The sequence below is a fragment of the Ursus arctos genome, unplaced genomic scaffold, assembly GCF_023065955.2.
Source record: "Ursus arctos isolate Adak ecotype North America unplaced genomic scaffold, UrsArc2.0 scaffold_13, whole genome shotgun sequence".
NCBI classification, from domain to species: domain Eukaryota; kingdom Metazoa; phylum Chordata; class Mammalia; order Carnivora; family Ursidae; genus Ursus; species Ursus arctos.
The window spans coordinates 66,198,010-66,342,188 of record NW_026622797.1 but is presented as its reverse complement, the minus strand read 5'-3'; the positions used below and the strand labels follow the sequence as shown (position 1 = coordinate 66,342,188).

The following is a 144,179-nucleotide window of genomic DNA, read 5'->3' as shown; positions in this document are numbered from 1 at the left end:
ATCACTGCATACGGAGGCCCTGCCATTGATGAGATGCAGGCATCATTTCTGGGAAGCGTAGGAGCACATAATGCCCATTGTCCTCTTGTAATTGCCTCGGTCCCCAAGGGTCCTAATGGGGAAGGGGCTTAATGAGCTTTGGCGCACTAGAAAAAAGGAACGGAAACAAAATATCTATTGTTCTGAATATAACCAGAATGATCCCCAGGACAGAAAACTCTGAAGTTATATAGGAGAGAGTACTCACGACTGGTGAGAGGAAGATACTCTCTATTGGAAGGAGTGTACAGAATTATCAAAATACATAACAAACACTCCGTTTTGTTCAGCAACTATTTATTAAGCCAGCAATATTCTAAGCATGAAGGATACAGCTGTGAATATGACAAAATACCTGTTCTCGGGCTGACAGTTCAGTGGGGACATAAGATAAACACGAAGAACATGGAGTGGTAAATGGTCTGCACAGAATTACTACTGGGTGGGGGGAATGAGAGAGGAAGAGACTCGGGTGGTCAGGGAAGGCTTCCTTGAGGAGGTGACCTTGAAGCCAATGTCTCAATGTTAAGGAAGAGCCAAGTGTGCAAGGTTGAAGGGAAGGGCATTCCAGGTGGAGAAACAGCTTCCAGGGTCTAAGCTGACCATGAGCTTGGTATGTTTCAGGGACAGAAAGATACCCTTCTGAGTTTGAACAGGGTACGTGAGAAAAAAATGATAGGGTGTGAGATCTGAGAGGCAGGCAGGGGGCTAGATCACGTAGGGCTACCTACGCCACGGAAAGGATTGAACAAAGCAAGGAGAGCATTTAGAAGGCTGTTGAAGTGTTCCACAGAGAGGTGAAGATGACTTCTTCCAAAGTGTGTCGCCAGGAGGATGGGGAGAAATGGATAGAGTCAGGCTACATTTTAGAGGTAGACTTACGAAGTTCTGCTGATGGTTTGGACGTGGGGATGAAGTGAAGAAAGTAATCAAGGGTAATTTCCAGATTTTTGTCATGAACAAGTGGTAATACCACTATGATATCATTTATTGAGAGAGAGAGAAGACTGGTGGAGAAATCTTGGAAGGGAAAATCAAGGATTGGGATCGGTCCTAAATTGAAAGGCTTGCGTAATGTCTATGTGGCAATGCTGAATAGTCCTAATAGTTGGGGCAGGGAGTGGCAGGTGTGTGGATGATATTTAAAGCCAGAGCACTGGATGAGACCACTTAGAGAGTAGGTGCAGACCTGGAAGAGAAGGGGTCATTGCATCACTCTGACACTCACAGGTCAGAAAAAATGAAGCAAAGTGAGTGAAAGAGCTGGCAAGAGGCAACTGGCAAGTGGGAAGCAGAACCTGGAGAGTGTGTTAAGAGTCAGAAGAAAGTGTTCTGACAGGAAGGAGTGGTGAGCTCTGCGGACTTCTGCTGAGAGGCTGAGTATGAGGAGGGCAGAGGGCAGGGAATGCACATTGGCTTCTGCAGCCTGAAGCACAGTGCAGGGGAGCCCAGCAGAAGTGGGCTGAGGAGGGAGTAGGAGGTGAGGAAGTGGAGGCAGTGACCCTAAGAAACCACGTCAGGAAGTTTTGCTGTTAAGGAGAGCAGAGAAATGGGGTCATGGCTGTGTGGGAATATGGGGCCAAGAGAGGATTTTTTTTTTTCTGTCTATATTTTTAATATGGGAAGTACAAGATCACACTCTGGTAGACAGCGTGAAATGGATGATGCTGAAAAGAAGGAAAAAATGGAGGCACGAAGTCCCTAAGTGAGATGGGTGAAGGAAAATGGCAGCAGGGGGGCAGTTGGTCTCAGGAGAGTGGGACACCTGAGCCGTTGAGGACCTAGGGTGGTGGTTTTGGTGGTGACGTGAGAGGAGACCTTTCTGGTCACTTCAGTTTTCTTGAGGAAGTGTGACGCAAGGTCACCAGCAAACACTGGGGTGGAGATGGTGTGAAGAGAGAAGATACTCAATGGTCACTTAGAAGAACAGGACAGCAAACACATGGAGAGCTGGCAGGGCTCCCAGGCAGTGCCGAAGGGCACTGGAGACTTGTGGCCGTGAATTAGAGTGCAACTAATCAGGAAAGATGTGTTGAAGGAAAGTTACAAAATATGGATGTGTCCCCATAGTTCTGACAGCGCTTCTTACCTGCACTGACTCTTGTAGCCATCAGCATAACCCCGGGGGACGAGAAGACAGCATGAATACCACCCCTTTAGACATGTGCACAGTGTAGCTGAAAAAGATTACACGTCCGGCCCGGGTCACAGAAGCAAAGCATCTGACTCTAAAGCTCATTCCATCACACCAGCATCGGTGGAAATGACAACAGCTAGAGCGACCACAGAACACAGCACAACACAGCCTTATCTGTTTCGAGAAGATTTTTAAAGTTGATGCTGCAGCAGAATATGGCTGAAGGGTTTGTTGATGATTTATAATAGAATTGTTAAAAAATTCTTCCAACGTGCCCCAAAGAAAAATACGATTGATAAGTGTGGATGATATATGGTGCTAATGCGGCGTGATGGTTAAGAGGGTGGACTTTGGTATAAGATTACCTTGGTTCATAACAAGTTTCTTTTTTTTAATTTAAAATTTACCCAGGTTAAAAAAAATAAAAATAAAAATGACCTAGGTTCAAAGTCTGGCTCTACTAGCCATGAGCTTTGGGACTTCAGACAAATAGTTTAACTTCCCAAACTCAGTTTGCTCATCTGTGAAATGGTCATGATAATATTACCCTCCCTCACTGAATTGAGGATTAGATAAAATAATTCCCATAAAGAATACAGCACAGTGGTATATAGTTAGGGCTCATTAAGGCTATACCATTATTATTACTAGTAAAAACTAAAAATGTAATATTAGGCTAGGCCACTGTAAAATTGTGTCAACAGGTATTATAATGTGAACTCCAGGAATTATTTCTCAAAGGTGGCTGATTAAGGAATAAACATGGTACTCGATAGATGAACCTAAGATTATTTAGCAATGACTGCCACCCAGCATACTAGAATAGAAGCTTAATTGATAGGCTGACAGATTTGGCTTATAAAACAAACATTTTGCTGCTGGCTAAAAACAAAAACAAAAAACTCAAGACCTTATGCATATTTATTTATGCATATAAATATCTCATTTAAAAATCTATACAGGAAATTTAAGCAAATATGTAATACTGACAAAGAAACTACATATAATTTGAAAAATTACAAATTCAAAGTAAACATGTTGGGTCAGCAATGTGAGTGATTCTGACCTTACCGTGTGGGCACTTCATATCACATTATAGCAACATTTCCAAAGATGGGGAGTTAGCTGGCTGTCTTCTCACTAGGGAACTCTAGCCTGGCCATACGTGCATTTGTGGGGCTCAGCTGATGAACCCCTACTATCTTACTGAGTTTCTAACATGGTCATCCAAGTTATTAAAATAAGGTCATAATGCAGTGGTTCTGGTATTTCTGGTCCCAATGCACACGGAATGCTGGCTTATCCAGACCAAATGTTATATAAGATTAAAGAGGAAGTCTGGGTAGAGGATTGCGTATAAATCCTGGGTTTTATGGAGCCTGACAACTTTTTAAAAAAATTATGTGTAGTGATTCTGTTGTATTAAGTAGTAGAGCTATGCCATGCTGCTCGAAGGGCTGTTTTATCTTCCCGGTCTGACTCATGGAGGTGTTAGTATCCAGGAGACAGGATTTGCTAAGCTTAGGTCTCTGCTAAGGAAGGTTCTAGCCTAGTTCTCACTCAGCCCTCTCCCTCACAGGCATCTGTGCAGCCTTAAAACTTTGTGATGCTCTGACCTCATCTGAGGGCCTGTCTCTAGGTTTGGAGCCCAGGCATGGGCAGTTTCAAGAGATCTGCTGAGGGGCACCGGGGTGGCTTTGTCAATGCCTGGGTAGCTCAGTCAGTTGAGCGGCTGAGTCTTGTTTTCGGCAGGTTATGGTCTCATGCCTGTGAGATAGAGCCCCACATTGGGCTCTTCTGTGAAGAGTCTGCTTCAGATTCTCCCTCCTTCTCCCTCTCCCTCCAGCTCCTGCTCTCTCTCTCTAATATAAATAAAGTCTTAAAAAAAAGAGAGAGATCCACTGTTATTATGCTGTACATGTGCACTCTAGAAGTCAAGAATTGCACCGAAAGCAAACCTCTCAACTTTCATAAGCTACTATATGAGTATGTGCATGGGTCATACATTCGTAGGGATATGTTCATTTTCATTAAAATATTTAGGATTTTTTAATGCCTACAAAGCTTATGCTTCTAAAAGTTTGATTAGGAAGTCAAAGTGATTGTGGATTTTTCTGCTACATCAGCAAGGTATTTCAGAAGCTTATCACAAAGCTCTTTATCAGATAAGAATGTTTTCAGCAGTAAACAACAGAAAACCAATCTGAGTCACTTAAACAATTTGAAGGGTATTTTTCTTCCAAAACTATGAAGCCTACAGGTAGGTAACCCAGGACTAGTGCAGCAGCTGAATAATGTCAACAAGACCCCAAAATCTTTTTCTTGTTCTCTTCAGAAATCATTACCATGTGGTTTGTTGCTTCATGGCTACAATATGGCTGCCTCTGCTCCAAGCATCATGCTCACGGTCAAGGCACAGGAAGGAAAGGAGGAGTCGTGCTAGCCATGTCTTTATCAGGAAGAAACATCGTTGCTTACATCTCATTGGCCAGAACTGTGTCTTATGGAAATCTTTTGTTGCCAGGGAGATTTCTTTGCCTCCACGGTAGAGGAACAGGGAGGAAAGAGGATTAGGAATGGCCAGCCAATGCCGACTGCCATATTTTGTAGATCCAAATGCCTATTCTTTTAACTTCCCTGGCAATAGGGAAGGAGTTTTTGTTTTTTGTTTTAATTTAAGTAAGCTCCATGCCCAACATGGGGCTTGAACTCAGGCCCTGAGATCAAGAATCACATGCTCTACCGACTGAGCCAGCCAGTCCCCCAGGGAAGGAGTCTTAATACACTTCTCCAGATCATTCAGTTTTTAAAATTACGTTTATTGGCATCGTTTATATTAAAAATGGCAATAGCAGCTGTATCTATCATTTACTGACTTGCCCGGTGCCAGGCATTGTGCTAGCTGATTTTTCTACATTTCCTCCAGTCTAGTTACAGTAATCCTCCCTGCAAGGGGAAAATCACTGTCCCTATTTCAAAGATAAGAAAATAGGCTCTCCGAGGCTGGAGAGGGGAAATGCTTCGCCCAGGGCTACATGCTAAGAAGCGATGGAGTTAATGAATGTTAAGTCTAATGGCTCTAAATCTTACGCTCTTCCCAAAGCAGGCATTGCCTCTGTACCTGGATCAAGACCGGCCTTGAGTGACCCACACACATGAAGGACTATAGGTTTTTCATAATCACCACACATTCTTCTTATAGCAGGCTGTATCTGTTACCCACTTGCTGCCCTCTTCCAGCTCCTCGAAGTCACTCAAGTGAAAAAAGTCATCCTGATGTGGAGGACATCTCCTGAGTGATGCTGATAGGTGAGCCCAGGCGGTCAGCTCACCCCGGGACTCTGTGCTGGCCCTGCATGTGCTCCTCCTCCCTGGGCGCTCTCACTCCTGCCGCAGGGCACGCAGCTTGGCAGCCTCACGTTGCCATCTTTCCAGGAATTCAGCAAGGGCTCTGGGAAATACAGGGGCCATGCAATTTGAAAAGAGGAAGTGCTACGGTAGTGTCACTTCTCAAATAGGAACGGATTTTTCAGTGGCAAGGCCAAGCCCTGATTCCTGGGGGAGACCATGACTGGGCGATGACGCTCTGTGGAAATGATCGGGGAGCTCCACAAGGCCATTTGGCTACCCTTGGACACAAGTCTGTGGGAGGCTGGCACCAGGAGTGGACCCACTTTGGGCAGAGTGGGCCTTTCTTTTTCAAGTCTGATTTACAGGAGATGTGCCAACATGCAACATGACCTCTGGCAGCTCCTTAGATGGAACTTTCTGTAAAAAGAGGAGCCCACTGCAATGCTGAGTCTTTCCTTCTGCTCTAGAAAACCCTTGGGGACATTTCTCTACTGGGTTTATAAAGCCAACATTCTCAAGCTTTATAGACCAGCCTCTAACGGCCTTGGGATTCTCTCAAACACTTGTTGAGGTCCTTGCTGTGTGGTCCCTTGAACAATCAGACGGGAGGTGGGGGTGGAGGGAGTCTCCGGGGGATCTATTTCAAGCCATGGAAGCCCAGGAAACTACAATAAAAGCCTGTATCTGCAGGCTAGTCAGCACGTAGAATTCCCTCGCGACTCAAAGTAAATCAGAAAACATCTTCCTGATTTTGACTCCTGGAATACTCCGTTTTCTTGCATCAGTTGCTTACTCTGAGGAGGCCGATGATCCAAGGTAACCCAGGGACGATGCCTCTTGTGTCTGCCAAGGAGATCCCAGTAGCCTCTGGCTACTTCGGGTTGGTGCAAGTCAGAGTCAAGACTTCCTTTCAGGTAACCCACTTGCTTACTTGTCGGGCTTGGATGACTTAAGCAGTCAGCCCCCATGAAAGGCCCGCAGGGACCGAGAGCCGCAAATGCACACTTACTCTTCTTCTGGCCACGGCAAACAAAGACAGTTCTTTGGTTCTGCCATCTCTCTACCTTACCGGTGGTGTCTTCATCCGTTGGCAAGGAGTCCCATGTACTAGGGACTCAGTCTCCACTGCGTACAAATGCCGGTAGATTGGGGGGCATGGTGGGGAATCTCTGTACCCAAAGTCAGCCTAGAGCTCTGCCATGATTTCATAGCCAGAGATGAACTACATTCTGCTTTTAAATTCTAGAAAATTCCTACATTACTTGGTTCTAATAATGGGACCCTGAGGTTTCTAAATTCATAAATTTATAAATATTACTTGTCTCCTTTTCCAAAGCTAACAATTCAGATAAGGCTGTAAACATCTGAGGAGGGTCCTCTGAGGCAGCCCTCCAGGCTTAAAATTCTCTTAGGTTTTTCTTGCAAAGCAGCAGATGACTTGGGGTTTATCAAATTTTCCATTTCTATTTTTGTCTTCCTCAGAAGGAAATAACCTGAATCTCATGGCTGCTACCATTATATCTTCCAGTATGTCTCGTATCTTATTCCCCCTCACTCCCTTAATTCTTTGTGACTTTTTGCTCTTTCAAGGAGAAAAATCCTTAGGGTAGAGAAGAGAAACGGGTCTGCTTGTCCTAAAAAAGGGCAGCCCTTCCCCGGGAGGCAGAAACAAGTTTGACAGTTGGGGGTGAGGCACATTATTTTCTCAGTCAGTTCGCATTCAGCAAGTTTCTTTGCGATATCACCATCTCTGTCTTCTTGTTTTTGGGCAATTCAGCAGGAAATGAGCAGCACAATACCTTGCCACAAATGTGGCAGAATCGGGGGGACTGGTTTAACCACAGACCTCCAACAGGTGAGGTTGCCTGAACAACTCAATTAGATTGGGATTTCTGTTTTAACTGTAAACTCAACACAGGCACTCCAGTGGTGTGAACAGAGGGCCCCTAGGTCCCTTCAGTGGCTGATGCATTTGGAGATGTCTTTCCAGCTCAAGGTCATTTCCCCTTTTCTGGAGATGACCTTCCCTTCACCATCTCAGCAGTCATGCTCATTTTTTGCGACCCTGTCTTTCGAGTTTTCCTTTGTGGATTTTTAAAAGTGGGTTTCCAACTCACTCTGTGATGATTGGAGATCTTCCCTCGTATCTTATCATCTCACTGGGGTCAACGCTGATGAATATTTAAAATTGCATCCTGCCTTCCCCACCCCATGCCCTGGGTTCCCCAACCCCCTTCCTCTGCTCTGCTTTTCTTTCTCCACATTCTTCACATCTAACATGCTGGAGTATGGGCTCCTTGATTACCTTTGCACTCCATCTCTCCTGCTAGAATGTAAACTCTGGGAGGGCAGGGCTCTGCTTTGTTCGCTGATGCAGCCTGAGTACATGGACCCGTGCTCAGCACATACTCTATCCAACGAATCGTAGTTGACTAATGAAGGGGAGCTGTGGGTGGTCATATTCTATTACACGGTCTAGAGAAGCAGAAAAAGCCAGCCCGAACCAAGAGAAGAAAGAAGCACGACTAACAGGGGGAGGTAAACCGGAGAACAAGAGCTTTCTCCCTGAGTCCCAACCCCTTCTTGAGGCCAGGCTACCCTCCCACCCTTCAGTAACATATTAAGTCACATAGTGACAAGGAGTAAGGAAAATTAAATCAAGAAAAAGGGAGCAGGGATTTCTAGAAGGAAAGCATTAGAATTCTTAGAGCTCCCACTTAAAATTCTCAGGGAAAGCACCCCCCCCCCCCAACACACGCACATACACCCGGAGCATGTGATGTTTGAGCCAAAACCCAAAGCAGCTGAGAATGCCAACAAAGACTGTGTGTGGGGAAGAGCTTCCCAGGCAAAGGGAATGGCAAATACAATGGCTTCAAGACAAGTGTGAGGAAGATCAAGGAGGCCAGGATGGCAGGAGCCCAGTGGATGGAGAGGAAAGTAGGACCGAGAGGCAAACAGGTGGCTAGGGGCCCTGTGGACATAGTAGGAACTTCGGCTTTTACTCGAAGTCAGATAGACAGCCACTGCAGGATTTGAGCAGAGTTTTAGGTTTTGAAGGGATCTCACTGGCTGGGGTAGGAGACCCATGTGGGGGCTGGGTGGCCAGGGTGGGAGCAGGCAGCCCCGTGAAGAAAGACTGCAGTAATGCAGGAGACAGCAGACGGCTCTGAGCAGGACGGGGGCGGAGGGGGTGCGAGAAGTGGCCCGACTCTGCTGATAGGATGCAGAGCTGCACTCCCACACCCGAAGCCCGGGGACAGTAGGGTGTCTTCTCTGGGTTGTGTGAGAGCAGCCGGGCTGTGGATCCGCTGTATTCCCCCAGGCCACCCCCTCATGTGGCACCAGCCATGGCCTCTCCTGCTGGGGAGGCTGTGACCACCACCACATGAAATCCTGGAGAACCTGCACAGCTCTCCCACCTTGACTCCTCTGCTGGGCTATTGGCTGAAAGGGAAGCGTTTTCATGCTTGTGGCCGTGGCGTTGGGGAAATAGACCAGGATTGGGACATGCGGATCCAGTCCTGTGTTTGGCTCCGATGCAGACCTCGGTTTCTCACCTGTGAAATGAGGGGTTTGACTTCCAAGATCACTCATGGTCCCTTCTGGTTGGTTCCAACAGGCTGTGATTCTGAAGACGGAGTGAGTCCACCACTGAAGCCAAATCCACACCAGGTGCCGCATCATAGGTCATAAAGCTCATAAAATAAGTGATAAGTCACACTGGCAGTTACTGGAATGATGTAAGGAGCTCAGCCCTGCCTCAGGCTCTCAGCTACGAGACATGAAAATGGTCTGTGATAGATCTTACTAACTGGAAAGAGAACAGATCACAAAACTGAAGCTTAGATTACATTAATGTAACAAACCAAAGAGTGAGATATACCATAATGTGAGCAAGAGTTCTCTCCGGGAAGTAAAGTTATAGGTTTTATTTTTTTCCTAGACTATTCTGCATCTTCAAAATCTTTGAAAATCTTTTAATATAACTTAATGTATGCATGTATTCATAAATTTATGTACCATTCACAAATGTGGCCTTCATATTCCTTTTCCTACTTTGGTTGCCCCCTTTTCCATTCCCCTCTCTGCATCTGGGCACATCATCCCCTAACCCAGAAACCCATTTTCTACAATGAACATCACTATTACATTGGTTGTTATCCATTCATTCCTTTAGAAAATGACTCCAGGGCACAGCCTGACCCGTCTACCTACCACAGGAATCGTCTTGGCTCTGACCTGTTTTTGATGGGCCAGGGAAAGGAGTGGGTGACAAAACTAGAGACAAGAGCATGGGGGGATTCCTGTTTCTGTTTCCTGAATGAATATCAGAAACCTTAGGATCGGGGCACCTGGGTGGCTCAGTCGACTAAGTATCTGCTTTTGGCTCAGGTCATGATCTTGGGGTCCTGGGATGGAGCCCCGCCCTGGGCTCCCTGCTCAGCGGAGAGTCTGCTTCTCCCTCTCTCTCTCTGTGAGCTCTCTCACTTTTGCTCTCTCTCAAATAAATAAATAAAATCTTAAAAGAAAAGAAAAGAAACCTTAGGACTAATAGAATCTTTCATAAAATGATGGGCCAGCTTTGCGAGAAGAGGAGCTTTGGACTCTCCTACCAGACTTGAACACAGGGCAGGTTGCCGCTGGACATACGGGTTGTTAGCAAGCAGTTCTTGTGGAGGGGCCAGGGAGCCTGAACGTGTGAGACTGGGACTAGAAGCACGCCCATTCCTGAGGTGAGCTGCCCCATGACTTGACATAGAAACTGCAGTTAGGAGACCCCCCCCTTGGTCATCCAGCCTAGAAAGTGAGTCTGTGGCAGGCAAGCCTCACCGCCAGGAACAGGATGTATGATGGGCCCCACAAGACAGAGCAGGATGTTGACAGGGTCACTTCCTGCCCAAGAGAATCACCTTGGAGACCCAGAGGGCTACACACTGGGCTACCTCAGTCCTTTGGCTCTTTCCTAGAACGCATGTTTTTATACATGCATATATTTACCTGCACGTGTCTGTGTATATTTTTTTGGACTCTGACTTTGATGGGGGTGAGAAAGGCCCGTGAGAACCGGCATGTGTGGAGAGTATGAAACTGCTCGGTTCCCAGGGGAAAAAAAGGGCCCCTGAGAAGGTCCGGGCAGCTGGGCCAGACACGCTGAAAAGCACAGAATTAAACAGCCGGCTACTGGAGGAAAGTAGAGAGAAACAGCTCTACCAGCCACGGAGGAGCCTGGGAGCCCGTTCCTCGTGCCCCGCTCTCCGGGCAGGCAAGGAAGCTGAGGCCCAGAGACGTCAAAGAGAAAAACCCAGTTCTTCAGCAGCTCAGTGACCACGGATTAGACCCAAGCACATTTGCCTGCCTAAGTGTCAAAGTGACAGTTCTTACTCAGGAGAGAGGAACTGAGACTAACGTCTATTCTTCCTTTGTCACGATAGAACCAAATGTGACCGATTCCTCCCAGGCAAGCTCGAGTTGTTAGGACTCCCTTCGCCCTTGCTGAACCCAAAACTAAATGGATCTCCATTTTTCTGTGTGTGGGGAAGGCTGGCAGTGTTTCCCCTTAGGATATTTGTGCTAAAGTGCCCAAAAATTTTATCCTTGAGGTCTTCAGAGTAGACTCAGAACCTTAACTTGTGGTTTGAGTTCCTCCTTCTTGGTGATTTATTATTTTGGGAAACCCTAAGGGAGTGGATTGGCCTAAATATAACCTCTCTAAACACCTCGAAGGACTGGTTTGGAGACATCTGTGCCGCAAAGCTGAGCTTCCCAGCAGTGGCAGGAGCACATGCTTCCAGACCATGAGTCTTTCTCCTCCGAGGTCATAAAATACACCAGAGGCTCTCCTCCTTTTCCACAAGCCCACTGAGTCAATAGCTCAGTGTTAGCAGTTGTGACAAAGTAATTTCTATACAGGATAATTTCCTTAGTTCAGGTTAATACCAAGGAAAACCTGCCTGAATTAGGAGCAGAACTGATTTAAAGAATAAGATGAAATAAAAGGAGTTTAACCCCAAATATGTGCCTATATTAAAATAAGGCATGTACCAAATCTTGTAAGTAATGTCCCCAACCCCTGGTGTACATAATATGCAGTAAAGCTTCATTGAAAATATTTGGCATCATCTGTTTGAAGGACAGGTGTTCTGAAATGCTGAAAAACCACTGTGTTCTCAAATAGTGATAAAATGCCTTTTCACTCTTATGAATTAGAGAAGAAACTACCAACTTGCTACTGAGTGATTCTAGTCCCACGGATGGGTCTGTGAGAGGGAATTATGAGAAAACTCCAGATCTTTTCCGGTGTTTGGGACCTGTTTTCTTGTGAGAGCATTCACATCATCGCCATCGTCTGAGACACCCTTGTTTCTTTTCTTTATGGAAAATAAATTAAAGATCCTTTTGGAACGTACATAATTGATGGAATAATACGGGAAACCACAGTTCTGGGCGAACCCTGGGTTTTAGCTTTCACCTGGGTGTGGAAATACATTAAGGGCAGTAAGCACCCATAAGGAGTCAGATGGGAAAATGGTACATCTGGAATGCTTCGAATGCAAAAGTAATGCCTCGATCCTTCCATCAGCAAAGGAAGGTCCCTGGATGGCTCCCACCCGGTGTGAGTCTCCCTCTTCTGGGCCTCTGATTTCTCTTGTGGCCCGTGCCGTCCCGGGCCAGGAGGAGAGCGGAGGCCCTGGCTGCCCTGGCCACATCCTTCTGTCCGAGTGGAAGGTAAATGAGCCTAAGAGGCACCGTGTCCTCGGCGCTGTCCCCATTATCACCTGCGTCTAAAAACTGTATGTTTTGTGTGAGTATTGTTATAAAAATAGTTTGCTCTACAAGAGATATTGGCCTTTGTAGAAAACCGCTCCTGGCACAAACCGAGATATTCTGTGGCTCCAAGCTCGTTGAGAAGGCAGTGTGTATCGGAGAGCCGGCAGAAAAGCGATGGTTGCTAAGGGAACAATTGAATTGCTGACACAGAGACAGATGATGGGACTGAAAACTCTTTTTTCTTCTCCTGCCACATGGAAAGAAAGCAGATGAGTCAGAGGGAATGGGGGACGCTCCTTTCTGCCTGTTAAGAAAGCTAAAAGGCCGGGATGGCCTATTAGTTAACTGCCTAACGGGAAGAGTCTCGTGGTGCTGAAGACAGAGAAAAGCTGAGAGCAGCTGGAAAGTTGGGGACGAGCCCGTGAAGGCTGAGAAGAAAACGCCACCTATGAAGGAGAAGCGCGGAAGGCACTTAATCACGTGCACGTCGACGCTTCTCTGAACGCCCTCTCCTAGATACATCGAAATATTTTTAATTGGTTAATTTATTCACTCGTGTACCATTCTATTCCCATTTTTGAGATCCTCTTGTTTCTTTAAACACCTTTTTTTGAGGTATAATTACATACCTTAAAATCCACCCCCTGTACCTATGGCGTTTAATGAATTTTAAAGTAATTTTAGAGAGTTTTGCAGTCATTTTCCCAATCCAGTTTTAGAACATTTCCATCTCGCCAAAATGTTCCCTTCTGCCCATCCACAGTCAGTCCCACTCCCAGCCCCAGGCAACTAATGATCTGTTTTCCATCTCTATAGATTTGCCCTTTCCAGAAATTTTATCTAAATGGAATCCTACGATCTGCCGTTTTTTGTGTCTGGCTTATTTCATTTCACATAATGTTTTTGAGGCTCATCTGTATTGTACCACATCCCAGTAGCTCATTCTTTAATACCGAATACCATTCCATCGTTTCATCTATCACATTACACGTGATGACGTACGTGCGTATTTATTATATATCACATTTAGCTTATCCGTTCACCAGTACAGGGGCCTTTGGATGGCTTCCAGTGCGGGTGATTATGAATAATGCTGCCATGAGCACTCATGTCCTGTAAGTCTTAGTGTGGACATACATTTTCATTTCTCTTGGTACATACCTAGGAACAGAATTACTGGACCATAAGTATATGTTTAACTTGTTAAGAAACCACCAACTATTTCCAAAGCGGTTTTACCATCTTACATTCCCATCAGCCATACCCGAGGGTTCCAGTTTCTTGATGTCCTCCGTCCACATTGGGTATTGTTGGTCTTCCTGATGGTGGCTGTTCCAATGGGTGTGTAGTAATATCTCACTGTAATTTTCAGTGACCTAGTGACCAATGACGTTGAGTATCTCTTCATGTCCTGAAGGTTTTTTATTAGGAAAAATATTTGAAGTGATAGAATTTTGAGTGGGAAATCTGAAAACCAAAAAACTATGACTTGCGGCACATGTCTAAATATTCTCCGCTAGGGTTTATAGGACAGTGTTTCTCATTGCAAACTGCTTGCGTCAGAATCACCCAGAGTATTTGTTTAAAATGCACACCCTTCCTCACCTGCAGAATTGATGTCCATGGAGGGGTTCGAAAACCCACATTTTTAACTACCCCTTCCCTGGCTGATTCTTGTGCACACGGGAGTTTGAGAGCCAGCGCCCTAAACCCAAGGCACTCTTGCTCACCTGGTGACCACGTAAGCATGGAGTGCAGGCCCAGGAGTCACCACTACTAGGTGAGGGCCCTAAGAAACAAGCCTGTAGGAGACCCAAGCATCATGAACTCAGTGTGTAAACCTTCAGGAAAACCATCTTTCTGATTCTAGATTTCTTCTTCTGGACATGGAAAAATTAAAACTCATCAGACACAATGTATATAATCAATGTGTGTTGTTAGAATTGCAAGAACCTGGTTCCCACCTCTGTTGTAAGGTAGATGAACACAGCCCTGAGAATGTCTATAGAATTAAGTGCTCTGAGCTCAACCATGAAAACACAGTCTCAACCAAGCTCACGAAAACATTAGCCATTTTCAATAAGGAAAGCTCTGTTTTAGTATCGTTTCCAGAAGGAAGGCTTTAGCTTTGTCATCAGGTCAAAGAAGAGCTCATTAGTGAATGGCTTCGGTCCTTTGCTCAGGACTGAGTCTGGTGGTCCAGGATGGATGAAGTGTCCTAATCAATGTCACCAGTTCCTCAGATACTTATCTGTGAAGGTGGAAAGACCTACGTGATCTAAATCTCCCTTAGACTCGGGGTTCATTGTCATCACCAGGTCATGCTGTATGTGTAAGTGTGTAAAGCACTATTGCTGTTACCCAAAAACTAAGAAGAGAAATTGAAAACGCCATGGCCAGGCCAGGATTTGGCAGACTATTTCACTTTAAAAGGATGCTTTAGGACTCGAAGGGGCACGATCTTTGTACACCGTGATAATGGCTCAAAGCAGAAAATGTTAATGAACCTGGTAGGAAAGGGTTCAAAGAGCTTGCTTGGAGCGGAGGTGGGGCTGACGGTCTGGAATTTTACCAAGGAACTGATTTTCTTTCCGTAAAGGAGAGGCTAAAAAGGGAATCTTCCCATTTATACTTCGAACTAGTTTTAAATATATTAGGAAAAATATATATACACACAACAAACCTCCCACCCAGACACCCTCCCACCGGCTGGTAGTTCTATTTGAAGGGTCTGTGGGTGGCACCCTGGGCTGCCCGTACACCATTGTGCTACTCTCTTCTGATCCAGGAGGGGCATTCGGAGTCCCCGCATCTGACGGCAGGACCGCCTCTCCCCGCGCTCTCTGTGGGACCCTTTCCCTCCAAATGGATACTTAGAGGCTTTGTGAAGTAGAATTTCTTTGTAGGAACCCAGAAATGAAAACATTTATGGAATCACTCTGCACAAATTACTTGGCACTGCAAATTGGAACAATTAGCAAACCTTTGTGACGAAGGAATGCTGAACGTGAAACAACTTGAGAATGGAATAAAAATGGACCTATTATCTTCCGCCTCAATTAAAGTGCACATAATCTATTCAATATGCGTTTGCCAAGCCATATATTTATCTGTGCTGTTGGAGAGGGCGGCTACTCCTGAGCAAGCCCCACTTATGCCAGCCCTGCCCCTCACCAACCTGGGAAAGAAAGGACCAAGCAGCTCCTTCGAATGGATGAGAACGAGCTTGGTTGCACAATCTTGCACACAAGTAAAACCACGCCAGTGACACTGGGTTATTTTTTGTAAGGGTCCCAGATTTGTACAGAAATCAGGGATAGAGCAATGGATCATCTGAAATAATGCAATTTAGCGATGTGACTTTCTTTCCCTTTAGATAAGTCAAAATTATGGACATACTGTTCCCTGTATTTGTCCAGATGGTAAACTAGAGACGTTGGTTGGAAGTGAGCTTTAAAATTGGCACAAAGTTAAAATTTCTGTCCTCCTAAAACTAAAATATCAAGTGGCCTGGTAATAATTTCACATTTTCCAAAAGGCTATGAAATCCTTTCCTAGCTTGTCTATCCATATTATTTTTAAGCTATGATCTGTACAGTTATCATTAACGTTCACCCTCTGGGGAATGAATAACCAGTGACTTCAAGCTGCCACCAGAACTCGATGGGACTATAAAGATGCTGTAGGTCTCATTCCTTCCCTGCAGGTCAGGGGAACCCTTCTCTTCCAAGTCCTTGTCAGCCTGGCCCGAAATCACTCCATGCCAAGTGTGTGCAGAAAATGGTGCCAATCGCCCTACAGCTCTCATTCACCAGAGACTTCTTTGAGGTATTCTTTTCTTCCGTCCCTTCTTTCTCTGTCTCTGCCTCTCTGCATTTGTTTTTCCTTTGAGAGTCATCTTTGCTGTAACGCAAATACTTGCTCTTATTCCTCAAACTTTTCCGATTCTTAGAATATTCAAGTTGGCAGTGTCTTGGCATTCATGTATATGAAGTTTCTTCTGTTTCAACTTTGAGTGTCTTCCGTGTTAGGACTCTTCTTTGGGGGGGAGGGTAAGTTTTACATTTTGAAATAATTTCAGAATTTCTGAAAAGTTGCGAGAATAGTGCAAAGAATTCCCACGTACCCTTCACCCAGATTCTCCAATGGTTACCATGTTTGCACATTTGCTCTATCATTTTCTCTCCATGCATATACATATTTCTTAGTTTTTGTCTGAACCATTTGAGAGTAAGTTGCAACATGATGCCCCTTTACTCTTACAGACTTCAGTGTGTATCTTACTCTGAAAAGTATTGCACTTCAAAGCTGAAAAAAGAAAAAGCAGATAAGCAAAAAGAAGGAAATTAAAATCCATCTGGATTCTTTCTACCCAGAAATAAGCATTTTGCTGTATATTCTTCCAGTTCTTTTCTATGCATATATTCAAATTTCTTTCACAAATGTGACATTATGTATACAATTCTAAGCCCTTTTTTAGAGGCTCCACAGCACAGAGCTCTGGTCCTGGAGTCAGCCTGGGTTCAAATCCCCTGAATGCAGATGATACTATCTGTATTCCCTTCCTGTGGCTGGTATAACCAATGACCACAAACTGGGTGGCTTAAAACAGCAGCAATTTATTGTCTCATGGTTCAGAAGCAGACGTCTAAAATCAGTGTCGGCAAGGTTGGTTCCTTCTAGAGCCCTGAGGGAGAAATCTGTCGCCTACCTCTCTCCTCTAGCTTCTGGCGGCCGCCAAGCAACCCTTGGCATTCCTCAGCTCTTAGATGCAGGACTCTAATCTCTGCCTCCATGCTCATGTAGACTTCTACCCCGTGTCTCCATGCATCTCAAACTGCTCTCTCCTTTCTCATATAAGGATACCAGTCATTGATGAAGTTAGGATGACTCCATCCAGAGATCTTTAATTAATTACCTCTGCAAAAATCCTATTTCTAAATAAGGTCACCTTCTGGGGTTCCGAGTGAACATGAATTTCAGGGGGCCACTATTTATCTCATTATATGAGCACCGTACTCGTGGATAAGGACTTTTACCTTTCTACGTGTAAGTCCCTGAGTGTTTAAGGACTAAATGTAATAACACACATAAAGCAATTAGTACCATACCTACAACATTGTAAGTATTCAATAAATGCTAGCTATTGATTATGGCAATAACATGACTATAACATAATTTATTCAATCAATAACCTATTTGCTATTTAGATTTTTCCTGTTTTTTGTTATGATAAGCTCCTAATAAATACCCTTGTGACTTTATTTTTGTAACATTTTTACATATTTATGATTATTTCCTTAGCATAAATCCATAGGCATAGGTCACAAAATTCTAAGGCTTTTGATTTAATAATTCCTTTCTTGGAACCCATGGTTTTGTGACTTTCGCTGTCCATTTGGGGAAATCCTCTTTTGCACAGCAGTCTGGAAACCGAGCTTACTTTTCCCCAAATTACCATTCCTGGAAATACGCACTAGGCTTCCAGTCGGATAAGGTTGGTGCCTGTTCCCTAGGTGATTCTTCTCCCCTGGGAGCAAGGCACGGCCTAGGAAGGGGGCGCACAGCAGGGTGTGCCACGGGGCCACGGCTGGGCGAGGCCTGAGAGGTACCAAATCTGGAGCAAAGCCGCTGGGTTCTGCAAAGCAGTTCTGAACACTCAGGTAGACGGTAAACCACAACAACCGTGGCAGGAAAACAGCCCACCACAAAGAAAAGCCTAAAGCTCCAGCTGACACTCCGGTGTTCACGTCTTAATACGAAATTGCTCAGCAGATCAAACCTCCCGGTTCAAAGCCCTTACCGCACGTGGAGGATCCTGAGAGGCCATCTTTCCGGGGTAACCCTCAGGCCACAGGTGACTCCGGGCCGACTGTCGGTCCCCCTCCCTCTAGGCACAGAGGTAAGGTGGGGTGAGCAGCGGAAGGACAGGGCCTTATGCCATGTTTCCTGCGGCAGCCGGAGGGCTTTGGTTTCCAGTTTTCATTACGCTCTTCCTCAGGTCAGAACATGACAGCTTCCTGCAAACGCACCTGCAAACCAGGTCAGGCGACACTGGGGCACTGGCATTTGACAGTTTCCTCCTGGAGCAAACGCACAAACCTTTAGTCAGCTTCTTTTGACCACAGTTAGAAAATATTACCAGTGCAGGTGACCACAATGGTATTTAAAAACATCTTGACGGTTTGGTGGGGGCGGGGCACAAAACAGCCACACTCCCCCCCACATACACACACACACACACACACACACGCCGGCTTCACTCCACCTCCCGCACCAAACTACTTTGCTTTTGATTGATGCTCTTTTGTAAAATAATGTTTGAAATAGTTCTAAAGTCATGAATTTGGAGGTGAGTGGGTCTATCTGAAAAAATCTATATTTAGCTTTGCAACGGGCTTGTGAAAACTTGTTTTTATTTTGATTGTTGTGGGTTCACACCCCTGGCGTTTCGTTTTGACTTTTCGGGTTAAATGAGTCTCAAAATGAAACTCCTCCAATTGTCAAATTTTCCCCCAAGTTTTAATTTAAAAACTGGAGGCTTTCTTATCCCATAGATTCTGATTACTAGCCTTTCTCCAGAATTCCTCTCCTCTCCCAGTAGCAAGCTGACTATATCCCTCCTGCTGCATGTTTAATGCCTTTCTTTTTCTTAATGCCTTGGGAAATAATGAGCAGAGGCCAAGGGAAAGCCCTTGGTTGAAGTGTCAAAAGAGCTGAGCTCATATTCTTTTTTTTTTTTTTTTGAAGATTTTATTTTTAAGTAATGTCTACACCTAACGTGGGGCTCGAACTTAACAACCCTGAGGTCAAGGGTTGCATGTTCTACTGACTGACCTAGCTGGGCGCAACCTTGAGCTCATCTTGATACCGGGGGTGGGGGGGCAAAGCAAACTTGATTAGACCCATGCCTCAGTTTCCCCCCTGGAGAAGTGGGGTGCAAATAAGATCTCCTCTCTATTTTTTAAGGGTGCAGTGACCAGAAAACCGAGTTGAATTTGATTGTCTATTAAGGAATAATATTCCTTCTGTGTGAAAGTTGTTGTCCTTACAGGGAGGGACTCATCCACCAAATGATTTTATAAGCACCTGAAGCTTTAGGACTTGGAAGCTACGGAGTGAAGTCCTGCTACCACGGAAAGGTACAGCCTCGAGAGCTCCTCTGATCGGCAAAGAGACAAATGAATTATTAAGCCAATCTAAAGAGATAATAAGGTGAATGAGCTAATCAACACTCTCTACTTCCCTCTATTATCACAGCTTATTAGGATTACTTTTTTAACGTCTGTTAAACATTATGCAACATGTTTAATAAGCTACAGCTATATTCAGCTTGTATGCGTTTCCTATTGCTGCTGTAACAAAGGACCATACACTGAGCGGCTTTGAGCACAATGCAAATGTATTATCTTATTGTTTGGGAGGTCAGAGGTCCGAAATCAGTTTCACCGACTGGGCTAAAAGCAAGCTGTCAGCAGGGCTGTGTGCCTCCTGAAGGCTGGGGGGAGAAACCGTTTCCTGCCTTTTCGGGCTTCTGAAGGCGGCCCGTACTCCTTGGCTTGTGGCCCTGAATTACTGTGACCTCTCATAAGAACCTTTATGATTATATTGGACCCACCTGGATAATTCAGAATAATCTCCCCAGCTTAAGATCCTGAATTTGGTCACTTCTGCAGAGCCCCTTATGCCAACAACATACTCGCAGGTTCCGGGGGTCAGGATGAAGACATCTTTTTTGGGCCCGTCGTTCAGCCTGCCACACGCTGCAAAGGCAGGAACCCACTCTCCCCTGCTCTGTATCGATCCCAGTTCCTAGCACACACCTACATCACAGCAGGCGCTGAATACATATACATGGAGTGAATGGAAGACATAGATGATGCCTGCTGTTGGCAGTTCAGTCTGTCAGACGCTCATTGAACACCTACCGTGAGCCAGGCCCAAGGGGCACAGAGCTGTCTTGGAGCACACAGCCTGACAGGCAGACAGTTGGGGAGGAAACTGAAAGGAACAAAAGTCAGCCCTGGGTGTCCAGAGCCCAGAAGAGCAAGGGCACGGTAACAATTCTGTATGTATCCTCGCAGTCCCCCCCCCACCCCGAGCTATTGGCCCCTGTCCTCTCTAAGAATTCTTTGAACACATTCCCCTTGGCAACTGTGATTAATTATATTCAGATGTATTTCTTTATTTCTAGTCTCCCCTCCCTCCGAGTACTCTTCTGATGTGCTAAGAATTTCTACTGAGAATTGGTAAAGAATCAATGTCAAGGCTCTTCAGACCCTCCCCATCCCCATCCCCATCCACGTGCCCCACTCGGAGAGCTCAGGGGGCTTAAGTGCAGCTCAGAAACACAGAATAGGTTAAATGGCTTTCCTGAGCCAGCCTGGGAACCTAAGCACTGTAGCTTATTGGTTTTATGTGTAAATGTATTTCAAATTTCAAACAGAGACAACATACATGTGACACTCTGGAGGACACCTGTTAGCATGTTACAGACTGCTTGTGCACCAGTGTCCGGAACCGGAGTTTCCCGGACTCATTTGAGGACAACTCAGCTGAGTTACAGAGCACCGTATCATTGTGCAGATGTAGGCCTTCAAAGGGTCCAACAGCCATCACCCATCTGACTTAGACTTGGGGCTTTTTGCATTTCTCCCATTTTCCCCTTCTCTCTCTATCTCTCTCTCTTGCAGTCTGAAAGGGAGTCCTCTTCGTCTCATGGATAAGCAGCAAGCTCAGAGGAGGAGTTCAATGGGAGGCAGAGGACAGAGAGCTCCAGAGGCTGCAGGTGGCCTTGGAGCACAGGTCTCGGATACACCAGCTGCTGGAGGACAGGCCAGGTCCAAATGCAGATCACTCAAAAGATGCAGACCGTCTGATATTTGCAAACCCACATGCCCCTCGCCTAAGGACACCGGGCTCTTGCAGAAATACATACTCACCTGTTTTTGAAAGGTGGATGGGTCTTCCCAGAGTTTGAAGGGATGTCTCCGTTGTTCAAAAGGTAGGAGTTAAATTGTGAATACATTTGGTTCAAGTTTAGTCTTGCAAACTTGTCCTCTACAACTTCTCGTGTCCTATTAGCTGATAGCACTCTTGAGCACACACATTTCTGTGCTGCTGCCCTTTCGGCGGTGGATGTTGGAAAAAATACAGAGTGCTAATCCCACACACCTGCTTTCAATTCTGCCCACATGGGTTTGGAGTAGGAGGTCTGTTCACTCCGAATATTTCTACACAGTTTTCAAAACCTGCATTTTTCCATGCTAACACATCTCCACTTGTCGGCACCTAATTGAACACACACACACACCCACCCCATGTGTTCACATGCCTCCCATTTATGTTCCGAGAGGAGTCTGTGAGTGTGTGCTGGGATGACCACTAGATGGCAGTATATGGAGCACTCCCAGTGCGCTCAGGGGAAGGATGTTTGAGGACTACCCAGAGCTGGGGTTCCCAGATTTTAATCTGTAAAATTTTTTAAAGAGAAAAAGAAAAGGGGAGCACTGCGTAGGCTTGTCAAATTATTTTTCCAGGGAACATCATTAAGATACAAATCAACTTCCACTGTTTCCTCAGAGGAACATTTTAACCATAAAGAAATAGGAGAGACAGATTCTAAGCATTAGCGATCGTTCTCTAAATCTATTAAATGTAGCTTTGTGGAAAACTGACCGCATTGTCCTTTTGTTTCCATTTTTATGCCAACCAAGGAAAGTGTCATCATGAACAAGCATTTGGGAAATAAACCTTGAGGAAGATTTGCAATTCCGGGATCGTTTCCATGAGTGAAAACCAGATCCTTGGGCTCGCACTATCTTATCTCCAAATTGACCCCAAGACCTGAGGATTTCAATCCAGAGGTGCAAAAGAGAAGCAGTGATTGCCACTTGATCAAACCGGATTTGCTAAAACTAAGAAGCTTATATCCAGGGGCGCCTGGGTGGCTCAGTCGGTGAAGCGTCTGCCTTCGGCTCAGGTCATGATCTCAGGCTCCTGGGATCGAGCCCTGCATCGGGCTCCCTGCTCATGGGGAGACTGCTTCTCCCTCTCCCCCTGCCCCTCCGCCTGCTGATGCTCTCTCACTTAAAAAACAACAACAACAACAACAAAAACAACAAAAACGTGTGTGCAGACGAGTACATAGGAATACCCACACGTAGGCTGGTGTGGTGTTGAGCCACTTGCCTGATCATCTGGGCTGCCTCAGTCCTCCCTTGCTTGTCAGGATCAGAACGGATCACTGCTAAGCCTCCCTGGCCTTTGGGATGAGCCCATCTACGTGAACCTCTGCGGAGACTGCAGGAACTTCACGTGGGTCCCAGGCTGCTGAGTGAGGGCAGCCCCTGTCCGGGCCCTCCATCTTGGTATCTTGCTCACCAAAAAATTCTGCAATAGAATATGAGACGCTATGGCGTGCTCCTTCTGTGGCAGAGGTAGGGCGAGACACCATGCACTGCTAAAGGATGTCTCACAACTATAGTGAGACAAAATATAGGCTTTTAAGCAGAGACACCTGGACTCTAATTCTAGGGCGTGAGCAAATAGCTTCAACTCTAACCCTCAGTGTCCTGGAGGTCGGGGTAGTAAGAGTGTACAGCTCTGTCACGGTCAGATTGAGGTGATCTATGTTAAGTGTGTAATACAGTACTTACTGTGTGCTCAATATGCATTAACAAATATTAATCATATAATTAATTTTAGTGCTGGGTGCTCCTTTCTAGAACCAGACAGGCTGGTTTACCGCCCAAAATGCCCTTCTTTGCCACGTGAATGCTACATACAACGTTTTGGAAGAAATTTGCTCCCAGTAAATTGCGACCTCTGAGTCTCTGATTTCCTTTGAACAGTGCTTCCTCTGTCGCTGGTCACATCACTGAAAGTGACTGGGACATTAAGCAGCCCGAGGATTTGGTTCTGTAGCACAAGGCAGGAGACCTGGGATGTCTCCTTCTAGGATCCCAGGCAGCCCTGCTTACTCACAGGGATGGCAGCTACTTGCTATTCAAAGGGTGGGGAGTCCGGTTAAGCTCTTCCCTTGTTCACTGTACTTAATTCAGTAGAAAGTCCCGTTGCTGGTATCTCCCCCGGCAAAACTATGCAGCCTCTGGTAAGGTTGGAGAGCTCAGAGAAAACTCCAGATAACCAAACACACTGAAACTGATACCACGACACTGGAGTTGTGGGTTGACTAAACCCAGTCTGATTAGGAAACCCCTCACTTGTCATTGCCACAGAGAGCGGATGGGGAGGGCTCCCTGGAAGGCTGTGCTTGTACTGCCACCTAGTGGTTACAAAAAGCTAGACCAGGTCTGGGGAGGATTCCGGACCAACAGTCACACCCAGCAGTGCAGTCATTACTAAGAACCGGTATCTTCCTTGTGAAAATTTTGTAAGATGAACATTTTATTCACAGCTTTGCAAGTTAATCCCATGATTTAATCCCATAATCCCCCCCAAAGCACTGAAACTCTGAGATTTAAGGTAGAGCCAAAAGAGCAGCCTGGGAGTCTAAAGGTTCATTTGAGTCACTATAGCTCCTTTGGAGATGTGTCTTGAACCTTCCATTTTCTCCTAGGAAAATGGAAATCAACAATAGCAGGGTTTAGGTGGCTGTGGGGCTCACGTGTGAAGCCCCTTTATAAACTGCATGATGCTCTCCTCTAACATCTGGCTCCCCCACTTCACCTGGATTCTGCCTCTCCAAGCCCCAAGGCCCACACCCACCTTTCTGTAAAACCAACCAGCCAATGTCCTCTTCTTCCTCAGGAAGTGGAGACCCTTCTCCCTTGGTAGTGTTGAAAATAGAAAATAAAAAACAAATAAAAAGTGGGAAAGATCCAGTCCAAGATGGCTCATGGAGAGAGTTAACAATAAAAAGAGTCAAGGGATACCCCTGCCATTCACAGCCATTTATTTACCAGGGTAAAACTTCATTTAAAAGACAACGCATACTCTGAGGTGGCTTGACAGCAGACGGAATATCCTAAGTTTATACCGGAATGGTGCCCCCCCCGCAGGTGGAGACCAACGGCTCTGCTCCCCTTCCCCAGCCTCAGCCCTGGCCCTGGGCATTCCTGTGTGACCTGGGTGGAGACATCCTCAGAACAACTTCCTGCCTGGCTCAGCCCCTGTCTGATCTCTGAGATCTTCCCAGGATTCTGCAAAGCTCCCCTAAGCTCAGCCCCCTGCCTCTCCTTCTCCATGGGGCTGGCTGTGGCTGTGAGTGGGTCCTGTGCCCCAGCAGACCTCCAGGGAGAGGTGTCCCGAATTGCTTGATTGTGCACCCCTATCTGTAAAATCATTTTAAGCATATGCCTTATTATGAACATTTGTGTGTGTGTGTGTCACTATATGATAGAACATTTGCAAAAATAGCCTAAAAGGGTGAGAAATTAATACATAATGTCTCATCACCCTTATGCCCTAGACTGAATACAGCCCCCTTTGGGCACCACAGGTCTGGGGGCGGCCTGGTCCCTTTCTCTGGCTGTAAGAGCTGTAGTTCAGGCATAGGGAGGTTATATCTCAAGAGCTGGCATTAGATAAGAGACGCTGGACATAGAAGACAGATCCTTCCTTGAGCTGCCACGTAAACTCAAGTTGAGGGGGACATTTGCCAGGAAAATTGTCAAGGTGTGGGAGGAACCACAATTTTCCTAAAATACACTGGCCTCAGGGAGTCTCAGGAGAGTGTGGCCATACATGATGGAAAACCCCAGACAAAGGCCACTAGATTTCTTGCCCTGATTCTCCTGAAAGGATCCTTGTCATGATTTGCTGAAGTACAGATGAACAGCTCTCCAGCATCTCCTGGATACAAGCATTAATTGTTCATTTACATACACTGTATCATTTAATCCCCCCATCAATCCTGAGAGGTAAGTCAGCCCCCCTTTGCATAAGGAAGCTGAGGCTGGGAGAGGTGAAGTAATGCCCTCGAGGCCACATATCCCATCGGAGGTAGGGTCTGCCTATTTCTAAATCTGCAGGCTCATCGTACAAGTTCAGAATAATCAACTTTTGATAATAATATTAATATCAGATCAGTTAACATTTTTGGATTGCTTTTATAAAGGCTTCAATGTGGCATTTGTTGCTCACAAAACCATTAGGAGTTGATTCTGTTATTTAGAAAGGAAACTCAAGCTTAGTGAGGTCGTTTGTTCAGAGTTGCCAGTTCTATAAAGTTGTGACAATGTGACGTCTCACCTCCAAGCTGGAAACTGGGGCCTTTATTTGCTTCCTTCCCCAAGTCAGTTTGCCTCTGCTGACTGGGAGCTGGGAATGCTGGACCCAAAGTGCAGCATTCAGAGCTTGCTGAGAAGTTTCTCCCTCCCCTGAATATTGCCTGTACTGGGAGGGTGTCCTGGAAGGGGTTTCTATTAAATAGAATTAGTCTGATTAGTAGAAGGCAGGGCAGAGCCAGGACTTTATAGAGTTCATGTGACTCTCCGAACTTGTTTTCTTGCTTTGAAATGGAGGGACCGGACAAAATACTGTCCCAAGATCCCCTTTACCCCTAATTTCTATGGTTCTAGAAGATGGAAAATGGACAGTTTTCTGTGGAGAAGGTCCGGACAGGTCTGAGAACAGTACCCACCCACTGTGTTCTCCAACTTCTAAGCACATGCTGTTCATTCTTTTTTAATTTAACTATCATGTAAAAAAAAAAAAATCAGTCCTTCATTTAATTCCTGAATTTCAGGGAAATATTCTTTATCTCTGGAGACTTGTTGGTTTCAGAATGTGGGACTGTTCCCTTAAATCCCCTACCTTAAGAATATCAAACAGTGCTCACATGGCCTTGTCCTCTGTGGGTGGTTTTCTCTTCCATTCAGTGACAATTAAACCAGAGTTTTATCCCAGAATGTGCTGAGTCCCCAAAACACAAAATTTGGGAGGTGTATTGAAATAATAGGTTCGAAAATCCTTCCTAAGAGTTAATAGTCTATAAGCACACTTTTAGCAAATTTCTAAAACTTATCAAGTGTTGTATATGCTCAGAAGGGAATATTTACAAATATAAAAATTGAAGCTGGTTTATAAACTTCCCGTGATAGTTTGCTGCCTCTAACCGATAGCATAGGACAGTGAATTTGCACTCATCTCCTAAAATGCACCTGCCTGAAGGTTGGAGGCCACACCTCCTACATCATGTTTTTCTACAGCCATGGTTCAGTGCTGTCCCTGTTTGTTGAATTGAATGGATCTTTAGGAAAGAGGAGTTCACAAGTTCTTTTAGTCTATCTGCCTTGGACAGCTTTAATAGAATGTTATTCTCCATCAGAGCTAAGACGTATTTCCAGGTAATGTGCTCCTCACAGGTGGGCTGATATAAAGAGTTCACTACATCTTCCCTCACAGGCAGCAGGAGGAAAGAGTAAGAGATTCCTGGGAGCCTCTGCAAGCATAGACTAGTTTGGTTCTGGAGACGACTCCCTGCTCATTTGTTGGTATTTTAGCAGAGGCCCAAATCACACCAGCAATATGATGTAGGAACCAGCCACACATGAACATGTAACTGGGCTTCCCTGGCCCCACCTCTACTGGCAGTAGAAGAGTCTTCTTATACCATCTTCCACCTTAAAAGCAAGGATTTGTCCTGCATTTAGTCTCTAGGAGCTTGTGGTTTCCCATGTGGCTGGATATAAGGTCATTACGAGGTCCCACCCACTCTGCCATCTTTCCCACTAATCTACTATCATATGAATAGAAGTTCCCATCTTTAGATTTTATTTTATATAGAGCATGTTATACACATCATCACAAGTTAACGATAGGGCCATCTATTCCTCCCTGAATGAAGTCAGGGCAGACAGTGTAGAGAGCAGGTAGGATGAGTCACAGGAAATGAGGGAACATCATGACTCAGGACCCAGGACAGGCAAGCTCAGAAGCAGGTGTATGTCGGCCATGTCTGTATTCCCGGGGCTTAGACCGGAGCTGGGACTTCATCGTGCCAAAGGCAGCAAGGGGAGTCAGGGGCTGCACAAGTTGGTGGGTATCAAGCAAAGGGACAGTAAAGAAATACCGGAGAACTCTAACCAGGATTTCCAATGAGAAGTAGTGTCCCTGTGCCAGTTTTTCACTTTGTCTTGTCTTGGTCCTCCAAATTTCTGCTCTACTTACTGGCATGCATGACACCATTCTGGAGCTGTTAACCTTTGCCTTATGAGAGACTGTGTAATGACTTTCAACCCATTTTGAAAACATAGGCCAGACATAGGTTAAAAGTTTTGTTTTGTTTTGTTGGGTAGCTGTAGGGCTGAGCCACAGGAGTGTAAGATCAGACCTGGGTCTAATCTCCAACACTTTTGACCCTGGGCGCCTCACTGAACATCAGTATCCTCACCTGCGAAACGGGACAATGGTAAGGATTTCTTGTCAGGATTGCTGAGATCAAGTGAGGTAATATTTAAGACAATGCACAAAGCAGAGAGCTCCATACGGGTGTTAATTATCTTTATTGCTGATCCCTCATTTGGCACCTCTTTCATAGCAATTACGGTACTGAATTCTGGGTGGCCGCCATTACCTTAGGTTTACCAGATGTATGTGTCCCCCCCCCCCAGATTTATTGTGTTTAAACAATTGATGGATCTACCTAATATCCTTATTTGAAGATGATGTAGTCACAGTCTATGTGGTTTTTGTGAGCCAGCAAAGAATAGTTTAACGCTTCAATTAGCTCCTTGAGGAATACATGGTGCTTGAGATATGCCAAATAAGCAGCATGCAACCTCTGTGGGGAGAAAAGAAGTCAGCCGACTTCTTGTGAAGACACAGCTTCCTGCAGAGCCAGATGTAGTTCGCATTTTCCTCTTGCTTTTTCCCAATAGCAGTGCTCAGGGGGGATAAACTTTACTTAACCTAATTAATTTTAATCACAGCTTTCAAATCTCATACTGTGAAAAGAATTACAAATTGGAATACATTAATAGAAGCCATAGTTTATGCTGTAAGCTAATCATGAAATGTGCATTTACATTTTCTGCATGAGTTTGCAATTACCATTAAAATAAAATTCCGTTATGTCCTTTTAAATTACCAAAATGTGAAGAGCAGGTTGAGCCAGGCCCATTTTTGTGCTAAATTACTAGCAGAATGTCTAAATTTCCAAGAATTAGACAGCTTCCTTCACTGGAGTTGCAGCGAGGAATGATTTCCAGTCGTCTGCTCCAAACTATTTCTGTTTTTAAATATTAATCTTTTAGACTAATTGTGCAAATGTCTCACCTGCTTTTACAGGGGGTCCTTTGAGTTTAGTACTGAGGATAAATTATAATCTGTATCTAGATATAGAAATATATGTGTGTCTGTATGCATACGTACATGTATCCTATATACTTCCAGGTGTATTTCAATCTATACATGTAATTTTGCTTTTCGGTTCCACATAGACTTTTATTGTATGGAGGTGCGTATGCAAGTAAATGCTTCCTGGTTCCTCAAAGGATTTGAGGCAGTTTAGAGGAAACATAGAGGGTATAGTAATAAGATTTTAATAAAGGATAAGTTCCCAAATTAGAACAGAATGGCAAGACACCTGTGGAGTAATGTCATTGCTTCTATGCATGGAGGGCTCCATGGTGGTTTTTTAACTCCCTTCACACACTTTATCTCACTGGTCCTGCGGGAGGCAGCACGGGGCAGGGGGGCGGGTAGGCTCGACTTGTGAGGAGACAGAGTATGGCGGTGAGGAGCAGCGTGGGTCTTTCAACTCCAGGCTGAGGCTCTTTCTATAAGAAGGCGCCTGGCATCTAGAAACACAGTCTTTGAACTGTGAGGTGGAGGAGGAACGTGTGGGCATAAGCAGTGACCAGGCGCCCACAGCATCCTGATAGCCGCCCGTCAGTGATGTGCGCGAGGTGGGGCGCATGCGTCTTCAGAGTACTTTATGAAGCTTCAGCTGGTCTGTTTGGTCACTCGGCTGGACTTCTCTAGGCTTCGGTTTCCTGGGAATATTTCATATTGAATTATGCCTGGGAATGTCCCTAGTATCTCGCTGGCTGGTTCTCTAGCAAGGCACGGACATAGCACCCCATGACAACAATAGTAATAGCAGCTCCCAATGACTGATTGCTGCTGTCTTCAAGACATTTGTCATATCACCCAGTCTTCCTGTTTAGTGCCCCATCTCCTTTTTTCTCAGGTGAATATTCCATTTCGGCCAAAGTTTCAATTCAAGATGGCTTTAAGACGCCCACCAGCCAGTTCGTCTACCTGGGCACATGCCAAGACCACGAGGGTTCTTACCCTTGGCTGGTCTACATGGACGTACATGACCTTCAGCACCAAGAGGGCCAGGACTCTTCTTCCAAGAGTGGTCTAGTTCCAGATTCCAGGTCTCCTTCAGATGGCAGCTTCTCCTGACCTACTTCCTCCTGGCCTAGTGCTTCCTTTATTCATGGCTGATATCACTTGCTTTGGATTCAAATATTAAGGGTCCTTACCCTAGGATACCTTAGGCCCAGGCACAGAGCCTGGATCTCATTCATCGTTATGCAGGACAGTGGACAGTGTGTGGTACCTGAAAGCCTTGGGCTTTCAGATCGTGCAGACCTGGGTGTGAACTATGGCTCCACAGTGTGTCTGCTGGGAGGCTGGGTGATTTACTGAATTGCTCTGCACTTCAAGTTCCTCACATGTTAGCAGGGATTTATAGTCTGCTTTGCAAAGGCTTTGGATGAAGATGAAATGTGACATCTGCATAAAGCATAAATTCGGTCCCTGGCACAGAGTTGGTGCTAAGTACCTAACTCTTGAGGCTTTGCCCGGGCCCTTGCCTGAGCTCCTGCTTCCTTTCTGTGCCCCCTTAGTATCTTAACACCTGTCACAGGAGGTATCTGGGCCCATTTTCTGAGCATGTGCCAGCACCATACCACCGTTTCTACCTCCTTTGTTTCCACTTCCACCCTTCACTTCTAGGTCTGTGGAGCCAAACCTGAGGGCCTGGACTCCTGCCGGATGGGACCGTGTGTCCCAGGTGCGTGGAGGATCCAACCATGGGTCTCTGGCAGACTTTGCATCACTGACTAGTGATTCGAGGGTCGTGAATCCCCTATGGCCTGTCTGGGTTGGCAGGTGATCAAGACTGCGACAGGTGCGTTAGATCTTGCTACTCAAAGTGTGCTCCGTGGACAGCAGCACTGGCGTCACCTGGGAGCTTGTTGGAAATGTCGAATCCTGGGGCACTGAATCAGAATCCGTATCTTAACAGGATCTCCAGTGATTCATGTGGACATCGAGCCTTAAGAAGTCCTGGATTGGCCCCCAGAAGACCAGGGCCCCACCAATCATTTCTACAGGAGAACTTGGGTTCTTCGTTCCAGGGGTGAACACTTGTTTCTAATAGGAACCTCCAACAGGTGTGTTCAAAACAAGCATTAAATCAAATTTATCTGTGTAGGAGTCAGTTTTGTCTTCTTTCTAGGTTGTCTAAAGCAAACGTTTGAATCTCTTTCTCCAAGACCCACAAATAATCCAGGATGCTGCTAGCTTGTTTCAGATTAACTTGCTTGTCCCCATTGCCATTCGGTCAAGTCTCCCAGGCCATACCTACTCCAGCCCTTTCCGATCACGGAAACACAATCACACACACAAAGGCAGACACATATACACAGATGCATACATGCACATGGGCATACGGGCATACATTACACACACACACACACACACACACTAGGGGCCATTTCCTACTCCTGGACCTGAGCTTATGTTGTCTCTTCTACCTGGGATGCCTTCATGCCCTTGTTTGGCTGAATTTTAGTCTTCCTTTAAGTTCCATTTAAAGCATCAGCTCAGGGGCCCTGGTTCAGGGGCTGAACCAGGGTTCAGTCTGGTTCAGTCAGCGGAGCATGCAACTCTTGGTATCGGGGTTGTGAGTTTGAGCCCCACGTTGGGTGTAGAGATTACTTAAAATCTTAAAAAATATATTTTTAAAATAATAAAGTATCAGCTTTGCTAGCACCTCCATTTTGCTCTCACAAGGCCCTTTATACAATGGCAGTGTGATGGCATCTCTATTGTCACTACACAGCATTACAATGTTCTGTTTATGGGTTGATCACGTCCTGAAACACTGAACCCAATGAGTGCCAGGCCCAGGTCGTATTTATTCATCTTTGTATCTCCAACACCTAACACAACGTCAGGCGCATTGTAGATGCCCTGAAAATGCTCACGGCATAAGTGAAGTGGTTAAAAAGCTTAGATTGTTTCAGCGGCTTGGCATTTTGTCCTTTGAAGTTTAATCAGAATGAAATAAAATTACTTCAGACTCAAAGCGTTTGGGGAAAATTCTGTAAAACCTTGCAACCCAAGTGGAAAAAGCAGATCAAAGGGAAATTAGACGGCAATTTGTTTTCTTAAAAAATTCTGCAGCGGCATTTTAATGAGAGAATATTCTTCTCACTGAAATGAAGACTACCCAGGGAAGTACTTGGTACGTTCCGGTATCCCTCCTCACACTCTCCACCAGCCATCACAGGCAGGAGCGCTGGGCAGCCTTTGTGAGGGAGAGCTCCGCGGAGGACAGTCCCAGCAGTCAGACGCTCAGCACTGACGCGCCAGTCTGCACGTGGCACAGCCAAGCCTTCCAGCCCTCCTCGCCCCGCAGGGAGAAGGTGGCAGGACTGACAGGACTTGATGGCTGAGATAAGGAGCTCTGAGCATAACTGACCCGCTCGACGCACCTCCTCTCATGTCAACCAGTCTTTCCCCCTGGTTGAAGTTCATCCGTTTGACAGACATTATACACCAAACCCTGAGGTTCTTTGCAAGGAGGCAGTCGGGACTGGATCCGAGTCTCCTAGGCTTTGGGATGTCACAGATCTGTAAAATTGTTGAAACTTTAAGGACGACTAAGTTTAGAACTGCCAGATTTGTTTTGCTAACTAGAAATGCTAAGAAAATCCATGATCAGAATTATGTCATAAAAGAAAATAAATGGTGACATTTAAACAAAATGATCCCAGAAGAAAGCCCGACTTTTAAAAAATTGAATACATTTAGCTTTATGAAACACTCACATTTTCATTATTTTTTCTCATTTCACAGCAGGCCAATGACGAGCGATAGTTCGGAGTAGTGTTTGGGAGATACGGGCTTTGCCAATCTTTAATACGGTAGCTCCACGTATTTGTTGAAATCCCGAAGCTTTTGTCGCAGAAGAGCGAGTGAGAGCTTGCGTGCTGGCATTCCACGCCCAGCCAGTCGCTGGCTTGTTCCTTAGGTTACTGCGGCCAGAGGCACAGCTCACTCATGCCATTACCTTCCCAGAGTCAGTGTGGTATGCTCTGCTTTATGTTCATTAAAGAAGACGGAAGACTTGAAACTTTGGTGTGATTTTTCTACGGAGTTTGAGGTAGGCTTAGGCTAAGCGGAAGGTTTGAGCGGAGGACTTGATCCCATGGTGTACCCTACTCTTCTTATTTTTGCTTTGTCCACACAAGGAATATAAAGAAGATAACTTAGTACTGGGATGTGAATTTGGGGGCTTAATGCTAAGGGAAAATAAAAAAGGAACATAACACTGTGTACATTGTAAGAAAACTATGGAGTAAAAAGACAAAAAATAATTACAGTGATTGGTTGAAGGAGGGGGGATTGTGGAGAGATTTTTCTGTTATGTTTTCCAAGTTTTGTTACTATATTTATATTACTTTTGGATTTTAAAAGTAATTTTGTAATTATAAATAAGTAAGGAAAGTTGAAGAATTACATCTTTAGGGACTTCTAGGGATGCCACTAGAATGCTGTAAAAGCAAGCTGCAAACGAATGAACATGTCGTGGCAGACTGTATTTTCCAAAGACGGCCATAACACCACTGTCCCTCCCACAGACGCCTCTTCCAAAGAACCTAACACTCCTTCCATGAGCTCTTCCCCTTGAACCTGGCAAGATCTTTGTGATGGCCTCAACCAACCGCGTATGACAGAAGGGATGCAATTTGACCTTTGAGGCTAGATTATAGCAATGTCATCTACTTCTGCTCTGCCTTCTTGGGATACTGCCCCTGAGTTCAGCGGCCACGTATGATGGAGCTCAAGGAAGCAGCCCACGCAGAGAATCCGCGTAGATGTTCCGGCTGACAATCCATCCAAACGAGGACCCGGTATCGACGACCAGACATGTAAGTGAAGAAGCCTCCAGATGATCCAGTCTCCAGCCTTTGACTCTTTCCAGAGGCTTCTGACACCATGGAGAAGAGACGGCTGTCCCTTCTGTGCCTGGGTCAAATTCCTGATTAATAGAATCCCTAATTCTAAGCAAAATTAAATGATTGCTTTATATTATTAAGGTTTGGGGTTTGTTACATAAGGAATATGTGTGTAGTATCATTCTCTTTTAGTAAAAATAAGCAATCAAGAGCAGAAATGAAATCCCTGTACATCTACTTCTCTCTATAAAACATCATGGGACTTTGAACAATGCAGGGGGTTAGGGTGCCACCCCAACCACCCCACAGTTGAAAACCCACGTATAATTTTTGGCTCCCCCCAAAACTTAACTACTTAACTACTAATAGCCTACTGATGACCAGAAACCTTAGTGAAAACATAAACAGTTAACACATACTTGGTATGTTTTATAGATATTATATACTGTGTTCTTATAAAAAATAGGCTAGAGAAAGGAAATGTTAAGAAAATCACAAGGAGGAGAAAATACACGTACACTACTATACAGTGCTGACTGAAAAAAATCCACGTATAAGGGAAACTGTGCAGCTGAAACCTGTATTGTCCAAAGGTCAGCTATTTCCACAAAAACACCCTTGCAGAGAGACACGTAACTTAAAACATTGTTGTGCTAAAATATACAAAACATAAAATTTACTATTTTAACCATGTTTTGAACTTTTAAAAATATAACGGACACATATCCATTTTAACCATTTTTAAGTGTACAGATATTCACACTGTCGTACGGTTATTACCACCACCAATCTCCAGAACTTCTACCTTCCCAAACGGAAGCTGTACCCTGTTAACACTAATGTCGCACTCCCACCACTCCTTGGCCCCTGCCACCCTTCTCCTTTCTGTCTCTGTTAATTTGACTACTCCAGGCACCTCATGTAAGTGGAATCATGCAGCATTTGTTCTCTATGACTGGCTTACATCACTTAGCATAACTTCTCATAGGTTCAACCGTACTGTAGCACGTGTCAACATTTCCTTCCTTTTCAAGGGTGAATAATATTCCATCGTATGTGTACCACATTTGGTTTATCCATTCATCTGTCAGTGGACACTTGGGTTGCTTCTACTTACTGTAAATAAAGCCATTGTACTACAACATACAAACTTGTTGAGTTGCTATGAAATACACCTGAAACTAAGCCAACGTTGTGCATCAGCTGCACTTCAATTAAAAAATAATAATAATGTGATTATAAATAATGTTGCTATGAACATGGGTGTGAAAATATCTGTTCAAGTCCCTGTTTTCTTTTTTTTTTTAAGATTTATTTATTTGAGAGAGAATGAAAGAGACATAGAGAGAGAGAGAGCATGAGAGGGGGGAGATCAGAGGGAGAAGCAGACTCCCTGCTCAGCAGGGAGCCTAATGTGGGACTCGATCCTGGGACCCCGGGATCATGACCTGAGCCGAAGGCAGTCGCCTAACCGACTGAGCCACCCAGGTGCCCCATCAAGTCCCTGTTTTCAATTCTTTGGGGTACATACCCAGAAGTGGAATTTGGGGATGACACAGTAATTGTTGTTAATTTTCTGAGGAAGTATCATACTGTTTTTCACAGCGACTGTACCATTTTACATTCCCACCAGCGATGCATAAGGGTTCCAATTTCTCCACATCTTCAACAATACTTATTTTGTAATTTGCTTTTTTTTTTTTTTTAATAACAGCCATCCTAGGAGGTGGAAAGTGGTATCTCATCATGGTCTCTCATTTTCATTTTCATTTCCCTAATTATTATTATTGTTGAGCATCTTTTCATGTGCTTACTGGTCATTTGTATATTTTCTTTGGAGAAAGATTTAAGTTCTTTGCCCATTTTTAAATTGGGTTACTTGGGTCTTTTCTTTGTATATAATCTTTTAAATGTATATAGACACGAACAAGGCAGAGGCAGAAAAAAACAGCCAACAGAGTGTTACCTCAAAGAGTATGTGCTGGGAATGAGAAGACCAGGAAAAGTGAGTCTCCTTTGCCTTTTATGTCACGTATTGCTAGTTTTCACTTGTCGCCATCATGTGTCGCTAATTGAATAAAGAAAAAAATTAAAAGAAATTATCAATAAAATGTCATTTTGCTTAAGTATCTTAAAATATCTGACTCGAGGGTTTTTTTTTAATAGTACAGCCAAGAAAATGAAATAGTCTTGAGCTGACTGACCCTCCAAGCAAATTTCATAGGTAAAATTTCAATAATGAGAAGAAAACTTCATTGTTCTCCTTGAAGATCCTTGGCCTGCCTTTTCCCCCCTCTCCCCTCCTCCCTCCTGGAAAGAGCTCAGACTAAGAGAGGAGCCTGTCTCTCTTTAAAGAGAGTATTTGTTTCCATGGTAACTTGCCTTCTTCATCTTCAGAGTTGTAAAGTGGGAAATTCTATTACAGGCTTATCCAGGCAGTTGCTTTTGAAATGGTGTCTGATATTAGCTGTTTGTTTCATTCACCTTTGCTGCTCAGGCATCTTTTGAATTTGGTGATTCTGTTTCCATCAAATGGAGGAAGTAAAATAGAAGGAAGCCGATTATAACGGGTCTGAGTGGGCCTGCTGTGCACTCTTGTGGGGAGCTGTCGCGGGCTGCCGGAGCCCCTGGGTGGCGGCGGGATGTGTGAGGCCCAGGCCCACCTCTGCACTGATCCCCGGCAGCGGAGCCCAGCACACACAGCAGCTTGGAGATGCCCTGTGAGGTCAGCTGAAGAGGAAACAGAAACTACTTCTGCTGTCAACAATGACTTATTGTTAACGGATTTCATGTCTTATCTATGAGATTCTGATGTGGGCAGGGGCACTTGTTACATCCCTGCTGCAAAAGCAACTGTAGTTCAAATAGGTGCCGATCAAGCAAGTAACCAAATTACCGAGGCTGGTGATTCTCATTTCTCCGGGAGCGTCTACGCTTGTAAAGCTTCATTTATTGACTCTTGGAATAGAAGGTTTTGAGAGTTTTTATTGACCACGGTGATTGGTATGCGTGAAATCTATATGGTTTTTAATCTTTCTGAACCCTCAAACAAATGACATTTAAATCACTTTATATACACAGAAAAATCTCTCAAAAGCACCTCTTCTATTCAAGAAATTCAGCTACTTTATTTCCTATGAAAGCAACTTCATATGATTATACTGGGAAAATAATATTCTATTGCTTATCTTTTTTTAAAAACAAAGCTAATTGCTAATCAACAGCTTACCTCGAACTTCTAAACAGATTTCTTAGGCAAGATATTAGTATTTAAAAATACTTAGATTGGGATGATGAAAAAGTTCTGGAGATGGATGGTGGGAAGTCTGTGTAACGATGGGAATGCACTTAATACTACTGAACTGTATGGTTGAAAATGGTAAAATGGTTACAATGTAAACTTCACGTTATGTGTATTTTACCACAATGAGAAGAGTATTTAGAATTTTGCAATTGGAAAATACAAAAGTTTCTGCAATTGTTAAAGAAAAGCATATTGAGCACATATCTGAGAGCCTTGGGCTCCTAGCTTTTTCTCCCAACTTTTTTGAGGTATAATTGAGAGATAAAAAATTGTATATATTTAAGGTGTACAACTTGAGGTTTTGATACATGTGTTTATTGTGAAATGATCACCACAATCAAGCTAATTAACGTATTTACCACCACATAGCTGCCGTCTTCTTCTTCTTCTTTTTTTGGTGTGGTAAGAATTCTTAAGATCTACCCTTCCAGCAAGTTTTCAGTACACAGTACATACCAACTATAGTCACCATGCTGTACATGAGATCTCCAGAACTTATTCGCCTTATACCTAAAAGTTGTACCCTTTAACCAACCTGTCTTCATTTCCCCTATTTCCCCTAAGGTGCTGGCAGCCACAATCCTACTTTCTGCTTCTATGAGTTTGACTATTTTATTTTTTAAAAGATTTTATTTATTTATTTATTGGCGGGGGGAGAGAGAACATTGAATGGGGTGAGGGGCAGAGGGAGAAGCAGACTACCCACTGAGTAGACAGCCCAATTTGGGGCTCGACCCCTGGATCCTGGGATCATGACCTGAGCCGAAGGCAGCCACTTAACCAACTGAGCCACCCAGGCGCCCTGAGTTTGACTATTTTAGATTCTACATACAAGTGAGATCATGAAGTATCTGTCTGTGTCTGGCTTACTTCACTTAGCATCATGCCCTTCAATTTCATCCATGTTGTTGCAAATGGCAGAATTTCGTTCTTTTTCAAGGCTGAATAATATTCTATTTTACACCCCCCCCCCCATTTTCTTTATCCATTTATCTGTCAACAGACATGGAGGTTGTATCCATGCTTTGGTTACTGTGAATAATGATGCAATGAACGTGTGAGTACAGCTTTCTTTTTAAGATTTGGTCTTCTATGAAGCTTTCCTTCATCCTGAAACTCAGACTCCCAAGAAAATTCCAAATTTCACTCTTTCATTAACTTCAGTTCTGAAGCATTTAAAATGCTTCCCTTTTCCCATGAAAGACAATAAAAGTACTATGTTCAGTAGCCCTTACCTCTAGAGATATTACTTCATTCCCAACTCTTGCCTTAGAGGAGTTTGCTGTCTCACAAGGATAATCGAAGAACACAAATTATCCCAGAATTGCAAGGGATCTCTGTGGCCAACTCCTCTGCTGTCCTACCAAAGTAGGCTCCCCTCTCCAGCATCTCTGACAGGTGGACATTGTTTGCCCGATTACTTCCAGTGATGAGTAGCTCTCTACCTCCCAGGCAGCCCACTCCACCTTTGATCAGTCTCACTTTCTACACATTCAGCCAATGGTTTGTCTTGGCCCTGTGTCAAGCACTGGAGACACCACAGGGACCAAGATGGACGTGGTCCTGCTCTCATAAAGTTTACATTAGACTGTTCTTCTGTCTTTTAGGCTCAAATTTTGCTCCTTTACCTTATATCTCATTTGTTCTAATTATGTCTGCAGTCATAAAGAGTGCATGATGCCATTAGTGCATGTCTGCCGTGGGCAGCCTGATGCCCAGAGCCTTGGCGGCTTCATTCCTTTTACTCTTCACAGGAATCCTATGAGGCAGAGACCATCATTGTCTCCATTTTACCACTGAAACTAAGACTTGAAAGGTTAAGATTCTTGGCTAAGATCATAAAGTTAGTATCTGTTTCTCTATTGATATTCATTTATTCATCACACACCGGTTGAGAATCTACAATGTAACTTACTGGCAATGGAGAAAAACTTGATGGTGGCTGTCCTAAAGAGCTCACAGACAAATGGGGGAAGACGTCAAGCAAACGAACGGGTAGAATGCAGTGTGCCGGGCTGTGCTCTGGCGGTGGTGCCCAGTTGGTCTCATCTGGTCTACGGGGCCAGTGAGGCTCCCGATGAACGCAGCCAGCCCTTGCTGTTTTCTGTCACACGTCTGACCCCTCTAATCCATCACCTGTATCCTGAGTGATGTTTAAACTGTGAATCGGTTTTGTCACATTCACTCATTTCTTTGTGCAGCCCACAAATTTTTTTTTTTAAAGATCTTATTTGACACAGAGAGAGACAGCCAGCGAGAGAGGGAACACAAGCAGGGGGAGTGGGAGAGGAAGAAGCAGGCTCATAGCCGAGGAGCCTGACGTGGGGCTCGATCCCATAACGCCGGGATCACGCCCTGAGCCGAAGGCAGACGCTTAACCGCTGTGCCACCCAGGCGCCCCAGCCCACAAATATTTTTGAGTGCATACTTTGTTAGCCTTTTGGGACACGACAGTAAATAAATCAGATATGGCCAGGACATTTATAGAGTTTGTAAGGTAGGTAAGAAAAAGAGAGAGATGAATACGATCATAAAAAAAAAAAAAAAAAGCAAAAAAACCATACAGCCAATGTGGAAAACAGTTTTGACAGTTTCTCAAAAAGTTAAGAATAAAATTACCATATGATCAGCAATTCCACTCCTCGGTATATACCCAAAGAAAGTGAAAATAGGTACTCGAATAGCTGTACACAATTTTTCAAGCAGCATTATTCACAAAAGCCAAAAGATAGAAACCACCCAAATGTTCATCATGGGAGAAATGGAGAAACAAACATGGTGGTATGCATACAGTGGAAAGTTACTTAGTCATATAAAGGAGCTGAACAGAAGCGAGGCACAAAATGTTACCTATCCTACAATCCTTTTTGTATGAACTATCCAGAATAGGTAAATACATACAGACAGAAAACAGATGGATGGTTGCCTGCAGCCGGAAGGAGGGAAGAACAGGGAGTAACTGGTAATGGGTACCGGGTTTTCTTTTGCGGTGATGAAAATGTTTTGAAACTAGGGGCGCCTGGGGGGCTCAGTGGGTTAAGCGTCTGCCTTTGGCTCAGGTCATGATCCCAGGGTCTTGGGATAGAGCCCCCAGCCGGGCTCCCGGCTCAGCGGGGAGTCTGCTTCTCCTTCTGCCTCTGCCTGCCACTCCCCCTGCTTGTGCTCTCTGTCAAATAAATGAATAAAAAGAAAATGTTTTGAAACTAGAGGTGGTGGTTGTGCAACATTGCGAATGTGGTAAATGGCACTGAATTGTATGCTTTAAAATTGTTAATTTTCTGTTATATGAATTACACCTCAAAAAAAAAAAAAAAAACCCCAAAAGCACAACAAAGGAGCCGATTTTAGATTGGGGTCAAGGAAGGATTCTCCGAGGAAGCACAGTTTTTTGTTTTTTTGGTAAGAGTTTATTTTTGTCAGAGAGAGAGCGAGCACAAGCAGGGGAAGTGGCAGGCAGAGGGAGAGGGAGAAGCAGACTCCCTGCTGAGCAGGGAGCCCGTTGTTGCGAGGCTCGATCCCAGGACCCCGGGATCATGACCTGAGCTGAAGGCAGACAGTTAACTGACTGAGCCCCCCAGGCGCCCCTGAGGGAGCTCAGCGGAAGCTGGGTGGGAACTTGAGGTCCCAGCTGAGCAAGAGTTAGCTGGAGCGGGTTGTGAGAAGATGCCCCTGGCAAGAAGACGGTGTGGATGGAGCTGAAGGGAGGGCCGTGGCAGGATGAGGTAAGGATTTGTAGACGCGTCAAGTGTCTCAGATCTTACCGCAAATACCATGGGAAATCGGAAGAGTTTTAAACCAGGGACAGTCACAGTAGCCTACAGTTATGACTTTTGATTTCTGCAGGAATGGACGGCAGGGGAAAAGGAGCAGAGCAGGGACGCAGGAAGAATGCAGTGCATAACAGCAACTTGGACTAAAGCTCTCTGGGACTGCCAATTCGGTCCACACCCCTCCAGGGACACAGCTGTCATCAGGACCTTGTCCCTTCCCAGTGCCCCTGGCCCACCTCACCCTGCTCACCCCACAGCCTCTGCTACAGCTATATGGAATGGCCCTCAGTCCTCAAGAGGTACCGTAATCTCTTTCACTCCAGGCCACTGAATGTTGTGCTCCTAACCTGAAACATTTTCCCAGCCTATCTGCCCGGCCAACTTCTCTTCACCCTGCAGTACGCAGCTAAGGCTCAGAGGGTCCTGGCCCCAGGCTACTACAGGGCCCTCCGTGGGAGCTCCCTCCGGCACCCTGACCTAATTCTGTGATGGCACATATCACAGGGGGTGGCCTTTGCTTGTTTTACTCCCTTGGTTTTTTTCCATTAACATGAATTTACAATAGCCACAAGATAGAAACAGGCAGGAACCCCTTTGTCCGGGGGCCTCACACCATACATTGTGGTAGATGAATTCTTTCATGAGAAGCGAGTCAGAATGTAAGGCGGCTCCCCTCAAGGTCTGCTTTGAACTCTTGGTTAACATCCTTTCTTTTTTTCTCCAAAGACCTCCATTCCCACCCTCCCACGGATACTGTCCCTTGTCGAAATGCTTGCCTCTTTCCACCCTTCAGAGTATCTTCATCCTTAGGATCAATCACATTTTAGTCCTGCAGACTGCTCGAGGGTGAACAAGCCTCTCACCATTGCTTCTGTTCATAATGCCGACACTCTTCAGTACGTTTTCCTTCCTTTTTCATGACACTTCTATCTCCTTAATCTGAAGACTAGCAATTCATAAATAACTGATTTTTAAATAAAGACATATTGTTCTAATGGACATTTAACCTGCACGTTGGAAGTACTGGTCAAGTTTTTACTCTTGAAGATTCCATTTTAAGCATATATTCATTTCATTGTTATTCGGGCCCTTATCTATTTTCTGAAAACGTTCACCTATCATTTCCCAGAGTGACGTTCAGACTTAGCATAACGTGGAGAGCGCAAGCAGCTTGTCCTGAGTCCCACCTCTGCCATGCACTAGCAGGATAACGTCAAGCAAATTATTTCACCTCCCCATGCTTTTGTGCCTTCCTTTGTAACTGGAGATAATAATGGTACTTACCTCAGAGTTTTTGTGAACACTGGACAAGTTAATACTTATAAAACAGAGCAGTGGCTGGAGTTCGCAGCAGCAACAAATACCTTCTGAGGAAGGGGAGACGGGAGTTGCGTGCGCTCCGGCAGCTGGGAGCTCCTGTCTGCACGACTCCACCTGCTCCTTTCTCCTTTCTGTGCAGAGTGGGGACAGGCTGGAGACAGCTGACTTGGAAAAAGTGTGCTGCCACCTGCGCAGTGAACTCCAGCAGTACGCCCGACCGCAGAACACATCTTTCTGAAGCCCCAAGAGCCTGAGGGACCTTGGTTTGATTGTCATGGTTCCTTTCCATTTATCAAACTGATAAAAAACATTCTTTTGAATGCCTAGACTGAAAAATCATCCCCTACTGAAAGAAAAAAAACCATTCCTGACAACATAGCTTTAACTTAATTTTCATATTAAAGACTTAAGTGATAAGAAAAAGCTAAAATATCTAAGACAGTCTGAGGAAAACTTTGAAATGGAAAATAGTTCTTTGCTTGACTAAAGAAAAAATGGCTTTTTTCTTAGGCTGAGCAAAATCAACATGAATGAGCCATTGCTACTTTTTGATTCTATCAACTTTCTGATTAACAATTAGTGAGCATTTATGCCCTGCTTGCCTCAAAAAGTAGAAGCAGTTCGTGACTTCAATACAACGGGCAATAGAATAAGTGATCAAGATGCAGACTAGCCATCTGCAGAGGATGCAGATGGACTAGACGTCATTTGCTTGCACATATGTTACTCAGGGGCAGCACACGGAGCCAGACACCTCCTTGGGGTTGGGCAAGGATTGGGAGAGGAAGGACCAGCAAACTCCCCTGAAGGTCAGGAAGGTGGTTCAGCCACGTAGGTGGAGCCTGGTGCCCAGAGAGGAAGGTGACCAGTGGAAGGTAACTGGCCATTCAGACGCGCTGCTGACCTTGACAAGTTTCAGCAGGGTATCATGGGCTACAGGATGTCACCTCTGGGAACAGACCATGCTTGGACGTTGGACAGGCAGGGAATTGGACAACCTGAGCTGGATCAGCTGCTAACATATTTGGTGGCAGTGTTGATGGGATGAAGGCCTATGATGGGCAAGATCAAGGCAGGACTCCAGCCCTAAAGGGAAGCTGTCGTCCTATGAGGGTGTAAGTTCAGCCAGATGAGGAGTAAGGGGACCTTATGTTGAGTCCCTGAGTGGCCCACACTCCCAGGGTGTGAAGAGGACTGAGTCAAGTCACATGGAGGGTCATGGCAGGCATGTGGTAGTAGGAAAAGGCTCTCCCTGACTGGTGGTATCAGTTGGGTAAACTATCTGCTGCAAGCGGCTGAAAACCCGAGTTGCTGTGGCTGCCTGTGTAGGGACCTTTACTGCTTATTAATAAGAAGTCTGGAGAGCGTGATCTCAAGGTTGGTGGGGCTGCTCGTCAAGGTCATTCCCATCCTCTGCTCCATCACCCTTACATGTGGGCTTTTTGTCACCATGATCACATGATGGTTCCATGTATTAGGTCCTCATGGTGTCTTAAGCAGGAAGGACAGATGGGAGCAAAAGCCTGCTTCCATCTAGGCCTGTCGGGAAAAAGGCTTTTTCAGGAGCCCCCCAGCAGTCTTCCCCCAACTGCCCACTGGCCATATGTAGGTCATTCAGCCACTCCAACAGAAGTTCGAAATGCACATCTCTTGTTTCCAGCCTCTGCAGAGGCAAGAGAGAAGGGTGGTAAAGATAATGATTGCTGGGGGTGCCTGGGTGGCACAGCGGTTAAGCGTCTGCCTTCAGCTCAGGGCGTGATCCCGGCGTTATGGGATCGAGCCCCACATCAGGCTCTTCCGCTATGAGCCTGCTTCTTCCTCTCCCACTCCCCCTGCTTGTGTTCCCTCTCTCGCTGGCTGTCTCTATCTCTGTCGAATAAATAAATAAAATCTTAAAAAAAAAAGATAATGATTGCTGGAATTCTTTTTTAGATAAATCTTTTGTTTAATGTAATTTTTTTTCTCCTTTTCCCCTTAATCTGAGCAGCACCCTGGATGCCCCTTCCCTCTCCCTTTCAGAAGAATATTAAATTGCTTTGGCTCCTTTTAGGAAAAAATGGTACTGATTTTCTCATGGAGAGTTCATCCGTCTTTCTGAGATTGACCAATCCTTATTCTTCAGGGTCAGGTGTTAGAGCATGTGAGCCTTGCACCGGAACTGGTAGCCCACAGTGAAGTGAGGCACCAACAGCTGGACAGATGGCAGCCTGAGAGAATACTACCCTACATTTTTTTTTTCTTAAGATTTTATTTATTTATTTGACAGAGACAGCCAGCGAGAGAGGGAACACAAGCAGGGGGAGTGGGAGAGGAAGAAGCAGGCTCCTAGCGGAGAAGCCTGATCTGGGGCTCGATCCCAGGACCCTGGGATCATGCCCTGAGTCGAAGACAGACACTTAACGACTGAGCCACCCAGGTGCCCCACTCTCCTACATTTCTTGTCTTGGAAAACTGCCAAACTCTAGGGGCCAAAGAGAGTTCATTTCAGGCAGCTGAGTTTTCACTTAATGACTTCTGCCTCTCCTCATCCCAATCTATGTCCTTGGATAGAAAAGGCCTAAGAATAGAATAATAAAAACAAAAACTATGTAACTATGAAGCATGAATTTCCTTATATGCTAAAAGGGTAGAGACTTGAAAACTGAAAAGATCAGTTCTCCCAGCCTAAAATGGTCTAGAAAACAGTTGAGCAAGGAGGCCAGTTTAGGGTCCTCCGACCTGGAGGTGCTCAGTCTTCAGGGGACGAACATACTACAGAACTGGGTACACCTTGGAGAGAAATGTAGGGGTCACTGAACATCTAGAGTAGAAGAAAGACATGTTCAGACAAATTAATCAATCAAAATGTTTACCTCACTTGTGCCTTTTCTCAAGAAGTTGCTGGATGATATATTTTAGCAAAATGAGGGAGTAAACCACACACACACACACACACACACACACACACACACACAAAAGACATGAAGTCCAGGGAACGGGGACCCAAGAGAGAACCAAAGGGAAGTCACAGGAAGACAGCTCAGTCCTGGCCTGGAGAGCACCAAGTCTGTATGGGACCTTGGGGAACTGTACTGGGTCTGCAGAATGATGGCTCCAAAGAGGAAATGGATCTGCAACTGTGTTTGAGAAAATGAAAAATTATTAATAGGTGTGGGTGATAAATCTGTCGGAGCATTTTTTTCTAAAAGTAATAAATCTAGTTCTTCCTTGGCGCTGCCAGCAGAGGTGGCAGCCATTTCCTACTTGGCATCATGGCTGCCCTCAGCCCTCTGGTGAAGCCTAATTTTCCTCTATGAAAAAGAGGACCATCCGGCACCAGTTAGTGATGTATCAAAATCAAGCACAGCTGGCGGAAACCCAGAGGCAGAAGAGTCAAGGGCCAGATCTTGATGCCCAACACTGGTTACGGGAGTAACAAGAAAACAAGGCACATGCTGCCCAGTGGCTCCTGGGACATTTCCGTCCACACTGCCAAGGAGCTTGAAGTGCTGCGAACGTGCAACAAATCTTACTGTACAGAGATTGCTCACAATGTCTCCTCCAAGAACCCTACAGCCATTGTGGAAAGAGGAGCTCAGCTGGCCATTAGTCACCAATCCCAATGCCAGGCTTGCAGTGAAGAAAATGAAATGAAAATGAATAGACAGCTGGTGCCCATGTCGTTACTGTGTTAATAAAACCATAAAATAACCAAAATAAGGAGATAAATCTATAGACAAATGAAAAAAGATACTAGTAGAAACAAATGGTTTTAAGAGAAAGGCCATATAATTATAGTCATACGTTACCTGGCTCAGCTGTGAACACTAGTTATACAGTCATACTAATGCAATATTGACTTATTTAATCTAAAATCGTGATCTAAGTATATTGGAATGAAAGGGTAAGGAAAATGGGAGAGGTGTGCACAGACTGGCTAAATCCTCCACTACCACAATATGAGGTCAAAATTTTGGTATGCAAAATTCATCAACAGCAGTACAAACATATTATCTACAAGTATGGAGTTAAAAAGAAACAGGACCAAGTCCCACATCAGGCTCCCTGTTCAGCGGGGAGTCTGCTTGAGGATTTCTCTCCCTCTCCCTTTGTCCCTCGCTTCCCCGGGTTGTGCTCTCTTGGTCTCTCTAAAATAAATAAATCTTAAAAGAAAAAGAAAAAGAAAACTGACCTTGCCTGAAATAATCTTTTTTTAAAAAATGACTTCCTTGCCCATACCCTATTCTGGCTATAAAAGCCTTCCAGAGCTCCTTTCTACTTTCAAGATGCGATGTTGCTCAATTCATGAACTGCTGAATAAAGCCAATTAGATCTCTACATCTACTCACCTGAAAATGGTTTTGAACAGGGCAAACAGAAGTGGACTGAGTGAGAGGTGGGGCATAAGTTGCTCATTTTGCTAGAAGATACACTGCATTTTTATTTTTTTTTTTAAGATTTTATTTATTTATTTGACAGAGATAGAGACAGCCAGCGAGAGAGGGAACACAAGCAGGGGGAGTGGGAGAGGAAGAAGCAGGCTCACAGTGGAGGAGCCTGATGTGGGGCTCGATCCCATAACACTGGGATCACACCGAGCCGAAGGCAAATGCTTAACCACTATGCCACCCAGGCGCCCCGATACACTGCATTTTAAAACTAAATGCACGCATCACCTTAAAAAATGAAAACGCATCTTTAAAAATGCACATACGAAGTCAGGCAAATTGTTAATTTACTTGCTGAGGTGTATTCTGCTGCTTTGCTCTGAAGCTCCTGCCCCCCAACCTGTGGTCAGGCTGCCTTGGATGTGCTATGCAGTCAAGACCCTTAGTGAGCTGACCCAGCAGGTGGAAGTGAGGGAGCGGCAGCATCTCGGGGCTTGTTTGGCCACTTTAGGTCCATCCATGTTGTGGCAAATGGTAAGACTTCATTCCTTTTTATGGCTGAGTAATATTCCATTGTATACACATACACACATCTTCTTTATCCATTCACCTATCAATGGACACTTAGGCTGCTTCCATATCTTGGCTACTGTAAATAATGCCGCAATAAATATATGGATGCATATATTTTTTTGAATTAATGTTTTCATTTTCTTTGGACAAATATCCAGTAGAATTATTGAATCATAGGGGAATTATATTTTTAATTTTTTGAGGAACCTCTAGACTGTATTCCACAGTAGCAGTACCAGTTTGCATTCTCACTAACTGTGCACAAGGGCTCCTTTTCCTCCACATCCTTACCAATACTTGTTAAACTTATTCCAGAATAGTTTGGGAGCTTCTATGAAAATGAAAGCATATTCTTGGATGGAACATTCCTTTTAAGGAATCTACAGGATTCAGAGCCCCTGTATAGAAGGGTATATACCAAGAAGTTACTTGAAATACTGCGTAATGACCAAAAATATTTTTTAATTAAAAAAATATATACCCTAAACTCAAAAATGTCTATTGATAGGGAAAATATTAAATTATGTAAATTACAGTTTTTTTTAAAGGACTGAATTAAGTCTATATATGTTGATCTAGATTAATGTCCATGATCTATTGCTACATGAAAATAGGACAATGAAGGGCAGACATATGATGCTGTTTTGGTAAAAAAAAAAAAAAAAAGGCAAAAGAAAAAGACTGCATGTATAACATGACATGCATATGAATACTGAGAACAGTAGGGAAGGATGCTCTTAACAGATTATTACCTTTTTTATGTCATTGTGAATTGTTTGGAATGTTTAATGAGAATAGATAACTCTGTATTTTGAAAATCTAAATTTGAAGGAGGCAGCAAGAGGGGAGACCGAAGGGGTGGGAAGTCATTCACTGAAGGTGCAGTGGGGACATGGGTTGCTGCTGGAGGATGGGAATTAGAGGAGATTTGTATTTGTGTATTTGCTAAAAGATTCTGCAACAAGAATATTAATTTCTTGGTTTATAGAAAAGTGATTTACATGTTTGAAATAAATGTTTCAAATTATAATATTTTGAAAAGTAATTGTATCAGATGAATAAGGCTTCATAAAATGTACTTATAGCATAATGTAACTAACCTGATGAAGGCGTGCAAAGATAACTGTTTTTAGATAATCAAGAATATTTTCTTTTTAAATTGATGTTCTGTGATTACTACAGTCTGTAAATAGTGACAAAGACTCTAATAAATGAGGGAAAGAGGGAAAACACAAGAACACAGCATGAATTGGTCTAGAACCATCTAGAAGAGAACAAATTGCAGCTAACAGTTTTTCAGAGTACATCTGCAGCCACACATATAATGAATCATAAATCTCTCTGCACCCCAAAAAGGTTTTTGATCTGAAGCACACAAGGAAAGTTTCAAGTTGTATTGTCTCCCTTGAGGGAAAGAAATGAAGGTGAATTCAAAAATTAATGAAGAACAAATCCCAATCTCACTGAGACACTCAGTTTATAGAGTTGTGAGCAGACTCCCATCAACAGAATACACATGTAGACAGAAAATTTGCATAGACAAAGCAAAGCACCTTCTGCCTATGTTATCCGACTCTGAAACCAGGAACCAAAGGAGCTGGGTCCTTTTCATGAACCTTACTAGCAATGAAATGTCCTTTAACTTTGCTTACTCATTCCTTTAAAGTGGCTAAAGGGGGAGTTTCCTGCTGTGCTTTTGTTCAGGCCCTGCCAATACTGTCAACCACTTGGGGACATGACAAAAGACTAGAGAAAATACTGAAAAGATATACCTTTGTTTTAAAGCTACCATAGCTTATTCTCATACTTAGGAAGCCTCAGATGAGTCTACTTTTTCCAATATTAGCCATGCCAACTATCACAGTTAAAACTACACACTGCTAACAAAAGTGACTATCTTTTTTTTTTTTTAGAGGTGGGGGAGGGGCAAAGGGAGAGAGGGGAGAGAGAATCTTAAGCAGGTTCCAAGCGCAGTGCCCAGTGTGGAGCCAGACGCAGGCTCGACCTCACAACCCTGAGAGCATGACCTGAGCTGAAATCAAGAGTCAGACGCTTAAACGACTCAGCCACCCAGGCGTCCCCATAAGTGACTATCCTAAAAGGAACAGAAAGAAAGCACTACTCTTTGGGTAGGTTGATAAATCGAAACACACGGGAAATCAGCTTTTTTATTTTTCCTTGCCTAAACAAGCTAGTAGCTGAGCCAGTTCTGCTTTCTGAAATGTTTAAACATTGCTATAATTGTTCCTTAGAACTTCATTTAGGATCTGAACAACCTGCCATTTCCCTTAAATAACAACCTGTCACAGTGACAAATGCGGAGGTGGTTGGTCCGCAATGCAAAAGTAGTCTGTTTCAGCAGGCTGTGCCACATACGAGCAAGTCAGATTCATTAACTTGAAAGAATAAAATTTGCCCCTACTGAGACAGTGCTTTGGTTATTTGGGGGTAAGTTGTCTTACTTTATACTTAAAGATAGTCAAATGGGGCTCAGAAGTATAAAATACGTTACTTTAAAGATTTCCTTTACCACTTCTGTTCCAAATTCTCTTATTCTGCTGGCTGGTAGGAATGGGGCATTTTATTATCTACTAGAATGTGACATTTCATCTTATAGGACTGTCCCCTACAAACTGATTTCAAGAACATGTGGATACACTTCTTCACTTTTCTTTGGTGAATAGTTGTTTTTTTAGTGATTTTTTTTTTTTTTAAGATATAAAGAAGCAAAAAGAAAAGAACCATAGTAGCGAGGACAAGGTCAGACTATTCACGGACATGACAATCTCCAGTTTTTATTATTTGTAATTCCAAGCTAGGCATGCCATCTATAGATGTATGATAACGAGGACATTTCTGCTTTCTTCTAGATCGGCATTCATCAAATTGCTCCTGGACATGGGGAAGGAGGTGCAGTCTTCAATGAGCTTTACTTTGGAGCCTGAAAACGAGAGGGTTATAGCTGTGTGAAGGAAAAACAATTCCCTGGAGAAAAAGACCTGGGAGGCAGACTGGTTCTGGGCCTGGTTAGATGTCATCTTACTGTTGGGAGTCCGGAGGCCCAGCGAGTTTCCATGCCGAGTACACAGGATGGCCTCGATCCAATTCTAAATGCCTGTAATCTTGGTATTGTTGGTGTTACCTTTCCCCATTCTCCACTAGGGCAAATTAGTTTCTTCTGTCACATATACTTAAGGTATTGATTGTAAGAAAGAATGAATCAAAATATTGGGAGGGGAAACAGGTTCAATGTGTATTTGTTGACTCCTCATTTCAGGAAAGATTCTAAATCTTCTCATTTACAGTAACAATGTTAACATAAATTCTTTACAGTGCTTCTAAAAATGTTACCTTGATTTAGGAATCCGTAAATGTTCTGTGAAGGAATGTAAAAGTCAAGCTCCCCATAGATCTTTAAGAGTGTAGGAAGAGTCCTGGATTTGGGGCAAATTATTGCTCCTCTGCACAAGGGATGCGCTTGCAAGACCAGCATAATGGAAAGAGTCTCTCTCCGATAAAATGGCAGGGTAGCGTTCCCTGATAACAACATATGACCATTGTAAGTCTTGCTGTATTAAACCTGAGGGATGCTGAGAGAAACAGCTGCCTTCAAACGTAAGTGGAAATTGAACTTAATACTCTAATCACCATAAATTGTAGTGATTATTTGTGTAAAACCATAAGTATATGCTATGACTAAATGAGTCGTTTACAGAATATCCTTTCAGTTATTAACTTGGCATAAATACTAATCCCTGAAGATTAAGTTGAACACTAATCACTTTGAACATTCAAGGACCTTTTGTAATCCTGAGTTTCTTATTTACATATGATAATTTCCCTGGTGGTAGCTGAGTAGGGCTGATCATTGCAACGTAAGCAATAATGTATGACAAGGCAAGTTAGAACAACTTTTCCGCTCTTCTCCCAATCCCTCCCCTTCCTTCATTCCCAATTTGAGCTTAATTAAAACTCCTCAGAACCTGGCTCTGATAACTAGAGGGCCAAACAAGCCCCAAAATGCTGACGCCTCCCTCACTTCCACCTGCTGGGTCAGCTCACTAAGGGTCTTGACTGCATAGCACATCCAAGGCAGCCTGACCACAGGTTGGGGGACAGGAGCTTCAGAGCAAAGCAGCAGAATACACCTCAGCAAGTAAATTAACAATTTGCCTGACTTCGCATGTGCATTTTAAAGACACGTTTTCATTTTTTAAGGTGATACGTGCATTTAGTTTTAAAATGCAGTGTATCTTCTAGCAAAATGAGCAACTTATGCCCCACCTCTCACTCAGTCCACTTCTATTTGCCCTGTTCAAAACCATTTTCAGGTGAGTAGATGTAGAGATCTAATTGGCTTTATTCAGCAGTTCATGAATTGAGCAACATCACATCCAGCAAGTAGAAAGGAGCTCTGAGGAGCTGTACAAAATAGAAGACTTTTATAGCCAGAATAGGGTATGGGCAAGGAAGTCATTAAAAAATGACCAGGTCACTTTCCTAGGTGGGAAGGCTGGGGTCTATCATACAGATTAACTCAGGGAATTTCACCTAGAGTGTATAAATGCTAAGTGAAATTAACTCACAGAAAGACAAATATCATATGATTTCACTCATATGTGGAATTTTAGAAACAAATGAATAAAGAAAAACAGAGACAACAAAAAAGACTCTAAAATACAGAGAACTAGTGGTTGCCAGAGGGGAAACGGGTGAAAGGATGAGAGAAATAAGGGGATTAGGAGTACACTTATCTTGATGAGTACTGAGAAATATACAGAATTGTTCATACACCTGAAACTAATACATAACACTGTATATATTCATATAACAGTGTGACAGTACACTGTAGGTTAATTATGCTTGAATAAAGAATATTAAAAAAAGAACTTCATAGGAAAAAACAAAAAGCTTTTTCTCTTTGAGAAATATGATTAAGAAAACGAAAAACGCAAGCCACAGACTGAGAGAAAACATTCACAGCACAAATATCAGACAAAAAACTGTAACAAGAGCATATAGAAGTCCTACAACTCTATATTAAGAGAAATAACCCAATTAAAAAATGGACAAAGGATTTTAACAGACACTACACAAAACAAATTATATGAAAGCCCAATAAGCACATGCCAATATGCTGAAAATCATTAGCTGTCAGGGAAATATTCAATTAAAAGTGCTGTAGGTTACCACGTCACATCTATTAGGATGGCTAAAATTAAAAAGATTGATCATACCAAATGTTGCCAAGGATGTGGAGCTGCTGTAATTCTGACACTGCTCTAGCACTGCTGGTGGGAATGCAGAATTATATAGCTGCTCTGGAGAAGTCTGGCAGTTTCTTAACTAGTTAAATATATACCTACCATAAAACTCAGTCGTTCCACTTCCAAGTATTTACCCCAAAGAAATGAAAACACATGTCTATGTAAAGACCTGTATACAAATGTTCAAAGGAGCTTTATTTGTTAGGAGTCAAAAATTGGATAAAAAAGATGGCGGAGGAGTAGGGGCCCTTTTCTCAGCTGATCCCCTGAATTGAGCTGGATATCTACCAGATCATTCTGAACACCCATGAAATCAGCCTGAGACCTAGGAAGATACATGTGGATCTCTAGAAACGCACATTTCCAGCGCTGAATATTGAGGTACGAAGCAGGGAGCTGTAAACCCACGCACAGATATCGGAAGATAAACGGAAGGGGGAGGGAGCCGCCCCGCTGGGGCGCCGGGAAGCGGTAGCCACCTGCACGGGGGAGCGGGCTGGACTCACGGACCGGCACCCGCGAGAGAACAGACTGAGACCGTGAGCCGGGGAATGCCCGCCACCAGACTGAAAACTGGAGCTCCGGAGCGTGCGAACCACACTGAGACAGAGAGCTTGGGAGCGCGCGGGGGAACCGGGGCGGCTGGTGGTATTAGAAGCATGAAGGACAGAGACCTGTTGGCCCTGGAAGCAAGGGCTGGGAGAGCAGCTGTGGGGCGCGCAACCTGGGACGCTGCGGGGTTTTAGCAGCACCGACAGAAACAGAGTTAGAGTAGCGAGGACAGCTCAGTGGAGAGCAGACTGTGATCTCTCTGTTCTGAGACGGAGGCTAGGATACGGCCACTGCTGCTCTGACTCTCAGAAGAGCCACAGAAAACCACCAGGGAAAGCTGCCAGAGAACAAAAGCCTGGAAATACCGGTTCACATTGTGCCCATCCCCATCCCCCCCACAGGGAACGGGGCAAGTCTACCCAAACAGGGTTGCCTGAGTATCAGTGCGGCAGGCCACTCCCCCCACAAGGCAGGTTGAAAAATCAGGAAGCCCACATCCCTAAGGTCCCTATAAAACAAGTGCACATTGCCTGGGTCCTGGTCAATAATTTGGGCTCTGTACATCCCCACAACTACTCCTCATCAGAATGACAAGGAGGAGGAATCCCCCCCAACAAAGAAAAGATACAGAGACTGTGGCCTCTGCCACAGAACTAATGGATATGAATATAACCAAACTGTCAGAAATGGAGTTCAGAGTAACAATGGTCAAGATGATGTGTAGGCTTGAAAATATTAACGAAAATATTAATGAAAATACAGAATCTCTAAGGGCGGATATGAGAGCAAATCTGGCAGAAATTAAAAATGCTATGAATCAAATGCAGTCTCAACTAGATGCTCTGACGGCCAGGGTAAATGAGGCAGAGAACGAATTAGTGAATTGCAAGATGGGATGGTAGAAAAGAAGGAAAAAATGGAAACTTGGTTCAAAAAAATCCAATCTCAAGAATGTAGATTACGGGAGATTACTGATACAATGAAACGTTCCAATGTCAGAATCATCGGCATCCCCAAGGGGGTGGAGAAAGAGAGAGGTCTAGAAGAGATATTTGAACAAATCGTAGCTGAGAACTTCCCTAATTTGGCAAACGAAACAAGCATCGTGTCCAAGAGGCAGAGAGGACCCCTCCCAAGATCAATGAGAACAGACCTACACCACGTCACATCATAGTGTAATTCGCAAATATCTGATCAAAGGATACAATCTTGAAAGCGGCCAGGGGGAATGGAATCCTCATGTACAGAGAGAGGAACATCAGAATAACGTCAGACCTGTCTACAGAAACCTGGCAAGCCAGCAAAGGTTGGCAAGGCATATTCAGAGCTCTAACTGAGAAGAACATGCAGCCAAGGATCCTTTATCCAGCAAGGCTGTCATTCAGAATCGATGGAGAGACAAGGAGCTTCTAAGACCGGCAGAAACTGAAAGAATATGTGACCACCAAGCCAGCCTTCCAAGAAATATTAAGGGGGGTTCTATAAAAGTAAAAAGACCCCAAGAGTGATACAGAACAGAAATTTACAATCTATAGAAACAAAGACTTCACAGGCAACATGACAACATAAAAATCATATCTCTCAATAATCACTCTCAATGTGAATGGCCTAAATGCTTCCATAAATGCCACAGGATTGCAGACTGGAAAGAAAGACATGACCCATCCATTTGCTGTCTACAAGAGACTCATTTTGAACCTAAAGATACATCCAGACTGAAAGTGAAGGGTTGGAACACCATTTTTCATGCCAGTGGACCTCAAAAGAACGCTGGGGTAGCAATTCTCATACCAGACAGATTAGATTTTAAACTAAAGACTGTAGTTAGAGATACAGAAGGACACTATGTTATTCTTAAAGGATGTATCCAACAAGTGGATATGACAATTATAAATATCTATGCCCCCAACAGGGGAGCAGCTAGATACACAAGCCAACTCTTAACCAGAATAAAGAGACATATAGATAATAATACGTTAATAGTAGAGGACCTCAACACTCTGCTCTCAGCAATACACAGATCGCCTATGCAGAAAATCAACAAAGAAACAAGAGCTTTGAATGACATACTGGACCAGATGGACCTCATAGATATATACAGAACACTATACCCCAGAACAACAGAATACTCATTCTTTTCAAGTGCATATGGAACTTTCTCCAGAATAGACCATATACTGGGTCACAAAACAGGTCTCAACTGATACCAAAAGACTGAGATTATTCCCTGCATATTCTGACCACAATGCTTTGAAACTGGAACTCAATCACAAGGAAAAATTTGGAAGAAACTCAAACACTTGGAAATTAAGAACCATCCTGCTCAAGAACGATTGGGTAAACCAGGGAATTAAAAAGGAGATTAAACAATTTTTGGAGACCAATGAGAATGAAAACACATCAGTCCAAAACCTATGGGACATTGCAAAGGCAGTCCTAAGGGGAAAATACATAGCCATCCAAGCCTCACTCAAAAGAATAGAAAAATCTAAAATGCAGTTTTTATATTCTCACCTCAAGAAGCTGGAGCTGGAACAGAACAGGCCTAACCCACGCAGCAGAAGGCAGCTGATCAAGATTAGAGCACAGATCAGTGAATTAGAAACCAGGAGCACAGTGGAGGAGATCAACAAAACTAGAAGCTAGTTCTTTGAAGGAATAAATAAGATCGATACGCCACTGGCCAGACTTATTCAAAAGAATAGAGAAAGGACCTGAATTAATAAAATTATGAATGAAGGGAGAGATCACGACCAACACCAATGAAATAGGAAGGATCATTAGAAACTTTTATCAACAGCTTTATGCCAATAAATTAAACAACCTGGAAGAAATGGATGCCTTCCTGGAAACCTATAAACTACCAAGACTGAAACAGGAAGAAACTGATTATTTAAACAGACCAATTAATTATGAAGAGATTGAAGCAGTGATCAGAAACCTCCCCATAACAAGAGTCCAGAGCCTGCCGGATTCCCCGGGGAATTCTACCAAACATTCAAAGAAGAAATAATACCTATTCTCCTGAAGTTGTTTCAAAAAATAGAAACAGAAGGAAAACTACCAAACTCATTCTGTGAGGCCAGTATTACCTTGATCCCCAAACCAGGCAAAGACCCCATCAAAAAGGAGAATTACAGACCGATATCCCTGATGAATATGGATGCCAAAATTCTCAACAAGATCCTAGCTAATAGGATCCAACAGTACATTAAAAGGATTATCTATCATGACCAAGTGGGATTCATCCCTGGGATGCAAGGGTGGTTCAACATTCGCAAATCCATCAGTGTGATAGATCACATCAACAAGAAAAGAGTCAAGAACCATATGATCCTCTCAACTGATGCAGAAAAAGCATTTGACAAAATACAGCATCCTTTCCTGATTAAAACTCTTCAGAGTGTAGGGATAAAGGGTACATTCCTCAATTTCATAAAAACCATCTACAAAAAGCCTACAGTGAATAACATTCTCAATGGGGAAAAGCTGAAAGCCTTTCCCTTAAGATCAGGAACATGACAAGGATGCCTACTTTTGCCATTATTATTCAACATAGTACTAGAAGTCCTTGCAACAGCAATCAGACTACAAAAAGGGATAAAAGGTATCCAAATCGGCAAAGAAGAAGTCAAACTGTCTCTCTTTGCATATGACATGATACTCTATATGGAAAACCCAAAAGACACCACCCCCAAATTACTAGAATTTATAGAGCAATTTAGTAATGTGGTGGGATACAAAATCAATGCTCAGAAATCAGTTGCATTTCTATACACGAACAATGAGACTGAAGAAAGAGAAATTAGGGAATCCATTCCATTTACAATAGCACCAAAAATCATATGATATCTCGGAATTAACTAGAGAGGTAAAGGATCTCTATTCTAGAAACTACAGATCACTCTTGAAAGACACTGAAGAAGACACAAAAAGATGGAAAAACATTCCATGCTCATGGATCGGAAGAACAAACATAGTTAAAATGTCCATGCTACCCAGAGCAATCTACAATTTCAATGCCATCCCGATCAAAATACCAATGACCTTTTTCAAAGAGCTGGAACAAACAGCCCTTAAATTTGTGTGGAACCAGAAAAGGCCCCGAACCACCAAGGAATTGTTGAAAAGGAAAAACAAAGCTGGGGGCATCACAATGCCGTATTTCAAGCTGTACTACAAAGCTGTGATCACAAAGACAGCATGGTACTGGCACAAGAACAGACACATAGACCAATGGAACAGAATAGAGAACCCAGAAATGGACCCTCGGCTCTATGGGCAACTAATCTTTGACAAAGCAGGAAAAAACATACAGTGGAAAAAAGACAGTCTCTTCAATAAACGGTACTGGGAAAATTGGACAGCTACATGCAAAAGAATGAAACTTGACCACTCTCTCACACCATACACAAAGATAAACACCAAATGGATGAAAGACCTCGATGTGAGACAGGAATCCATCAAAATCATAGAGGAGAACATAGGCTGTGACCTCTTTGACATTGGTCACAGCAACTTTTTTCATAACACATCTCCAAAGGCAAGAGAAACAAAAGAAAAAATGAACTTGTGGGACTTCATCAAGATGAAAACCTTCTGCGCAGCCAAGGAAAAAGTCAAAAAAACTATGAGGCAGCCCACAGAATGGGAGAAGATATTTGCAAATGACACTACAGACAAAAGACTGGTATCCAAGATCTACAAAGAACTTCTCAAACTGAATACATGTGAAACAAATAATCAAAAAATGGGCAGAAGATATGAACAGGCACTTTTCCAATGAAGACATACAAATGGCTAACAGACACATGAAAAAATGTTCAAAATCATTAGCCATCAGGGAAATTCAAATCAAAACCACACTGAGATACTACCTGACGCCAATTAGAATGGCAAAAATTGACAAGAAACAACAAATGTTGGAGAGGATGTTGAGAAAGGGGATCCCTCCTACACTGTTGGTGGGAATGCAAGTTGGCACAGCCACTTTGGAAAACAGAGTGGAAGCCCCTTTAAAAGTTAAAAATAGAGCTACCTTATGATCCAGCAACTGCACTACTGGGTATTTACTCCAAAGACAGAGACGTAGTGAAGAGAAGGGCCATATGCACCCCAATGTTCATAGCAGCATTGTCCACAATAGCTAAATTGTGGAAGAAACCGAGATGCCCTTCAACACATGACTGGATTAAGAAGATGTGGTCCATATATACAATGGAATATTACTCAGCCATCAGAAAGAACGATTACCCAACATTTGCAGCAACATGGACGGGACTGGAGATTATGCTAAGTGAAATAAGTCAAGCAGAGAAAGACAATTATCATATGGTTTCACTCATTTATGGAACATAAGAAATAGCAGGGAGATCAGAAGGAGAAGGAAGGGAAGAATGAAGGGGGGTAAACACAAGCGGGAATGAACCACGAGAGACTATGGACTCTGGGAAACAAACTGAGGGCTTCAGAGGGGAGGGGGGTGGGGGACTGGGATAGGCCGGTGATGGGTATTAAGGAGGGCACATATCACACGGTGCACTGGGTGTTATACGCAAATAATAAATCATGGAACACTCCATCAAACTAAGGATGTCCTGTATGGTGACTAACATAACATAATAAAAAATTATTATTAAAAAAAAAAAAGGAGTCAAAAACTGTAAACCCCAAATATCCATCAGTAGTTGAGTGCATCAACAAACTTTGCTGCCTCTCTACAATGGAAGCCTGCTGAAAAGTAATCAAGGGACAAACTATTCATTTATGCAAATTAGGTGAATATCAAAATCATTATGCTGAGTGAAAAACCAGCCAAAAGAGATTATATTCTATAGGATTAAATTCTAGAAAATGCCAAATAATTAACAGTTACAGAAAGCAGATTAGTGGTTGCCTGGGAAAGAGGGTGGAGGGACACATTATCAAGGGGTACAAGGAAACTTTTGGAATTGGGGAAAGTCTCAGTATCCTGACTGTGGTGGTTTCACAGATGTACACGTCTTGCAAAACTTACCAAATTGTACACCAAGTACGTGAAATTTGTATGAAAATTATACATTAAGTGTTGAGTACCCGTTTTCTAAGAACTTTAAAGTTCACTTTGTCTGGTTCAAAACAAAACTACTCCCAACTCCACTGGGTTTCTGACTAAAATTACATTAAACAAATTATCTATACATACATACAGCTATGTAACAATTTTTACGATATTGTTTTCTCATTTTGGATAATGTTAAGTTCATGTCTTATTTTATATTATTTATTAAGGCTATAGTGTTCATCAGCCCTATTTCCTGTTAAATGTTTTCTTTGGTATTTTATAGTATTATTGCCATTTTCAGTTGGAGTACTTTTAAAATCTTCTACTTCTGATTGTTATTATTTATAGAGAAAAAATAATTTTGATACATATCAGATATAGTCACTCTAGCAAATTCTCTGATTTTTAGAATTTAAGTAGTCTTGTGGGCTTTTTATATAATTTTACATTCCGCAACTAAAGATAATCTTGTTTCTTCATTTCCAGTATTTATATGAATTATTCTGTTATGGGGTCTTTCCATCAGCTACAACTTAAAAAAATGTTGAATGACAGTGCATCTTTGCTTTGTTTCAGATTTTAATTAAAATGCTTCAGATTTAGTGAAAATGATAGTCATTTAACTAATACACTGTTGGTTTACATGTGTGATCTTTATCAAGTTTGGGAAACTCCATTTTAATTCTTCTTTTATTTATAAATATTATCAAATGTCCTTTAGGCATCTATTGATAGAACTGTACAGCTCATTTATATAATGAATTACACTGATAAGATTTTTTTTTAAATGTTGCATTTTTGTTATAAACATTACTTCATGTGTTAATCTTTTAATATTTTGAAGCACTCAACTCAGACAGATTTACATTTTCAAGTGTAGAACTATATTACACTGTCAACCTTAAAACAGTTATTTTACCAGCAAAACGAATTTGGAAAGAGAGGAATTGCAATTCAGAACATGTAAGCTATGGCAAACCATAACCAAGTCAGATCAAAGGAGAGGAACGGTACTTTGTATAGAGAAGAGGAGGAAGTTGGAAGGGCTGTTTTGAACCAAAGTCTATTGGAGGAAAGCGAGAGTTCATGGTGGTGAGGGTTTCTCATTAGCTGAGTTGTGGTATTTTCTTATTGTTTGGGCTAGTTGCTGGCATGGAGAAATTTTTTCTTCCTTCTGCAAACTTCCAGTCAAGGAGGTTTCTTCCTACTGAGAATACAAAGTATGTCTCTTCCCATCAGGATCTGCATTGGTGATAAGTGCATGGAAACTCCCCCTTCTTGCCTCCTGACTCCATTTTATTTTTATTTTTTTAAGATTTTATTTTTAAAAGTAATCTCTACACCCAACATGGGGCTTGAACTCACAACTCTGATACTGGGAGTTGCATGCTCTACCGACTGAGCTTGCCAAGTGCCTCTCCCATTTTAAATGAGGTTTCCTTTATTCAGTTTCACAATACTTTTTAACAGACATACAGTATTAGCTGGTGTAGGTCTACTATAATTTACTTAACACGGATTAATGGCTATTTAGATTGTTTTTTAAAAACTCAATGCTGAGATGCCTGGGTAGCTCAGTCGGTTGAGCGTCTGACTCTTGGTTTTGGCTCTGGTCATGATCTTAGGGTCCTGGGACTGAGCTCTGCATCAAGCCCTACGCTGGGCTCTACACTCAGCTTGGAGTGCTGCACTCAGCTCTGCACTCTGCTTGTCCCTCCCCCTCTGCTCCTCCCCTTGCCAATAAATAAAATTCTAAAAATGATAAACATAATTGTGTAACAGTATACCTCTAAAATGATTTGATTTCACCTTTACTTTTTTTTTTTTAAAAGATCTTATTTATTTGACAGAGAGAGAGAGAGAACGCACAAGTAGGCAGAGCGGCAGGCAGAGGGAAAGGGAGAGGCAGGCTTCCTGCTGAGCAGGGAGCCTGATGTGGGGTTCGATCCCAGGACCCTGGGATCATCACCTGAGCCGAAGGCAGACACTTAACTGACTGAGCCACCAGGCGCCCATCACCTTACTTTCTATGCTTCCTCCACAGAGATGGGAGTGGCAGGAAAGACCAAGTTCGTATATTCAAAACTTCTTGAATTTCTGATGTTCAGGTATCACTCCTTGTACAGAAAGAGTTTTCTCCCCCAGGCCCTACTTACCTAAAGACATTCTGAGTTGCCTTCTATAGATTCTATAGCTCTAGCTCTGCGTCTTTCCTAATCTTACCCTTACTTCCACATCCCTATGTTTTGTGAATCTAAGAGATATGGCAGATTTTATCTTTCACTGACTCATTCATGATTCTGACTCCAATTACATGTGTGGGTGTTTCCCCCCATACCAAGCCATTAGACACAGCTGGGTGTCCTACAATTCAACTCAATTCTAACACTATCTACTCAGATACAGCAGGAGATTCCACAGGTTAAGGGTTCAGTCCTACGAGACTACTACCTCCTGCCCCCATTTCAGGCGCCAATTCCAAGTCCAGGTTATCATCTGTGCTTCTGACCCTACTGGCTATATAAATCAGAGGTCCCAACAATCTCTTCCTTGGATTTGATTAATTTGCTGGAGCAGCTCACAGAACTTGGGAGAAACATTTTACTTACTAGATCACCAGTTTGTTATAAAAGAATGTAACCAAGGAACAGCCGGATGGAAGAGATGCACAGGGCAAGGTATTCGGAAATGGTGCGTTTTCCATGCCTCCCATGTGCATCACTCTCCTCCAATCTTCGTGTGTTTACCAACCCAGGAGCAATCTGAACCCTGTTCTTTCGGGGTTTTTATGAGAGCTCCACTACACAGGCACACCCAATTAAAATACTGGCCTTTGGTGACTTAATTCCATCTCCAGCCCTTCTTTCCTCCCTGAAGTGGAGCGCGGGGGCGGGAGGAATGAAAGAAAGTTGCCGCCTTCTAACCAGGTAGTTGGCCCCCTGGCAACCAACTCCCATCCCCACCTACTTAGGAGCTTTCCAAAAAATCACCTTATTAACAAAGCAAGACATCTTTATTGTTCTCACAACCTAAGAAATTCCAGCTGTGTGCCAGGAAAAGGAAGAAGACCGAATATAGATTTATTATCCATCACAATATCACACTCCTCTTAGCTTTCACAACACTAGATGGGTTAGAATCCAGAAAATTTACAATGGCAATATCCCTTCTATCTGCTCTATGGTGCAGGTAATTCTACAATCTGCCAGTGCAACAGAATCACTTCAGGAACCGGAAAAAAAAGTTTATAAACCTGAATAATAGCCTGTCATTGTGAAGCAGAATTTCAGAGGCTGGGTCCCTAGAATGTGTATTAATAAGAATAAGAAAACAATTTAAAGCCATTAAAGTTCTGACTTATTTTTTTTTTACTCCTCTTGTTGACACTGTGCTTCATCCTCACCAAAATCCATAGGAGAATCTTTGGAAATCTCCCTTTGGGGGTCCACCCCTACCTGCAAGGATCCAGGTTGGGGCCAGTAGTGGAAGGGAAGTTCCTGCCCGTGTGGGATTCATGCAAGGGCTCCAATAGTTGTGCCCATGGCAAAGGGCCCTGAGTTCCTGCCAAAGAAACATGGTTAGAGTGATGTGTAAGATGGTGTCCTTCTGGTTTTAATTTTTACTTTGCAGAAAACAGTAAAAAGGTAAAGAACTTTTAAAAGTGAAAAATTACTACAATGTCAATACCTGAAGACAACAACCACATCACTTCTCTGTTTTCTCTTATAGTCTTTGTTGGAACTATTCCATTCAAAGGCATTATTATTTAATTTTCATTAAAGACCAAACAGACTTTTATAAGTATGCTTAGGAACCTAGTTCTCCTCTCCTTTATTAAGTCTATCAGAAAATGTGTTCCAAGTTCTAAACTAATTAAAAATGAGATTTTTGTAAGCCTTGAAGCTAAGAAGACCTGGGTTTGAACTGCAGTCCATTTTCTAGTGCTCTAACTTCACAATTATAAATACAGGGAAATCTTTAAGTATTGTACACCATACTGGATTTTGACACTACTGTGCGTTCTTGTGAGGGGTCAGCTTTGCCTACTTTTCATATTATGGAGAGAAGGGACAGAACGTAGAGGCGGCAGTGGTCTAGTTTCCTTTCTGAGAGTGTGGTGAAGGCTACTTGTCCTCTAAATCTTTTTGATCTTTCATTTGTAACTTAATTCCTACCTTCTAGTTAGGCATACGGCTGTCCATTTATACAGACATATCCAGCCTCCCTGCAGGTAGGGTAAATGCATGTGATGAAGTTATGGCAAATGGATGGGAGCATAAGTGATTGCACCCTCTTGCTCTTGCCCTTTCCCTCTCTGGCTAGGATGCAGATGAGCGAAACTATCGTATTACTGTTGACTTTTTCTGTGAGAAAGAAAAAACTGCTTCTTGTTTAAGCTATTATTTTGGGCAGCAGCCAAAATTATGTCATTATGAATCATAGGGTACATGGAGCATAGACACTAGAGAATTTTCTGATATGGCTGCTAAAGAAGTAAAAAGGAAGAAATACTCAGCTCAGGCCAAGGAACTTTGTACCACTTCAAGTCTCCTGTAAATAAAACGTGAAATCACGAATGGGAAGACAGAATTATGTAGTCATATGTGAGTTCTAGTATGAATTTTTAAGTAAGACTATTGTCCAGCAATGTACTAATATATAATAGCCCAAATGTACTGAAATAGATTGTAAGCATATAAATTATGAATTTCATGTTAGCTTAGAGACTAAAGACATGTTTCCAATCCTCAAAGAAACAGTATCTGTTAAAAGGTTCTAATGGTACACACAAAAGAAACAAGAGTGGTATCGATTTTTGCAAGTAATATGCTCATGACACTTTAGATGGATACTAGGTAGTAAGTACCTTTGTAGGAAACGGATTAAAAGCTGAAAAGGAATGTGAAGTAATATCACCATTTTTTCTTCAACCATATAAAAAGTTACACCCATTTTCAGGTTTCTTCAGACTTCAATTTGAATTTAGTAAATTTATCAATGATTAATGTAGTTTTTCCTATAATAACTAAGAGGTATCCACACGGAGAAACAAAAAACAAGTCTGAGAAGTAACTGTAGTTTGTACATTACTTTTGTTTTTCAGAAGATAAATATCTAGCATTTGCTCACTGATTTCTGATATATTCAAAGCAATTATCCTGATGCTATATGGCATCTGTAAGAGATCACTGACCACTAAATTACAGGATAAATAATGTATTTCGTTACTTGGATATATGAAAGCACCATGGAGGCACCTGGGTGGCTCAGATGGTTAAGCATCTGCCTTCAGCTCAGGTCATGACCCCACGGTCCCGGGATGGAGCCCTGCATCAGGCTCTCTGCTCAGTGTGGAGTCTGCTTCTCCTTCCCCCTCTGCCCCTCCTCCCCTTCCCCACCCCTCTTGTGCTCTCTCTCTCAAATAAATAAAACCTTTAAAAAATACACACATATATAAAAGCCCCATGAAATGCAGATAAAGTTAAATAAGCATTTGATTCTCAAAAAGACTTCACTGAAAAAACTGACATGAAGGGCAGTTCATTTCACAAACTCAGCTTTGGTGGGACCTCAGGGCAGTAGGGATGAGAAACTCTGACAGCAATTACTAACTACTGATGGAAAAGGCCCTAGCAGTAAGCAGCACATGACCTACCAGTGTAATCTTACATATTTCTATAAGCACCTCTATAGCAGACAGGACCACGGACAGCATATCCATATCAAATACTATATACAGAAGACTGTTTTGTTATTTTAAATATAGTTTCCCAGCTTCCTTAGCAAGCAAAACAGCAGCCACAATCTAAATGAAAATGAAAACTTTTAAAGTTACACTGATCAATTGTATTTGCTGAAAACTACCATGAACCTACTAATATGCTACTATGTCTGTGTTGCATTTCTAACACCTCAATGCAGAGAGAAACAGGCTTACTTTAACAAACAACCCAAGGGAATTTGTAAGCAAAATATTAAGTTTCTGTAAAAATGTAGAAATAAAGTGATATTAAATGTTTCAGAAGATAACACGACATAATCAGGTCGGCCACAATGGACATGTCGATAGCCTCTTCAAACCTGTTTTCTCCTGAAGACTGATACTTTTCAGTTCTCAAGTATCCCTGAGAATGGTTTAATTAAAATTTCCTGTCAAAGGAATTGAAACTATTCAAGAGGGAAAAAAAGCTTAAAAAGTTAACAAGTATATATTGAACGATTTCATTTATGTAAAAATGTAGAAAATGCAAACAAATTCATATTGTTAGAAAGCACTGTGCCTGGGGCCTGGAGTGAAGGGGGGGAAGGACTGCAAATGGGCGTGGGAGACCTTGGGAAGGGGGGAAGGAAGTGTTCAGTAGTTTGCTTGTTGGATGGCTTCCTGAGCGTATGCGCATGTCAAAACTCAGTAAACTGCATTAAACATCATTAAATGGATGCAGTTTCTTGTATAAAAATTATATCCCAATTAAAAAAAAAGAACAAAACAAAAGGTAAAAACAAAAATACAAAAACCCAAAATGAAAAAGCCTGGAGTAAGCCTTTCCTGAGAGTGGAGAACAAGTCATCTTTCTAGACCAAGCTTCACGATATCATAATCTGTATTTCCATTTTTAGCATGTCTTTCAGCTGAGGGGAGTGGAAGAGTGAATACACCCCACTCGTCGAATAAATGAATGTGAAAATGGAACCACTCAGCAAGTTTTAAATGACAGTATGGCAGAGTGGTTTAGAGCACAGACTTGGGTTTAAAAGACACGTGTGGGTCTCCGTGTTGGCTTCGTTATGATCTGTGGAGTGGTCACAAAGCCTCTGTGCCTGGAAGTGACCTCATATTTTCCCATCATTTGCATTTCTCATGCTCTTCTTCACATCATGGGCTCATAGTGGCCACAGAGTCCCCCTGCATGATGGCGGGGGGAAAGCAGACTCAGGAACAAATCTTAACCTTTAGGAGCCTAATTTTCCATCTGTGAAATGGGAATACAACCTAACTACCATGTGACTAAAGAGAACATGTAACTTGGCATTAGCCACAGGAGCTTCACTTACAATAGGTGCTCAATAAATATTTGTTAAAGGAATGAGTGAGTGATGAATGGGCTGATTTACTAAAATGAAGGTCGAATCTGTAAGAGTGTTATGTGTGTGTGTGCATATGTGATAGTCGAGAGGCTAGGAAGTTGATAAAGGAATGAAATACTTAATGTAATGTAGCTATACTACAGGAAATCCGTTTTCTAACGAGAAGAATCACTCAGTAATGCATATACCATGTTGTACTTCATATAAATCATGAGTTAATGAAATTGTGAAGAGTACCCATTTAACAAAAAATGTGAATTGTTACAGATGGATACGTTAACTGGCCAGTCAGCCTCTCAAAAATCATGATTACGTTACTACTGTGTTGAGTATTTTAAGAATACTCACTTTTCAGTTTTTATTTGATTTTGTGTAAGGTAAACACACTGCTAGAGCAGAATACCTCACAGCTCATTTACCAATATGAATCATTAACCATTTTTATAAATGAGTTTAGAGTAACAATCTGAATTTTATTACAAACAAAAATAAATCTAAAAAGCTTCCTTCAAGTATACAGTACGCATAAGGATTTCTGCATTACAGTGTTTTACATAAAATGTTCCGAATGACAGAAGTAGAACTTCCTATCATTTGAAGAGAGGAGCTGACTGCTAAAAACCACACACTTACAGAAAGAAAAAAGTTTCACGGGCAAGGCCTGTGATCTCTGGCTACAAGCAGGGGCTGAAACTAGGTACACAGAAGAAACTTCGGAGGAAAAAAAGACATTAAATACTCTAAAATGGTTCAGCAAGAGTCAAACATTTGTAAACAACTTTTAAGCAAATCTCTTCAATATGCAGTTTTGCTATAAAGGAAATAGTCTTAAATGATTTTCACTTGACTCAAAGTTATTTTTAGTGGTGAGGAGTGTCTCTCTCTAGACTTTGTTTTCTTTCCCTCGAGGAAAAACTGAAATGTAATTAGGGATTGTTTAGGGATTGTTTGTGAATTTCTTACATGAGGGCCTTTAAGCCACTTGCTTGTCTGTTCACTATTTCTACCCAAAAATGAGGGTTAGAATAAAAAGTAAAATCAATCAATAAAAAATATGGGTCCTTGTTAAAATCTGTTTGAAGGCTTGATGGGTGAGGATGCTGGATAAAACTGGCTGTGGATTTTAATTAACCCTGCTGCCCTTTTCTCCCATCAAGGATAATCAGGACTTAAAAAGTATGAAATGTGCAACATAACTACTTTAAAACCAAGTAGGTTGAAGTACACTCAGTGTCTAGGACAATGACAGTGTGAGAATCCCCAGGAACTTACTTAAACAAACAAGCAAGTGTTCAACAGTCTTCTTTTTGCACTTGGCACTATGACTTAACACTACTTTCTTCCATTTTCCTATTTGAGATTTTAATGAAGTGATTACATGTAATAATAATAAATTTTCCCTTTGAGTATGTAACATATAGTAAAAACACACTAATGACTAGAAATAAAATCTGCAACCTATAATGCTAAATCCTAATGGAAAGGTCGAGCATTAGCATCCACACCTGAATATCTCATGCTCTGAGATAATCAGAAAAGTCTCTGAACACTGACCAGGTCCCTTTTGGTGGAGTGACACATATATATCACAAGCAGCAATGCTATGAATGAGTTATACTTTTCCTTAGTCTACAGTTATTTTCTGTGCCAATTTTATTTTACTATTAATGTGCTGACACCAGTATCACTTTCAACTAGGCAATCAAATTATTTGGGAATGATAGCCCTTCTTTTATTTAAATAAAGTAATGGTAGACATTTATTTACTGGAAACTTTCTAGAAATAGACTTTGAGGAAGCTAAAAATGACACAGTTTAGTACAAACTGTCTTTTACCTTTATTGCTTGTATACACAGGAATACATTATAAAACTCAGTGGGAGGAGGAAAAAAAATAACAGAAGAAAAAGTTACCTGCTTTAGCATTTTTAAGAATAGTTTTGATAACTTCTTAGATCACCTTGCTTATCTGAAACAGAGCAAAACTACAATACAATCATGATATAATTCTAATAATCACAGCAATTATGCTTTCATTTTTAATTTTCTCTTCATAAAACATTAATGCTATAAAAATGAGGTTGATGACATCCTTGTTTAAAAGACACCTTGTACTGGTATCAAAATGTGATTTATTTTAATACCAACTGAAAAAATAGAGCTTATATAGTCTATTATTTCAATGAAGTTTTTTTATTACTTTTATTTTCAAAGTTGGTAGCAAAGTTATTGTTAACAATATAAATTTTCTCTTTATAAGTGTCGAAATTCCCTTAAAAGTGTTGAAAGGCAGCAGGCATTCTAGGATGGGCTTGCAAGGAAAATCAATTACTCCAATGTTGATAAATAGTATACTTGATGAATTTATATTTACTTCTTTAATTTCCTTACTAACTTCTCCTGATTTGCCAGGTTTTTTACTCTTTTGGTATCATAAAAGAAATCTAAGCCCAAGCCTTTTAGCTGGAGCAATTATTTCCATTTTCCAATATTTCTCTTTAGTTTTTCAAAAATATGGATTTTTTTCAAAAATCCAATAATCATTGCAGGAAGGAATGATCATTTAAGCTGGATCGTGTTCATTTACCTTTTAATTTCATTTAAGAGATACTAATATTAGAGTGATAAAATCTTTATAGTTTCAACACACATACACGCAATCACAAAATTAAAAATCTTTATATCTTAAAAAAAAGGGTTCCATTTTGTTCAATGTATCATAGTCAAATTTTAGTCCAATGAAATACGCTTTTATTAAATACAGCAGCCACCACTTACCTTTAAATATTTTATGGATGGAACTAAGTTCAGTACTGATTGAAGGATGCTGGCCTCAGAGCCCTCACTTGCAACTATCCCTAAGTTCTGCATTTCTATAATGTACCACCGCTTATTCTAGATTTATAATACCCTGTCTTTAACTTGGTATATACCACCTTTTGGAAAAAAAATTGTTTTTTGAGATGAGATACAAGAACAAAATCATTCTTGAGGTTCCACCTCGAAAAAAAGACGATGTTTGCACATAGCAGCTAGTTTGATACCCCCTGTTTTTGTTAGGCTAGCCTTCACACAATGAGCATGCATATACAGCCATGGTTCACTGCATCTGTTTTGAAGTTGAGAACTGCTGCTTATTCAAGTCACAGATGCCCCCATGTTATACAAGGAGACAGTTGAATTGCATGTCCACCATGAGAAAAAGAAAATAAACGATGAAACAAAATGCAGCAAATATAGGCAGTTGGCATTCAGAACACGCCCAAAAGCTAACACTCATGAATTGTCATTATAAGGGCTTTTCTTTCCTTAAAAAAAAGAAAAAGAAAAAAAAAAAGAAAAAAAAAAGAAAAGTCTTTCTTTGCATATTTTAAAATTTAAAGGTCCCAGAGAATCATGAAGTGCCTTGTCGCTTTTGCTGCTGACTTCTGATGACCTCTAGTTGTTTTTTGCATTGCTGGTAGTAAGTAGAAAGGCTTTTGTTTTCATCTAAAAGCTTTTTATGTTCCTGTACCAGACGAGATGTATTTTGCTGGTCCTTTTCATCCTGGTCCAGTTCTGCAACTAGTTCTTGCCTAAAAACAAATACCACATAATAAAATATAGTACATGGTAGGAAAATTCATCTCTTACTAACTGATGAGCTCAACTTATTAGGACTTTTATTCTGGGTTGATCATTATGTATCTGAGGTACACTACTCAGATACACCTGTAGGCTAGAATGGAAACTATCACCCACTTTTCTGGTGTACCCATACAAACCCCATAATCCTTTTGTAAGTAACTGTACTTAGACAATTAATGAATGCAGATAAAATGGTAAAATAAAAGTTTCAAAACATTTTATTTGGTATCCCTTTTGTGTAGGAAGAAGAAAAAAGGCTGGGGAAGGGCTCTGACCACAGGAAAATAATATGATACTTTATCATTCATACTTCACTTTTACACTCATGAACTTTTATTCATGTTCTGAAGTCACAGTCTTATTTAACTACAGTGCAAAGTGGCAGCTCATAAAACATGTGCAAGCTAATTAAAATAGATGCTATCAACTTAAATCTATTTATTTTAAAAGTGGGAACAATACAAAGTACCACTTTCAAATGAGTTGCTCGCTTTTATGAACATTTTCATGAAAGACCATTAGAGACTTTTATAGCCTGATAAACTGGGAGATGTTCAATATTAACTCCTAGTGTGAACTTACTAGATATAACTGAATAATTAATGAAAAGCCTCTACATGATTTTCTTATAGTATTTCTCATTTAAAGTATTTAAAATTGATTAAAATGTCAGTTTTCACATTCCCTCAATCTATCATTTATTTTTTCCAGCACAGAACTATCAAATGGACAAATATGAAAAAAGTATAGATTAAATATGTGAAAGAGAGAGGTTTTTTTTTTTATTAACATAAAGTGTCAATAATTCTACAATTAGCTCCACAATTTGCAGACTCTAATATTTATTCCCTATATAGCCTTTAAGGTACTGAATTGAAATCATTTTAACAGTAAATCCTGAAGGAGTTATTTTTTCTGGGGTTTTTTTTGGAAGTACAAACAAAACTTTACACAAATTACTTCAAGAACCAAGAAATTTTCATTTATTTAGATTAAAATTAACAGAGGGAATCCTATTACCTTGTATACCTATAGTTGCCATGATTTTGTCCTATAGCATTTCATTTCAGTTACCACAATAACTCAGCTTCAGAGGTATAAAATTTTCATGAGGATCATACTTAAGAAACTGAAGTTTTTGTTTTGTTTTTTAAGAATTTCAAATAAAGGAGCATGAAAATTAGTTTTCTTAAAAAAAGGGAGGAAAAAGGTAGCCTCTTTATAACTCTCAGAAAAACACATGTGAGTATAAAACTCCCCGGAAAAACATTCACTGGTATAAAATAAAGTAATTCTACTCTTCTAAACACATACCTAGAAAGAATATATCAACAAAATATTTTTAAGATAAAGCACATCTGAATATTAGTAAATCAAATTATTTTACCTATGTCCAAGGAAATAATAAATCTTTATAACTATAAATCTAAACAGCTTTTAGCTTTAAAATTCTTGGAACATAAAACATGTGTATATAACACCAGTTTATTTTCCTTAATTTTAATATAATATATGTAGTCAAAAGGGTTGAGTTTTGCAGGAAAAACAGCCAAAAGTTGCTTCAAACTTAAAGATGAACACATATAAAACCTCCAAGTTGGAAATATAGTTGACCCTGGAACAACAAGGGTCTGAACTACATGGATCCATTTATACATGGATTTTTGTGCAGTACTGTAAATGTATTTTCTTTTCCTTATGATTTCCTTAATAAAACTTTTCATCCAGCTAACTTTATTCTAAGAATACAGTACATAAAACATATACCACATAAAATATATTAATTGACTGTTTTACGTTATCGGTAAGGATTCTAGTCAACAGTAGGCCACTAGTATTTTTGGGGAATCAAAAATTATATGTGGATTTTTGAATGAGTGGGAGTTCAGCACTCCAACCCCCAAAATGTTCAAGGGTCAACTGCATGCTTAATGATTAGTTCTAAAAATTACCAAGTTTTCATGTCTTCCAACAATATTTCACCTTAACATATTTTAAACTCAAAATACTAATGTGTTTTATTCATAAAAGATAACTTACTTTCTCTGTAATAACAATGCAATTTCTGTTTGAACTTTCATATATTCTTGTGCCATTTTACAATGCTGTTCAAACACTGCCATAGATTCTTTGGAGTTTGGGCACGGTGCTAGAGGCTGAAAATAAATCAGGACTGTTAAAACAATTAAATCAAATCTCAATATCAAGCTGAGAGTTAGGACAGTGACTGTGATAGGTTTTTATAGCACTAAAGCAATGGTCTTTTAAAAATAAGTGTTAAACCATGGCCTAGAAAATTTTGGTGTCCTTTTGTCAGCATTAACTCAGAACTTAAATTTGCACTTGCTGTTTTAACACTTGCTATTACAGAGAATCACGACGAGAGTTATCATTTGCCCCTGGTTTTACATTTCAGGTTGTCAAGCCGTATTATACCAAAAGAAGTTTACGGCTCTCATACTCATGAGGAGACACTGAAGTGTATTACTTATATTTTCAGTCACTATGAACATGACAGTGTATCATGAAATCTATTAAGTGGAAATGAGCTTATGTAAATTTTATACTATAGCACTTAAGAGCAAAAATGCTATTCTTGGTATTCTTTTTTTTTTGAGAGAGTGCGAGAGAGAATCTCAAGCAGCCTCCACACCCCCTGGAGACCCCGACGTGGGGCTCGATCTCATGACCCTCAGATCATGACCTGAGCCAACATCAAGAGTCGGACACTTAACCGACTGAGCCACCCAGGTGCTCCCCCATCCATTCTTGGCATTCTTAAAGATATGGAAGTATTTTAAGACAACTGTTAAGAACATACAATTTTACCAATTTTAGATTTAACTTAACGAATCATTTTAACTTGATTTTAGAAAGTTTAAGGAGGCCAACTAAAAGCATAAATAAATGAATATATGATGACAGATATGAACATAACTGTCCACTTTCTGGACAGATTCTCTAAACTTTTTCAAACGAAAAAGTAAACATTCACCGAGAAAGTACCCCTTTACCTGTAGTTGGTGATCCAGTGTAAGATAAGCCATTGGGATAGAGTTATCTGATCCATTGGTATCTGGAATTCAAGTATGTACTTTATTTTCTATCATAAATAATTATAAGCAAAAAGCAAGAAAGGATGCATGAAATATTGGCATTTTTTTCCTAAAGTAAATAATACATAAAAGTTATTGGTAATGGAGAGAGTCTATTTCTGAATTCTAAAGATAAAAAGAGAACATTCAATCACCAGATAATCAGAATGCAACCACACTCTCGTACAATTTAAGTTGGCTATAAATTGTGTAACATTAAAGGTTATAAGCCCTTGTTCAATTAAAAACAAAAACATCTACCCGAGACTAATACTACATTACATGCTAACCAATTTGAATTTAAATAAAATCCTGAAAGAAAACAAAAAACAAAAACAGTGGTATGGGACCTTTATACTTTAAATTCAGTCTTCACTGACCCTACCTAATCCAATCTCATATCTCTTTCTTTCCTTATCATGCTGTTTACTATAATGCTGTGTCATTCCCTGAACATTAGTGTTCTTTAATGAAAAAAGGGTGGGGGGAAACAAGAGACACATTCCCTTTCAGTGGATTATCTTCAATTTATGTAGACTCTAGTGTGAACCCCTTCCCACCTTTCCTAATGAGAATCACTGCAGAAAATGAAAGATGTTTTTGATGGGAGTATATTGAACACAGGTGTAATGAATGATATGGAAACTGTAGCTCAATGTCATGCGCGGAACAGTTAAATGGGTTAAATCAAACCACCAGTCAAAATTTTACTAAAGTATTTGAACAGACAGCTTTTGTTTGTATTTCAAAAGAGGTAAACCGTCATAACAACTTGCATGAGTCACATGGGATTAACATTTATGCCTCCAGAAGCAGGCAGGATAACTGTGAAGTAATATGGACTTTTTAATTTCAGAAGTAGCTGCTTTCCCACTGTTAGGAAAAAGGTAAATGAGTTAAATAAGTGAGCTGTTCAGGGGTGCCTGGGTGGCTCAGTTGGTTAAGCGGCTGCCTTCGGCTCAGGTCATGATCCCAGGGTCCTGGAATCAAGCCCTGCGTCGGGCTCCCTGCTCAGTGGAGAGCCTGCTTCTTCCTCTCCCTCTGCCTGCCACTCTACCTGCTTGTGTTCTATCTCTGTCAAATAAATAAATAAAAAATCTTAAAAAAAAAAAAAACAGTGAACTGGTCAGCCCTTTTCCTGACAAGTGATTCCTTGATAGAGTGGTGCAGATAAAAACAAGGTCTGGCTGACAGCAAGGCACTGCATGCAATGCAATAAAAATTAGGACAGTTTGATGGTTCAGTAACTTCAATAATTTATTACTGACTGATAATCTAGTTTTCTTTTTCAAAGCCACTGTGAATGTGCTTGCAAGTAACTCTAAAAGCTAAGCTAAATCAAATGCTAACATATAAGTAAGCAGTCAACCCAAGGTGGTGATGGTTACTATCACTGTTGCTACTGTTATTGATATTGATACTAAATGGAGAATTAGGAAGGAAGGGCAATTTTATATACTTGAGTTTATATTTCAGATTGAAAAAGTAATGTTTAAAAAAAAAGTAATGTTGGGGCGCCTGGGTGGCACAGTTGTTGGGCGTCTGCCTTCGGCTCAGGGCGTGATCCCAGCATTCTGGGATCGAGCCCCACATCAGGCTCCTCCGTTGGGAGCCTGTTTCTTCCTCTCCCACTCCCCCTGCTTGTGTTCCCTCTCTCGCTGGCTGTCTCTGTCAAATAAATAAATAAATAATCTTAAAAAAAAAAAAGTAATGTTCATTAAATACTGGAGTGCAATAAAGAAAGAATGACAGTGTAATGCCTAGTAGAATCTTACCTATCCTAAAATCATATAGTAACATAAGTATTCTTCTGGAATGGCTAAATAAGAAATACACTTAACTTGTTATTTTCCTAACTCTTTCCCCACGCACAACAGTTTCAAACTATGCTTCCATGGAACACTACTTTCCACAAAATTACAACTGATTAAAAGTTATTTCCCCCTGACTTTATAGGAAAAATTAAGTGTCTTGAACTCTTTCAACATTTCTATTCTTAGTATTCTTTCTTAAATCTTTCATACTTGCTGTATCTTATTAAATAAACACCCTGTATCTGATATGTATTTTCTTTTTGATTTTTATTTTTTTAAAAGATTTTATTTATTTGACACAGAGAGAGAGAAAGCCAGAGAGAGAGAGAGAGAGCGAGCGAGCACACAAGGAGGGGGAGCAACAGCAGGAGAGGGAGAAGCAGGCTCCCAACAGAGCAGGGAGCCCAATGCTGGGCTTGATCACAGGACCCTCGGATCATGACCTGAGCCAAAGGCAGACACTTAACTGACTAAGCCACCCAGGAGCCCCTCTGATATGTATTTTAAAATTAAGTGTATCAGTATTTCATAGTATTCAGGGAATGGAAAAAATCCAAGTATCGTTCTATTAACTATTAAAACACTCAGCTTTGCACTGCAAATTTAGTAGTTTCTTAAATGTATTAAATAAAGCATGATGAGTTTATTTTTATTTTTAATGTGTCTGTGTTAGGACTCTAATAAGATTGCAAGCAGTGGGCCATATCTTATACTTCTCTTCGCAAATACAAAAAACTCTTTGGTGGGTTTTTCCTTCTCTGTGGCTCCCTCTACTGTGTCTAGCCATCTCTCTCAACTAACTGCTCTTGGGTATGTATGTCTTTCTTTATCCCCAGTATATTATAAAGAGAAATCCAAGAGCACTCATTATATGCTATGACAATTAAATTGATATGCTTTTTATTTTTCTCTGAAAACGCATAGAAATCCCTCCTCTTTTAAAATAAAACTACTCAATTAGGTTATTTAAACTTACGTATGCACTTCTAATTTTTTCCTGAATCACGGGGCCTCCAAAGAAAAAGGCTTTACTAATCTCTCTTTCCTGTTATTTATTGTATTAGCTTGATTATCAGTACTTCTTTCAGAAACAGTGCAAAGCTGGACCTCATTAAATATAAGCGTAAACCAGTCTCAACTTCTAAAATTATATTCAAAATTATCTAAAAATGATAACCTCATACTTGCTGTATTTTAAGGCAAAGGCAAAATTTAGCTGATTTTTGGACCTAGGCATGATTTCTAGCTATTGGTATTTTAGGTCCCAGAAAAGAAAAAAATGAGATTGAGGTTGAAAGTCTGGAAGAACACATGAAGTAGAAAAAAAACCCAGCAGTTAAGTGAGAGGGACATAAAAGAATTTTTATTTTACTTTCATGAATTCACAATTATGTTGACTGGCAAGGATAAATTAGTCTAGACTGAAGTCAGGAGAGGCCCTGCCAAGTTGAACACTAGGCCCCAGCAAATGCTGTAACGTCAGAGCAAGTACTCCCCGCCTCACCAGACGGCTGAAGAACCAAAAAGAGCTAATCTTACCTGAATGTAACGATCAAATCTGTCAAGAGTGTTTCACTATCTACCTCTGAGGAGAAAGCACATTGTGATGAATTCTGCACATGTGCTGAGTAATGAATGTTCTGGACAATCCTAGGTTGGGCTATGCTAGGGGTGAAACTTAGGGGAGTTTTTGCCACCACTAAATTTAAACTTACTAAAACTAGAGAGTGCACCCCTGGCTAAACATAGTTGTATCTTACATGAAACAGAGAAAAGCTACTCAGTTAATTTTTTAAATTAAATTATGAACTTGACTAACCTATGCCAAATATCTATAAATATTTATATGTAGTGTTTTAGTTTGTAAAGGGAGAAAGCTGACTTTTTAATTTCAATTTAATTGTGACTATTAATAACATAGTTGATCTTAAATAAAATCCCAAATGGTTTAATTTTCCAAGGTCTAAGAGATCATCTTTCCCTCTCTGACATAATATATAAATAATAAATTTTTATAGAACCATACTGCTGAGTATTTATCAGGGAATTCTCTTAACGCTAAGGAAAAGTTAATTCCACTGTGGCACATAATTTCCTGCTTGCCTGTAAGAAAACTATTCTATCATCAGATTTTAATACTAGTATTTTGACCAGCTAGTCATTCATGTTAGAGAGTTTTAATAACTCTTAACAGGCTCTTTAAGGTCTAGTTAACAGAAATTTATGTAACTGAAATGAAGTCTCTCTACCAGTTAAAAATGATTCAAAAAGTTAATGGTCAGAATTTTTTTTTCTCACTGAAGTACATGATATCTTGTGTCTTTAAGACAAAAGACTGAGATGAAGATGAATATTTTTATCATTCTGCTGATTTTAGTTATTTAAGATAATGGACTTTACTACTACCATCCAGTAGGATGGATCAAAAATAGGAAAATCAGAGATTTAAGTATCAAGAATACAGTATGTAGTGACCCCAAACCAAACCACCTTCACTATACATGTTTAGTATCTGGGGGAAAAAATGCAGAAGGCAAGACAATCTATCTCTGTACTCAAAAACTCATCTTTAAGTTTATTGCTAAATATTTGATTAATATGAAAATCTAAACTACTGTAAAATGCCTGCCTTTACAAAGATCAGAGTCATGACACAAATAAATGAAAACAAATATGATGAATTCAACTTCTTATAGTGAGGAAATACACTGGTCACCTGTGGAATCATCAGGAGTCCATGGATGACTTCGAGTTGGCTTTTCTGAGGTTGGTCCTGAGGTAGTGATCATTCTGACACTAGGACTGGATGACCTACTGCTTACCTATAGGAAGAAGTGACAGGAGGAACAAAATGTGATTTTTTTTTTGTGGATAAAAAGAAAGATAAGAGAACATTTTTATTATAAAGCAAAGGACAGCCTTCCATTTCGATCACTAGAGGTCCTGAAATACTCTTGCAAAAAATAAATAAATCCTCAAAGATTTTATACACACACACACACACACACATACACACAGAAACACAATTTATATGCACTCATGCATAATACCTCTTAAAAACTGATAAGCTTCCAAGAAAGTAAGAGAAATGTTCTGAGACCATAAATAAAGCAGGATCAGGAGTCCAGTAAGTGCTTAAACTGTTAGCCCTGGGAATTTCAAATGAACACCAATGATCTAGAGCTTTTGTTTTGACTACATTTTGCACTCAGAGGAATAGGCATAAAGTCTTGGGCCTTTGTAGGATGGGAACGAGACTGGAGAACTGCTGTGGTTCAAGCTAAATAAAATCCAAGAAAGGCTTCAGTCTTGGGGAAAGAGTGAACTAGAAGAAAGATCTATCCAACAAAAGCAGATAGCAAATAAATTTGTCTGTGTTGGGAGTGGCTCTGGGTGGAGTGGAGAAATGTATCCACTGTGAATTCATAAAATATTTCCGTAATTGTTGGACGATAAAACAAATCCCAACCACAACCAATCCCAAGCAGAAAAAAATAACAGAAAAGCTACAATAATGAATTAAACGTGGGTCATATTATAGCCAAATTCTAGAAAACAAAGACAAATAAAAGATAGCAGAAAGCAGCCAAAGACAGATTATCCCCAAAACCATACCAGTTAGATTCTCAATAGCAAAAAGGAAGCCAGAAGAAAGTGGAAAATCTTTAAACTGCTAAAGGAAAATAACTACCATCCTAGAATTGTTTGGGCAACAAAAATATAAAGAATGAGGTCAAAATAACATTCTTAGACAAGCAAAAACAGACTCTACCATCCAAAAGCTCTTTTCATAACAATTTCTGAAGCATGTACTTTTGGGATAAGAAAAAACTTTCCCTGATTGAAAGGCCAAGTTGCAATCAGTAATACTGGCAAACACAAGGATGAATCTATATATAGAAGATATTAAACAATGGAAACATGACTAATTTACAAAATTACCAGGCAAACAAATAAATAAGACAGTACTAAAACATGAATAACAACAGCGTAAGCAAGAGAAGCACTGATTAAAAAAAAAAACAGAAAAAAGAAAAAAAATCCTTATATTGTTGAAGAAAAGGGTAAAGATACTAACTTTATGCTGAGTATGCATGTTAAGATTTCACAGGTGGTTACTAAAAGTAATAAATATGTGATTCCCAAATTAGAAAGAGAAATAATGGAATAAGAAATGTATTTGTTCGATTCAAAAAGAGGCAAAAGAGGAGCAAAAAGGGAAATAATAAGAGAAAGCATAAAATAAGAAGGAACAAATTTATCAGTAACCATAATATAAATGCATTAAATTCTTCAGTTAAGATGTTTAAAAAATCAGACTGTCAGGCTGGATTAAATGCTCTTTTTACAAGAGATCTAATTCACAGAGTAGAGAAAAGAGAAAGTTAAAGGATGAAAAAAGATAATCAGGCAAACCTATCCAAAATAAAGTTATGTAGCTATTTTAGTATGAGAGAGAATACATTTTGGGGTAAAAAAAAAATTACTAGGGAAAGAGATAAAATGATTATAGTGAGTCAATTCATTACGTAACACCAATTCAAAATTTATACGCTCTACCTATTATAAGATATGCTATATCTATACATAGCTTCTGAACAGATACAGCAATAAAACTGCAAGGAGAAAGGGACATATTCACCACCAAAGTGCAGTATTTTAATACTTCTCTGTAAATGATTTATAAAAGCAGACCAAAAAACAAAATACAACACCAGTAAAACCTGAGCTCCATAAGAAGCAAGCTTGATCTAAACATATCAATGAACCCTATACCTAAAAACTGGAGAATATTCATTCTTTTTAAGTACCATGGAACACTTATATGGTTTACATAATACTAAATTTTTTTAAACTTTTTTGAGATTTGCCTTATAGCTAGTACATGATCAGTTTTCCTATTTTTGTACTGACTCAAAATTAACCTTAAAAATCTCATATATTTGGACATTTAAAAACACTTCTAAATAACTCACTGTTCAAAGAAAACAAAGTGGAAATAAAGTATTTGAACTGATTTTTACCATGAAACACAGTAAAAGCTGTAGGATGCAACTACAGAGGCACTTGGAGAAAAATACTTAATTCCAAATATTTAGGTGAGAAAAAATTAGAAGCAGTGACAATTTACAAACTAGGGATTTAACTTACAAAATTAGAAAAAGAACAAAGTCATCAGCTTCCCCTCAAAAATAACAAAATAAGAATGCGAGAATACTATAATTTGGTGGTTAGTAAATTAAAAATAAAACAAAAAGTTCATAAAGCAACAAGGACAAATTCCAAAAAATACATAAATCACGAAAGTTTCTATACATTATAGAAAATATCAAGGCCAGAGGATTTCACAGTTGAGCTCTTATCACTTTCCATCTTAAAGAAATTATTCTAGAAAAAAGAAACACTTCCTGACTCATTCTGTAAAGGCAGTAAACCTGATTAAGAAACAAGGACAGAATAAGAAAAACTGCTAGCCAACTTCACTGATGAAAATAGGTGCCAGAGTCAAAGTTCTAAAAATTATATTAGCAAATGGAATTTGGCAGTGTAAAAACAATAAAAATGACGTGAAAAGTTGAGGTTATCCTACAAATGTAAAGGTCACTTGATGCTAGGAATTCTATTAATCCAATTCATCATATTAACAGATTAAAGGAGAGAAATCTCAATAGATGCATAAAAAAGCATTTGACAAAATTTAACAGCCATTTATGAAACTACATTTAACAAACCTGAATTCCATTTAAGAGAAGATAGTTTCTTAACCAGAGAAACAGTATTTATAAAAAGTCGAGAAATGTGGTAACACAGAAAATGGCATTGTAGGCTGGTGGATGACAGGTCACAGGCAAGGAGCACACAGGGAGACTCAGGGGAACTGATCATGTTCCATTTCTTAAGCTGGGTGACAGATTCATGAGTGTTCATTTTATTATCAGGCTTCACAACTTACATATACTCTTATCTATGTACTAGTATTTCATATATTAAAAACTCTCAAAGGACATATGAGTTAAAATGGATTTTATAGGACTCTTTTCTAAAAAAGCACCTTTTTTTCTCTAAGTGTTACTGAATACTCTGCAGGATACTCAAAAAAGAATATGGAGTTATACAAAATAAAACATAAAAAGTACATAAATTCAAAAAAATCTTCAACAGAAACACTCGAAGACTACATCAAGTAAAATGAGGGGGATACAGTCATAGTGGAAAGTCCCCTTGAGTAGAAATTAGCAGATGTGAGTTCTAATTTATGTGTAATGTCTGATTTAGTTTACTTTAAGAAGTCTTGCTTTCTTTATCTAGAGGGGGGAGGGGCTGGGTTAAAGATGTGATAACTTTTAATATTTCATCTGCTGCTAAAGTTCTATTATTTTAAGCCTTGAAAACTCACAATGGGTTGAGGATACAAAAAAGTAAAAGGCACTTGTATAACAATTTTGGAAATGAATCATGAAATAATTTTGAAGGAAATACTGACGGAATACTACTTTCATCTTGGGTACCTACTGAAATTGCTTCAGAAATTCCAAAAAGCTTTCCTACACCATAAACAATTTTTCAACTCCATTATCAGACTGGTCTTTCCAAAACCTTGGTTTACTCATGACACACTTAGAAAGGTGCCCTGTGTATAACAATGTTCATTCTGTTTCTCTCTCCTCCTTGCTAATTCTTCTTCATCCTTTAGAGCCCTGCTGAGATTCCCTTCAACATTGTAGTGGTTCATTCTTTTTTTTTTTTTTTTAAAGATTTTATTTATTTGACAGAGATAGAGACAGCCAGCGAGAGAGGGAACACAAGCAGGGGGAGTGGGAGAGGAAGAAGCAGGCTCACAGCAGAAGAGCCTGATGTGGGGCTCGATTCCATAACGCCAGGATCACGCCCTGAGCCGAAGGCAGACGCTTAACCACTGTGCCACCCAGGCGCCCCTGTAGGTTCATTCTTGCTACATCCTTGGTTCTTTGAGCACAAAGCCAGACGCTATGTTTGAAGACTGCTTTATTCTAGCAGTGTGTAGAATACAAATGTTCATTTACTGATTGTTAGTGGATCAATTCTGAAATGCCCACACTAGCATTCCTGACCCCTCCACTGGCCAGTTTTACCTTACCATCTGGATTATCTCTCCTCTGACAATTTGTTATGCCCCTCTTTCTCCTCCTGCTTTTAATCTTGACCCCATATTCAAGGATTATATGGTCTAGTGCAAAGAGCAAATATGACAACTGAACTGTGTGAAACTGACATTTTTATATATCAAAACAGTTGAATATCAGCAAATTCACATGATTTAGTGTAATACTTTGTGAAGATGTGGGTTTAAATCTCAGTTCTGCCATTTTTGGCTGTGTGAACTTATATAAGTTATCTTTTGGAGCCTTAAGTTCCTCATTTATCAAGCGTGGTTGAGTAGTAGTAACAGTTAAGAAGTCAGGCACTGGAAACAATACAACCCAGAATTTGAATCTCTGGTCTGCTATTTATTAGCAGTGTGGCTTTAGGTAAGTTATTTAACCTCTAAGACTCAATAAGTAAAATGAGGACAGTATTACCCGCCTCATCAGTTTGTAAAAAAAAACAAATGAAATAAAGTACCCGAAGTGTTTTTTTGACACAATAAAAATGTTCACCAAATGGCTGATTATTAGGTTGTAGATCTAAGATGGGAGTACACAAATGAACCTGCAGCACCTAACAATTCCCTCTCGAGATCGAAATCACAGTTCTTTTTATAAAACATAGTGACGAGACTCTATCACAAAGACATTTCTCTCCTTTGAATTTTGGCTGTATTTGTAGTCTGCTACTACATAAACCTCAACTTGAGACTGAAATAGTTTATATTACTTTCAATGTTTGTTATTCCTCAAAAATATTATAATATACTAAGGGCAGAGATCATGTGTACTTTTATATTGTACTCCCCAGGACTTAGCACATTACTGAATATATAATAACTACAAAATAAATACTCATTGAATAAAATGACAACATAAGCTGTTAGCACTCAGATATAAGACTGGTGCTTAGGCTTATTTACCTTTTGTATACAAGAAAGAATATATACTAGAAAGAACCAGTGATGAAATTTGTAACTCTTAACTTTCGGACACTACTACCCTTGGTTAAAAAAGTAGAGATACTATGACATTATTCCCAAGTCCTTTAAACCTTCTTCTTTTTTTTAGAGATGGAGGGGGGAAGGGAGAGAGGGAGTGGGAGAGAGAGAATCTTAAGCAGGCTCTATGCCTAACCTGGAGCCTGAGTTTGTGGGGAGGGAAGGCTTGATCTCACAACCCTGAGATCATGACCTGAGCTGAAATCAGGAGTCAGATGTTTAACAGACTGAGCCACCTACCGCCCCAAGGCTAGTATTTTTAAGTCAAGTTTCAAAACTAGGTTTTCCTTAAAACTACAAGAAAAGCCACCATGACCTAAATTTACATCCATAAATTAACTAAGTCTTCGTATTTCAAGAAATTGGTTTTTCGATGAGTAACAGTATGCTAAAACATTTGTATAAAAAAAAACTGAAGAACATTTAAAAACAAGCCATAACTATATTTCTTGAACACCTGAAAAATACAAGGTATAAATAAAGAGAATCAGGTAACATTTGACAATTAAAAAAAAATCAAATTAGTTTATGGGTTAAATTTATGTTACTGCTTGCAAACGACTAAGGAAGTAGTTTATTTTATTTTTTCTTTCTTTTTTTTTTTTTTTTAAAGATTTTATTTATTCAACAGAGATAGAGACAGCCAGCTAGAGAGGGAACACAAGCAGGGGGAGTGGGAAGGAAGAAGCAGGCTCATAGCGGAGGAGCCTGATGTGGGGCTCAATCCCATAACGCCGGGATCACGCCCTGAGCTGAAGGCTGACGCTTAACTGCTGTGCCACCCAGGCGCCCCTATTTTTTCTTTTTTATAATAATTTTTTTTATTATGTTAGTCACCGTACAGTACATCCCCGGTTTTTCGATGTAAAGTTCGATGATTCATCAGTTGCGTATAACACCCAGTGCACCATGCAATACTTGCCCTCCTTACTACCCATCACCAGCCTATCCCATTCCCTCACGCCCCTCCCCTCCGAAGCCCTCAGTTTGTTTCTCAGAGTCCATAGTCTCTCATGCTTCATTCCCCCTTCTGATTAACCCCCCTTCTTTATCCCTTTCTTCCCCTACCGATCTTCCTAGTTCTTATGTTCCACAGATGAGAGAAACCATATAACTGTCTTTCTCTGCTTGACTTATTTCACTTCGCATTATCTCCTCCAGTGCCGTCCATGATGCAGCAAATGTTGAGAAATCATTCTTTTTGATAGCTGAGTAATATTCCACTGTATATATGGACCACATCTTCTTAATCCAGTCATCTGTTGAAGGGCATCTCAGCTCTTTCCACAATTTAGCTATTGGGGTGAACATTGGGGTGCATATGGCTCTTCTCTTCACTACGTCTGTATCTTTGGGGTAAATACCCAGTAGTGCAATGGCTGGATCATAGGGTAGCTCAATTTTTAATTTTTTAAGTTTTATTTTACAGTAGCTATTTTTTTTAAAAAAACATTGGTCAAATTCTTATGGTCATGTATGCTCTCAAACTATTAAAACTCATTTGGATTGCTCCTTTCTTCAAGACATTTACAATTACTTTATTCTATTCTTATACAAATTGTAAAGTTTGAGACAGAGAAACTTGACTTACCACAAGGTTGGATATGAAAGTAGTTACGAGAGTACAGAAATGCCACACTGCAATTTAAGGCAGCAGCAGAATACTAAGCCAAATTTAAACCAGAGGGCAAATTACCATTGGTAGACATGAAACAGAATTGGACTTTGCCCAGAACTTTATCTCTATATTTATAAAAAGGAATTGGGAGTTATTTTATGGACAAAAATAAAGCTTTGCTTTATTTGTCTCACCTGAATGACTGAAAATATTTTCGTAAGTCAAAAATTTATGGCCAGTGCTACCATTTAGACTGACATTTAAAAGCTATTTAAAACCCTCAGTTGCTAAAATTATACAAGCACAAAACACAGAGATTAAATGTTGATTTATATGATAATTTTGCTGAAGTAACATCTGAATAATATGAACAATAAAAAGAAATGGGTATCAAGTTAGTGATGTGGATTTACAAGGGTACTTCCTCCATTACGACAGCACACATAATTCAATTAAATCTATACATGACAGGTAATAGTGAAAACATTCTTTCTAATCTGAAGGTATAGAATCAATCTAATTCCAGCTTCACTATAGTTCATTATAAGGAAATTTTAGAATTTTAATATTCTTTTATGGTTTATAAATTCTCTAAGGTATACTATGAACAAGGAATTATTTAAAACTATTATGAAAGCCTCTGATTTAGAGCTTTAACAGAATATTATTTATACTGAAGGAAGTGTGGACTGAGGACAGACAAAAGAAGTGGTATAATAAATTATATCCCTTAAATAAATAACAACTGATATACGATAAAAGGCCTTTAAGGCCAATACTTTCTACGATCCCTTATTAATACAAACTTCTCTTATAATACAGAAAGAACCAAATGTCAATGGGATTTTACTTCTTTCCCAGTGCAATTTTTCTGAATAGTAATATACTATGATGAGAGCAAGGAAGTAATAAGAACCTTGGCAGGTACACTGTGGGGAGGCAGGTATACATTATTAAGCATCTACAGTGTGTCTGGTATTTTACATGTTATAAGAATCCCAAAGAGTGGGTGTTACGGTCTCCACTGGTACATAAGATCGCTGAAGCTCAGGGAAATTAAAGAACTTGCCTAGAGTCACTTATCTAATAAAAGTAGATTCTAAAGTCCATTTAAAAATATAGTATGTCTAGTTCTCTAAACAATCATAATCGCATCATCTATCTTCCAGTTGTGATTTTCACTGACTGCTGTCCCCCCCGCAAGAGACACCCTGAAAATAGATCTATATTGGATACAACTCTAGAAGGGGCTTGCAGATATCATGAAAATGTGTAATTTTAGTGAAACATAGAAAGGCTCACCCAGATGTATACAAAATAAATCTGTGCATCCATCTGTGGAAATTTATTATCAAGGTGAATTAGCCTTGCTCAATAATGATACAGCTAAAACTCATTGTCACTGACAACCACTTATATAATTAATGATGATGCAGACTGTCAGAAGTCAAAACACTTAAAATTGAAGAGATCTAGGACTACTTTAGCATGGAATACATTCAGTTTTACATGCAACACAGAATGACAGAATGTTGTTCGTGTGCTTTGGAATCAGATCTGGATTTATAACTTGGTTATAGCAATTACTGGCAGTACAAGGGAAGAGACTTTGGAAAGTTTCTCTAATCCTCGGTTTATTCATCTGCCAAATGAGGAAAATAAAAGTACCAAATTTACAGGGTTATGATTTAAGTAACATACATTAAAGACCTGAATGGCAGGGCGCCTGGGTGGCTCAGTCAGTTAAACGTCTGCCTTCGCCTCAGGTCCTGATCCCAGGGCCCTGGGATTGAGCCCCGCACTGGCTCCCTGCTCAGTGGGGAGTCTGCTTCTCGTCTTCCTCTGCCCCTCCCCCCTGCTCGTGTTCTCACAGGCTCTCTCAAATGAATGAATAAAAATCTTAAAAAAAATTAAAAAACAAAGGCCTGACTGGCACAAAGTTGGTGCACAACAGATATTACTGCAGTTCTCTAATTGATCTGGGCAAAGTCTGATGTGCCCAAATACACTAAGGGGCTGGGCCTTCTTGGCACTGTCAGTGCTCCCTAGCCAAAGACCACCAGGAACATACCCATAGTGGGATGAGATGAGTTTAACACTCATTGCAGTGAAGCACAGTGCTCACTATGGGATAAAAAGGGGTGTCTCTGAAAGGATTTTAGAGCTTATTGTAGATTTGGGGCTTTTGTTGAATGATTCTGGGGAGGTTCCAAGGAAGGAGGGTTCACTCTAGATTGGCTACTGCCAGAAAGCAGAGGCAATTCTAATTCTCCAGGGAAGGCAGACTAGAATGAGGCTACAGCTGCAGCTGGTAAAGAAGCAGTCACTCGCATTAGCTGGGAGGAGGCAATGTCTGGTATTTTGCATGTGGCACAGTGACCTTGTTTTTGTCTGTGCTGAGACATCATAAAATGTTCTTGTTTTGTCTCATCTTATCATGGTCTCAGTATAATCTTGTCTATTGATGTTCTGAGAAATTGTTTCTGCCCAGCTTCTAACAGTACTTGAGGTCTCAGTGTCAGATCAGTTCCTGGACATCCTGGGCTATCTTTCTTTTTCTCAGTATGTTTTCAAACTATCTAAGAGGCCAGATCCACTACACGTGTTTAATAAGCTTCCTGGCTTAATAAAAACCTGAATTAATTTAAAAGTGAGTTGTATGTTGTAAGGATGTAATATTTTAAACAAATCACAACTACTGTTAATTCAGATGTTTGCTTCACTCATTGTTCTGCTCAACAGCGATGGCCGTATAAAAACAACCTAATTTTAATTTTACAGATATAAAGTCCAAGTGATTTTAAGGTCAGTCTTGAATCAAGAGCCAAAGCATAAACTCCAATCAGTTCACTTTTCTCTATGAGATGTAAATTAAACTTTATTAAATAAGTTTTCTCTCTTCCTCTGATGACTATACTGGGTGGGCAAATTCTTTTCTTCATGTTCTTTATCAATTTCCATGGCTAAAACCAACCAACCAAAAACCCCCATGCACCTGTTTTATCACTGCTTAGCCAGACTTTAAAAAGAACTATACCTTCAGTTTTGAAAATCCATATTGTGCATAATTTTCTTTTTCAAATAATGAATGTTATTTTCACGAGTAATTAAAAAGATTTAATGGTTGTTTATAATAACACTTTAAGAGGAAAATATTTTCACAGTGTATTAGAATTACTATTTGCCATACTCATCCCAAACTGGCATTTTACGTTTATAATACTTAAGTAATTTTGAAAGAGTGGATCAGTGTTAAAAATTGGCTACACAATGGCTATCTATCACCTGTTTTAGAACAGGTTGTACTGCCATACCAAATGCCCCCTCACTCTGAATTTTTTGTAGTAGTCCATGATAATTCATGCAAATGACTGTCACACAACCACAGTCTGCCTCAGTTCCAGTGTTTTCCTGCGGAAAGTATTATAAATGAAAGGGGTAATAATCATAATCTCAAGTAATAGAGAACCTGTGATGAAATAAGGAAGGCTGGTATGGTAAGGTCAGTCCTGAATGACGGCAATGCCTTTACTACAGAGAAAAGCACTTGCACGAGCAGATGCTCCCTGAACTGCCTTAGAGCAGGCTTCGCATTCCCAGTAAAAGGGAGAACACTTGGCTAGAGTTTCTCATAACTGGAATATCAATGGCAATAGTAAACAGAGTTAAAAAGGCTGAGCTCGGAATCAAAGCAAATACCAGATGCCAAACTATCTGTTACTAAATGCCCTCATTGACACTTGAAGTATTTGAGGGGGAGAAAGTGGGAAATTTCATTCAAAAGTTTTGGGGTTTCACAAAAGCAGATATACTGAAAAAGCCATTAAATAAATGAAAAAAAAAAGACTATTTATAATACCTTCAGATTTAGGGTTACTTAATATCATATATAATAAATATATATGTATAATGTATGTATGTGTATGTATATGTGTGTTTGAGTGTGTGTATAGGCACCGTGAGAAATAAAAATATATCCAGATATAAATGAAGATCAAGGATATTTATCATAAATATTTCAAGTGCTTTTTGTTAGTTAAGTTGATAGCTATAGAGGGCTTTCAAATTTTTATTAAGGACTACAAAGATTCTCTAAAATTTAAAATATTATTTAAAAAAAGGAGGGGTGCCGGCGTGGCTCAGGTGGTTAAGTGTCTGCCTTCGGCTCAGGTCATGATCCTGGGGTCCTCGGATGGAGCCCCACGTCACGCTCCCTGCTTCTGCCTCTCCCTCTGCCACTCCTCCTAGCTTGTACTCTCTCTCTCAAATTTAAAAAATAAATTTAAAAATATTTATAAAAATGAAATAAGACACCTTTCTAGTAAAAGTACATTTTATCATAAATCACTTTTTTAATAATATATAATCCTATAATTTTACATGAATATGGACCACAATGTGACATTTTTATTACTTCAGATATATGTTGTACTCGTAACACTTACTGCAACACAAGTGAAAATAAATCAACAAATACCTCACAATTAGTTCTCATTCATTTTAAAAATATCATATGAATTATATATGTCCAGTACATCAATCTGAAATAACAGAGGAAAAAACACTGGCTGAGCTGCTGCTTTTATATACTTGTTGGTTAAAACTCTGTACTAGTCAATAATGGCTTAAATTATAACACTGGGTCATTTATAAAGAAAGTGATAAAGAGATAAGAGGAGTTTAGAAGAACACCCAGAAATATAAGATGAAGAAAACCTTAGCAACTTTGATAGAAGCCTTTCTAGAATTTATCCATCTGCTTAGTAAATACTGTCTCAAGCATATTTCACAAAAATGTAAATCCAGTGGATATGAGAAATTAAAAGATGTTACAGTCATCTAGGTATGTTAGTGCCTTACATGATGCCACAGGAGTGACATTTTCTTGGGAAAATATTTATTAGCAAATATTAGTAATTAGTAAAATAATTAGTAAAAAAATTTTTTTTCTTTACCTCATTAGTAAAAAGGGGGCAGCACTAATGATTCACTTTAGAGGACAAGGATAACAACAAATTGTTAAATTACAAAGTTGATACTGCTTTATTAAATCATATATAAAAACCATGTAATGCACATGGAGCACTACTGAATTAATCAACCTACTATAGTAAAATATCCTTCAAGTTAAACTTATAATGGCATCTATACTTTTTTCCCCAAAGTATTTACAATGAAGTGCCAATGAACTTCTCTACCACAATTTTAGGTCTACTCATGAAACGAATACTGCAGAGTATATATGTTATAGTTAATTCTTGATTTCTGCCCATTATTATTCTTCAAAGACAGAGAATTGAAATGTTAAGTCTTACCTGACCAGGTTCTGTTCCAGTGACAGTCAAGTCTTGGATGGATCTACGTCTTGGTTGTCCGTTGCCTTTTAAAAGATTAAAAAAAAGTAGAATACTGAGATCTATTCAAACAGACAACAAGGTTGTTACTGCTACAGTAGGAAGTTGGAATTTGTTGCTCCTTGGATCTACACAGAATGTTTGTGGGAAAAACAGTTAAGTGAGTTTATTGTTAAAAAAAAAGAGAGAGAGAGAATGTTGTAAGGAAAGGAAGAGAAACAGCTGCAGAGTTTTAACTCAGAAGTTGCTGGCCTACAACAAAGTAGGTCCTAATACAATAACCACTCCTACCCCACATGAATAGCTGCTGAACTCTCTTGCACCATCTTCTGTCATGTATTTAAATAGATGAATGTTTGTGGGCTGGGGCTGATGATGGCATCTATTTCAAGGGCCTTACGTTACAGTTTCTACAGCAAGACAGCTAGCCTGCAGGTAGTATAACATGAATGCCTTTAACCAACAACAGTACCTTGTTTATTCAGAGCCTAAAAGGACGCTTAGGCTTAAATTTATTTTACCGAGTCACACTTACTTAATCCCATTAGTCTTTGTTAGAATCTAGTCATTTATTAGGGTGAACAACTCTTTTAATTTCCTACTGAAGATGAATGACTCTCATTCCATTTTCAAATATACAGCTTGTTGAAATGGGCAATTTGCTAATACTGCTTTAGGAACTTCCATGCTAATAATTTAATTTAAAAACCAGTTTATGAAAAATTCTACAAATATAAGCAAAATAGAATGAACTAAGCAATAGTTTCTCTCAGTACTTTTACTTGGGAATAGAGCTGTTTATACGGTATCTTCTAAGAGAAGAGATCAGCTGTCAAAAGGGAAACACCAAAATATTGTGAGAAACAGCTGATATACTCAAAATTCTTTTGACTCTGAAAGCTGTATTATATAATTTCTCAACTAGTAGGCAGCACTCAGAACATGTACTCTTAACAATTTTGGCCCGATTAGCAGAGAGAATTCATTCTTCACATTTTATATTTCTATAATCCTCAGTATCTTATTTTAAACCAATCAGCAATATAATCTAGCATCTTAATCCACGTGACCCCATTATTATTTTGCATGTAAACTAAAATGACTTTACAACAGAATGTTTAATGCAGTAATATGTGCAGTAAATATAAAAACTCAAGGTTATAGCCACACTCAATTTTGTAAGACATCATCGCTTTTTTCATTTTAAGCTATGTTTTAGCATTCTCTGCATAATTTTAGCTCAGATTTACTTCAAATTTCATTTCATTCCAAGTTCCAACTTTTTTTTTTTTTTAAGATTTTATTTATTTGAGAGAGAGTGAGAGAGAACATAAGCAGGGGGAGTGGCAGAGGCAGAGGGAGAAGCAGGCTCCCTGCTGAGCAGGGAGCCAGATGTGGAGCTCAATCTCTAGACCCTGGGATCATGACCTGAGCCCAAAGGCAGACGCTTAACCAACTGAGCCACCCAGGTGCGCCGCAAGTTCCAACTTTTGGATACAAATTAAAACAACACAAATAATAGCACATTTGTTGAATCAGGCATACTAAGATACTTTTGTGAAAGTTTTTAACTATCCCTGTTTCCTGAGGACAAAAAGATCCCTACCACCATGACTAATAAGCAATTTTAGGCACATTTCATTCAACACAATCACTCTAAAATTAGCTTAGATGAGACAGGCTTATAAAAGTGTCTGGAATTCTCTTTTCAGATTAGCAACATTTGTGAATCTGGGGAACCACCCAGCACATGTGTCTAAAAATCATTACATCACCACTGCAATAACAACAAAAACAAACTCAAATCTAAGTGGGGTAGAAGGGGAATAAAAACTTTTGAGAAAGCAGGGTAAATAAGAGGTGACACAGTTAACAAATGCCATAAAATGAGAAATCTTCAAGATGCAACATGAGTCAAAGCAAGCAATATTAGGCAATGCATTTTAATTAGCATAACCATGGCAGAAAACATCTGGCAAATAGTTTAGACAAAGCAAAAAAGGACTGCAATCAACAAATACTTGTTGCTCCAATATTACGTTTTAAGTCATAATTTAGAAATGTGAATGTAAAAAAAATGAAACTCCCATTATTGCAAATGAAAATTACTGGGTGTGTTCTCAGTAAATTTAGCTTGAGTCTGAACTGTTTTTTGCAACTAAATACTAATTTAGAAACTCACTTATTTTACATTTTTTCATGGTTCTTTGATATGTGCATACCTATATTACACATGGTAGTATAAATGAAAAAAGTAAAAAATCAAGAGCAAATACTATGTCTACAGATGCCTGATCAAGGAAATCTGAAACCTGCTAATGATGTCCTGAGTATTTCCTTTTGTAATAAATTCTGGAACTTTTAGGACTCGCGATAGGGCATAAGTGATATATTTTAGAACAACTTCTCTAAATAAGAGCAATAAAAGGAATATACTATACCCCAAGCCCATCATAACCCCCCCACAAACCCCTTTCCCCCCCCCGAAAACAAAGTGTGCTTGAAATAGCAGCTTATAGGCCAATTCAGTTGTTTTTACAACAATGCCACAAAAACAGAATCCATCTCTTCAAAAAGCTGCTCTTTTAAGTACAATTTGTTTACTGAACTGGTATTTGAACAGAGTACTTCCTAGTCACTCCTGTGGCTTTTCTTACTGGTTTAAGTAAGCTCATGGTTTTCCTTACCCTAATTACTCTTATTTTTCTATTTTCCAAACTTCCCGAAGACTCTTTTCATGTAAAAATCAACACTACATTTTACTGGAGACATCTCTTAACAAATGTTGGCAATTTTGAGATTCATAAGTTTTGAATAATAAAATATTTAATATTAAAAATATTAAAAACTATTAAAAACTATGTTCTCTTCATGTGTAAAATACATAAGATTTAAAAAATTTGTACAGCAGTAATACACTGTAGTATTATAGCACTGCTTCATGGTAAACTATGCAATTTAAAAATATATGTTCTCATTTAGGCTGCCACAAATGTCATATTCCTTAATTTATTTCAACAAATTCTGCCTCATTCCTTAGAAGGCCCTTCAGGGTGGGTTTTTTCCCCTCCTATTGAAGGAAAGTAATTATTATTGATGTTTTGCTTTCTAACAAACTAGCTTTATTAGGTTAGAGTTCAGTTTTTTCTATTACAAAATGTGATCTTGATAGGCTACAATACGTAAAGACTACTAAAATTCTCTTTAATGTTGGTTAGAGGAACTTACCTATTTAATTAGCCACAAATACAGGATTTTATTGAGAGGTGGCTACACACAACAGAAGCAGAAACATTTCAGCATAACTCTCCTTGGGCCTCAGAGTCCCTAATTCGTATGTTTATAGCTGCTAATGACACTATGTGTCCAAGGTAGGAACTTGCCAGATCTAGAAAAGTTTACTTCTTATCTCACTGCCTCTTCACACCAGCACTGCACTATTCAGGGGGAAAAACTGCACCAATAATTTATGTACTTACAGTTAAAGTAATGTTTATAAACATTAGTATCTACTGGTTCTTGAAGCAAATATAGTATTAAAATGTTATATTCTTATCCTGACGGGAGAAAGCAAAATAGTGCCCAACTGTCTCTGAACAGTATCGAAGCCTCCAGTTGTCCAGCATTCTATAAAGCCCTCACTGCACTGCCCCCACCAGTCCAATCTGTTTGCCAATTACCTAAGATATTTGAAACTTCTAAAGGAGGGAAAGACTTAGGTATAAGAAACTTAACTACCCATTTATTTTTGTTAAATATGCTTGAGCTCTGCCATACTCTACTTACTGTATTTACTCATCACACTCTTGAAAACAACTAATATAGAGCTAAATGTGTCTGACTGAAATTAAAAGTGAATACTCATTACATTTTTCTCAGTTAAGATATCTAAATGCAGCTGAAATCACAAGGACACCTGAAGTGTCTTTCACCTTTAAGAACAGTATTACAAACAAAAAATATCAATTAAATTCAGGCTCTTCAGGGACCTAGGCAAAAACATTTTACATGACTGACTAAAAAACATTTACATATTCAATCTTTATTATATCCTTAAGAACTGTATGTAACACGGAAAATCATCTTTGGTCAAAGCATTCTATGATTCTAAAACGCTATGCGCCATGATTATTTTAGCCTTACAAAAGGTATACTAAAGCACCACTGTTCAAGGCTCTCGAATAGAAGCACATTAAGGCAATTTTTATCTATGGAATCAATGAGAATATTCAAGTGTTTTAAATGAACTCAAGCATTATAATTTAGTCTGAACTAAGAAATTCAGAACTACCGAGTATAACAGCATAAAAACTTTAAACAAATATTCTATAAAACTTTGTAGGTTATTTTTTTTAAGATAGGCTTATGATTATAGTAGTCATACAATATCCGTATTTGGAAAAATTTACTTTTGCAATATTTGGAAATATATATCATTTCAGGACAGTAATCAATCTGGTATAAACTGTGTGTAAGGAATTTCATATTAGAATGTGAGGAACTACAGAAGACTCATGTTTCAATTAAATCTTTTTACAGGTGGTATGTATGTATGTATTTGATAGTACCTTTTCAGTGGATTTCAAAATGCATTTTATTGCAGTTGATTTCCTTAAGTGCTGTAACTATTCACACTAGGACTCCAGAGCAGAACCGCTGATCTTTTTTGATTACTGAAACTAAAGCTATAAACAAAATTTGCATTAACTACTCAGTCTCTTACTCCATGCTTTAAATGGGAAAAGGCCGTTGTTCCTGTTCTGTTAAATTCTTTTTTGACATTTTACCTGTTTACCTTTGACATCTGGATTTTTGAAAGAAATACAAAATTTAGGTATTCTAACACCAGTAAATATTATCAGAATGTGTTCTATAGTTTCAAAATTCATTACCCCTATTTCACTTGAGTATCTGAGATGAAGATGGTGGAAAAAACAGAACCTTGGAAGCCTGGATAGTAACAAAAACGAATGTGGGAAAGTCAAGAAAATCCAAGTAAAAGAACCAAATAAACAAAAATTCATATTTTTATTAAAGTCTTGGAGGAAAAAGATTAGTAAATTTAAAGCAATCTAATAATATGCCACTCATTCACCTTTTCTTCAAATAAAAGTAAAACAAATTAAAATGAACTGGCTAAAAGGGAGAAACGATTATGTTTTTAAAACTTCCAAGTTTTAACGGAAAACATTCAAGAAAGTATTTCTTCTTCTCAAAGTTCGTTTCAACTTATTAATTTAAAATGTTCGATAAACAAATAGATTAGAAAATGGCAGGTCAAACAGTTTAAAACCTGAGCGATAAACTTCTACACTTACATTTATTTTGCTTAGGTAGAACACTGTTCCTTGGCAGGGCCTTCTCCACAAATGAAGAATTAGCAAAACGTCACACTCTACTAGTGGTCTGCTCTTAACTATACGTTGCTTGGTAATAAAAAGCCAGAGTGATCTACAGCCACTCTTTGTGGGCAGTGAAGAGTAGAAAGGAGTCATCCCCAGCAAACTTTGCCAGTACTTCTTCAGAGCCAGGGTCAATGTAGAAGAGGTATAAAAAAGTGTGTAGCTTGACCCACAGGAACTCCTGAGGTATTAAAGGTCTATTTTTGCATGACCCGAGTGACTATTACATTAATGAATGTTATTGTAAGCCATAGATTGCTTACTCTTCCTCATCTGAATGATGGCGGAATATAAAACAGTGCTGAAGAGCAAGCAAAAAACAAGACTTGAATTTGTTCACCTGGAACTAGATTAGGCATTTTAGTCACTATAAAGATGTATTTTTAAAAGAAAATTCTTTAGAGTAACAGTGTGTATTTTACCATTTAAAAAAGTTTGTAAATTTTTAAAAATTCAAGCGAGACATTTTCAAAAAGACGTTATTTGTACACTGCCAATAAGTACACGTAAAAGTTTTTACGATGCTTAAAGTAACACTCTTATTAGAAGAGGCAGTTCACTCCAAGAAGTACACTCGACTCAGTATACTGAACTTGGCCAAAGGACAGATAAGATAAAAAAACATAGGTATGTATTAAAAAAAAATGCTTACAAATGGCATCCAATATTAATGAATACCTGGTTTGGATATATGAAGAGGTTTTGTAATACCACAGAACTTGTGAGAAATGGACTTTGAGGAAAAAAATTGTAGAAATTTTTTTGAAATTTTTTCCAGAAATCTAGGCACTAAGAAATTTTGGGAATTAAGTATCATCTTCCTTTATAACTTAAAACGGCCACATAAGACATCTGAAATAGTCCCAAAGCACAGATTATATTTTTATATTTAATTTAAAAACACAACTTAAGAACACATTAATGTCTGGCTTTTATGTCCAACTTGTTAATTTCAGTGCTTGTATTCTTTTATTAAAGAAAGTGAAACTGATTAGGTTAATGTTTGGATATCTGTGGGGAAAAAGTCACCGAGAATATTTAATAAAATGTGTTATTGAATACCATTTCTATTTGAACAGCATTGTTGCTCTGGCAGTTAAGAGGAGAATTAAGGTTTCCTGACTCCAGTAAGGACCCAGTGTCAAATGAGGGTCTGCTGGCCAAAGAGAGGCAGAATTCTCTATCCTCTCTGACTCAAACAAAAGAGGAGAAAATGGACATGATTTGGAGTCAGATCTAGGTTGGGATCCTGGCTATGTGCCTCTGGGAAAACCACTCAAAGCCTATTAGATCTAAGTTCTTCATTCGTGAAGTGGCTATAATTTTATCTGGTAGCCCACTTACAAGACTGCTGTAGAGGTCAATTAAGATGGTGTACTCTTAACTACTTTACAGGCCACACTAAAGCATCTAAGCAGGGTTTCTCAGCATCGGCACTGTTGACATTTTAGGCTGGATATGTCCTGGCTTTTGGAAGATCGTCTGGTATACTGCTGGATGTTTATCAGCATCCTCCAGCTCCTGCCTACCTGCCACTTGTGACTACCAAACATGTTTCCAGATGTTGCCAAATATCCCTTGCAGGGCAAATTCATCCTGGTTGAGAACCATTAAGACTATTCTTTCTCTTTTCTCTCCCTCATTATTTTGTACAGTACTGGCTACACCGTTCAATACATGTGTGTGTATGTATTAATGCTTATTCTTAATGCTTACTCATAAGACATGGATTAAGATTATACTGCTATTTGCCTAAATTTTCCTGATTCACTCAAACATTTAAAATAATCACAGCTTAACAGTATGCATGTTTAAGTGTTCCCACTTCTTTAGTCAAAATATTACTCCTTTAAACACTGTACCTTTCAGCATGGGGGTAAAATGATCTCAAATACTTTGTTAATTCTGCAAGCAGGCCATGACTCAATAAATGAAATTACTATGTGAGAAATGGGTTAACTCTTTTCTCTGAACAGCAATAGTGATGATGTTATAGAATAAAGCACTTTGAAAGAATAAAAATTAATTACTTTAATATAAAATGGTTTTATCCAAAGTGTCTCCTAATGCATTATCTATGTTTTATGCATCTTTATAATTTATACAGATTTTATATGTATCCTAGTTCATAGCCATGGGAGGTCAATGACAGTTTGTTCATTTAATAGGCACATACTTACTAAATACTTTGTGTGAGGCACTGTGTCAGATAACTGCTGATACCATCAGTAATAAGTAACAAATACATGGTCTCTATTCTGTTTTTATTTTACTAGAGGAGAAAATGACCTCTAGGTATTCAACTACGATACAATACTATGCTAAAAGCACAATTATAGGCAGTGTATAGAGTGCTAAGGAATTTACTCAAATCACATCCACAAATGTGTGTGGGAAAAACTGTGTATTTCTTTTTGGGGAAGAGGTGGAGGAAAACTCAAAGAAGACAGAGAAATAAATGATAATTTTGATGACATATATTAACCGATAATTTATGCCATTTAAGTTTCTGTCAAACATGGTGATTTAGATTGATCTATGAAATTATTACCATTACAAATAAAAGCAATTTACCAATTTAAGACACTGAAGTACCATGTGTGAGTTAGGTATAAAACATGTAATTTGCAAAAAGATTCTCTTGATAACATACAAGAATCAGAATTGACCATGATTCTTTGACAAGATACCATGCAAAACAGAAAATCTCATTTAGTTTTATTTGTTTTTATTTTCTAGGTAAAGGCAAAATGGTATTTAGCAATTCTCTTCTCAACTTCAAATTTCACTTGCTACCAACAGAAAGAGGCTTGTAAAGGAAGCCTACAGGGAACCCCAAAAGTAGAAACTAAGGAAGGAAAGAAGCCAAGGACAACAAATATTTTTAAACAGTTGTTTCCTCTTTCTGCTGGGTGCAAATAAAATCTTGGTTCAGTTCATCTGCTCACTTAAAAGCAGGAGGATGTTGGTAAAATTCTAGGCTAGTATTCTCCCTTCTGGGAAAAGGTTTACTTTGCCTTCTATTCTACCCTCATTTTTGGAGATTTAAGGTATCCTGTCAAGTCTGCTTCAGAATATATAAATGTATAGTTTTCAGTCTGTCTTCCTAATCACTGCATGGAAGGTATCTATTTTTAGGTCTTACACAAATTGGAGCAAGAAGCATTTTACAAGTACCAGGGATCATTATTCCGGTCCCACAGCTATTAGACCAACTCAGGTGGTCTATGATACCTGATATGACGATCTCAGGGACATCCAGAATGTTGCCAAATGAAGCAGTTTTACGGTGGCCCCGTTTAGGCTTGGAATAGGCTGCAAAAACATATATATACAGTATACATGCAAACAACCACAAACAGTAACACAGAAAACGATTAACTACGAAAACAGAATACTTTTCAAATAGTTATGTTAATAATACTTCATGCAGAATAGCATGCAGAACTATCTAACTTTTCATCCATGCTTAGAAAAGGCGTGATTTAGGAGAAAACAAACTATCAATAAAGATGTTTCACATACTGGTTTTAATTAGCAGGAAAAAAAAAATAAAAAGGACAGAAACAAACAAAGCTGCAGGGTAATGAGGAAGCTAAATTTCAAACATGTTCAGAGAAACAATCTACCTAAGTGAAATCACTGATAAGCGATGGAAGGGTAGGATGAAAGTGGGAAGGAAGAGAGGAGTTAAAAAGAAATAAGCTGCCATATTTGTTTTAATCACACAAACACAGGAATATATGTTCGAATTAGATGTTTCTTGAAGTGTGCTATAAAGTAAAATTTGTGATTAAATGGTAATTATTGAATCAAAGTGTGAAATGTATATGCTTTTGTAAATAAAATATTTACACATACTTTTAGTAAACTGAATATTTACTGTAGTTTCCAAAGTTCGAGGTGCATTTCCATTAAATGTGAATATTAAAAGCTGGAGAATACTTTCAAAGTAAGACAATTCACAAAAAAATCTGAACTGTATAAAATTCAGTGATGTTCAGTAACATCTGTCCTACATTGACAGAGGGTGGGATAACTTAAATGTGTGTAGTTGTTTTTAACCTAGTGAAATGTCACTTCTGTAAATAATTATAAATCAGTACCTGACTAGAAAATTGACATTAGTAAAGATATAAAACTGTTATAACGCCACTTCTTATTTTAGAGTAGCAATCATTATTTAGCAGATCTAACTTGAACGATACCCTTGAAGTGAAAAGGTTCCCCAAGTGTGAAGATATGTCACTGTGTGCACTATTCATCTGCCACTACACTGCCCTCATTTGACAGAAAAACACTTGCGACTCAGAGGCCAGGAGGGCTTTTTAGTGGCTGGTGAGCTCCATTCAACTTGATCATTTACAAAGATACATCTGTGTGGCAAAGACTGCTAGTCCCCTGCCAATCTCTATTGTTCCCCTCTTTCTTAGCAACAGAACCCCGACTTTACTCAGGATAGCAATGTTCCTAGATAAAAGATCACAGATCCTTTTTTCCCTTGCAACCACGTGTAGCCATTTGACCATATTACTATGGCCAAAGGCATCTATATGGAAGTTGTTAGGGGGAACTGGTAAAGATCCTTGAAAGAGCTGGGGCATGTACCCTTTGGCCTTCCCATAATTTCTTTTCTTGATGCCTGGACTGTGGATGTGACGACTGCAATTATGATAGCTATTCTGGAGCACAAAGTAACCTTGAGGATGGATGCTGCACAAACAGGACTGTGGCCCAGAGACAGGGGAGCTCAGGTGCTTAATGATCATACAGCCTACCTTCAAATTTCTTTCTGTATGAAAAAGAAAGCTTATGTGTTAAAGACACTGCTATTTTGAATATTCTGTTATAGCTAGCCTATTCTAATGCTGATATAATCAGTGTTCCTTATTGGATGAAGACAAGTACAGTATGATGGTCCTCTGGGAAACTTCCTTCTGAAAAGAGCTCCACAAAAAATGAGAATATTCTATTTAGAAAAAAAACAACAAATGAATGAGAAAAAAGACCTAAAAAAAAAACAAAACCCAAACAAACCTGGTTAGCTAAGTTAAAAAAAATATATAACTAATATACATGAAAATACACATGTACACATATATATGGTTAAAAGACCAGAGGTAAATACACAAAGTTGTTAAGTGTTTATCTCTTAGTGGGACAATTATGGAAAACTGTTTTTTGGTTGTTTGTTTCCATTTCCACATTTTCCACGAAAGAAATGTATTTACTTTTATAATTAGCTCCCCTCTACCCCTGGAAGAACTGGAAAGAAAACAAATTAAACCAGCATTACTAAGCTGAAACTTGGTTAGAAAGAAGGTTACAAATTTACTCAGGTAATAAAAAATATACAACTGACCCTAGAACAACATGGGTTTCAATTACGTGGGTCCAATTACATGTGATTATTAAAAAAATACAGTATGGTATTGTAAAATATATTTCCTTATAATATTCTTTTTTTTTTAAAGATTTTATTTATTTGAGAGAGAGAGAGAGAGAGAACAAGCAGGGGGGACAGCAGAGGGAGAGGGAGAAGCAGGCTCCCTGCTGAGCAGGGAGCCAGATGCTGGGCTCAATCCCAGGATCCGGGGATCATGACCCGAGCCAAAGGCATACGCCCAACCAAATGAGCCACCCAGGTGCCCCTACAATATTCTTAATAACATTTTATTTTCTCTAGCTTACTTTATCATAAGAATACAGTATATAATACATATAATATACAAAACATGTGTTAACTATTTGTTATGGGTAAGGCTTCAGGTCAATGACAGGTTATTAGTAGTTAAGTTCTGGGGGAGTCAAAAATTACATGCGAATTTTCTTTTTTTATTTGAGATAGAGTGAGAGTGAGAGAGCACGAGTGGTGGTTTGGGCGGGGGGTGGCAGAGGGACAGGGAGAAGCAGGCTCTCCACTGAGCAGAGAGGAGGACCCTGAGATCATGACCTGAGCCAAAGGCAGACACTTAACTGAGTCACCCAGGCACCCCTGGATTTTCTTTTTTTCTTTTTTTTTTTTAAAGTTTCTTAGTGTGTATGTATATATGTATGTATTTATATATAGAGAGAGAGCACTAGCTAGGGGAGAGGTGAAGGGAGAGGGAGAGTGAGAATCTCAAGCAGACTCTCTGTCAAGACGCTCAACCAACTGAGCCACTGAGGCAGGCGCCCCTACATGTGGATTTTCAACTGCATGGCAGTTTGATGCCCCGAACCCGGGTGATGTTCAAGGGTCAACTGTAATTGTTTTTGTGCTAACGAGTCCTTCTGTAATTAATCATTTTAAGGCCTGAAAAAAATGGAATTCAAATGCTAGCTTTTTCAAGACTAAATAAAATTACCATGATCTTTTATATAAGAATTAAAAGAATTAGCTACACCCAACTTTGCTATTTTTGCTATTGGAAGGAAGAGGAGCAGACAATAAGGCCAAATCATATCTGGACCTAGAGTACATTTTTCTGCTAATTTCAAAACAAAATATTTGCTATTATTTGAAGTCAGTACAAATTCTACTGGAATCATTAAAAATCTTCTAAAACATTCTGGTTTGGACAAAATTTCAATTTCCCACTTAAATTTTCAGTTCATGTTTGAGATGAAAGAATTACATTTGATAAAAATATATTTTATGATCCAAATAATTTTACAAGTCATACCTGCTTTATTTGGACCTGGAGAAAAACATATAAATTACTGCTAGAAGCTCCTGCTTTAAAAAAATTTATGACACAAAAAGCCAACATTCCCACTACTGAAACAATTAAAACTACTCTCTCCACTCCTCTTCAGATTTTTATTTCCTTTTTACCTGTGGTTGCAGCAATCCTGGCTTCTATTTCAGACATGTCAGCACTCATCCTCTTGCCCTCGGAGGTTGGGGGCAAGCTCTCCACACTGCTCCCACGGGAAGCTCCCAAGCTTAAACGTCCTGATTCACTCTGTTAAAATTACAGGTCAATTTGAATTACTGAAACTCTTTAAACTGAAAAATCCTGGGTAGCCTAAGATGAGGAAGATATCACCTGAGATTCTTAATGGATTCTGTTCTGTTCTGAGAGAAAAGGGAAGTTTTAAGGAGAGGGAGCTGCAGGTGTAAGGGAGGGCAAACTACAGACACTGCCTTTCGGAAAAGGCACTCACTGGAGTTAGGAGTTAAAGGCTACAATTATTAGTTAACCTAAATGCCTCAGGTAAGATGAATAAAATCACTTAAAATACTTTTAAATCAACAGTAGTAAAAATATAATCAATCTGAACAACCTGAAATGACAGACGGGACAAACTCCTTTAACTGGGTAGTAGAACCAAGAAATAAGCATTTTATTTATTTTTTTTGGCATTTTACATTTTTAATCATCAACCATTAAAGTTAGGGAACATCATAGGGAAGGAGCTGCACTGCTGGCAAAGGCTGCAATCATCAGAAGGGAAACAATTTGGTGTTAAACGGTAGGAGAATCTCATTTTATGTCTCTATTCTTATCCGTCTGCTTCAGGAACCATTTGTATAATGGAAAACAACAATTAATTTCAGTTAGTATAAAATCATAACTACTAGCAAGGTCATCATATGATTTTACTTTTAGGAACAAAACAAACCTGTTGCTTTGCCTGATTTTTCAACAGTTTTGATTCTAAGCGTTTAATAGTATCATTTGTGGCAGGAACTTGCTCCATATTAGTGTCACTTTTATTACTGGTATTTGTAGAAGCAATGTCCATGAATGAGCCTAGGAAAGCAGAAATATTTATGATTATACGTTGGGAATAATACAGATGCTTCATTCAATAATATGTAACTTAAATTCTTTTCTAAACTAATAAGACATAAATAGGACTTTTCAAGCCAATTAAGATATCCAAACCCATTTTAAATGAAACTTACGGACAGCACAAAAAGGGAACCAAAATGCTTAGTCTTCTAACAGTCAAGGATGACTGTAACATTCTTAGCCTGAGCTAGTAAATCAGACTGGCCATTAATCAAGATGGGGAAGACCATGGGAGAAGTAAGTTTGAGGGGAATGTCAGGAGCTTAGTTTTTGGAAAATGGTAAGCTTGCGTTCCTATTAGATATCAAGTAAGTAGTTGGATATATGAGTATGAAGTTCAGGTCAGAGATGGAGCAAAACATCAGCAAACAGATGGTATATAAAGCTATGATACTGGATGAGATTACTGAGGAAATGAGTGTAGAGAGATAAGCAAAAGAGCCTTAATGACTGAGTCCTAGGCAGGCTGACATGTATAGGTTGGGAAGATAAAAAAATTACCAGCAGAGGAAACCATCAGAGAAAGTGGCCAGAGTTGGAAGATGGAAACCCAGGCTAGTATGGTATCCTAGAGACCAACTAAAGAAAGTCCTACATATAAGGAGAACGTAATGAACTATGTTAAATATTACGGAAAGCCAAAAAAGATGAGAACTGGGGGTGCTTGGGTGGCACAGCTGGTTAAGCATCTGACTCTTGGTTGGCTCAGGTCACGATCTCAGGGTCATGAGATCGAGCCCCAAGTTGGGCTCTGCACTCAGCAGGGAATCTGCTTAAGATTCTCTCTCTGCCTACCTCTGCCCCTTCCCCCTGCCTGTGCATGCTCTCATATAAATAAATCTTAAAAATAAAAGATGAGAACTGAAAATCATTTCAATTTAGTCATGTGGAGACAACTGGTGACCTTGACAAGAGCAATTCTGGAGTAGTGGGACAATAAAAGCCTGAATGGACTGGGCACTAGAGAGAATGAGGAAGAGAGAGGCTAAGAGGATGCAAATACAGACTATATTTGCCCTGGGAATGATTCCAGTAGAAAGGGTGATGATGCAAAAGACTGAGGGAAGAACTGCTGGGAAGAGCAGATGGGACAGAGTGCACAAGTAGACAAGCTTGTCTCTGGTGAGAATCATGGAGAGCTCAGCCACAGTAACAGAAAAGAATGTAGAGCAGATGGGCACAGATACAGGTAGGTGGGCAGATGTAGTGGGGGAGCTTCTGGAAGCTATCTTCTGATTGCTCCAATTTTCAAAGAAATAGGCAAATAGGATCAGCTGAAAGTGAGAAGTGAAGAGGAGATATTTGAAGTTGGAGGAGAGAGACTAAAGTATAACATTAAGTCATCTAGGCGAGAGGAGATAGACTAAATTAGTAAAACTATCCTGTATCACTAAATCACTAAGGCATTTGAAGACAGTAAACATGTGTTCTCTCCAGTCACATTCAGCTGCACTGGTACGGGCAACGGCAAGCCAAGTGTCAGATTTAACCATTTGTGGTTTAGCCAAACAAGCCTAAGACAAGAAATTATAATAACTATCTGGTTTAAGTGAAGGGAGGATGAAAGGAAGGATCTAAGGGAACTGTGGCTCAGTGAAAAGACGGAAGGATCAAAGGCCTGAAGGTCACAGTCCTTAAATAGGGAGAGAGTTTGGAGGTGGTGGTAGAAACAAATAATTGGAATTTTAGAGAAGTTCACTTTAGAATTCAGAGCAACTTAAAGATTTTCGGTAAAAACAGAATTTGGGGTGGGACGCCTGGGTAGCTCAGTTGGTTAAGTGTCTGCCTTCGGCTCAGGTCATGATCCCAGGGTCCTGGGATCAAGTCCCACATTGGGCTCTCTGCTCAGCGGGGAGCCTGCTTCTCCCTCTGCTTGTGCACTCTCTCTCTCTCTCTATCCCCCTGACAAATAAACAAAATCTTAAAAAAAAAAAAAAAAAGAATTTGGGAATAACTATTAAACCAGCTTAAAATAAATGTAATTATTTTTGAGGTGGGGGAAACAGATCAGCAAAAATACTCGTCAGTAAAAATAAAATTTTAAGTACAGGATAAATATATGTGTACATATACACATGTACATTTTAGTTGTAATTAAATAATGAATGCTTAAAATGTCATATATTTTGAAAAGCACAATTTTTCTAAGTTGAGACTTACTTTTACTGTCTTTTTTGATGATCACAAACTATAGATCCCACCATTACTTTGTATTTAGAAAACTAAGGAACTTTGAACTAAAAATAAAGAATTCTTAAGTAAGAGTTTCTACAGACTCTTCTACAAAGACCAAAAAGTAAAGCATTCACGATGAAGAAATATGTTGTTTTTTACATTTACAATGATTTCTAATATTATTTGATCTACCCATATCTGTGCAAAAACGATTTTATTTTTCAAATAAAGAATGACATCCCCAGCAATACAAGATCCCATCTTTTTTTATTTAACTGTACAAGAATTCTAAGACTTGGAAGCAGATCTTTAGTAACTCTTTAAACTGGGTACCTTCATGAAGAATGATGTACCTGGAAACCCAAATTGTAGTCAATCATATGAAATGAAGAAATTAAAATGCAAATGGAGACATCATTCATTGCCTCTTGATTATAATTTCATGGGAACAGAGACATATAAAAATTAGGTTATTACTCTTCCAATCTATCCACTTACCTGTACTGGTGGCAGAGTTGCTCTGTCCTTCATCTGAATACTGACAAGGATACTGTAATGGCTCATCTGCTCCTGGAAAGTACTATATATGAAAAAGTAAATCACAGTTTAAAATTTCTTTAATATAAGATAAATCCTGTAAGAATTAATGTGAAGAATACACATTAACTATTACCTTGTCCTGGGATGTGAAAGTAGCAGAGACAGTACTTTATTTTCCCAAGCATATAGTGAATTTATAGATGTCTAAACTCAGTATATGCCTTAAGTTTTTGATTTTACAAAGATGATGATAATGTGCTACTCTCTTAAATTTCAACTGTGATCAATGCTGTGTATGTACTTAAGTAGCTATTTTACACAGAACCCAGATAGTCCTCAAGCAAACCGCTACATTTTTCCAAAGGAATATATCAAATATAATAGTATCATTCCTTGTAATTATGTAGAATGTATTTATGTTTTCAGAGCACTAATACAAACTTCCAAATTGTTGAAATTATTGTCAGTTTGACAACTGAGCCTAGTATGCCATAGAACAATTGTTAGAACTAATATTTTGAATATCAAAGATAGATTATGGCTGTTCCTCTATAAAACGGAGATACAATATTGGGAATTTTTGCTGGATAAAAATTAAAATTTAGGGGAAAAAAGAAAGGTTTTCTTTTCAAATCAGACAAAGCACATATAAGTACAGTCACAATTTGAACAATTTATATATCCCAATGTTTTAAGGTATCTCACTATGGAGACCAAGTTGTTTTCTTATGAGCACATCTTCAGGGCCTAGGATTCTATATATAGCTGGTATTCACATATGATGGTAGGTTTTAATCAGTTTAGTTCAAGCTTAGTTTGCCTAAATTATTTTCAATAGAATAAACAAATCTTTGGCCATTTAGGAAGTCTATATTTAAGGAGATTGAAGGGTTCATCTACTGAGCAAAATTGTTCTACTGTTCTAAATTCAGGCATTTTTAAAGTCAAAGTACCACTCAGTAGATTTTGTTAATGTATCAAAAACTAGAGGCCTAAAATATTCAAATAATTCTAAAAGTGTTTGTTTATAGACTAAGAAATTTTGATAATCATTTGAAAGGGTTCTTTTAAAAAAATTAAAAAAAAATTCTATCTATAAATCCTAGAAGTTTAACTTTTTTAATGGTGAAGGAAAAGCTAAAAATATGCAATGAAACACCAGAAGGTAAAAATCATTAAATAAATGTGTCTGGGAATACAACCATACTACTGCCCTGAATAAATGACCGCATGATGAAGATCTGTACTCAAGAAAATTTAAAATTTAGTTTGGCAAGTTTTAGAGTCAGAAAATACCTAAGTCCTGTATAAAGACATCTAATTTAGCTTGCACTGCATTATAGATGAGGCAACAGGCCCCAAAACAAACACACTTGTCCACTAAGTTAAGCAGGAGGAAAAAGCAAGTTCAGAAACCTACTCTAGCTATCTTTCCATTATAAAGACTAGACTTTTTTTTTCCCCAAAATAACATTTCCTCCTCTGATAATATGAGTAATAAATGCCCATTCTAACTTGGACAATACAGAAAAGTATAAAGCAGGAAACAGCAATAATGTCTTTTCATTTTAAAGCCCCATTCGAACTCAGTATACACCAAATTCCCCTAAATCCAAAGACCCTCAAAAGAAGGATTATACCCGCATCAAGTGAGTCATTATTTTCACAATTTCCTCCATTGAAGGGCGCTGAGAAGGATCTTTAGACCAACAACGAGTCATCAGGCTCTCAATGGGCTTAGGTAAATTTTTGATCAGTGGTGGTCGAGTACCTATAATTAAAAATTAGAGGGGGGGGAAAGAATGTATTTACCCAAAGAATGGTGTAAGCTTTTTATATGTATTTCCAATACAGTATTTATTTTATAGATCTTGTAATTTAAGATTTATTTTGGAATAATAAAAGTACTTTTTTTGTCTATTAGGTTAACATATTTTCATAAAGGGGAGGGTACACCTTTTGCAAGTTAAATTAAAATTTTTAATATGCATTATAGTAAGAGTATGACTGAGAAATAATATCTCATTTGTTCTAACATTGTTCTTTTAACAACTAATAATGGCTTAGTGGGCTTTATTAAGAAAAATAAAATGGTGGTTTGAGGTAATCTTACTTGAACTAAATTCTCAGATTCACTGTAAAAATTTCAGATGTGTCTGAAAAATCACCTTCCATATCGGAAAAGTCATCCACTATAGTATTATACTTACTGACCTCTAAATGACTCTCTTGTCAGTGGCAGACCTCGTTGGCTGCTGTGAATCCATCATTTCACCAACTGAAAACTGTCAACTTTTGTGTAATTACCAAGACTAATATTATAGTGAGGTCCCTAAAGAAAGCCTCAAATATAATGAAATCTTCATAATTTTACCAACTAATAAGTTAGCTGTTTTATTCTGTACTTCGACAGTCAATTATTTACTGACAATTGATAGAAAACCAAAACGCACTGTCTTAGTCAATGCTCTAGCATTCTCTACAATGACATTAAAGGTAGTAAAATGAAAGGCAGTACAGGAAACAAAAAAACCCACTTAGATTACCCAGATGATGGTACTGTTTGACAAGTCTATGAATGACCTAGTTAGGCAGGTATTTGTATGATCTTTGTAACAGTGTATTAAAATGTCAATAAAATGTCTTAATCAGAATAACCAATTGATAGAAATTAAATAAGAGTGATATAAAAATTAGGAAGGTTAAGCAATTTCCCTCCATGAAGAGTGTATTTTCCCAAATCAAACGTGAATTAACTTGATTAATGAAGAACATGTATTCTATCATCCTGAGTGGTTAGAAACATCACAACTACATGTCTAAAAGGAGCAGGAGGGATAAAGGACACTGAGTTCATAAGTCAATATAACTTAAAAATATGGACACTGGGAGTCAGAAAGATCTGGATGGGAATCCCAGCAATACCACTCACTAATCTGATGACCTTGGGCAACTTTCTTTCCTTCTCTAATTCTTGGTTTCTATAAAACTGTAAAATTGTTGAATGAAGCAGTAATAGTACTCCCCTTATTATAAGGATGAATGAGGAGATAAAATGAAAGCATATGTAAAGCACTCTGTGTTTTGCCTTTATGAATAGCTGAAGTAACAACCTTTACTATTATACTTTGCTATCTCAAGAGAAAAGGCTATACCTCCTAAATTACCTTAACCTTGAGAAAGATTTTATTTATTTATTTTTTTAATTTTATTTTCTCCACAGAGTCCAATCTGAGGCTCTCTATCCCACAGAGCAAGCCAACCTAGGTAGCTGGCTCTGGCTGTCTATTGATGGCCTTTCCCTAATTAGCAGGATCAGGCAGACCTCCTCAGCCTTGGGCAAAGGACAGGACCACTCTCAGACCTGCCCTACCTGATTTTGGGGGTGAGGGGGAGGGTAGGAGACTGATGACAGCAAAATATTCCAGTAACAAAGAACTGGACATTTTAATGTTAGGGATAAATGGTCTTCTTTGAGGTAGATACAATTGTCCAGACAGAAAATATACAAAATATATTAAAGAAAAATTTCTTTTTACGAACCGTTATGAACAGCCCACATGATACGGAAAGCTGGGCCACCAATCTCATCAAAGGGTTTCCGACGTGTTATCACTTCCCAAAGGATAATACCCCAGCTGAAGACATCACATTTTTCACTGTAATTGCTACCTAGAGAAAAAGGTGGTATAATTTCAAGACTCTTTTCCACATGACTTACAGGAACAACCGCTCGGATAAATTGTTAAGAATGAGCACTGTGTACAAAAACAGGAGGGTGCCGCATGTAGAGCTGAGAAATTACTCTTTCTTAAGCACCTTAAGTCTCTGCAACAAAACATTTATTTATCGATTAAGCATTAATAATGAACTAAAAAAAACACTTTAGAAAACTGGTCATTTTCTACCTTTTCATAGAGAGGCACAGGATTCATCTTTTCTTTATTCAGACTTATACTTTCTGTGGGGCAGAGTATGAAACATTTGTACTTTCCTTTCTGTAATTTTTTAATCTTAAATTTTCTTTCACCATTCATTCTCTTGATAGAACTACTCTACTATCACAAAAGAAGAAATTTCTAATTTAATGATAAGACTTTCTTTTCAATATCTGGCAAGGTAAGATTCTTAATTTGCATACTTAAAAGCTATAAGCAGTGAAAGTTATAGATAACAAATTTATAAGCTGATTATGCTGCAAAATTTATAGGATCACTAAACAGGGTGAATCAGCACAATCAACAGCCAAAAAACCCCCAAAGCCCCCAAAACGCACTGTAAGAATGATTACAGTGATAGCCACACATGTACTTATTAGCATGTGTACCAACACGTGCACTAAGCAGTGCACTGCAAGCATTAAAATGATATTACAATCTAATTTGGGTTATAGAGGCTGACATATTTCAGAAATGAAGAAATCTACAAGCCTTACAGTATGAACTTTATTACTCTAAATTTTGAAAGTAACTTTTATTTCTGGCCTCTTTTGTATACATAAATAAATCTTTTTGCTTTTCACACTATAGTAATACTATGTGATTTTAACTCACAGGAAAGGATTTTAAATGAATTGTTTTAGGGGCACCTGGGTGGCTCAGTCGGTTAAGTGTCTGACTTCAGCTCAGGTCACAATCCCATGGTTCTGGGACCGAGCCCCACATCGGGCTCCCTGCTCCATGGGGAGCCGGATTCTCCCTTTCCCTCTGCCTACAGCTCCCCCTGCTTGTGTGCACGCTGTCAAATAAATAAATAATATCTTAAAAAAAATGAAGTTTTAAACCAATGTATTCTGTATATGAACTTAAAAACAGGAAGCATTATTTCATTTTGTATAATTTAACATTTGCTGGTTCATTCACTTTTTAATTGAATTTTATGGCAAAAGAGCTCCACTCAAGTGACCAATTGCATGGCAAATTCCTTTTTCTCTCAGGTGGCTAAAAACAAAGAAACAAAAAAACTTTAAATTCATCAAAAATAAAAGGAACGAGCCATAATCAGAATCTGATTACTAAATATATCTGAATTTTATGGACAGTCATACTTCCTAACATACAAATCTTCAGTTCCACTTTTCTCATTTAAAAGATAACTTCATATTTTCATACAGAAAACTATTCTGAAATTTACGGATCATTCTTTTAGAACCTGAGTGAGATATGGAGATGTAAAAGAAATTAAACATAAGCTTATCCTTTACTTGTCTTTCTTAGTATCATATTTCAGCCAGATTACTTGCATTTCTTCTAAGGCATGCTCATTTAGACTGTCAATTTTTAATTGCTAGGAAACCAATACAAAGCACAGCTGATTCTTGTTATTCTTGGTATTTAGGTTCTATAAAGTTTATGTGAAGACTGGATAGTGAATGCTGAATCATTGGCTCGTAGGGACAGTCAGGGTTAGGTTCCTGTGAATCTCTTAGCGTCAACTGATCAATACATAAATAACCGTGTTTTATAGGTGTTTCTGTTTAAGACACCTTATTTACTATATATTGTGGATTCAGTAACATTGAAGTCATGGAACAGCACTATAACTCATGCCTGAATAAAGATTAGCTAGCACATGTATTTTCTCTGTAAGACATATCACAGCCTCGTTATACTTGGGAACACTAGAAAGCACTTCAATGCTGCCTTTGGAGGCCATCTTAAAAAGTGAAATCAACAAAAAGCACACAAAAAAACGAAAAAAACCACGGCACTAAGTAGATCATAAAATGACACAGTCTGGGAGCTGAAATGAGAAGGCAAGAGCTGAAATAAGAAGGCAATGTGTTGTCTTGTTCCTCAGCTGAGAACATGTATTGGATGACTCAAAATTTTCCCCTGCTCTGCACATGCCTGCAAACAATCATGAAAGCACCATGAATACTGATTTTAGGGTTAAAAATACGTAAGTTTTACAGTTGCAATAGGTGGAATATGAAAATGAGGATTGACTGTATATATACTTGAACCTGCATAGGACACTGCTACACAATACAAAACTTGCTATGAGATTTAAGATCTAGGGCTGTATTTATTTACTACCTCCTTAGATTCTAGTACAGTTGACCTGTGAATACTGGTTTGAATTGCAGAGGTCCACTTAAATGTGGATTTTTTTTTTTTTTTTGAGAAATAGAGTACAACACTATAAATGTAGTTCCCTTACTATTTTCTTAGTAACATTTTCTTTTTTCAGTTTATTTTACTGTAAGAATACAGTAAATAATACACATACAAAACATGTGTTAAGAGATTGTTTATGTTATCACTAATGCTTCCGGTCAAGAGCTGTCTACTAGTAGTTAAGTTTGGGGGAGTCAAAAGTTACATGAGGATTTCCAACTGCGTGGGACAGTCAGTGCCACTAACCTCTGCACTGCTCAAGGGTCAACTGTATATCCTTTCGAATATGTACTATGCAGAAATAAAAGCACTAAAACAGGGTAAAGCCATAAACACACACTGGATGTACATGGAGTAAGAAGGCAGATTATCAATCACAACATGCTTTTGTCATTTACCTTCAAAAACTTCAGGTGCCATCCAAGCAGCACTCCCCTTGTTATTGGTCATATGAGTCTGAATGTCACAGGCTGTACCAAAGTCACAGATTTTTAATACTGTCCCACCTGCAACCAGCAGCAAGCTGTTTAAAAAAAAAAACAAAAAAAAGGTTGTAAGACCAATACTTGATTCCTACAATAAAAGAAGAGACATTTGTGGTGGTAGAAATGGTTAAGCAAAATGTCATCATTCAACTTCTGTCAAATGCTTCCTGGTCACTGTAATAGCTCAATGGTTCAGAGGAATATTAGCAAAAATTAAATGACCTTAACCTAGTTCTCTTAAGGAGACTGCTAGATCCACATTTTGATGTCTCCATCTCTCTCTCCATAATCTTTCCTGACTATACATCTCTCTGGGCCAAAATAAAACATGGGGTTTAAAAAAGTTCTAGTGGGTCAACATTATGTATCCTAAAATGGAAGTAAATGGATATCAATACCTTCATAAATCACTTGTCCCCTAACCTCAATCTATCTATTGCAGTGTTTTTCAAGCTGCAGGCAGAAACGTAGTCATAAAATCTAAATCATAAAAATCTAGGTCAGAGATCTGGAAACCTAAGTCACAAAACTGATTTGGTAGACTACAACAGCATTTAAAAAAACAGAATAGAAAATATCAAAATGCATCACAACTCGTAAAATTAAATACTGTTTGATGTACGTTGTTTCAGTTTTATACACATTAATACGTACACATGATAGACTGTGAAATATTTTTTATTGTAGATCATGGTCCAAATGTTTGCAAACCTGTTTTGTTCTTATTAACGTTATGGTGAACAGAAATGAGTCTTTAGTTTAGCCTACTGTTGCCAGACTGGTTAGCTGTTCACTGACCCCATTTCCTTTCCCTCCTGGGCATAAAAGATTACATTTTCCAGATTTCTGAGTAGTTAGATGTGGCTGTATGACCATTCTAACCAATGGGTTGTAGGTAGAAGTGATGTACTTCACTTTTAAGCCAGGCCATAACAATCTCCCACATACATATATTCCTTTTCCTTTCCTTATATGCCGCTGAATGCAGAGGATTTTAACCTACAAGAAGCCTTGGATCCTGAGCCACCATGTGAGAAACTCACTATTTTATTTTGGACTTCATATGAGTGAAAAAAATCAACTTGTATTTTGTAAACCCATTCGATTTCAGAGCTTATCTATTATTAACAGTACCACTCTAACCAATATAAGAAAATGGTATAGAAGTGGATGCTGGGGCGCCTGGGTGGCTCCGTCGTTAAGCATCTGCCTTTGGCTCAGGGCGTGATCCCAGGGTCCTGGGATCAAGCCCCGCATCGGGCTCCGCTGGGAGCCTGCTTCTTCACCTCCTACTTCCCCTGCTTGTGGTTCCCTCTCTCGCTGGCTGTCTCTCTGTCAAATAGATAAATAAAATCTTAAAAAAAAAAAAAAAGAAGTGGATGCTGCTATAACAAAAATCTAATATATTTGATATTAGCTTAGCAGCAGGCATCAAGAAAGAAAAAATGGAGGCTGGAAAGATAGAGATCCATGTAATGACATAGCAAAATGTTTGGTAAAATTTGTCTCCTATGATAATTTGTGGCCTTGAAGGACTGGAAAAGCTGACTGCTTGTAGACTCCAAATAGTAGGAAGTAAGACTGACAAAGGCCCTTAAGACTCAGTACGGCAGCAAAGAACAAATAAGAGAAAGTACTTCCCACCTAAACTTGATGATTTCAAGGTGTCTCTGTTCAGTTGAGAAAAGGCAATGTGGCCAGAAATCAAATAAACCAGGTTCAAGATTTAGTCTAAGAAAGAATTCTGGTAATAGTCACAGGCACATGAAACTGACTGGAACCAGGGAGATCACAAGCCTACTTTTGAGGAAATTAATATTGTAGAAGGAACCACAAATTTCTAATTGAAAGAATTTTGATTGTTTTGAGCCTTACAACAATCCTCAGGACCCCAGAACTACATAAGCAGGGTGCAGCTGTGAAAACCGTACAGCTTCCAAGGAGAGTATATGCCAATACCTACATCTGACATGGTATGAAGAATGCACAAGGAGGAACCTACAAAAGGGTGAAGCTTGGAGTCATGAGCTATGGATAAAGGAGTTCCTTTTCAAGGGCCAAAGGACGGTCTCAGCAAGACCCATCCCACAAATCCAGGGCAGAGGGACAAGACAATGCCAAGACTTCATCCCTATAGACTAGTAACTGCTGTATGCCTCCATGGTTCCCTTTTCCCAGTGAAAACTTTTACTGATTGTCCTGTCTTTCTGCTATTATGTATTGTGTGAGTTGGGAGAGGGAGAGGTGACAGATAACTTGTTCTTTTAATTCATTATGGGAGGCCACATCCAGACCAGTTGGAGGACCGTATGTCATCGTGAGATGTTCATCCTGGACGGTGAACTGGATGGTGACTGGAAGAGCCTTTGGGATGTTTAACTGGCAAAGAGCAGTGAGTGGTTCTAACCTGTGGTTAGAGCAGTAAATATTCTGGGACTGGCCAGCTGCTCATAAAAGCCATCCCCTTCTTTCTCTGGGGCATACGAGACATTTTGGGAAATCTCTCCTGTAGGTACTTATAGCTAAGACTGAGTTGTGGCCACTGATATGTGGGTAGCAGGAGGGTCACTTGTAGGCCTGGCTCAAAAAACCTCTCATATGTGATCTCCATTCTCTTTATCTGCTGGTTAAGTGCATAAGTTCCCAAAGTCCTGGAGGATGGCAGAAGTACAAAATTGAGGGAGCTTAACTGGGTCCTTAAATGACAATATGAGAGATCATCTGCCAAACAGGAACACCTGTTTTGGATTTTACATGCATGAACAATAAATTTCTATTGTGATAAGCCCAGTATTAGCTACAGCAGCTGGTGTTAAAATAACTAATATTCCTAGCTATTATGATTCCTTTAAAGAAACTACTACTCAGAGTCTTAGGTTTTTTATATCCCAATGTAACTTAGTACTCCTATAAAAACTGAAATCAATATAAGGCACTTAAAGTGTAAAAAGAACTATGAAGGTAAAAGACTTTTATTAGCTTATTAAAAAGTTAAACATTTAAAAATAAATGTGTAAATCACTCTCTATATCATTACCTAAAAGGCTTACAGTCATATGTAAACAAGTAGAAGTGATTCTACTTGTTTTCTGTAAACAAGTAGAAATAAATTATTTAGCTTTTCAACCGCCATCTCTTACATCTTACACTTGTCTTATGTAATCATTTTCTTTCTTCCCCAAATACCTTTAATGAGGTCCATTTATAGTGAATTCTCTCCAAGTTTTCTTTCAAAACATCTTTAACTCGCACCCTTCTCCTTAAAAAAATCATTTAGGGCAGGTATACTATGTTCTCTCAGCTCTGTGAAATTATGATTCCAGTATTCTAGCTTCCACTAATGGTGCTGGAAACTATACACCAGTCTGTCAATCCTTTGTAGGTAATCTCTTTTCTGATTAGCTAATTTAAAAATCTCCCTTCTGTTTTTGTTGTTCTGTAGCCACACAAAGGTGTGTCATGGGGTAGACTTCTTTTCATTTATCCTGTTTAGAAATCATACCTTTGTCCAGAAAATTCCTGGCCGATCCCTCCTGATTTTTAAACTCTCTCCATCCTATTTTCTTCTACTGGAGTTCTGTTTTGTTAGTCCTATCTTTCCTTTCCCTGTGTTCCTTAACCTATCATTTTTCTCATTTATTTATTTGTTTGTGTTGCATTCTGGGTAACTACAAACATATCTTACAGCTCACCAATTCTCTTGTCACCTATTTCAGATCTACTATTTAATATTTTCAATTATTCCTAAATGTTGTATTTCGTTCTTTGGTCATTTTGAATAGTTTATTCCTTGCCCATTTTAATTCCTTTTTAGGGGTGAAAACTGTAGGCATAATTCCATATTGGTAATTCCAAATATTTGGAGTCTTAATATTTGAGGGCTTAATTCTGCTTTGTGTTATTTCTGCTGACTTTTACTCATGGTATCTTGGACACTTATAGGTGTGGTAGTCTTTACTGTGGCTTCATATTTGATCGATTTTAATCTGGAATAATTAAAAGCCTCGACTAAAAACACAGGACTTTAAAATGGAGTTTCACTTACTGTTAGATGCCCTGGGACACTCCCAATCCCAAAACACTTTTAATCTGTTTTGTTGGGATTTTTCTTGATTGTCCAAGTAGGGTAAATTCAAACTCACATGTGGGGAGACCTCTGTTAAGAAATAAATGTTTGCCTCGTCAGAAAAGTGGTATTTTTTCTAGCCCACTTTTAAGTTGTTCCCTCCAGGGATCCTAAATTTATGGAGAGATCTCGGTTCTGCTACTTCACCTGGTGCAGAACAAAGGACCTATCTCCAATTATATAACACCGGGGGGGGGGGGCAGCTCTACATTTTTGATAATGACAGAAGCTCCCAGTAGAGTCCCTTAGCCTCCAAGTTTGGATTAAATTCTCTCAGGATTCAGTGCTTTCCATTTTTTGCCCTGATGATTTCCCTTATTTTCTTGTATGATCACCTATGCATGTAAAAGGATACTTGTCATATGCAGTATCTCTGGGTGTTTGCTGTAGGATGGTTTTTCAATTGATCTTGTTCGCATACTGCTGAGTGTCAAAATTCTTACAGAATAAAAGCCACATTTCTATACACTCTCTATCAGCACACACAGGTTGTTAGGATTTAAATGCACAGATATTGTGGCTTAACTTTATGTGCTTTTCAAACTACAGTATGAAACCTTGGCACTACATCAGTGTATGGTGGGATAAGTGGCAGGGAGCCTACAGAGCCCTAGGTTAAAGCTAGCACTTCTCTCTGGACCATCACTTCTACTCAGTTTTAAGTATTTTTAACATCCTAACATCAACTTTAAAACAAATTACATAATATATGAAGTTGGATGCAAAATTTGGATGCAACATTCCTAAAGGAGGGTTATTTGGGCTCTGTCCCTAGTCTTAGAACTACTGAGGTTATATTATATCACAACTTTGTTCTGGGGGTTAGGAAAGTTTGAGAAGCCCCAACTTAGGGCATTAACAACTTTGCAGAATCTCAAAACATCAAACGATTGAGTAGCACTGTACATTCTAAAAACAGCTCTGTAAATCAAGTCTTTCAAGTCTAAGATTGCTTATAAGACCAAAAATAGTTTCAAGTACTTACTTAAGAGGTAACAGAAAATATTATTTATTAAAAATAAAGTGGTAAAAAAAATAGAGGTAAATATTTGAATATAGTGATAGAAAATATGTCCATGTAAGTGAAAAAAGCAACATTATATATAGAATAACCCATACATAGTTAAAAAACAAAACTAAACAGTGGTTATTCTTTGAGGAATAGAAACAGAAGGCGGAAAGACTTGCTTTATATTTTTCTATTTGAATATTTTTTTAATCACGCGCACATATTATTTGAAAATAACAACATATAATTTAGTTAAAGAAAAAAGTAAAATAAACCTATATGGGAAAAGGAAAAAAAATGGTCCTTATTTTAAATGTCCTTATTTTTAAGATACTTCTAGAAATGTCCAACTCCAAAACCATTTCTTATGTTTAGAATGTGTGTGCGAGGGGAGTATAACTCTTATTACGGTTAGAGTAACTTATTGAAAGATTTCCAGAAAACTTTCTGAACTTAAGATTCTGATTTTCCTAGGTGCTATATTACCCAAGTGTACTCACCAAGTAGTATACCCTTACTTAGGTTTTCCTCTTGATGACAAACAGAAATAAAGATAAGCTGTACCATCACACTGTAGTAATATTCAATAGCAGTATATGGGGTTCTCTGAAATTATAATTTTTATAATTTTTTTTTTTTAAGATTTTATTTATTTATTAGACAGAGATAGAGACAGGGGGAATGGGAGAGGAAGAAGCAGGCTCATAGTGGAGGAGCCTGATGTGGGGCTCGATCCCAGAACGCCGGGACCACGCCCTGAGCCGAAGGCAGACGCTTAACCGCTGTGCCACCCAGGCGCCCCTAATTTTCATAAATTCTTTGTACATAATTTTATACTAAAATTCTAACTTGAGAGATTATTTAGAAAGTTTCTTTTTAGTCCAACATGACTAGGATAAACCAGATAAACTACTATACACATCTCCTATGATAACTGAAGTGCAAAGAATGCTAAATGCAATTTACCTGTACATGTACTTGAGCAAAAAATTTCCTGTTTTACTGTTCTTGTTCCAGCTCTAACTGCTCTTTACCCAAGGAAAGAACTGTAACTGGTTTTCCTTGTTTCATCTTGGTAGATTCAAGATAATTTTTTCTGAATAACTTTTATATTATTATTACTTTAATTAGCACTCCTTCACTAAGATTTTAATAGGTCACCAGCCATGAGTGACATTCAAAGCTCACTGAAATATGAACCTAAACGATCTTTGTAGGCTTACGTTCATATAGCTGGGACCAAAAACACACTTTTATTTCTGAAATGTATGCAAATGAACCTGCAAAAGATGAAAATAGGGGCACAAGCACAAGTTGATATTACATAAAATACCTAACCAAATCATCAGGTGCCTTGTTTATATGCCATTCTGAAGAATTCTTCCTGACCACAGAATCCACAGGTTTTCCAGTGACAGTAACATAGTATGTGTGCTTGTCTATACAATTATATATGAAAACATAGCCATTCCGAAGAATTTTCTTTTTCCCAGTACATTCTGAAAAACCAATTCTAACTCTAAAGCCCAGTTTGTATACTGGATGTCCCAAAGACAATTTGCAATACTACAGAATGAGTGCAACCCATAAGGATGCCCAAGAGGAATGAATGATCTAAGCCAGACTTCTGTAAATATACTGATGGGATTTATTAGCAAAAGGGGGTCCATATCTACAAATGATTTTAGTAGGACATGACTGGTCTAAGTAGGTTGGTTAAAATAAATATAATATTTATGGATTTATGGGGTATGGGTAGATGGAGAATAAAGGTAGTCATTTTATATAATTATGGAATAGAAAAGATGTTGGAAAACTGAAAAGACTTCCTTTTGTGAGATATTTTCATGTATATTGTTTAACAATAGTCAGTTATTTCAAAGCCAAAGTAAGACCTAATGCAGAAGAAAAGGGATACTTCTGAGAGTTCCACCTGATACTTTCTGGCTCTTCCAGGAAAAAGATGCTTTGTATCTGATGCTTGCCTATATCTTTTGAATCAATAGTCAATTTGTTCCTGGATAAGAGCTATGATTCTCATGAATTTGTTTTGATAACTCAGCTGTGTGTTAAGAAGAGCAAAAGAGGACTCAATTTTCATAAAAAGGAAAAAAAAGACAAAGTGATGTCTTCTTCACTAACCAAGATAGGTAGCTAAGGCAATAGCCTCAAGGAGTCAAGTTAAAAAAATAAAAGTGTCATGAATCTGGATCTTAAATATTATTTGACCAGGGACCTGGGGAAAGAGAAATCAGTTTAAGCCTGAGAGTAGAAATAAGGTATACTAGTGAGAACAGACATTCCAAGAGCTGAGACCTATGTAGAATGTATCAGATTAGACATGAGAGTGACGAGTTGTACCCAGAAGGGACACTTTAATGCTACCTGTATCAAGAGAATGCAATACTTAAGACTCATTTCCTAGGGGAAACCTCTTGTATGAGGACTGATGTGGTGCCGGGGGGAGTAGGGAGAGAGAATGGCATTTGGACTTTTTTCACTCTGTTCACAAGTGGATAAAGAAGAAAAAAAAATCAGAGAGAAAAGGGGACAATACCACATGTATGTTTTAATTGAGTACCTATGCAAACAAAAACCCCTCAAAATTTCATCCTTTTAAAGTACTCATTTAGGGAGTTTTGAAGTTCTTTCAAAGTCCTAGGATCCTTAATATGAAGAAATCCAGAATACTTTCATTTTCTACCCAGATGCCAGAAATGTCCTTTTACCTTCCCCTAAAATGGCAAATCATAACCGCTTTATAAATTTTTGTAGGATGTCTACTACATGTGGTCATTGTACTAGCTATTAGGAATATAGCGGGGGAATAAGACAAACTTGTCTCTGCTCTTTCGGAACGGGCTGTCTGGGGGCAGCAACATATACAACAGGCACAAAATAAGATTTATAGGCTAACCAATTGTAGAAGTATGCCAATCTATGGCAAGAGTTATTCACATAAAAATTTGACTAAAATAAAAATCCTACTAAAGACAACATTTTAAAATGCAAGCTTAGATAAATGACTAAATAATGAAGGTGAGTTAAAAATAAACACTCTCAAACAAGCCCAAAGGCAATAAAAAAGAGAAAGTCAGTGCAACAATTAGCTTGAATTAGGAAGTGGGTAAAGGTTGGAGGGGGAGAGACAGAGACAGACACCACACTATTAGAACTTACTTTGGTGGTTTCAGGTCCCTGTGAATTAGAGCTTTGGGTTGCATGCTGTGAAGATAAGCCACTCCTTGGGAACACTGTAAACACCAACTCATTGCATGGGCAGCAGTGTAATATGGCAATGGTTCAGCACCATGCAGCACTGCAAAAGAAAGGCACAAACTAAAAAGAACTTTATTGCATATAACAGAAGATACAAGGTGAATGCGAGCACTATTGGAATACATGACTGGGTATTTTTCTACACATGCTCCCATCAGTCCTGCTTTTAATTCTTTTCTAAATACAGAGATGGAAAGATCTAATAATTTCAAATGGGTAACTACCGCATAAGTACCTAAAATGTAATAATACTTCTATTAACTGTTATACTACACCCACTCTAGCAAAATTAATAGACATTACTAAACTTTTCCACATTGACAGAATCTTTCACACAATATAAATTATAAGCAATGTGATGGCATACTACCATAAGATACAGAGAAGTAGTACAAAAAGAAATAAAACAAGGTGTACCAGCATGTTTACAATTATGCTTTCTACAACAGCTAAAAACTAGAAATAGTTCAACCAAGTAAGACAATGGAGTTTTAGAGATACCCATTAATAATGATGAACACATGGGCAGGAAATATAAATAAAAATCTAAATAAAATGTTAACTTAAAAAATAAAATGCAACCATTTATTTTATATAAATGCAATGATTAATATATTTACTATATGCTTGGTGTTTCTTAAGAGTGAAAAAGTTAGCTCTGTTCTATAAAAATAACTAAATGACCTAGTTTCTTTCATTGTTATAATTAAAATGTTTTGTGAAGTGAGTTTTCACAATTTTATTTTTTGTAAAGAGAGCAAATTAAGCTGAATGAAATGGAAGAAAGTATGGTTAAAGAGTTCTCAAATGAGGAGGCTCAAAGCTGAGAGGGCAAAAAGAAAAACATTAAAAGTATGAAGATATTTCATTAAATAACTAACAGTGTATATTAAAAGCTTTTCAATGAATTTACTCTACTAGATAAAGACAGGTCTAATGACACTCACCATTATATAAAGAGCCCCCTTCAGCATATTCCATCACAAGACACACCTGAAAGAAACATATGTCAGTATAATTAACCACAGGGCTATACCATCTTAGGTGACTTGACAGATAATGGAGTTCAATCTTTAATTTTATAAATGCGTTAAAAATTATTCTTTTAGTCCCCACTACGTGAATGGTACTAAGGGAAAAAGAAGGGGATCTATGATCTAAGGCCTTGTCTTGTAGGGGCCCATTGTCTAAGAGTGGAGGTGTATGTAAAAACATAATTGCAAGACCTCTGAGAACTTTCTCCAGGGCTGGGTAGATGCTGTCACAGAATGTCATAAGCCTTGTAAGATGAAGTCAGTGGATAAGACCACCCAAGAGAACTCCTCCAATATACTGTGTTGCTAACAGACTAAAAACAAATACATGAAGTGTAATTTTTTAAAAAGTAATGTAACAGATCAAAATAGCTTCATAAACTACACACCTGCAAACATTTACTTTGTCAATGCTTATAGACAGGTGACAATGAAAAAGTGACAAACTTACTGGATTCAAGCAGGCTCCATATAGCTTTACAATATTAGGATGGTTCACACGGGATAACTGTCGAAGCTGTAACAAATCAAGGTGTCTTTTAAAAGATGCTAACTTTTGAGGAATTGATTTCACAGCATCATTAGAATTTCAGCGTGTACAAAACATTAGTTTAATCATTCAACAATCATTATTCACTATGTAGCAGGCACTGTGGTCATAAATACCTGCCCAGAATGGTAAGGATTCCCTGCCCTAGAGCTCTCACACTTTACATGGGAGACAGACAAATAATTAAGGCAAAATGCAAAGTGCTTGTAAGAGGAGCTATGAACAAGCCATAATAAGTACAAATAAGAAAAAATAAACTTTAACAAGAAATGTTAAGTAACCATCCCAGAGACAGCACCGAGCTTAGTGATCCAAGGCACAAGAAGCTATGTCACCGTCATCACCTTCAGGGCTAAGGCTGCATGGTCTTCCTAACTCTGTGCCAGGCCCTGGTGGGCACTTTAGAGATACTGTATAATTCTCACAACTCTGCAAGGTAGGTATTGCCATTTCTACCTTTAAGGAAAGGGATCTTTAAGATAAGGTTCAGAGAGGGTTAAGTGATCGGCTTAATATCCTACAGCTACCACCTGGGTTTGATCTTTGGTTCATCTGACTTAAAAATCTGTACTCTTTCTGCATATGTGTACTGTCTTCTACTTCCTTCTCCCATCTCTTGAATTGTCTTCTCTCCATTCCCACTATCATTGCCTTAGTAATTCCAACATGAACTGCTACAGTAAGTGTGTTTTCCTAGCTTCCTCCCTACTTCCTAGTGGTAGTACCAGGTACCTATGCAAATAATCTTCCCCAAGCCAATGAATCACATTGAGACCAGTGAGAGGTTTGGCTGTACTGTTTCTCTTGCTCCACACCTCAAACTTCTATTAATGTGTCCCTCCACACTGCACCTTACTCTCTTTCTTCTCTCTTTTCTGTCTTTTCCCCTCTCTTCCTCTTCTCTATATCTTCACTATACTGCTGGCTCATACGAAGTCCACTAAAGTAAACCTTTTTACTATATGCTACTAGAAAGCTGTATTTCTCTACAGTCAACATTTGTGTATTTTCAGTCCTAATACAATAATATCACAATTTATTATATTCACTTATTATACATAAAAATATACTTATTATATTTCATCTTCTAAAGGTTTAGCACTGAGCTTCAGACAGCTGATTATTTAAGCATTTATTTCTGCTCCTTCCCCAAATCCCACCATTAAATGCCCATTAAAGGCATTTTTTCAAGGCACAAACTCAGAAGGATGAAGAGAATGTGAAATGAGAAAACAGCACACATTTTTGGAAGTTGGAAAGCAAATGATTAGCAATAGCTGACACAGCAGATCTAAAAAAAAAATGAGAAAGAGTGAGCAGAAATGAGATTAATCTCCTAAAACCTCCAAAGGGTTGGGAGTGGTGGTAGTACCAGGTACCTCTGCAAATAAGCTAACGAAGGAACAGAGAGGTTAGCTGAAAGGCAGACCAGATTCCCTCCCTTCCTGACTTCAGTTTAGTGACTGCCTCTTTATCACCCAAACATTTAGAGGTTGATTCTTTGATAAAACGAAGAGTCCCTGGATTGGGTGATACCAAACAAAACTAAGGGATAAACTCAAAGTAGTTGCCTCTGAGAAGCAGAAAAGTTGATGGGAGGATGGTCTGGGGATTAAAGTTTTTAAAATAAGACTATGTGGAGAACTATTTGACGATCTGAATTACCTGTACATATAACCTTAATAAAATTTTTTTAATCCAAGCTATTAATCTTTTTGACTCCTAGTTCCTAGCATTTAACACATACGCTTTTAGCTAGTTTTGTGGAAGTGCCAATGCACTTTTAGACCTTATCTAAACCATAAACAAAAATCACGAATAAGACAAGGATGAGACCATTCTTGGAGCATACTACCAGACATCATCTTTTCTTCATGAGGACCCCAAACTATCAGCATCTCTCAATTCATCCAATTAATTACAAAAATCCACTTCATTGTTACCCAACTAAGTTTTCATTCTCCATATTATATATTAAAAATATCATAAAGTATACTTGCAAATTATAATTAAATACAATCAGATATAAATTCAGAAAGGTTTGTATGTTAAAGACCACTTATCCATTGGCCAATGAGAAAAAAAACCCCACTAATTTAAGGAACTACTGTGATCTAATACACAAAATAGTACAAAACTAATAAAGAATAAATCTGACAATATAAGTACTATTGATTATTGAATTCTCCATCATCGAATCTATGAGAACAGAGTTGTAGATTTTCATGGTAAATGAGAAAAAAAAATCAAATTTGAAATTATTTCCCTGTAAAGTGATCTCATTTGAATTTCTAAAAATAGTCACAAATGAATGCATAAAATTTCCCTTCTTAATTTTAGATAATGGGAGAGAATGCCATTTCTTCTCTATTTTAAAATTTAAATCCTATGCCTTGAAATAGATATGAATTACACGGCTGAGACTGTATTTTAATTCAGGGATGAATTCATTTATGTAGCTGAGTCTTTTCCCCCCAATTTTTAATCAGAATTAAGAGTGTGAATGAAAAATGTTTCTACAGCATTAGCTTTGGTTCAACCAAACTGTTGAGGTTCAAGTATACAGAGAAATGACAATTGGGAAACAACTTTTTCATAATATTAAATTCACAGAGTATCTTAGGTGAACAATTACACATTAAAAAACATCTCGACTTACCTCTACAATAAAAGCTTTCCTCTCAGATTCACTTTCTATTTGTTTAATAGCAACATCTTTTGCTCTCCACTTAGCTTTGCAAACCACTCCAAAGGCTCCTCTTCCAACAACCTGAGTTAAAACAAAACAAAAAACAAACACCCATGAGAAGCAGAAATAAATAGATCCAGCCCAACATATAACACTGAAGCCGACTTGAAAGGCTTATTAAAAGATTTTAAAAAATCATCACTCTCTGGATTTGCCACTGAGCAAGTATAAAGTTTCATTAACGTGAGAAAATAATGAAATGAACTTATTTCTATCTTTGAACATTTATGATCTAGACATCTCTTCATTGTCAGGTAAAACCAAAACAACAAACAACAAAGACTCCTGGAGCAAGAAAACAAATTAAAACAAGCAAGATGAATGAGAGGATAGAAAGATGGTAACTGGGAAAATAAGTATAAAAAGCAAGAACATACAATCAACGTTTTAAGCTATCATATTCATGAAATTAAAAATAGCTTTTGAATAATTCAGTAGTGGTATGAAACGGAGGTGAAAGGATAAAAATACAGATGATAAAAACTGGCCACTGTGAAGCCAAACAAAACATGGTATCACCTATACAACAGAATACGTTCATCAAGAGAAAGAAATGAACGACTAATTGATACATGCTACAACATGGATGAACCTCAAATGCACTATGCTAAGTAAAAGAAGCTAGACACAAGAAACCACATACCACATATCACCTATCAATGATTCCATTGATATGAAACGTCCAGAAAAGGCAAATCCATAGAGACAGAAAATAGATCAGTGGTTGCTTGGAACCAACAGTGAAAACTGGGATTAACCGTAAATGGGCAGGGCAGAATGATTATTACCAAGGGGATGAAAATGTCTGAAAACTGATTCATGGTGACAGTTGCATAACTTGGCAAATTTGTACGAATGACTAAACAGTTCAAATGGGTGAATTTTATGATATGTAAAATATCTCATTAAAGTTATTGCTGAAAGTTATAAAATAAAGATTGGCCATGTATTGTATTACTGTTGACAGCTAAGTGATGGGTACCTCATGAGTTCACTGCTCTCTCACGCTATGCCTTCCACTTTCACAAATGTTTGAAATTTGCCATAATATAAAATCAACAAAAGAATAGCTTTTGATCCTTGTAAAACAAAATCATTAGATTTTTTATCACTGTAAAGGATCTTAGTTAAGTGTCATCTACTCCATTTTTTCAGCTTCCAATGTACCTTGTGTCTATGCTTTTTCCTTAAGTGAAAAACCTACCTCTCTATACATCCCTCATTTATGATGTACTTTCTATGTAGTGCTTTACATACATTATCTCATTTATACAACCATAGGAGACTGGTACTAATGCTATTCTTATTTTATGGATAAGGCACCTAGTTTTAAAGAAATAAAATAACTTGCCCAAGACTGTATTAGTAAAGAGCAAGCACAGTTTGACGCCAGAGAGTTTAACATCAGAATGTTAAGGATCCTAATATATATATCTATATATATTAATAATATCTCTATTCTATGTCAGAAAAGTACCAGTTATTTTTCCTTGGAGGAGGAGTTTTCACTTTAGACAGATTTACAAGAAGAAATCCCTGGGCACAAAGCTCTTCTGTAACAAAGCTGGCTATAGCTAGGGTGGTCAACTACCAGGACAGTAGCCGTAAACTGGGATGTATGGCCACTCTAGCCACAGCTCAAATTCTATTTCATACATTACACAAAGCAGTATGGACATTTCTCATGTTAAATAATGTATAAAACTACCCAAATGGTTAACCATGTGCCATTTACTGAATGTTTACCATGTGCCAGGTACTATTCTATGCATTTTTCATGCCTTAAGACATTCTCCTCTATTTTATTTTTTGTCATCTCTAAGTGTTTACGTTTTTAATTTTAATTCCAGAATAGTTAACATACAGTGTTGTATTAGTTTCAGGTATACAATATAGTAATTCAACAATTCTATACGTTATTCAGTGCTCATTATGATAAGTGTACTCTTTAATCCCCATCACCTATTTCATCCATCCCCTCCTTCCACCTCCCCGCTGGTAATCATCTGTTTGTTCTCTATAGTCAAGATTCTGTTTCTTGGTTTGTCTTTTTAGTTTTCCTTGGTTCCTTTGTATTGTTTCTTAAATTCCACATATAAGTGAAACCATATAGTATTTGTCTTTGACTGACTTATTTTGCTTGGCATAATACTCTCTGACTATATCCAGCTATATACACATTGTTGCAAATGGCAAGATTTCATTCTTTTTTATGGCTGAATAATATTCCTGTGTGTGTGTTTTGTGTGTGTGTGTGTGTGTGTGTGTGTGTGTATGTACACACACTACATCATCTTTATCCATTTGTCCGTCGATGGACACTTGGGCTACTTCCATATCTTGGCTATTGTAAATAATGCTGCAATAAACGTAGAGGGTGTGTGTATCCCTTTGAATTAGTGTTTTCATAGTTTTTGAGTAAATACCCAGTAGTGCAATTACTGGATCACAGGTTATTTTTAACTTTTTAAAGAACTGTCTTCCACAGTGGCCATACTGGTCTGCATTCCAACCAACAGCACAGGAGGGTTCGTTTTTCTCCACATCCTCACCAACACTTGCTGTTTCTTGTTGTTTTTGATATTAGCCACTCTGACAAATGTGAGGTGATATCTTATTTGAGTTTTGCATAGAATTTCTCTGATAATGCGTGATGTCGATCAGATTTTCATGTGTCTGTTTGGCCAGCTGTATGTCTTCTTTGGAGAAATGTCTGTTCGTGTCTTTGGCCCATTTTTTAATTCGGTTGTTTTTGGGTGTTGAGTTATATCTCTTGTAAGGGAAGAAACCAACATCAGTCATTCGCACTAGTCATCCAATTACTTTAACATGAATGGCTAAACCTTGCACCATCAGAGTAAGGAAAAGAGCACATCCAGGCTCTAAAACCCAACAGACTTGAGTTTGAATACAGGTTCTGTCCACCTATCAGCTATTAATGCTGGAGAGATTAACATCTCTGCGATTCTGTTTTCTCAAGAGTAAAAGGGAGATGCTTACAGTGTCCTCAGTGATATCTACAGGGTTCATAAGAAAGCCAAAGCCATGCATTTTCTTAAATCCTACAAAAGAGTAAGTGCTTAGAGTTGGGTTCGAATCAGTGTAAGGAGTTATATTACTCATTTCTCTCACAATTAGCCATGATGAATAGCAAACAGGTCCTGAAACAAATTTCAACTTTATGGAAACATTAGTCTAAGAAAGTACGGAAGGAAACCAGACTATTGATATTACTATGAAATTATGATCATGAATTTAAAATATTCTTCAACCATGTATTTAAAAATACCTCAAAGCAACAGGTACTTAGTAGGTCTCCTCCTGTTTCATTTTCCTATTCTCAGGAACGTCCATGCAGGAATTCCAAACATTACATGTGTGGATCATTCACGTGTCACAAAACTGTTGGGTGTTATATGACTAGCTGTGATGCACAAGTGCCATCTAGTGCTGAGATAATGGCTGAGTCTGAGTTTTCTTTTTTTTTTTAAAGATTTTATTTATTTATTTGACAGAGATAGAGACAGCCAGAGAGAGAGGGAACACAAGCAGGGGGAGTGGGAGAGGAAGAAGCAGGCTCATAGCGGAGGAGCCTAATGTGGGGCTCGATCCCATAACGCCGGGATCACGCGCTGAGCCGAAGGCAGATGCTTAACCGCTGTGCCACCCAGGCGCCCCTGAGTCTGAGTTTTCAACTTAAAATCATGGTAACAAAATGTGGACAAATGAGGACGTGATAAACTTTCCTCCAGTTGCTTAAGAAAACAATTTTTTGGGACACTTTGAAATATAAAACAGGCATATTCATGTAAGATGAGAGCCCATGGCTTTAAGAAGCCTTCACTTGTTTTAGGTATGTAAGATACCTCACATATACAGTGAAACAAGATACAAAATGATAGTAAAGAAAGTATAAGATACCTAAGGTATACATAAACTGAAATGCACAATAAAAAAAAGATAATTGCTATGAATTCAAAGGAGTGACGTTAGAAGCACAGAATCAATGCTTAAAGAACTAAATTTCTGTGTATCGAATGATTCTGATCACCAGTTCCAATGAAGGAGACTTTCTCCACACCACCAAGTAATGCTCAGATACCAGCTGAATTATCTTATAATTCAATTCAATTCTGACACTATCTACTTGGACATAGCATCAGATCCTGCAGGTTAAGGACTCAGTTCTATAAGAATGCCCCTTCCTCCCACAACTACAGATGCCAGTCACAAGCCCAGGTATCACTTGTGCTTCTGACTAATGCCTACCCATTGGAGGTTCCAATGACTCCCTCCTTGGGTTCACTGAATTCGCTAGAGTGGCTCACAAAATTCAAACATTTTACTTACTAGATTACCAGTTTATTATAAAAGGATATAACTCAGGAACCGCCAGATGGAAGAGAACCATAGTGTAAGGTATGCGGAAAGGGTGCAGAGCTTCCATGAGCTCTCCTGGCAAGCCACTCTCCTAGCACCTCTATGTGTTCACCAACCTGGAAGTTCTCCAAACACTGTTCTTTTGGGTTTTTATAGAGGCTTCATTAGACAGGTATGACTGACTAAATCTTTAGTTACTGGCAAGTGATCTGACTTCCAGCCCCTCTCCCCTCCTCGGAGGTTGGGGGATGGGACTGAAAGTTCCAACCTTCTAATCACAAAGTAGGTTCTCCCAGCCCCAGCCCTAATCCTTTGGTAGGGTTCAAAAGTAGCCTCATTAACATAACAACATGAGAGAGAGAGAGAGAGAGAGAAGTAAATGGACATTTTTATATCTCTCTTCACTTAGGAACATCTGAGAGTTTTGGGAGCTGTGAGCCAGAACTGTGAAAAAGGCCAAATATATATAAGAAATATACATTTGGCTATTCAGAATGCAATATCAAAAAACCTCCCATTTTTTCCAAAAGGCATAAATGTAGGGGACATTAAAAGTAACAAGAAAAAAAATAAAAAACTGACTTTGTGAGGTAGAGAAATAATTCAAGACAAAAAACAACAGTGTTAAAATATTTTTTTTAAAATACTTCACAGCTGAAGTGAGCCAAAGGTGAGTCTATGATGGTGGCTAAAGAAACACCCCATTCCCTTCAGATATAGGCTTAAGGATTCAGGATAGGTTTAGGGATTTGAGGGCAAAAAGGACTTTTCCCTCCCACTTCTCAAAGAGATTCCTAAAAGAGGGCAGCCTCATGCAGCTTAGCTAACAAGGGAAGCTACAGATGATTGAGAATGCAAGGGAGATAGACAAAGGGAGCCCCTACTCAGGTTCTCTCAGCCCAAGAGAACAAGGAAATGATATAAAAAACTCTTGCCAAGAGAAAAGTGAGGCAACTGAAAATTAAGAGTTTTCTGAACTGCTGAAAGGAGGCTGTTGTAGAGCAAATTGCTGGAACCTGTATCACAGGCTGTGGGGATGGTAGATAACTCAAATACAGGGATAACTCAAATACAGAGTTTAGCTGAGTTTTGGAGAATCAATGAAAGCCAAAGGGGAAAGGCCTAGTCAGTAAACAAGAGAGAAATAAGTAAGTTCGCCTCTCAAAAGGGGTAAAGGTGAGGTTCATGCCAAGAGAATAATGAACTTCATTTGTTTACTCCTTACACCAGTATTTTCTGAATGTCTACTATATTAAGCTACCATTTAGGATACCAGAGATACAGCAATAAATAAGATGAAGGCCCTGATCTACATGGAATGTGCTTTTAATTAAGGGGGGGGAGACAGTCAACAGACAAAAAGATGAATGAGAAAAACATCAGACTGCAAAAAAATGCCATGCAGAAAACAAAAAATGAGGATGATAGGACAGAGACTAGTGGAAACTTTGGGATGGACAGAAATGGCAAGGCCATTTGAGGGGGTTACTAACTTGATATCTGAATGATACAGGGAACCAAAGAAAAAACAAATAATGTGAAGGCCCTAAGTGGGGGGAGGAATAACACCTCACACCCTATTCAACAATATCTGAACTCTATCTGTAGACTAGGTGGTATCGTAGACACACAAAATATAGAAAGCGAACAAAATAAACCATAATCCTTTTTCCTACTGCTTATATTCTTGTGGAGAGAGACAGAGAGGAAGCAAGATATACAAGAAAATACATATATTTTAGTAAATAACAAGTGTGCTAAGAAGAAAAATCTTGTGTGTACACACATGTATGCACTACCTCTCACCACCACCAATTTTAAAAACGGGGTAGTCCTGTAAAGCTGCACTGAGAAAGGTGACATTTTAGTGATGACCTAGAGAAATACCTGGAGGGTTTGGTGTGGGCGGTGCACAGTGGGAGAAGGGAAGAGTGATACAAGATAAGTCTGGAGAGACAGGCAGAGTCTGCATCCTGAATGGCTCTCTGCATCACAAAAAGGAGTTTGGATTTCAGTGTAAGTGAAATGGGAAGCAACAGGAGGAATATAAGAAGGAAAGATGTGATACGATTTTATATTTAAAAAAATCACTCTAGCTCTTACATGGAAAATGGATTGTAGGGAAGCTAGAAAACAGAGAGAGACCAGATAGGAGCCTATTACAGCAGCTCAAGCAAGAGAGAATAGCTGTCAGGACAAAGTTGATGGTAGTGCAGAAAAATGGGCAGATCTGGGATACATTTTATAGGGAGGGTTAAATGAGCTTGTAGAGCACCTGGGTGGCTCAGTTGGTTAACTGTCTGCCTTCGGCTCAGGTCATGATCTCAGGGTCCTGGGATCAACCCTGCATCAGGCTCCTTGCTCAGTGGGGAGTTTGCTTCTTCCTCTCCCTCCACTCCTCCTTCCCTGCTTGAGATTCTTTTTCTCTCTGTCTCAAATTAAAAAGAAAAAAAGGGGGCTTGCTGATGGTCTGTATGCAGACAGGATGGGTGGAGAGGAAGAGATGAATCAAGGATAATGTCTAGATCAGACAACAGTTTAATGAAGGAAAACAAAGAATGGAGCAAGCAGATTTTTTTTTTTTAAAGTAACACATTTAGCAACTAAATAACAGCATTTAGTTGGTTATTTCTAGTCAATCAACTGGGTGAGATTACCAAAAAATAGTATCTAAATACTGGGGCCCGGGAACTGAGTTCTGAAGAACCTCAACATCTAGAACACAGAGGAGAAAGAACCAGCAAAAACTGGGAAGGAACAGTCAACAATGCAGCAGGCAAACCAGAAGAGTGTCAAGAGAAGCCAAGGGAAGACTTCCAAAAAGAAAGCAAATTCAAGAACAGCAAAAGCATTAATTCAATGGCTCTCAAAGTGTGGTCTCTGGATCAAAAGCATCAGCATCACCTGGATATTTGCGAGAAATAGAAATTCTAAGGTTCCAACCCAGAAGTACAGAGTCTGAGGGTTGGCTCTAGCAATCTGTGTTTTAATAAGCTCTTCAGGTGATTCTGGTTTGGGAATGACAACATTAGGCTATATTAAAAACATAATTAACAATGAAATAAGATACTCTGGTGGAAGCCATCACATAGACGAGGGAGTCTTCTTCTGCAGTTGATATTATTTATGAAAGTTTTCCAGAGCACTAAGAGGCCATCTTGGGCAGGAAGAAAGGAAAAGGGGAATTCTTGTGAGCAACACAATGTTTTTCTTCACACATAGTAGGTCAGTAGAAATGAATGGCATAGATGGCAAATTGAGACACATGGGCAACTGAGGTAAACAATGAAAAACCTGATATTCAAACTAAAACACAAGGAAAGGAAGTCACTTTTTACTTACTACCAAATTTCTAATTCAAGTTGACAAATCAAATATGCTCTTTGGATTGCATTCGTATCAGAATACAATAAGTTTATTTGACACATCATTAACAATTATTTTGAATGATTGCTTTCCCCAAAGATCAATTTTCAGCAAGGGTGTAAAAAAGAGAAAACACATCCAAATTATAAGTATCTCCCCCATCACACACACCCATACAAAATGGCAAACCCATAAATAAATATTAGATATTTTTCACAATCCCTCATCTGTAAAAATAGAAGAACAGAGGAATGCAAAGAGGACTTTGGTTTTAAAAGGGAAGTTAATTTAGAAATATTTCCTACTAAACTTATGAATGTTTTCTAAATTAAAATGTCGTTAAATTAATTCTCTTATGATATGCATCTTTCCCCCTGTGGTGTAGTCCTCTTGGTTTTGGGTACACAACTTTAGTTTCATATAGTAAAGCAAATCTAAATGTAATTTTTATATAAAAAATAGAACAGAAAAATATGAGATGGTGTGACTATTTCCATGCAATTAATATTAAAAAACACAAATATCAAAATCAGAATTAATTCCGTGTGTGTGTTTAAAGAAAGCAACTCCCTGAAAAACTCATTTCTTTAGGATGGAAGACTATTCCTTCATCCGAGTCATGTTATTAAAAACAAATGAACAGGGGCGCCTGGGTGGCTCAGTCGTTAAGCATCTGCCTTTGGCTCAGGGTGTGATCCTGGCATTCCGGGATCAAGCCCCGCATCAGGCTCCTCAGCTGGGAGCCTGCTTCTTCCTCTCCCACTCCCCCTGCTTGTGTTCCCTCTCTCGCTGGCTGTCTCTCTCTCAAATAAATAAAATAAAATCTTTAAAAAATAAATAAATAAAAACAAATGAACAAAAAACCCACCTAAACTAAACGGAAAAGGATGCCTGTATGCTCTTAATTTACTATGAAATAATTCTTCTTAATTGTCCCTAATTCACGTTATTTTTAGTTCAGTGACTATAGTTGTCACTTTGATTTGGCCCTGCTCTGTGGACTATGTGAATGGACCCTGGCTATGCTGCCACTTCTCTGGCTAGAAATATGGAACATGACAGAACAAGCATAGATCTTACATTTATTCGTTAGAACTTAGAGCCTCCAACTATTTCAGAACTTAGAGCTTCAATATCTATTAATAAATTGTGGCAGAGTAGAACCGCCATCTGCTGACAAGACAGGCTTGATAACATAAAAGTAAAGCTTTGATTATTCAAACTTACTTTTGAATTTTCACTCAGTCTTTTAAAACCTGCCATAGACATATAACCCAGTTAGTAGGCCTTTCTTTCAAATAATATGCCCATGTCATCTTTTAAGCCACACACACACAATATAAAAGTTATCGTGTGCCTATCTCTTCACTGTGATAACAATTTCAGATTTCTAATGACACCAATGATCATTAAGTTTCATATGGAAGAGTTTATTAATAATTCTGGATATCCACAATTAAATACTGACTAACAAATCTGTAGGTTTTTTCAGGCCACTATAAACAAGGTTTTTCTCCATTGCCCATATACCTCTAGAACTACAAAATATACATCACTGCCAAAGTTTTTTCTATATTTCCCTTTAAAACAAAACCTTTGAGTCCCTATAATGAAGCTTAAGAACATATAAATACTGTAGTGATTATATGTGCCTTGCTCATATTATACTTGAGGTCAACACTGTAGGTCTCCCTTTTAAAATGCAGACATGCCAAATAGGGTCTTTTTAGGATTTTAGTAAAAGCCCACCAATACATGGCTTACTTATAGCATTTGACCCTTTACAGAATTTTTAAAAACCCTGCTAAACAAACATATTTGCTAGGTATAATGGAGTATAACGGAATCGACATTTGGATAGAGAATCAGTTTTCATTTCTAGTGTAAATGCTGCCTTAGCCAAATCACAAACTTACTGCAACCTCTGGTTTTATCACATGCAATATAAAAGAACTGGATGAGCACTAAATCCTCACGATTATGTTGTGATAACTTCAACTACTCATTCAACAAATATTTATAGAAAAACTAGGTGTTACACATTGGTGTAACACGTGTGAATAAGGCACCTTATATTTTGCTGGGGGATACACAATTTTGCTTACTGGTTAAGTGCCACAAAGGATGATAGAACTGATGAAGATCTAGGTTACTCAGGGAAAGTTTACCTAAGGAATAAACATTTGAGGTGGGACTTGGTGAGAGGAGCCAGCCCGTGAAGTTCTTGGGGGAAGAGAATTCTAGGCAGAGGAACTGCAAAGACAATTCACCTCTGTGCCTTTCCCAATCCATGTGCTTACTTTATTCAAAATCTGGTTCTAAACTCTTTTCCATTCAATGAAGTCTTCTGTGATTAACCCTACTTTCTTTTCTTTTCTTTTTTTTAAAGGTACTGCTGCCTGAATGCTTTCTAGAACGAGTGAATTCAAAGTCTTCATGGAGTGGACCTGGACACCAGTAACTTTTTTTTTTTTTTTTTTAAAGATTTTATTTATTTATCTGACAGAGAGAGACAGCCAGTGAGAGAGGGAACACAAGCAGGGGGAGTGGGAAGGGAAGAAGCAGGCTCCCGGCAGAGAAGCCTGATGTGGGGCTTGATCCCGGAACGCTGGAATCACGCCCTGAGCCGAAGGCAGACACTTAACCACTGAGCCACCCAGGTGCCCCTAACCCCACTTTCAAATTACGGCTCCAGTGCTCAGTTTACACTATAGCCACAATTTTAAATTCACGGTTCTGAAAATGTTAATTATTAACTGTTCTGTATTTATTCTAGTCTCACAATAAGTTAAATTTCAAGGAGAGAATCCTAGCATTCTTCTGTTCATCTTCCACAGTACCTTAGCTGTACTGTACACAGAAGAGAATGTTCATTAAATGTTTATGACCAACCACTGTAAAGAAAATCAGTATTTTGTTTCTCTCTTCTCTCTTCAGAATAAGATTTGGTCAGAGTGCTTCACAAAGAACTAAAGCAACACTGTAAATCTAGTAAAAGAGCAACTGACTCATGAGTGAGAAATCTCAAATTCAATTCCCAGCTCTACCCTTTACTTAGAAACGAGGCTTCTGGTAAATCAAACTCTATGACCATTTGTCAATATCCTTAAAATGGGGGTATGTGTCCTGTCTCACCAGGGTTGGTTAGTCACCAACTACATTCCATAAGAGATCATGTAAAGCCTACTGTGGAAACAAAGCAAAAATACTGGAAATAATAAATGTGTTTTCATTTTAGAACTGGAAGACATCTTATATGATCATGTTTAATCCTTCATTCCACATGATAAGTCAGAGACCAATAAAAATTAAATTACCTGCTCAAGGCTATTAAAATATGGTAGAATCAGTATGGCATTCAATTTTTTTAAAATACCCAGCCCAGTACACTTTTTATCACACCACACTGCCTTTATCACTTTTTGCAACCTAGTCTTCAATGTACATACCTCACAATTTACTCTAACATTCTCTTCATTCAGATCCAGAACGGTAAAAACTAGGTGGCTTAAAAAAAAAAAAAGTACCTACATAGATTTCTGAGGCAGAGACCTCACATAATTTGATATCAGAACTGAATTTAGGAAGTGCCGCCCTGCTATTACGGAGTCAAAAGATTAGGAATGTGAGGATTACAATCAGCTGATGCCTTAAAAATATGCATCTACTAAATGCTTACTTGGCCTGTGGTTAGAGTATTTTTCTTACACAATTTCTAACTGAGTCAATACATGCTGCTTCAATTACATTGTTATTTAAAAAATACAAAATATAATTTTATTTATAGACAATGTATTTGTACTATATGAAAACCTAAAAGCAATGTAAAATACTTTTTGTTTCTGGTCATCTTTCTTTGTTCTCTTATTTTTTATTTTAATCTAGAAGCAAAATCTAAGTTGAGAAATAGTTATTAACTGAATGCCTATAGTACACTCTGGATTATATAACACTGTTTTAACGTGTGGAAATGAATGAAATGGGAATTATGTAATGGTTTCAACATCAGAAAGGTCCAAATTCAATCTTTAAAGTGAAAATAAACTGGGTGCTAGAAAATGAAACCTAAACTAGAGAACCAGCTAATGTAAGAAATTTTCACCTGGAAACAAAAATTTAATCCTCAGGAATGTCCTAAGTATACTAACGAAAGGCTGAAACACTATCTAAACTGAAAGAAAAATCTTCAGAAATGTAAAACCATCAGAAGTTAAATGGCTTTCTGGGAAGAGCAGTAAAATGATGAACGTCTTCTCAGTAACTTCCATCCTTCCAAGAAGCAATAATGTAAAATGTTTTAGAAAGTAGTGTGAGAAAATGAAAATGACGGTTGTAAGAATCAAATGATATAAGTCTGTGAAAGCATTTGGTAGACCATGAAGTCCAAGTTATTATTATATAACAATTTGTAGTCTACAAGTACAGCAGTTTGCCACAGAGTAGACGTAAATGCTTATTTAAAAACTTCAATTCTTTTATACTGACTCATTGAATTTTTATTCTTAAAAAAGAAAGTTAGCCATGAAAGCGGATCAACTATCCACTTCTGAAAAAGGAATTTATCATAGCCTCAATAGAAAACACCCCTCCCCCACAAACACAAATAAATTCCCTCCTCTTTTCAAAATATGGGTCCTTCTTTTAGCCACGTGACCTTAAAGAGGGTCACTATTCCTCTCTGTTTCCTAATAGTATCAAGTACCATGTTGGGCGTTTTTATTTTATTGCCTAATAGGAAGTATACAGATAAAATTAAATAGAAATTATTATCCCTGTTTTATCATTGGGGGATAAAGCTATAATGCTCAAAGGAATTAGTTAGGAAACTTGCTTCAAATCACAGAGCTAATAAGTAGTACACCTGATACATTGAACCCTCTAACTCCAAAGGCCTTGTTTATGCTACCTTGTAAAATGAGGCTGTTCTTAATGATTACTTTATGCCATAAAATATGATTAAGGAATCCATTTTTCTTCCAAAACATGCAGAGAAAAATTATTTGTTGAATGATATTTATCTCACTACTTTAGCCTGCCACTGCCTACAAATAATTTTGGATTTTTAAAGTAGAGATAACCTGCTGAAAATCTAACACAGGACACACAGTGTTCTTTATGGCATATATACTGCATTTAGTATTTAGTAAATTTTAAAAATGAAGAATGGTAACTGATAGATACTATTTTCAGCCAAAGCTTTAACACTTTTTAAAGTGTATCTTTAAAATATATAGTTTTTACTTTTCTAAATTTTGTGGTCCTTAGAACAAATCTACTCTGTATATTTGAAAACAGTATATTAAAAGCACATTACTACCTTTCTCTAAAATAACTTATTACAGAACAAAGAATGGATTTGGGCTAACAGCGATTTCTGGTTTGGTGTTATATTGTGGTTGTCACCGAAATCATTAATTATCTCTTCGGAATATGCTACCTTGAAACATTTTTTCATCGTAGTCTACATTACTAATGGTAAAATTTATCCAATTAATCCAACTGAAGGCAGACATTTAATATTATGACTACTCTATCGAACCGGCAAAACTGAGAACCATTCGGTAGCTGGGGAAACACTTTATTTAGACATGATGATATATTTACTTATCAAGCATTTATTGAACACACATTACGTACCAGGCACGGAGCTGTAAGTCGAACATAATACAATCGTTGGCCGTTAAGAACACCAAGTCTCAGTGAACTGAAAATCCAAAACGGCCATGGTCTTTGATGAATTCACTACATACATACATACACACATAGATAAATATATACGTATTCGGTCATCTCAAACAGCAGGATGAGGTGACCGAACTCCAACCACCAGACCAAACCCAAGAGTGCCGAAGGGAGGAAAAAGCAAGCTTCCCCCGAGCATTTGAAGGCAAACTTCCCTCTATACCTAGCCTGTGTGAGGACTCTCGGGTGGACCCGACAGGGCCCAGAGAATCAGAGGGGCCGGGGGAGGCACCTTAAGTGTCGGAACCACGCAAAGGCCGGTTCCGGTGCCCCGGTGCCGGGCCTCACTCACCTCTTCTACCTCGATCTCCTTGTAGTCGATCTCTTCGAAGTTGAGGACTTGGGAGGGGGCTTCGATCATCTCACCGGCCGAAGACGAGGAAGAGGAGGAAGCGGCGGAGGCTGTAGACATGATCCCTCGCGGAGCCCGGGGGGCCCGGGGAGCCTGCCACCCGGACACTCCGGGGGAGACCCACGCCCACCCGCCTCCGGACCGACCTTCAGACTGAAGCCACGGCTATCTGTTGCGGGGACAGGGACAGCGGCAAGAGCCGAGTCCCGGCTCCGCAGCGCTTTCCGCCGCCGGGCCCCGCCCACTGAACTTCCGGTTCCGGCCTGAAATCGGAAATAGGAGGAGGGCTGCGAGCTCAAGAAAGGGGAGGGGAGAATTTTGTGACTGAGACAGGGAAAGGAAGGACAGATTGGGGGTGGGGTGAGGGAGAGTGAGTGGCGAGCTAGGAGCTGTAGAACAAATTTCGCGAGATCTTTATTAAAGGGCCTCAGCATCGGGTGATACCGCGAGAGCTGATGCGCTGACGTAATTAAAATGCGCGAACGGAAGTGGCGCGGAGTACGGCGGAATATTAATACGGTTGGTCGTTCAGAGACTAGCGGGAAAGATAAAAACTAAGGTTTCAACTCCGCTTTGTAAACTGTTTAATGGCTTCGCGCCCTTTTCTGTCAGAGACCTGCGGACGGTTGGGCTAATGTTGGACTAAGTTTTTGTGACGAAGCTTTTCAGTTTCACCTCTAAGCTAAACTGAACTATTTCTTTAAGAAGCCTTGGGAAATGTGTTTCCCTCAATGCGGTGTATGGAAGGAAGCGGTTGCTACTGTTACTTTGAGCCAGTCCCTGATGCTATGAGAGATTCTAAAGAAAATAATACAGAGCGAGCCAACGCATGTAACCTGAATAACACTGTGTAGGCTGAGTGCACACGAACAGAAGTTAATATTAGGTAAGGTAGATATATATAACTTGGCATAACTTGTATTCATCTGAAGTTATGGTTTGTATTAATAGTACTTATCGAGTGCGGAGCACTCAGGTGCTTTACGTTTATAATTTAATCATTAATATCCTTGCAAATTAAATATTTTGGCTGCCATTTTAAGGACGTGAGAAAATAAGCTCCGAGAGTTGAAAAAGATAATGAACCTCACAGGCTAGTAGAAGCTAGGTCAATGTAGCTCTAAGGTGGATAGTGTTGCCTGTGTTGTGCTATCAACACAATTTTTAGTTTTAAACTAGCTTTTAAACTTTATTAGTAGTTGACCTAAAACCTAACTGGAAAAGTTGGAGTTAGAAATGAAGACTTAAGGACCAAGGATGAAACCCTATAAATGTCAAATTCTAAGACTCAGTAGGGTAAGAGACAGAAAAGGAACCGTCAGAAAGGGGGAAGTAAGGGGAGTGGTGATGGGAATAGCACTAAAGGAGAGCTTTCCAATTAAAGAGTAGCCAACCCAATAAATGCTGGGATAGCAAATGGGTCATTGGATTTGGAAATTAAGTTTTGAACTGAAAAACATCTGTCATTATTTGTAGTTCTGGTAATAATGATAGTTTGGCGAATGGCTATAAAAAGAATGAAAGAATTTCTTCTCCATATACACCCTGTATGATACACAGTGTCTTAAAAACCTAGACCACTTTTATGATGACTCCCAATCTCTCCCAGTACTCAAATATTACCTGAATTCCCAGCCTATTGAACATCTCTATTTAGGTGTAACATAAACACCTAAACTTCAAGATTCCAAAAGCAAATGCAGAAGTTACCCACTACAAATAGGTTTTTCCATGTGCATTTTCTATCTCTGTGAAGGATACCGTCCATCTACTCATTTTTCCAAGTGAGAAATCAAGGCTTTATTTCTACATTTAAAGTGATGCTTAGTGCACTAATAACTAAATAGAAGCAGACTAAGTCAATGGGATAGCCATTTTCACCCGTCATTTCTGGATTTCCCAAATTAGTATGGTCACCTCTTAGCTCATGCTATCACTCTGCAGGTCATTACTGATTTCTCTTTAAGACCTTGATCTTAATTCAGTGGGTCTACCAAGTGGAAGCTCAAGAAATGTTTGCTCTATGTTCTGTTTGAATGAATAGCTTTTGCTAGTTCTCTCTTTGTCTGGAGTGTAAGGTCTGTTTTCTGTACCTTCAGTTTAGAACTCGTATGCTGCTGACTAGGGACTAATCATTACAGCCATGGTGCTATTCTGCTTGATTTCCTCTCTCTGCCCCCAACATATTGTTAGGAAAAAAATCAAACATACAGAAAAGTTGAAAGAATTTTATAGGGAACTATATACTTGTCATCAAGATTCTAACATTAACATTTTACCATACTTGCCTTATTCACTATTTGTCCATCTGCTTACTCAAGCACACATACTTCTATCATTTTTTTGTTGGATGCATTTCAAAGTGCACTTACTACGTGATTTTGAAATCTCCAGTATTTCTGCTTCTATATTTTATCCATTGATTTGGACTTATGATACTGATACTAGTATAAAGTCAGTTCTATGTCCTTGCAGACTGCTTTTTTTTGTGGGGGGAGCGCAGGCAGGGAGGTCTGCCTGGAACGTTTTCACTAGCTTCTGTAAAGTCCCAGCACTTCATGTCTGCCTCCAGTCATCCCCAAAGTCCAGTTCACCTCCTGTGATTTGATTATGTGGGTGGTAAGTTCCCATTTTTCATTTAAGCTGAGTCAACTTGTATTTTTGTCACTTTCAATCAAAGATTCCTAAGTAATTCAGTTTAAATCCAAAGAATTGGGGGGGGGCTGAACTTACCTTAATTCACTCAATTTTTACTTTATATTCCCTTTAACTTCTTTAACTTTCATGAATTAAGAATGCAAGTTTGGACCTCACAATTTAAACTTTATTTACCAGTCTATTGTGTCTACACAAATTTCCAGAGATACAAACAAGGTTTTTAAAGGGTCTTCTTGAAGTCCCTCCCAATTTGAGCACTCTCCACCAACCACCCTCATGTCAGTGTCTTAATAACTACTCTTTAACCTTCAACCGTGTCTTCAGTTTTGACTCTTCTGCACTATCCATGAGATGAGGACCAAGAGTTTGAAATCCATTTCCCACTATCTCTTTGCATATTTTAAGTGGGATTCTCATTTTACTTGACTCATTTTGGATATAAGGATATTTGGCACCTATTTTCATGGAGACTTAGCAGAAACAGACTAAAATAGTTTCACTTTAATGTTCTGTTGCATCAACATGTATAATACAACAAATAAAGAGTTCCATATTTTGTCAGTTTATATGACATTTGTTGTGAATAACAGGAAACTCAACACATAATGGTTAAACAATAAAAGGAATTTATGTGCTTAGTTAAGTGGAAAATCAAGAGCTAGAACAGGTTTTAGGTGTTGTAAACTTTGATTCATAAACTTAATGATAACATCGATAATTTAGTTTCCATTATTGTCTTCTGCCTTTTGTGGTATTTGCCATTGCTCTAGAACGGTGTTTCTCAACCTTTTTTCTTTACTGCTCTCGTAAGGAGCCTTTTAAGATTTTTTTCTCAGTGCCCCCCCCCCAAGGTTTAATATGATGCATATCTGTTTATGGACTGTATGCTTGTTTTATGCTTTATACATAAAAAGAGTAAGATTTTTTTCTCTCCCCAATTTTCACCCCCATCAAGAATGTAGTCTTTAGCAGTTTTGCTTTCATGTGACGTACACACTGTCCAGTACAATGAAAGAGAGCATCTCTTTTGGTAGCTATTTCAGCAGGACAGGGAACTTCCATTTTCAAAAAGCTCTTGGCAACTGTACCCTTGCGTGAGCAATAGGGGACAGGAGGTTTGAGGTTGAAAATATCTTGTGTAACTTAGACTGAGGACTGACTCAAGGAATCATGGGCTTTGAGGAGCTCCCAAAAAGAAGAAAAATCTGAAGACTCCTAGGACGAGCAAAGCAGGGAATGTTTGTTTTTTTTTTGCAACCAACAAATGTTCATTATTCATATGTCTATTTTGATTGAGCTCTTTATCTAGAAAGTATTATCTTTACTGCCTGTCCTGGAACCAAACTAGCCCATCCTGATCAAATATTATTCCCTACAGGAAGTTCAGAAATGGTTTTCTGTTCAAATATTCAAAACTGCAGTACACAAAGGATAGCCAACTCCTTACCAATTCAGTGACACAGCTGGAGAGCAGCTCCCCAAATTCACACATTTCTCAAATATTTGAGTTTATTCCGTATTTGCTACTCCCTACATCTTTTTCCTAGGTCTTTGGCAGCCCACGTTGTTGCTGAAAGGGTTTGTGTTTCAGATGCCCATAATGTGGATGGTAAAGTAGGCCTGGGGTGGGGGTGGGAGAGTAGAGGCAGGTGCAGTTCCAAAGCATTCTCGACATTACGTATAACGGCCATTTCTGTTTGTAGCTAAGTGTTGACTATCAAGAGTCATCATCAAAGAGAAACTTTGTTCAAAGAAATGAAAAAACTGTTTAAATATTTTTAGAACCATTTTAAAATTTGCAACAGTTGAAATCATACTTAAGACGCTAACAGCTCTTCCTCTTCTTTAAATGCAAATGTAATGTTCAAATTTCTTGCGATAATATGAATGGATTTTGAAACCTGTTGAACAGATTTTATCTGCAGGACATAAAGGCACCATCAAGGCAGTTCCCTTGCAGCCAGCTTAGCTGAGGGAGTAAAAACTAAAACATTAGTTAGCTATTAAATTTTGAAAAATATATTTGATATTTATATAAACTCAATGCTTAACATCGTCTCTAATATTTTGTGTTTGTTTTCTAAAATTACATAATATGATGGGGCGCCTGGGTGGCTCAGTCGTTAAGTGTCTACGTTGGGGTCAGGTCATGATCCCGGGGTCCTGGGATGGAGCCCTGCATCAGGCTCCTCGCTCAGCGGGAAGCCTGCTTTTCCCTCTCCCACTCCCTCTGCTTGTGTTCCCTCTCTCGGGGTCTCTCTCTCGCTGTCAAATAAATAAAATAAAATCTTAAATAAAAAATAAAATTACATAGGGGGCGCCTGGGTAGCGCAGTCGTTAAAGCGTCTGCCTTCGGCTCAGGGCGTGATCCCGGCGTTCCGGGATCGAGTCCCACATCGGGCTCCTCCACTAGGAGCCTGCTTCTTCCTCTCTCACTCGCCTGCTGTGTTCCCTCTCTCGCTGGCTGTCTCTCTGTCACATAAATAAATAAAATCTTTAAAAAAAAAAAAAATAAAAAAAAAAATAAAATTACATAGTATGAGAAAAGCAATTATATTCTTTTATTAAGCCCCAAATAGATATCTCCAATTCCTTCACAGTTCATCTCAGAGTATTTTACAGTGTTATTCTCTACATGAAAAAGTTGAAGAAGCACTAAGTTAAGAGGCTGTTGCAGTAGTTAAAGCCAGAAATAACTAGTTGAACTGTATAGATAGTGGCCATCGGAGTTATAGATAAATGGATGGATGAGGAAATGGAATTGGTGGAATTAGTGAATGGCTGGTTGTGGAGGAAGGAGGGGAAGAGAAGAGCAATGTAAAGAATGATTCCCAAATTTTTCACTTGTACAACTTGGATAGGAAGGATGCTATTTACAGAAGCAGAGAAGACTGGAACAAGTTTGGGGGAGAAAAGAATAAAGAAATCAGTTTTAGACACAATGAGCTAGAGGTACCTGAGAGACTTCCAAGTGTAATTATCAAACAGACAGTCTTAGGGAAAAACATGGCACTAGGGAAACAGATACTGGCCTGCTGACAATTTTAAGTCA

The 144,179-nt window shown here is 39.2% G+C and overlaps 1 protein-coding gene across 2 annotated transcripts; it reads right to left on the bottom strand.

The window, feature by feature from the left end:
* Positions 1–67,561: 67,561 nt before the first annotated feature.
* Positions 67,562–138,885, bottom strand: MAP3K7 (mitogen-activated protein kinase kinase kinase 7). 2 transcript variants are annotated; one of them, XM_026511799.4, is made up of 17 exons: positions 138,410–138,860; positions 124,540–124,650; positions 121,782–121,847; positions 121,244–121,289; positions 120,198–120,336; positions 111,796–111,920; positions 108,822–108,950; positions 106,919–107,049; positions 105,237–105,318; positions 102,391–102,521; positions 101,600–101,729; positions 98,017–98,097; positions 89,342–89,406; positions 77,000–77,105; positions 72,389–72,450; positions 71,415–71,530; positions 67,562–69,322 (listed from the first exon to the last, which is right to left on the bottom strand). In XM_026511799.4, exons 1-17 carry the CDS (start codon positions 138,527–138,529, stop codon positions 69,142–69,144), a joined length of 1,821 nt encoding a protein of 606 aa, XP_026367584.1. In that variant the 5' UTR covers positions 138,530–138,860; the 3' UTR covers positions 67,562–69,141. The 2 variants fall into 2 exon arrangements, with proteins under 2 accessions (XP_026367584.1, XP_026367585.1); XM_026511800.4 differs by lacking the exon at positions 98,017–98,097 and having other exon boundaries at positions 138,410–138,885.
* Positions 138,886–144,179: the final 5,294 nt, after the last annotated feature.

Bases quoted from the DNA above. Each gene is read 5' to 3' on its own strand.
- MAP3K7 (XM_026511799.4), bottom strand. From the start codon at position 138,529: ATGTCTACAGCCTCCGCCGCTTCCTCCTCTTCCTCGTCTTCGGCCGGT. The intron at 124,651-138,409 runs GTGAGTGAGGCC...GTTTTAACTCAG, and splicing joins AGGAGATCGAGGTAGAAGAG to GTTGTTGGAAGAGGAGCCTT. The intron at 108,951-111,795 runs GTAAATGACAAA...CTTTTTCTCTAG, and splicing joins GGCACCTGAAGTTTTTGAAG to GTAGCAATTACAGTGAAAAA.